This window comes from Magnolia sinica, chromosome 2 (genome assembly GCF_029962835.1).
Source record: "Magnolia sinica isolate HGM2019 chromosome 2, MsV1, whole genome shotgun sequence".
In the NCBI taxonomy this organism is placed as follows: Eukaryota; Viridiplantae; Streptophyta; class Magnoliopsida; order Magnoliales; family Magnoliaceae; genus Magnolia; species Magnolia sinica.
This window is the reverse complement of record NC_080574.1, coordinates 15,787,252-15,931,430: the sequence shown is the minus strand read 5'-3', so window position 1 is coordinate 15,931,430 and position 144,179 is coordinate 15,787,252. Positions and strand designations below refer to the sequence as shown.

The window sequence follows — 144,179 nt, the reverse complement described above, 5'->3', positions numbered from 1 at the left end:
ACTTCCCCACGAAGTCCCTTATCATTTTTAATGGCACATGGGGTGACTTATGTAGCATCAATCTGACCATTCATTCATTTACACAACTAGAAGCAAGTCATGGTGGGAAAGTCACTACAAATATCTACTAATAGAACTTACTTCGTATTGCTTATGATTCCAAATTAACACTTTGGTTTGATGATTCTAAACATGCAATCTTTTATGTCGTTTGTAAAAAAACAGAAGATTGTAACAAATTGGCCCAATTTCAAAGGGTTAGGATTATCTCATCGTGGTGATTTTTGCAGCATAGCTTGCTCTCAAATTCGTGTTGCTACTAAATGAATTATCCAGATCAATGATTAAGCATCCTACATGTTAGCAAAATCCATTCAAAGGATAGGGAACGTCAGTAACAGTCCATGAAGATGGGATTGCTAGCAAAATATTCCAATTGTAAAAGTTATTTTAAAATTTAAATTTCAAATTTTCATCTAATCATATTTGTTTCTAAGAGGAGTAAGGAGTAGACCAATCACCATAAATTCAAGATGAATGAAAACGATCTCAGCTTCATTTTATCATATGCAAGGTTTGCTACCTACTTGGTTGCAAACTCATACTCTATCCACAATAGAATGAAATACATATATAGTAAGAAAACTGCATAATGTTAACTTGAAGTTTTATTCCTCAAGTCTATTAGGTGAAAATACTTTTCAAAAAATGTCATTTTCCCTAAATGGGGTCAACGTTTTGGTGGAAATCATTTTTCAAGAACACGCTTTGTAGAAAAAGTCTTAGATTTTATTGTGGCCATTCTTGTATTATTTTTATTCTCTCCAAGTACATTCTTAGAAGCTACTTTCAAAGAGGACGTTGAGTCCAATACATCTTCCGTACATTGCAATATGATACATCAGAACTTCAAGCTTTGAATCTGGGTTATCTTTCAATGATCAAAATGGTTTACACGGCAAGTTTCGGTCATTATGTAGGGAAGATAATAAATAAAATTAAAGCTCCCTCTTTTTTTTAACCAAAAGGTGGGAACAGACCACCTATAATTTAATTGGATTAGAGAAAAGCTTTGTACATTACCATATAGACCAAAAGAATTACAAAAGAACGAAAAAAAAAAAAACAGTTCAAAATTCTCCAATCCTTGGCTTCCAAACAACCCTGAGGAGAGGCTAGGCCCTACAAATAAAAGCTTTTTTTAATTGGATTATTTCAACGGCCACCGATTCTTTTCCTTTGAAAATGAACAATTACCATAACTTTTATATATATGTATGATCAATAGGTTGAAATATTCAATTGTTTGGCATCCTCATCTAAAGGAGAGCCCGGTCAAATAAACGTTTTGTGTCATTTATTTCAGCTAAACTTTTCAAAGAAAATATAAGTCTCTCCTATTTTCCAAGCTCAACAAAGAGGCTTAAAATTTCATCATGGAGACACTCTCAAGTAAACCCTGCTCTCAATCTCAACATTCCCTGTAAAAAGATTCATGTATGTGTGGGAAAAATGAAATGGGGAGAAAGAAGATGGCCAACGGACCATATCGAGCATACACGTCTAAGATGATCATGAGTAGACCCACATGATTTTCAAGGCAGGGGATGTTGACAAGTGGCCCAACCTAATGAATGGCCTGGATTTCACGCGTGTACACCACATTGTCCTATGTGCTGCGAAAAATCACCTGAGCACTTCTCATAAGTTTGATGCTTCCACATACCCATGAGATTTGTCCATAATGCGTTTTTATTTATATTAACAAACGAGCATATAAAAGATATCCTATGTTTTGATGTTTCGACAGATTATCAAGAGCAATTCTCCACACAAGCCTTCATGCTCATGGACAAATCAACGGCTCCTGAGCTGATCGTGATCTCATTCAGAGGCACAGAGAGCTTCAATGCAGTCGATTGGAGCACTGATGTCGACTTCTCCTTTTATGAGCTCCGTGGCATGGGCAAGGTCCATGCAGGTTTCATGAAAGCTCTAGGGCTACAAAAAAACCAAGGGTGGCCAAAGGAGATTGAACAAGGTGAAAAAAAGCCTGCATATGCCTATTATGCCATTCGAGAGAAACTAAGAGATGTACTGCGGAAGAATGATAATGCAAAGTTCATCCTGACGGGCCACAGCTTAGGTGGGGCTCTGGCGGTCCTCTTTCCAGCGATCTTGGCGGTGCATAAAGAGGTATGGATGTTGGAAAGGTTGGCTGGAGTGTACACGTTTGGGCAGCCAAGGGTAGGGGATGAGAAGCTTGGGAAGTTTGTTATGGAGCAGTTGAATAAGCATGGTGGGAGTTACTATAGGTTCGTTTATAGCAACGATATTGTGCCTAGGTTGCCTTATGATGATACAACGCTCTGGTTCAAGCACTTTGGGACGTGCCTCTACTACAATAGCTTCTACGTAGGGAAGGTGCTCTCTCTCTCTCTCTCTCTCTCTCTCTCTCTCTCTCTCTCTCTCTCTCTCTCTCTCTCTCTCTCTCTCTCCATTCTATACTGAGAGCTTTGCAAGTCCACACTACACGTCCCCATACAAGCACGCGTGCAAATATGAAACACGTGTCATATATGAGCTTTCCATAAGGTTAAAAATAATGCTTATATCTTCTACCTAAAATCACACAATTACACTCTTCAGGTGGACCAAAACGTGCAAAGTATATTTGTGGTTTTCTCGTCATTCATTTGTTTTGATAATAAGTCGTGGCCCACCAGAGATATGAAACTGCATTATTTTTGTGCCAGCTGAAAATATAAACAGTGTACGCAGCTCACATGATATGGAAAGCTCATATCTCAATCGTATTACATTATGACACATGCGACTGTGTGGATGCAATACGGCACGTGTGTGAAATCAGCAAACCTCCAATACTTATCACGCTCTGTTAGAGTATACATGAGATGATTTGGTCACATGGTCAAATAGCAATAAGTTTTACATGCATCTATTTGTATCCTTCACTATCTTGCCTCTAGCAAAATCTCTTCCTACCTGATTTCAAGAAGGGGGAAGCCATGGTCCAGTGATCCAAACTGCTGATATGATGGCCCCACCATGGATGCCCCATGGACCAAACTCTCTCCATGAAGGGAAGATCCATTAGTCTTTGTCCGTTTTTAGTTGAATGGGATATGCTTCTTCCTCGACGGTCTATTTGGTGGGCCACCAGTTACGGCTGACAACGCCTGGAATGGATCTGTCCTGAGCAGTTCAAAATTCAGGCCTGAGACCTTTCCAGTCCCGATCGACAAGTGCCACCCTACAAATAATCATAGGGCTAGGATCTTCCCAACTGGGAGATTTCCCATGCAGAGGCAATTGACAATGGGACCATCATATCAACGGCCTAGATCACAGAACAATGGGCCGCATTTGTAGTAACCAAAAAAAACATGGTCCAAATACGCTAATTCTCCTTAGTTCATTGTATTGTATATGCATTAATTTCATTGTTCTTTATAATAATAAAGTAATCTGAATCATTTGTTTGTCATAAACATAAATATTTTGTTTGTTTAATCTGATTACACCACATCATCACACTGCATTTATTGCAGTACTGACAACGACATTGATGATATTGACCAATTACGGTGCAAGAAAACAGAACTTTTCTATTTATGACAAGCACTATATTCATAATAAAGATATTCAAGTTTATTCACATTTATTCGGTGTCCGTTGATCATGAAGCAGATCGTGGCAGAAGAACCAAACAAGAACTATTTCTCGCTCTGGACGGTTTTGCCCAAGTTACTGACTGCAGAGTGGGAGGTAGTACGAAGCTTCGCCATCGGATACATCAAGGGACGAGATTATAGAGAAGGATGGGTTTTGAGAATGCTCAGGGTCATTGGACTTGTTTTCCCGGGCTTCCCTGCTCACACTCCTCAAGATTATGTAAATGCCACTAGATTAGGAACATCACTAATAACCCATGACCAAATAATTGAAAGCTCAAAGCTTGATTAACGTAAGATTAGCTTCTGCTTATTTATATTTATTCAAATGAGGTCCTTTTTTTGCATTGTCAACAATCCTATGCTTGCAAGGTTTTCAAGTGTACAATCAGAACATATGAAGGCATCTAATAAACATGGGTTTAATTCACACTTTATGTTCTAAGAAAGATTTACCTATAGGAAATAGAAAAAAAAAAAAATGGAGTGCTTGTCTAAAGAAATGCGTTGAGAAATGATTGCACCTAATAATCAAATGCACCTAAAAAGTTAATTAGATCATGGGAAATGCTCCAGTGCTCTCAAAGCTCTGTTGTTGCGGCTTGTTCGGCATTGAGCTGCAACCGCTTGTTGATTGACTTTATATAATCATAATGTATGGGTTACTTAACATATTAACTCCCCGCCTGACCAAAATCCACCAAGCACCTGCTGAGCAGCCTAATGTTTGTTATAAAGAGATGTATATAAGTATTCATGAAACCGTATAGCTAAGCACCTAACGTGCTTATCATATATAGTAATCTATCGAGATTTTTCAAGAATCAATTTTCTTTTTATAAGAGCTATGAATCACTTATTTTGACTTTTTGACCCCATAGTGTATTGTGGTTCGCAAAAGATATGAAAGAGTCGGATTAATGGCTTGGATTATCTAAGAGCATATTGCAATATAAGAGCAGTCTAAATGTCGCAATGCAACTAAGATCATGTCACAATGCATCTAAGAGCACTATTAATAGTAAAACGGACCATGAGATCTGCGCATTATCTTTCATGTGGGCCAATTATAATATTACTCTAATACTATATCAAACAATCACTTTATCTGAAACCTTGAGTCATTAGAGGGTGGCGTATTAATGTATATAAAGGGTCCTTAACACTCAGACATTATTAGGATTGCCACTAGACCTGGCTGGCACAGCCATAGCCCAAATCCAGCTCACTTTAAGCTTTTATTGGGCAAAGCTCCTAAGCCAATGGTCTGACCATGGGTCTGAGCTTTATCCCAATAACTCATTGGGCCCTACACTAGGGTTTGCATCTGCCTAAAGGCCAATTGGGCCTTCAATATCCCTACTTATTTAGCATTTAGCTGAGACTTTGGCTGCGGCCTAATTGTGTTTCCTAGGCTCATGGCCTGGGGTGTGCCAGACTTGATACGAGTCCTTAGTTTGTGGGATGAATCTGGACATGTCCCAGCTCGACCCAGCCCAGTGTAGCCCATTTGCAACCCAAGTACTCCACCTTAAAATGATCCAAATGTTCAACTAAATGTCCAACAGGTGGCCTTCCACTGCCGAGCTTAACATTAATGAGCTGAGTGTTGGTGGGCTTTCCTTCCTTGAGCCCCATTACGCTTGAGCCCTGTTATTTATTTCATGGACAGGACTAGACCCAGTCGTGCTTTCATTTGATCCAACATGTTTGTACTACCAAGTACTACACCTTGGCTGGGATTTCTGGGATTGTCTGGTGGATGACATTTTGGGAGATGGACCATCCCAATATAGGCCCAACGAAGAACAACGTGGATTACTATTCAAGGTACATGCAGGGCTCACAATATGGATCATCTAGAAGGCCTCATCATAGTTGAAGTATGTTCGAATATTGTCCCTCCTATGTGTCGATCCTATGTTCGAACATGTATCAAATGATGGGCAAAGTGGGTATTACAGGTGATGATGCGGTGGAGCTTGAAGAATCAAAACACGGAAGAGCTCTCTCTCTCTCTCTCTCTCTAGTACACATTGCAGGGTGCTGTGTGGATTAGGGTTGTCCACACGCAAGGCCCGGCATGGGTGGTTTATGCCTCAAAAATCATACCTCGTTGGACATTTCTATCCATCTGAACTATTAAGCTGTGAAAAGAAAAAAAAAAAAAAAACAATTAGCGGTCAAGGATGCCCTGAGTTAAACAAAATAAATAAATAAATAAATAATGTAATAGACAGGATTGTCTCATGAGTTTTATTTTTACAACTCCAGCTATCTCTATTGGTGTCAGCATGCAGATGGAGCTGTGTGCTGGGGAGAGATGGCCCTACCATATTCTGGCTCCTCAGTGCTAGCCACATGTGGGCGATGACATGTCTCACACACACATCACAGTGGATCCTAAGCATGGACTCCTTGCAACGGTTTTATAGGAAATTGGCATCCCTCTAAGCATGCAGTCCCAATTCCACCCCAAGTCACCAGCCATAGGACTGTCAATGGGCCAGGCTCAGGGTTGCCAAAATCAAGTTTTTGAATAGGCATTGAACAAACTAATTCGAAGTCTAGGACAAAGAGAACCCCAAGACCGGCCCATTGATAGACCTGACTAGCCATGTGGACATCCAACATTAAATACTAGTATGGAACTGCATAATGCACGGTATGTGTGGTCCACTGGAGTTTTGGATTGTTCAGTCTTCCTAGTGAGGCTCACTTTATGAACATGTTGGATGAAATGAAAATTGAAAACCATAGTGGCTAGCTCCACATGCCAACTATCATCAATGTCCTCTTCCATCGGTCCCTGTGGTGTGTCCTACCCGAGTTGATGAAACCTTAGATTTTTAGCCCCATGGCCTATTCCTGTTGCACATATAAAAGTATTTGAGTGGTTTCCCTGCATCTACCATATCTAGCATGCATGCTTCCATCAAAGTTTAAGAAATTTCAAATATATATATATATATATAACAGTTAAAGATTAATAAAAATAAATAGAAGAGAGCGCTCCTATGGCCCACCATTTGAATTGGGAGATTTTTGGGTGGTTGCCTGCTATTTTTCTTATATATAAAATAACTCATGTGATGATAAGATCACTCTTTTTTATTTCTTTTTTTTTTGGTGTCCAATATTTATAATAGAGTGACCCTGTTAGCCGGGTTGGACACCATTCATACATAATGAGGGCTCAACTGTAAGCAAAAAGGGACGGAAAAAAGAACCCCAAGATAAGGGTATTGTTGTCATTTGCATAGATTAATGTCCCTAACAAAGGAAAGATACTTACAATTGTCATACAACTAGAGCTTTACACGAACAGAGTTAGCTCAGTAACTCACTTGACTCGGCTCGAAAAAGCTCGACTCGACTCGGATCAAAACTCTGTTCGAACCAAGTCGAGCCTTTTTTGGGGAGCTCGGAATATTTCAAGTCGAGTCCAAACTGGACCTAGCTCGACTCGGCTTGACTCAGTATTGAACTTGACTCGGCTCGGACTCAACTCGGATCAAGTTTTAAGTGAATATATAAGGATTAAAAAATAAAAAAAATAAAAAATAAAAACCTCATTCACCCGACCCTACTCGCCCAACCCACCAACCCTAACCCATTTCTCCCTCCCTTTCGCCTAAATTACCTGATCCTAACCCATTTCTCCCTCCCTTTCGTCCAAATCGGCCGTCCGTTCGCCAAATACGCTCGCCGTTCTCCACTACCCGGCAACATTCTTTCTTTCAGCATCTATCTGAATGATCTCATCTTCCAAAGTGAGTCCCTTCCTCCACTCTCTCCATTTTTTCCGGCGAGTAATGTCCGTCCGAATACCGGTACACATCCGAAAACTCGGCTCGAACTTGGCTCGGACTGGACCGATCTACTGGCCGAGCCAAGTACAAGTTGTTGTTCCAAGCTGAGACTGGATCTGTTCAAGTCTCGGCTCGACTCATGTACACCTCTACATACAACACAGCAGAGGTGTTTACAAATTATCCCTTCTTCTTTTTTGTTTTTCGAATTTGTATGCGGGCCTCATAGCCCAAGTCCAGACCAAAGAGAGCTGGACCTGGGCCCATTCAGTGCTATCTGGGCCTAATGATATTGCATCTTGTATTGTGCCTGTGAAGGTTCCAGCGAGCAGGTTAGCATCCGGCATCCGTTTCACCGCGAGCAAGCAAAGGTTACGAGGAGCATTGGAAATCCCGCTTTCATTAGAAAGAGATCCTTTCATTGTCGTCTCTGAGAAGAGCAGCGATGTCTGTCGGTTTTCTCATCGGCGGACTCGGCGGTTTACTGCTTGCCCATGCTGCTTATGCTACTGTGCAGTGTAAGTTATCTTCTCTTCTTCATACCTCCATCTCCAAATTAGGTTTTCATTTATAATATCCAGAAATTAGAGCTCTCTCTCTCTCTCTCTCTCTCTCTCTCTCTCTCTCTCTCTCTCTCTCTCCCCTCTTTTTCTTTTCTGACTTCAGTTTCTGCAGATAGAGGAATGTTGAAGATCGTGGAAGAAGAGTTCTCAGGCCCTCCTATCAATGTAAAATCATACAATTGTGTTTTCTCCGTTTCTTTTTTCCATTTCGATTGTCGTTTGGTTTGTGGTATTTGTGCAAATCTAAGGGGATTTGGTTTTTGGGCAGGTCGTTTTGGAGTTGATTCTAGGGTTAGCTTTCTGCATGTGGGCTGCGCTTACCGTGCCTGGGAAATTCCTTTCAATACTGCCGGATTCTGAAGAGAACAGGTTCAATTTTTTCTGATTCGAACACTCCTTAGGTTCTAGATTCTCTTTCTCTGACATCAGAATGAAGTTTCTGTAGTTTTGTTGAGGAGTTAGAGGTGCTGCCACCGTGAAGTGCATAGTTTGATGATCCAGACTGTTGATCTGGTAGCCCAATAATGGATGGGGGATGCCTCTAAGTATCCCCCAGATTGGAAGTTTTTCACTCTTAAATGGGTGGGCCACAAATAGATGTTCAGGAAAAAAATAAAATACAGCAAATGTTTGTGATGGTGAGGGATCGAGTAAGCTTGCCGGTGTGGTGCATAATGATAAGGGAGATATTGAGTTGACACCGTCCTGTCTGGTTGGTAGATGATAGTTGATCTGGGTGGAATTGGAAGCTATCTAGATTGGGCTTAAGCTTATTTGTGAGTCCTTCAACTGGTCTTTAATCATGGGAGGTGATTCATCCAGTGCTTTTTGCATGCAAGCTCAAATTCAACATTAAGCTTTGGGCATCTATATTTGAATGTCTGTTAGGCATGTGACTCATCATCATCTAAGCCTTATGGCACTTATGCCAATTATTTGGAGCCAGTCTTTTAGGCATGTGATTTGGGAAGCAAATTCCTTAGCGGACTCACTTACTAACAAGGACTTCGATAGTGGTTTTGGAGAGCGACTTGCCAAAGACCCGTCTTGACTCATCTTTTTCAGTCAGTTTTGGTCCTGAATTTGTCTGCTGGCTCATTTTGTTACGGACTGAAACCAATACAATTCGGACGATTCCGAGTCATATTGGACAATACTTAAAACCATGCTCTCTAAGGAAGTTGTCTGTAGACCGGCTCTTGTTGGCTTAATGGATAGCTATTTCCTTTTTCCCTTTTTCAATATGATTTTACTGGCACCTTTCAAAAAAAAAAAAAAGAGTATTCTGATGGAGATAATGAAAAAAAAAGGCTCAAAGGTTGGATTGTTAGGATCGTCGAAGACTTTTGGAATGTCTTGGATCCACAGTGGGGCTCACTAGTTCAAGTTTCTGGATAAATGAACCATGGGCTCTGCACGTTTGGAGTTGGCTCACCAGGACATTATAAACACCCTGCTAAATCAGCATCTTATAATTCCTAGTTTTTTAATGGTCTACTAGTATAATAACTTAGTTTCTACTGTTCAAAAGAAGAAGAAAAAAAAATCCTTTTGCTTGCTTTTTGTTCTTATTCTTAACTTAATAGTGTATGTGTCTCTCTTTTTTTCCAATTTCATATCTTTCATGCTATAAATGGCATCAATTTTAAAAACATTTATGCATTTTCAGTAATCATTAGAGCTGAATTGATTTCTCCTGTTGCTGTTCTTATAGACATTTCTTATCTGGATCTGCTAGCGAATGCGTTTGTATTTTCTCTATATTTACTGCCTTCGATGTTAATGGATGATTTGTTTGATGTCCTTCTTCACAAAGGGCTCATATAATCTGATTGAAGGGTCTCATGTTTTTACTGGTTCCCATAAATTCCCCAACCTCAATTCTTCAATGTGGCTCTGGTGTCATTGTACTTTTTTAATGAATAATCCTTGCATGTATATTCTTGTTGGTACTGTTGGCAAAGTTCCTGAGGTAGCTCATATACTTAAAAGCCCCATTTGTAGGATGATCCAAGGCAATTGCACTGCGTTATTGTGGGCTGCATCTCACACTCTTCCCGCTTTGTCATTTGGCATTCTGGTAAAGGAGGGAAAGCTAAGAGCTAATGTCTAGGATCGGTCCTTTCTCTGGCTGCTTTTCAAGCTCTTTTCCAATGTTTCTTGGCATCCTTGTGCGGATCATAGCCAACAACTCGGATTTGCTGTTAAAGAATTTGAATGTGGGTTTTTGCTCTTGGAATGAAACTTGCTTGGTTAAGAAAAATCAGTTTACTAAAACTCAGTACCCAACTTGACTCATCCAGCTGGGTCAGGTGAACTCAAAAGACTTGGTCAAGTCTTGTTGCCACTCAACCTGTTGTCTAATAATGAAACTTTAAGAATTAGAAATTTAGAACTGGTAAGAAATAGAGAAAATGCATGTAGATGCCACACGCATAGAAAGACTAGGAAACTCCAGCTTTTGGTGTGGGCCTGCAAGCCAATTTCTCGAATAGGTAAAAACTCAGAAACAGAAAAAATGGGATTAGGCTATAATTCCTCTCTTAAACCTGAATGTTTCCATGTGCAGCTTCGCCATCCACTTTTGGATATTAGTGAAACAAACATGCTAGAAACCTGAGTGGAATATTGATTTCAGTTCTCTAACGTTGTTATTGTAGGAGTAAATTTGCAATAAGATGGATCTAAAGTTTGATTCTCTGATAATAAAATACTTGCACCAACATGCTGACTGAATCATACCTACTCCTTCAAGCTTACAATCAAACAACTGACAAGTTTCTAAGGAGCCACTGTTCACTGCCACATGCATTCAGTCAAAGGTTCCAATCAATTTCCACCGCGATTGGAGCTGATGATGAACTGGAGACCGATCCAACACATAGACTGCTGCTAAGAAGCAGGGCTTTTTTGTATTGAAAGTAAAGTGGAAAAAGAATTTAGAGGCTTAATTTATGTGTTAATCAGAAAATGACAAACATGATATTGATTATTAAACATATTTCCCAAGAAACCTATTTTTAGAAAGCAACAGTTTGATTTAGTCATGGTGGAAACTGGAATCAATTAAGTCACCAAGTTAACTTGATGACTCTTGGCAAGACCATGCTGATTCAGAGTCGAGTTTCAGGTCAACTTGACAAGTTTTAGAACTACGAGAAAATTAATCTGAAAGATAGCAATCATTGGCTAATCTTCTCGTCTAGCCAGTTTCACTTTTTGATACCTGTTGTTTGTCTCTTTTCATAGGTTGGGAAGTGAAAATGAACTTCCTGTAGAGGACTCATTAGGAGAAAAGTTTACTCCTAGTCATGCTATTGGGGAGATGGTGTTTAGGGGTTAGGACTATCCTTCTGGACATTAATAATCATCACCTGGTGTTTGAATTGGGAGTTTGACAGATCAGGAGGTTGGTTCCCTTAGGTACAGACCACGGTATTTTGAAGCAGGAATCATTAGGAAGTGGGGAGTTGACTTGAATCAATAGGAATCATATTCATGTTATTGGGGAGATGGTGGTTAGGACTATATTCCTTGTGGACATTAATAATTGTCACCTGGTGTTTGGATTGGAAGTTTGGAAGATCAGGTGGTTGGGTCCCTAAGGTAAAAACGTGGGATTTGAAGTGTAAATGGTCTTGAAAATTCTTGCTTTATTTGTTGTCTGTGCTCCAGGTGTTTTGTTTTTTTAGGTAACGGGTGTTGATAAAGTTATTATCATTGATCATTTTCAACAGTGTGGCCAAACCCAAACAGGTTTGTGATGTTCAGGGACAAGAATAAATCAATCATTTATTCTTTCATTGCTGAATCGCTTGGTTGATTTGGAGTTAATTATTGCTGACTAGGTCATGCTGCCCTTGATGAGGGCCCTTCCAGAGGCTTGGTGGTTGGTCCACTTCCAAAAGGGTCACACTTAAGCTATTTTTCTATTTGATTGCCATTCTTTGTCCAGAGCAACAGAATTATTAGGAGTAAGAAGGTAGGAGATAATCATGGCTTGCATTATTTCCTCCTCTTTGGTTACAAAGGAGTTCCAAGGCATAAATGGTGATATGCTATTTACAAAGTTGGTGAGGAATTGTTTCTAGTAGGGATAAAAGAATGGGGTGGTAGGGACCTGGAAGCTCCTGTCTGGGATCTCTCAAGCATAATTTTGAAGGTAGCCCCACATGCAACCCAGGCCCAACAGATGGGGATTGTATTGTTCGGGATTGTATGGGAGAAATTTAGTTGACATCTTTGGGGCCTTTTAGCCTTTATGGGCCCAAAAAGAGTGGAGTTTTATGTCCTTCAAGACTTTGAAAGGGTGGCATTTAAGATTTTCCCATGAGTATCTGACACATTTATTGTGGAGGGAGATTCTTGTAGTCATTTGGTGGATTGCTTGTGATAAGAAATATCGTTTGAGAGGTGTTTGGCCCCAGTTGAGGAAGTTAGGGATGTGATTCATTCATTGGAGGTCTATTCAACATGTTCTTCATGAAGTGAATGCAGAGCCGATTTGCTAGCTAGAAAAGTGTTCAGTATTCTTCGTTGTCGACAGCATCAGTTCTTCATCGAACGAGCCCTTGGTGCCTTTTGTTCTTTTTATTATGGACTCATTTCTCTGTTATTAGAGCCCCTAATTCATTTATTTATTTTTTAAAAAGGAGTCCAGAATGTGGAATATCTGCAGCCTGTGATGATTTGCATTGGGGGGGTTTTTAGATCATACAGACTTCAAGGTTGGAAGCTTAAATGATGTTATATTTGCTCATGTTTTTCAAATGGTGAGATGGCCACTGAGTTTCCCAGCTGATTCATATCAATCATTTTTCTTTCAGCTTGAGTATCTCTATGTTTTGGTGACCATTTTCTTTTGTATCCTCGGGGCTGTGTTAGCCACCTTAGTGAGATGGTCGTAGTTGAGTTCCTCGAGATACAATAGCTCCCTAGCTTTTTTATATTTTGTATCAGCAGTCGAGGATAACATATTTGGCAACAGACCTTCATGACAAATTACAACTCCTCCTTTTTTGAAAGATCACGTAAATTATATTGAAATAGAGGCAAAAACAGGGAAGAGCTTAGCAGGCATGCTGAGAGAGCAAACAAGACTAAGCTCCAAGAAAAAGAAGGTCATAATCCTTCAGAAAATCTACATGAACAGCCCATTCTAGAAGGTCATAATTCTACAATTCCTTCTTCTTCTTCTTTTTGCACTTCCTTTGGATGCATGTGAAAGATCTACAGCTGGCCTGACATGGAATGTTGATGGGATATGGCATGACTCAGGTTTTCGTTCACAACTGGACATAAGATTTTATTTTTTTTTCCTTGCCTGAGCAAGCAACAAAAACTTCTGTTGAATGGGAATTGAGAATCAGAGATGGATGAGGGGGCAGAAAGAAGCCCACGAGAGAACAAACATGAGGCAGAAACCGAAGGAAGACAACAATGAGTTAAGCGAAATGTTTAACAATGGAGAAGCTATGCGAAGATTTTCACCACTGTGAAGGACCAATCCCTGCCAATGTCCAAAATAGACTGCCTGATAAATTTGGGGTATATCAATGGCCATTCAATTAATGATTCTTTGATCTCCTGGACAGGTGAACATACAGATGACTTAACTCCCTTGAAAATTCTTGTTTCTCTCTTTCCAAATTCCCCAACAGATAGCAATAGGCACCAATCTCCACAAAATTCCTCCCTTTCCTTGAGCTGGATAGCTGCACCATCGGATGAACTCCTCTTTTTAAGTGAAGGTTCTTGACCCATGTGGTTCGGCATTCGGCAAGGAAGAAATTCCAGATGCTAGTGGCTCCATCTCTGACAGAAGCAGACCCAACTCAAAAAATTTTAGAGATGAAACATAAAGTGTTCCAGACTTGCAACTTCCCTGAAGACTTGGAAGAAAGTAAGAGGATACTCATCTGGCCCCGATGCTTTCTCTATGTCGAGGGCTGCTGATGCAGGACAATTAACCACTTGCTCTAAAAGCTCGAACTATTAGAGTATGGCGAATTAATCCCTTTATCTCATAGCCCAGGCCTCACATCTCATGGGTTTTAGGACCTTGGCCGAACCCCCTTCATGGACTCCAAATCACATGGGCCGCCCACCCCGAGTGTGTCCCCGCATCCCACGGGCTACCCCACTCGAGCCCGATGTGAAATACGCATTAATCACCCCTGGTGATGAGTCTCGAACACGAGACCTCCTCCGTGGCCGTACCCACCCCGTGTGTGCCCCTGCATCCCACAAGCGATCCCACTTGTGCCCAGTGTGAAAATGCTCCTGCATTAATTACCCTCGGTGAGGAGTCTCGAACCCGAGACCTCCCGCTCTAATACCAATTTGATGCAGGACAATTAACCACTTGCTCTAAAAGCTTGAACTATTAGAGTATGGCGAATTAATCCCTTTATCTCATAGCTCAGGCCTCACATCTCATGGGTTTTAGGACCTCGGCCGAACTCCCTTCGTGGACTCCAAATCATATGGGCCGCCCACCCCGAGTGTGTCCCGCATCCCACGAGCTACCCCACTTGAGCCCGATGTGAAATGTGCATTAATCACCCCTGATGAGGAGTCTCGAACACGAGACCTCCTCCGTGGGCCGCACCCACCCCGAGTGTGCCCCTGCATCCCACAAGCGATCCCACTCGTGCCCAGTGTGAAAATGGTCCTGCATTAATTTGATGCAGGACATGGAAAATTAAATATGATATGCAAGATTTCAGGCTTAGATCCTACCAATTCAGAAACAATCACACAAATTCCACATCCCACATAAAAATCCAAACATTCAATGAAAAAGGGGAATCTATGCGAGTCCAAGCCGACACAGGCTAGGACTGGACCAATAAAAATTATAAACCAAAAGATGTCAAAGGGAAATAAAATCAACTACTCATGCATAAAAATCAGTCCCTAATCCAAGGGATTCCCTAATTTCAATTCAGGGAACCCTAAGGTGATAAAAATGGGCAAATCAATGAGGGATCATGTAATCTAGGGTTAGGATTCATGAAAAACGGCTATGAGAGGATAAAAGAGGATAAAAACCTGAGCCAAAAGATGATCTCGCGTGTGGACAGCAACAATGGCCCAGACGGACGTGTGTGTGATCCCGGCCGCACGTGTGTGGGGCCCACTATTCAGAAAAAATCCACCTTGGCCCTGGTCGGCCAGGGATGGACTCCAAAACCCCCAAATCTTAGTTCGATCCGATGTACGGTTTGTGCGTGGTGTTCCGCCGAAGTTTCAGCTTGCCTGTGGGCCGAAATCTAGAAACCTGCTGTAATGAAGAAATTTAATGCAACAAAAGGACAAATTCGAAGTACGGATGGTGGGGGAAGATGGAAAAAAAAAAAGATGATGGAAGATGGGGGTGAATTGGGATCGATGTGGCTTCGCACCACGGTAGTTAGCCCTTCGAAAAGGGAGGGCTTCGCACCCACTTTTGAATTCTTCCACAACTCACGAAGAGAGTAGAAAAATAAAGCAGGAATTTTTTTATTAACTTCAATGAATGAAAAGAACTACAAGGGGTGCCTATTTATAGGGAGAACCCTATACCCAAAAACTCGCACCATGTGCGACACCTATTACTTGGCGATGAAGTAAACTAAAATAAAAACCAAATAAGAAAATCTAAAGCGTTCACGATATTCTAAATAATAACAATAAGCAAAACCTAAAATATAAAACCAATCCGACGCGTGGGCCACGATCATGAGATCCCATGGTGGGCTTTTCTTGACTATCGGGCTACTTTTCTGAACCAAAACTTGACTTCTAGTTAGGAGGCCCTCCCTGGATGTCGTCATCGAGCCAGATCGATGGTGGGGTCCTCATTATACGTACGTACATGCGTACGGGAGGCTGCATGAGTGCGCGTGTGCGCTTGATGTCCCCATCAATTCTCCCCGGCTACAAAGATTTTGCCACTGGCGAAATAAAACTCCTGAACCGCTCCAGGATGTCAGGATCAAGTCTCTGAAGCTCCTCCTCAGTGAGCCACGTGCTGTCTGAAGCTGGGCGTGACTTCCATTTAACCACATACTTCTGAGACCCGCCGTCCGACGTTGAAACTATCTGATGGTCCAGGATATCCTCTATTTTCTTTTTGCGTGTGTGAAGGTTAAGCATGGGAGATAGAGGCTGGAAAAATGAGTCAGGAAGGATAGGTATGGGAGGTAGAGGCTGGAAAGATGGATCGAGACGGGTAGGTATGGGAAGTAGAGGCTGGGAACATGGGTCGGGACGGGTAGGAATGAGACGTAGAGGCTGGAAAAATGGGTTGGGAAGGGCAGATATGGGAGGTAGAGACTGGAAAAATGGGTCGGGACGGGTAGGTATGGGACGTAGAGGCTGGAAAAATGGGTCGACAAGGGTAGGAATGGGAGGTAGAGGCTGGGAAGAAATGTTAGAAAAAGTAGATATGGGAGGTAGAGGCTGGGAAAATGGGCTGGGAATGGGCCATAGTTCAAGGGATAAATATGGGGAATCGGGGTGGGTGGACGAAGGGCCGGATAAAGTATCAGTCGTCCCCAGAAAAGTAATTAAATCCTCCACATCGGATGTGAAACTAATTCCCATGGAAGGTGGAAGATCTACCTCATACACATTGAGACCGTTTCGTTTTATAATTTTGATGGGTCCAGCGCTACACGCGTGTAACTTACGAACGGCCCTCGAAGGATACCGCTCGGGCCTGATGCAGACCATCATAGAGTCCTCAATATTGAATCCTTTGAAACATTTATATTGGTCTGTAGAAAATGTGCAATGTTCATTATTAGTCATGATATTTTGCCTGATTTCTTGATGCCATGAATGAATGTGATGCACAAAAGACTCTGTAGACTCTGACGGCCTATGGAACAGTGACATAGGGACAAGATCAATAAGTTTCCTAGGTTTATAATCAGTAACGACTTCACCAGGACTTAGACTTGTGGACCTATCAACAAAATTATTCAACGTAAACTCGGTTGTAGGTATTACGGTGTCCTATGTTCTGGTATGCTCTATATCCCTCCTAGAGGACTCATCCGGTAGTTCATCAAGACAAACATCACGAAACTCATCCACTACCGGAATGACCTCAGTGGGTAACTCTACACTAACATCTGGTGCACTCTCTCCAGTCACAAGGCTGCACATGTTGTACCCCTCAAAATAGTGGTCTTGATGTCCCTCATGGGGTGGGTACACGGGTGCACGCCCATAACTGATTCCTTGGCCAACTCCATTCATTGGTCTATCCTTCAGGCCACCTGCTTGAGATTGGACATCTACCCCAATGGTGGGGTTTGTCCTGGCGATAGTCTTTAGTCGGGCAATGCGTTCATCAAGCTGCTCAAAGCATTGGTCCATTTCCAAGCGCTTAATCATAAAATCCAACTTACAACTTGTTTAATGACTCTTGCAATTGTTCCATGTTTAGTGTAAGGTGTCAACCAAAATTCAGCAATATAGTTGTCAAAATATAAGAGATTTTTTTATTTTTTTAAAAAAAAGAATCGACCTAGTTTCTAAAAAACGAAAAAGAAAAGTTTCTAAAGAAACAAATTAGGAAAGCTTCTAAAAAAAAAACAAATTAGAAAAGTTTCTAAAAAAAAAAAAACAACCTAGTTTCTAAAGAAAAAAATAAAAAGGAAAGTTGCTAAAAATAGAAAGTAAGTTAGTTTCTAAAAAAAAAAAAAGGAAAGTAAATTAGTTTCTAAAAAAGAAAAAGGAAAGGAAATTAGTTTCTAAAAACAGATTAAGAAAGTTTCTAAAAATTTAGTTTATAAAAAAACAGAAAAGGAAAGTTTCTAAACCTAGAAATAGAAAACTAAGTTAATTTCTAAAATAATTCAAATAAGGGGATAACAGAAAATTTCAGCAGCTTATTTCAGGGTTTATGGACCTCTAAACAGCCATATATGATGAGAATTGATGCGTAATGGACATAAACAACCAAACCCTAAACATGTAATGAATTCCCCTACAAGAACCCTAGGCTTTGATACCAAATTTGATGCAGGACATGGAAAATTAAATATGATATGCAAGATTTCAGGCTTAGATCCTACCAATTCAGAAACAATCACACAAATTCCACGTCCCACATGAAAATCCAAACATTTAATTAAAAAGGGGAATTTATGCAGGTCCAAGCCGACACAGGCTAGGACTAGACCAATAAAAATTATAAACCAAATGATGTCAAAGGGAAATAAAATCAACTACTCATGCATAAAAATCAGTCTCTAATCCAAGGGATTCCTTAATTTCAATTCAAGGAACCCTAAGGTGATAAAAAGGGGCAAATCAATGAGGGATCATGTAATCTAAGGTTAGGATTCATGAAAAACGGCTATGAGAGGATAAAAACCTGAGCCAAAAGATAATCTCGCGTGTGGACAGCAACAATGGCCCAGACGGACGTGCGTGTGATCCCGGCCGCACGTGTGTGGGGCCCACTATTCAGAAAAATGTCACCTTAGCCCTGGTCGGCCAGGGATGGACTCCAAAACTCTCAAATCTCAGCTCGATCCGATGTACAGTTTGTGCATGGTACTCCGCCGAAGTTTCAGCTTGCCTGCGGCCGAAATCTGAAAACCTGTTGTAATGAAGAAATCTGATGCAATAAAAGGACAAATTCGAAGTACGGATGGTGGGGGAAGATGAAAGAAAAAAAAATGATGGAAGATGGGGGTGAATTAGGATCGATGTGGCTTCGCACCACGGTAATTAGCCCTTTGAAAAGGGAGGGCTTCGCACCCACTTTTGAATTCTTCCACAACTCACGAAGAGAGCAGAAAAATAAAGCAGGAATTTTTTTATTAACTTCAATGAATGAAAAGAACTACAAGGGGTGCCTATTTATAGGAAGAACCCTATACCCAAAAACTCGCACCATGTGCGACACCTATTACTTGGCGATAAAGTAAATTAAAATAAAAACCAAATAAAAAAATCTAAAGCGTTCACGATGTTCTAAATAATAACAATAAGCAAAACTTAAAATATAAAACCAATTCGACGAGTGGGCCACGATCATAAGATCCCATGGTGGGCTTTTCTTGACTATCGGGTCACTTTTCTGAACCAAAACTTGACTTCTAGTTTGGAGGCCCTCCCTGGACGTCGTCATCGAGCCAGATCGATGGTGGGGTCCTTCTTCTACATACGTACGTGCGTAGGGGAGGCGGCGTGAGTGGGCGTGTGCGCGTGATGTCCCCATCAGCTGCCACCGCTGCCTTAACTTCCTCTTCAACCAGCAAATATTTCCTAGTTTCCTGGTTAGGGCTGCCACGGCTAACCAGGAAATATTTGTAAATCCCACTAACCAAAAGAATTGCATAAATCATCACTAAAACACAAACAAGGACGAGGATAAAAGACATTCTCTTGAAAGTTCACAACAAATTACAACCTTGTTTCAGGTTTACTCTTTCTAGGTTTTATCACATCATTATAAAGACTCTTGTCAACATGCACATCGACAACATGAAAGGTTTTTTTTTAGATTAACATGGAAGGAATGTTGGTGAGAGAACCATCCAAACATCCAAGAAAGATTGATGTGTACAACATGAGGTGCACAGCTCAATTGGGTTCCTTTCCTTATCGGTGGATAATCTTGGTTTGCACCTTGATGCAAATGCCATGACTAATGCATCGTTATTGTGCTTATTTATAACTTGATAACCATAGTTGAAATGCGCATCTGCCTTTTCTTGTTTGATTGTTATTGTTTAGAACCATTTGCATTTTTTCTCACTTCAGATTTTTTTTTAAAATGCCCCTTTTACTAAGAAAAACAATTAAACAAGACCCAAAAAGATGTTAAGACCCCTCTTTCTGAAATTGATATATGTTTTCGATTTATTGGGAAAACAAAACGATATTCTGTGGTTTGGAAATTTTCCTGTGAAATATTTCGGTAGAAATTCGGGATCTCTAACGTCAGCATTTGTGTCTGAAAATGCAGGATTGTTTCTTTACCCACCAATCTGGACTTCATGATCTTCAACCACCGTGGCAAAGCTTTCCCATCCAAGTTGACATGAACCTGAAACCATAAGCTTAGCAGTTTGAATTGTTTCTCTAGATAGGTTGATTTCATAGGATTTTTATCTTCGGTTTGGGATTTACAGAATCTTGGAAATATTTGGCTCCCATAAGGAATCCTTGAAGATTACTGACACTTTCGTCCATTTGGCATTTATTTAATGATTTGTTTGTGTTGAATTAAAGAGGAAAACCAAGACTATCTAGCACGCACAGGAAAAAGCAACCTGTGGATGCATTGATTGGTCCACCTAAGTGAACCTGGATTGGGACACAGGTTCAAACTTAATTCATACTTGATTGCTTAGATGGACCAATCAGCCCAAACATGATTAGCTTTTATCCATGTCTGCATTGGGTTTTGCTAGCCCCACACAAACCCTCCTCCACATGCACCTTGCACACAGCACATTCCATGCTGGCAAGTCCATGGAACATCTGACCTGTACTTAAGGTGGCCTCTACCATAAAGATGGCTGTGAGTAAAAGTCAGGCCAGCGTGCTTATCAGGCAGGCTGTCGGCATACTTTGCAAGTGGATTATTGGCAATTTTATTTGAACAGTCCATTATTCTCATGTTGGGTTAGTTCACCTGATGAGTGAACCTGCCTGGTTTTCAGCCCACCTTATAAATTGCTCACATGTTCCACAAAATGCATGTTTGGCATGTTTTCTGTGTGCAGAGTTGCATGATGGGTTAGCAAGCCTCGTGATCATCTTGTTTAGCAATCTGAATAGAGAGGACTGATCCCTTCAATTATCTTCACCTACAACCCATTTTTTGCAAGTATTTTGCCCCTGATAGGATTTGTATTTTCAAGGGCACAAGCAAAAACAAGACTTGGAAGCATCTTTTTTAAGGGCTGTGGCATTCAACCAGTTTAGGTGATCAGTTATCTCAAGAAAAATATAGCACTAGCATCGGTGCTTTGCATTTTTTCAATTGAATCACGTGGCAAGAGGGTCCTGTTTATCTTTTTCTTTCTTTCTTTCTTTCTTTCTTTTTTTAAAATTTTTTTTTTTTTAATTTTAAGCAGGGTCCTGTTCGGCAGTTATATAATTTCCTATCTATCACTGTAGGTTTCCCAATTTTGCTGCCTCAGCTTTTACTCAGCTAATTCAATTTAGAGTGATCGCCTACAACTGGTTCTGGGTTCACTTATGGCCTATGCATACAAGTATTTTGCCTTGAAAGTTTATGATATTTTCTAGGCCAAACGTGGAAACAAAAACAACTTATTTTCTTGGGCAGAGGGTGGAGATGAAGATTGTGAAAGCATGAGAAATGGGGAACTGATGTCCAATAGGCAACAACAGTACCATCACATACCATCGTTCTCTTCAACATGCCACTTATTTTTGGTAAAACCAGTACCATGAAAACAACAACCCCACAATGACGATCACCTTTCTTGAAACCAGGCTGATTTGCTCACTAGGTGGGCCACACATGCATGTTGAGTCAGAGCATCAGCTGTCCATTGGTACCTATGTGTCCTGCTTGATTAGAAGACGTACCTGATTCTTGTGCCAGGTGATCTTCATGGTTGCCTGGAGGTGATCAGTTCTCCGAAAAATGAGTTTTCCCCTGCTTTAGGAGGATGAGTTCTCTCTAATTTATTGCACTTTTCTTGGCTGTCTTATTTCCTCTTGCATTTTAATTGTCATGTTTGATCCTCCTTGCCGTGGTGTGCCTTGCTGGCTGTACCAGCACCAGTGCTTTTTTTTTATATCAGCGAAACTGTCAGCCATAGCTCTCTTGCAGATATAAAAGGGCCTACATTTATGCAAACTTCATGAAAATAAGGCCTTCTTACAGAGCCAAAATTGGCAATGTTTTCTGAGATAATTTGTCGAAGTTCCCTGTGGCTTGGTTGGCATGTTTTCCCCGGATGCTGGTGCTTCAGTCCATTGCCAGTAGCAGTTGACCCAGAAACCCGACTATGTGCGTTAAAGTTCTTCAGTAAAGTGGGACTGAGGGTTGTCAATTTGTGGTAGATGTCCCTTCGGGTCGCACATGTAGGCCCTTTTTTTCCTGAAAATTAGCCTGGTCAACTGATTCGGTAGATCATATATGCATGTCGAACATGGATTGCTGACAATATCTTTGTAAGTGGCCATATGCTCATCCATGTGTGGCCCATTAAGTGTACAAGCCTAATCCACAAGCTAAGGCATGGTCATGGTGCAACTCACACGACAAATGGAACGCATACCTATGTGCCATGTTAGTGAGGCTCAAGGCTCTCAGACTTGGGCTCAAGTCACGCAAGAATACCTCGTTTCAACACTTGACGTCTTGGTATCGATCCCTAGTGGGGGTGGCTAACATGGAGTGTGTGTACTGACATGGGTGTATGCTAACAACCTACCCGGGAAAAAAAAAAAAGCCACGCCAGAATTTTCCTTGCCAATTCAATTGTGGCGAGTCTATAAAATAGGGTATTTCTCTCCCTGAAAACAAAAACTGTTTTTTTTTTTTTTTTTACTTTGTTTTTCAAATTCGCCAATCGTTCATTGAAAAGTATGGTTGTTGAGAAATTTTATTTTGTGAAAGTTCTGTAAAAGTTAGCTATTTTAAATAGTTATAAAGATATCGAATCAATCATAGCTGCGAAGCTCCAAGATCACATGACTGTGTGCAACAGTATCAATAGCTTGGATCACCGAACCATGGGGCCCACTGTAGGCAGTAAAAGGGCTCTTTCAATCCACGGCTTTCAGTTTGTACAAATGGGGTCCATGGTTATGGTTCAGTTATCCAAATCATGGATGTTCCGAGTCCATAGACCTCCTAGTGGTAAAGTTAATACTTCAATCCCCATAAAGTTGGGAAAGGAAATACAACAATGGTTTATATTCAACCGAAAAGAAGTCATATATTCAGTACATATAATCTTCTAACCAGTTTTTTATTATTATTATTATTGGATAGGCCATCCAAGCAGAGAGCATCATCTCAATGGTATAGATTAAAAAAACCATAGGCCTTACTCCTGTAAGATGCAGATCAAAATACACTGTACAAACCATCAGAAGATCATTTATAATACCTTACTCCTGTTCTTGACACATGTTTGGTAATTCAAACTATTTGTCTATTGAATCTCACCTTGCATGAACTATAATTACAAATGGTTTCATGCTTAACTATCTTGGAGGCCAATGTTGGGACCTTTTCTTTTTAGTTGAATGTAGATTATTGTCGTATTTCTATTCCTAATCATCTATACACAGGTCACACATCTAAAGATTTGATTGTCCTTCCTAAAATATGTGTGCTACATATGGTCCATCCACGGTGGTATGTAGTAGACTATCAACCTGGACCATGGAACCATATGGGGCTTCAATGCGTGTTCTCATAAATGAAAACCTGCTGCCCAGGAAGCAGACCATTATTATTAGTGGAAATTTTAATAGAAAAAAAATCTGCTTCAACAGCTCGGTATTCTCAAAATGTTTTTCATACTGTATGGGCCAGCAGTTGTTTTTATGAAACGACACTTCATCTGTATAGTTTGACAAATGAAGAGTCCGTGGAACCTGTTTTATGCAGCTTATAGAACACTCAAGGTTTGTGAGGTCTACCTCTATGATACTGTGTATATGAAATTAATTCTCTTCGTCAGGTGATAGCTACTATTTTTCGGACCATACATATGGAAGATGCAATTGCTTCCAAAACTGCCAAGTTCACACTACTGGCCTCTTAGTTTTGTTTCCGGTTGATTTTTGTATCTTGCCTTCATCATTTTGAATTACACTGGATTAATAAGTTTAATACAAGATACACCATGGTGGCCCCCCTACACAAACCTATGATTGACATCCCATTCAAATTGTTCCATGTGGTGTGACCCATGTGAGATGTGGATGGAGCTGGACATCGAGTCGAGTTGGACTGAGTTAGGGCTGACTTGACTCGATCTGGTTTTCAAATAGGCCTGACCCGAACTTGGTCCGACTCAATATCCAGTCCAGCATGCCTGACTCGATCTGAGTCCAGTCTGACCTGGACTAATTCGAACTGAGTCTAAGCTAGTCAGAAATACCGAGTCGGAATGAGAGATGAGGGAGGGAGAGACCGAGAGACTGGAGAGGAGAGAGGAGGAGGGCGATGGTAGTAGGTGGTTGTCGGGCTTGGAAGATGAGGAAAATGAGGAAGGGAGAGAAAAATTTTAGGATCGGGTCAGGGTATGGTTAAAGAGTCGAGTTTTGGATCGAGTCGGGTTGAATTATTAGGTAACTCGAACTCAACTCGGTTTGAGTTCGGATGGGCGAAGCCTACTTAGTTCGGGTCAAGTCGGATTTGAACGAGTCAGACGAGTCAAGTTAGTTAGATCAAGTCATCCGGTGCCCACCTCTAGATGTGGATCTATATGATTTTCGGGCTCATTGCCTAACAGTTGGGATAAAAGCTCCAAAAATTAAAAATAAAATAAAATAAGATAAAACTTTTGGATTGAATATTGACATATTGATTATACAGCCAGTGACTGTCCATTTTTATTGCAAAGGAACCAAAATATAGTGTCAAAATAATGAAATTGGGAGCCTTTATTTGCTCTCTTTCCACTGTACAAGGTGAGGTTTATAACATGAACGGTGGTTTGGACCATTGGAAATTGATCTGGATTCAAAAGGCCAGACAACTTTCCGTACAACTAGGCTGTCAACGGGCCAGGCCAAGCTTAGCTTTGGCCTGGAGTTTGAACTGTCTGGGCGGAGCCTGATGGGTCATGTATCTTCGTAATTTTGATTTTGCCCGCCTGAGCCTGCCCATGAACGGAAGCGGATTCGCTGGTGAACCACACATGACACATCAGCTATATAGCTAGAGTATTCACGTCAGCAAGTTTTGTGGGTCCCATAATGAGTTATGTGTTATATCCAAACCGTCCATCCATTTTTCAAGCTCTTGGTAAGGCTTGAGATGGAAAATAAGATAGGTATAGCGGTCAAGTGGACCACATTGCAAAAAGCAGTAGGGGATTGAACGTTTGCCATCCAAAACTTTTGTGAACACGTTTGCCATCCAAACCCCTTTTGGGTTCACAGAAGTTTTGGTTCAATATGAAATTTGTTTTTCCTCTTCATCCATGTCTTTGTGACCTTACTCACATATTGGATGGAGAATAAACATTATGGTGGGCCGTAAGAAATTTTTAACAATGAAAATCATTACCTCTGCTGCTATTTGTGGTGTGGTACATTTGATCTTTGTATATAATTCAGTTTTTGGATAACATTCTAAAATGATCTCAAAAAATGGATGAACGGAGTGGATATAATAAATACATCATTGTGGGCCCATGTAACTTTGATCTACTCTAAACCGTTAGTACAGCTCGAGTTCGAGAAGCGTCAGCGCTCATCTTCGCACGACACGTACCTACACCCACTTCGGACGCGGATTAGATACCGACAGGTTGTGTGGCGAGTCGGCTACTGAAGTGACGTCACCAAGTTCTGTGGCCCCACTATGGTGTATGTGTTGTATCTATACCGTCCATCCATTTTGAGATATCATTTGAGGACATGAAAAAAAGAATGAGACAGGTAAAAAACTGTAGTGGACCCCACCACAGAAAACAGTGAGGAGAGTGATTCCCACCGTTGAAAATATCCTAATGCCCACCATAATGTTTGTTTGAAATCCAACCTGTTCAAAAGTTAAAAAAGACATGAAATAAGGAAAAATATAAATATAAGCTTGATCTAAAACTTTCATAGCCTTTAAAAGTTTTTAATGGTGGGTGTCACTGTCCCACTGTTTTATGTGGTGGGGTCCACTAGAGCTTTGGATTTAACTCATTCTTTGCATATTGCTCTAAAATGATCTCTCCAAATGAATGGAAGGTGTGGATACAAAACATACATCATGCTGGGGCCCACGGAACGTGGTGACGTCACTTCAGTAGCGAGTCAGCGCTCGTCTTTGCACGACTCGTACGCACACCAGCCAATACGCTTCCATCGTGTGGATGAGTCCGGATCCTCTAATATCAGGTCAACAGAGAATTCCTGATACCCTAATTTCCATTGGTCCACGTCACCACTCATAAAAAAATAAAAAAAATAAAAAACAGCTTCGGACGCCAAACCATTAAGGTAACAGGAATTCTCTATTGACCTGATAACAGAGGATCCCGACTCATAAAGACAGCGTCGTTTCTCCTGCAGTACTCGGTGTCGATAGTGTGTAGTTTCGAGTTGTACAGTGTTTGTACAAGTGGGCCCCATGCCTACTTAATCCTAACCGTTGATACAATGGGCCTCCCTCTGGATTCTTTATTCCACTAAATGCCCAGATTCGATGAGACTTGAACGGAATGTTTTCCCTTTTTAATGTTGAATGTGAACAGTTGCTGTATTTGCTCGACCGTCTAATTGTTTGGTCATTTATTAAAATGTTAGAAAGTTTATAAATAAGAAATTTTAGGTGAATCGGCAACTACACTTTGGCGGATTAGATCAATGGTCTGGATCACTGAAACATGATGTCCACCTATTCAACATGAAGCCCCAAAGGTACCGTACAAACATCGTGTACGTGCACTCATGCATTGTTTAATTCCGGTAGGCACGTGATCCATGCCTGCCACGGAAGCGGATTGGCTGGTGTACCTCACACGACCTATATATTTGCTATATTGACGTCAGTAAATTTCATGGGTCTAATCACGAGGTATGTGTTATATCCAAACCGTCCATTCATTTTGCAAGCTCGTCTTAAGGCTTGAGACAAAAAATAAGACACATCTATTTATAGACCACACTTCAAAAAACAAAGTATGTGATTGAACATCTACCACTGAAACTCTTTTTAAGGTTACAGAAGTTTTGAATCAATATAAAATTTGTTTTTACTCTTCATTCAGAGAAAGTTCTCTGTTACCTTACGAATAGATTGGATGGAAAATAAATGTTATGGTGGGCCCTATAAATTATTTAATGGTAAAAATTATTATCTTCACTGCTATTTATGGTGCGGTACATGTCATCTTTGAATATAATTCTTTTGTTGGATAAATATTTAAAATGATTTCTAAAAATAAATGAACAGTATAGATATAATAAATACATCATTGTAGGGCCAATGTAACTTTGATATCCTTTGAACTGTTCGTACAACTCGGAGCTCGAGGACTGTCGGTGCTTGTCTTCGCACGATATATACCTGCAGCAGCTATATAGCTAGTGTGTGATACACCGGCTAATTCGCTTCCGCCTGCCACACCGTTTTTTGACGCGGATTTCCTGCGAAAGTCGCAGGAAGTTCCTGCACAAGAATGCTGTGTGGGGCTCACCATCATGTTTTTGGGAAATGTATTCCGTTTATCCGTTTGGTGAGCTCATTTTAAGAAAATTGATCAAAAATGAAGTGGATCCAAAACTGTGGGCCACACGAGAGGGAAAGAAATACTTACCGTTGAAAGCTTCTTGGGCTCCACCTTAATGTTTATATGCCATCCAAACCGTTTATAAGGTTATTAATACAAGGATGAAGTGAAAATACAAAAAAAAAATTAGCCTGAAACAAAGCTTTTATGGTCATAAGAACGATTCAACGGTTCTAACTGAATCCGTACTGTTTCCTGTCGTGTGGCCCACTTGAGACTTGGATCCACCTCGTTTTTTTAGCTTGTACTAAAATTATCTTGCATAACGGATGAACGGTGTATATTTCCCCAAAACAATGGTGGTGGCCCCACCCAGCACCCTTGCGCAGGAACTTCCGCAAGGAAATCCGCGTCCCCGTTTTTACTGGTAGTTAGCCTTAACTCCTAGTTCAGCCTAGATCGCCTCATTTTCAGTGGACCACCTATCGAAAACTAAACTGATCCAATGATTCTAACCGTTGGACTGTAGCCCGTGTAAATGTGAACGGTAAAGGTTGTCTGTGTTCAAACCGTTTTCGCCTCTACGAAGGTGGGCCGTCAACTATGGGGCTCATCATCAAAAGTGATGGTTATGATCCATTGTAAGATGGGGATGTGTATGATACAGAACGAGGCGAACCACCATTTCAAGTGCTTCGCAGGGACACCAAAGCGGTCCTCAGGAAGAAGGCCCTAAACTGCGAGAGAGACGAGGGATCCGAAGGAGGTTGTGGGCGGACAGCAGGCGAAGGAGAGCGGCGTGGGATAGAGAGAGATATACGAGCGGGAGAGGTCGAGCGCGCGTGAGCGAGAGAGGGCGAGAGCGAGAGCGGGCTGCAAGGGTTGTGAATACGAGAAAGGTTAGTGAGAGCGCGCTCCAATGCCCTATTTCTTCTTTCCCTTCCTCACTCCGACCTTAGGTCGAGCACCTAAGAGGCCAAAGCAAAAAAGAAAAAGAAACGAAAACACAGATTCGTGCGTTTCGCGGACAATCTTTCTATGAAATTGACGGGTTTTTTCCTGCTTGTTAGGTTTTTGTTGTGTGTGTGAGAAAGAGGTGTGTGCTCATGTGCAGGGACTCCATTTTTGAGAGAGGGCGAGAGGGAGAGGAGAGAGGAGAGCGAGGGAGAGGGAGAGGGGGAGTGTCTGTTTTTGTAAGAGAAAGTGAGAGTATTGCTTTCTGTATTACTCTAATTCTCTTTACGGATTATCACGGTCTTGTTAATAATGGCAACAAAGCTCGTGGTTAGTATCCTAACGATTTCTTGTTTCTGTCGTTTTTCCTTTTGAGCAAAATGGCATCTCTTTTCTTGTCTACCGCGTTGCATTTTGTGTCTGATGCAGGTTCTTGGAATCCCGTGGGATGTGGATACCGATGGGTTGAAGCAGTATATGAGCAAGTTTGGGGAGTTGGAAGATGTTATTGTCATGAAGGTTAGTGTCTACCCACTGATCTTTTTGTTCCTCTTGACCTTTGGCAAAGATTCAATGTTGGATTGTACAATGCTCATGTCTTCCAATTTGATGAAAGTGCATGCTTGGGTTCTAAAGTAGGATGATTTCTGACCTGGGTCTGCATTGCATCTCTTCTAAGTTTGCCATTTTCATCAATTTATATAATTAAGTGTGAGGGTCAGTTTGGATGCCAAACTTCCCAAAAGCATGATTTGGGAGAATCGGGATTTGGTGAGCCCCATGCCTGCCAGATCAGGCTTCCTGTCTTGTTCTTGTTCTTGTTCTTTTTTGAAATGCGGAGAGAAATCCACAAAAGCTTGAAATTTGAACTTTGTTCCCTTTTTAGAATTTTTGTGCTCAAAACGATGAGAAAAGTCTGAGCTGGTGCGCGTGCTGCTCACCGCATCTTAATTATCTGAAAATCAGACTCTTGGAAAGTAATCTGTCCAAACTGGCCCTAAGGCTTTATGTTACTTACAGTTCTTTTGTTTGTTTGACTTCAAGATGTTTTTGCTTAGATGTTTCCATATGTTAGTTGCAATTAGGACAGCAAAGTGGGGACTTCAGATTATTCTCTTGTAGATATAACTCTCTTGGAAAATACATTATGGTGTCGTCATAGTATTTTTTATTAGTTGTGGATTCGGCAATGATTTTATGATCGAATCCCTGGGCTTATTATCTTGAATAATCTGGGCTTTGGAAAACAAATGAAATGATCATGAAGGCAGCGGCCTGCCATAATTGCTTTGCAGCTGTTCCTGACGAGGGCTTGCATATGTTTTTGAAATGCTGATTGCTGAGTCATGGTTTGCTCCAGTGATTTAAATATTAGGATTGCTACACGTATCACACCCTTGGGATATGGAAACATATAGGTATTGCATGGAAAATGTCGCATGTAACGGGGAATGTACCCTGTTCAAGGGAAACATTGGGATATGATGGAATTTTTCAATAGAACCTCTGGATATGTTGAAAGAGACAGATTACACACTTTGAACTCAAATGATCACCAAAAAAATTATGCACTACAAGTTTCCTTTGCACAGGGTTCTAAACTGTGTTATCTGACAGAAATGATGCAATTATATTCAAAATGAGTTCATATAATTCGTAAAATATACAATATGAGTATGAAAACAGATTCCCCAAACAAATTTGGGAGAAAATGGACTTTTGTGAGTTTTTCGTTTTTTAATTTCCAGTGGGGGAATGTACAGCAATGTATTGCTGATACACATTGCATGTATCGATGATATGCAGGAATTTTATGAATGGTTTTTGACAAAATACCAGAATGTATCTATATATCGCAATATATCGGTGATACATTTCAATATTTTGTGCTATACAAGGAAATTTAATAACTCCCCTTGTATATTGTAATGGTCAGATGTTAAATCACTAGCATGCTCTTCTTGGGGAGCTAACCAGCATTTTCGGAATGTAGGTGACCATCGTTATTCTTATCAATTACCCTTAAAATTAAAAAGAGAGTTCTTCGATCAACTCAAACAATTAGCAAGGACAAGCTAGTGCTATTCCTCTATCCTTTCTGAGTTAACTGCAGTCTGTTAAATCATAAAATCCTAGGGAACTGTTCTCTCCCTCTCTCAACTATGGAGCATCGACAGTGACATACTCAATTTAAAAGGTTTGCATGTCCCCAATGACTTTCTCTTTGCAAGCTGCTACGTTGTAGGAATTTGGGAAAATTAAGGATTGATAGAAGGGATCAGTGTTCAGCAAGAGACAGTGTTGCCAAAGGCGTTCCGGGTGTATTCCTAGGCATTTTGGGTGACCTACGCACCGCTTGGGCCCTTGGCAAGATGCTATCCCCAGGCATGCACCTAGCGCCTGATTCCTAGGTGACAGCTGCATAATATTATGATGTAACCCTTTGAGTACTTTAAAAAAAAAAGTATTTTGGCTTGTTGACATCCATTAAGGCCAAGGGTGAAAAGACGGCTTATTAGCTCCTTTTGAGCATATTTTACCCATTTCTTTTAGGCTTGATTTATGGAAAAAAAAAAAAATCTCCTCCCAAATTTCTTAGATAGACTCGTGAGACTTTTTCTTGATTTCTTTCTTCTATTAGTGTTTCAAGTACTACATTGGACTTCTTAAAAGCACTGAGTTTTCATTTATCCAATATAAGAGATAGAAGATAAATTGGAAATTTTAGGGGAATCGGAAGATTTAGATTAGAGGATTTGGGTATAGTGGGATTTTTAGGGTCTGGAAAATTTAGGGATTTTAGCAAAACTATGATTTTGGGTCGGGGAATTGGGAAAATTAGGAAAATTAGGGTTAGGATTTGGGGAAATTGAAACATTATTATGGTTCAATTAGTGGAATTTATGAAAATTTTGGGATATGGGGTTTTGAGCTAAGAGGAATACAAAATGTTATGAAATAAAGGTCTTTTAGGTTTGGGAAATTGGGTAAATTTGAACTTCTAGGTTCTGTGGATTCATTGGAATCTTTGGGTAGATGTAGTTTTTTGAAGTGGTGTCTAACTATCCTGATTTATAATACCTAGTAACATTGCAATTAGTTTTTTTGTTATGTTAAATTAGTTGTAGAGAAAACTGTTAAATAAGTCAATCTGAATCTATACATAACATTAATAATTTTTTTTTAAAAAATTGTGCTTGGAATCTCCAAGCATGCTCCAAGTGCGCCTAGGCGTTTCAGGTGATCCGCCTAGCACCTTTTAATTACACTGGAGAGACGTAGGAATAAGTATCAGATTTCTAGAATGGAAAACCTGGAAGCATAGCTGCTTCCGTTAGGAGTTGTGTGAAGTTTGCAGTGAGGTGAAATATAATGTTTTTGGTTTTTTGGTCCTAACGGATTGATGTTAGGCAACATGCAAATTGTATAAAGAATGTCTTCATGGAGCCAGTGAAGAAGTTGTAGATTCAGTTCATAATGAACATGCACATATATTGTCCAAGGACATGTAATGAATATTTTAGTGTGTTTAGAGAGGTCCTAGAAACTCCTTGTTTGGTTAAAAAATGTGCTACATCAGGTCTTGTTATTTTCCTCATGTATGATCTTGAAGAAACTCTGAAATTTTATTAGTCCATGTCAGTATAAGATGCATTCCCTGTCCTTTGGGTCATCTAGAAATATAAGGGCAGAAGCAATTAGTGGTCCTTCAGTCTTCTTTCCAAATTTTGGTATGAACTTGTAAGAGCACTAGGATAGTAGGAATGCAAAATGCAAAACCTCGAGTGTGGGTTCTTTTGCACATCTGTCATGACTTTTTACCTCTAGATTTTTTATTTTTTATTTTCCTTTTGAGAAATAACTGGTTCATGGAAAAAATCCAAAGAACTCATTAAGGTAAAGGAACTGAAGGTCCGATACAAATGGAGGATCAATTGACTGCTCCTTTCACAAAGGAGTCTGCCACATTATTGTCCCCTCTCAACAAGGATAAACTAAATGTTTCACCTCGCCGAAATGTGGCTAATTTCATCAAGTAGAATGCTGGCTTCCATGGGTTACCTTGAACATTACTAACCAATTTGATAACATTGATGGAGTCCTCTTTTGCAATAATTGGCCCAATGGAATTAGAGATGAAGAGACGAAGACCTCTCTTATCACCAGAGCTTCTGCACTGCAGGCATCACCACTCCTGTTCTACTCTATAGACTGTTAGTGTTTGGTCACGTTGTTCTAGCTTTAATGAATTTTGGGAATTAATGATCTATTTTTTTTGTCAATTGCTGAATGATATCTTACCCTCGACCAAGTTTATACATACCCGTTGCAGCCTTGCAGGCCAAACATTCTATGTGAAACTAAGCAGCTTGTTGACTTCTTAAAGTCATCTCTGAATAGTCTCTTTAATATCTTTAACCTCTATGTTTTTGAATTGTACTGATCAAGTCTTGTCATTTTCACATTAAAAAAGAAGAAAAAAGTCTTGTTGTTTTCAAGTGCTCTTGCATCTTTCTGTGAGCTGGTCAACATATCTACTTTTTATTGTTTAATCAACTAATCTGCTAAAAGAATTATTCTTTTAATTGAATGTAAACAACTTTAGGAGCGATCGACTGGGCGATCTCGTGGTTTTGGCTACGTAACATTTTCATCAGCTGAGGATGCAAAGGTAACATTTCTTTAAGATAATCTTGTTCAACATTTCATATATTTGTGTCATTCTACATCAATATTAGTAGAATATACTGGTAGAATCTTTTGAGATGAAGTTTACATGAAGAATATGGAAAACTATTGGACTTGAACTAAAGTCATTTTGATGTTGCTTATTCTTCTTCTTCTTACTTTGGTCGGTTATAAAAAATGACAGTCCTGTCAGATTGTGCGGTCTTCTTCTTCTACCTGTTGGAAGGCTAAGTCCGTTTTCATGTGTGTACACTAGTTCTTTGACCTAGTTGGGTTTTCTTTCTCCATTGTAAATTATTACGTGTGAGAGGACCGCACTAACAAGCAAAAAACAATGTCAAATAAATTTTGTAATTATCTGTTTTGTTGGAACTAGAGATTACTATCTTGTGGAGTCATTTATGTGTCCATTTGATATAGGATACAGTAGACCTAGTTTATTTCCTTTCTGCAGTCAACAAAATTTTATTAATATACTAGACAAAGATACAAATACGTTGAGGTAATGGATAAGAAAAGCCGACCACTAGAGATGGCCTATTTCTTTCTTTGTATTGAACAACAAGCAGCTTTCTTTGGGAAATAAAACATGCATTGCTCTTAATTTACGCCTGTTCATTATCATACTGCATGGCCGTCAAAGCTTGACCGTGCCTGATCTAAATCCTTGTGTGTTTAATGACCAAACATTTGTGTAACAAATATGCACATGTTGGTTCGTTTAGCTTGATCTTCTTTTGTTTATTCTTTCAACAACTTGCATAGATCTTATAGTGATGCTTGCATCATGGAAACACCACTAAATGGCTTGTATTGCTTCTCCCTTTAGTGCTCAGAAACCTATTTCCCACTGTTGTGTGGTATGCAGAGATATTTGTTCTTCCTACCTGACATCCCAACCCATTTTTCACCTTGTGTCCTTCCATAAAATATACAAGCACAACATGTACAACTTCTGAAACAATGATATATCAATTCAGATATGTCAATTGGACAGCTCTTCTTTGATTCTAACCCATGGTTTTATGTATGTTTTATGGCAACGAGGACAGACAAATCAAAGAGATCATCATTTTGTTGCATGTCATTTGTACGGATATATTAGCATTTGGTTTTATTTTCTTTCTTTATTATTAATTTTCTTTCTTCCTTACTTTTCTTTTCCCCCGATGGAGTGCTTGGCTCACAATATCATTTTGCCATTAAGTGTGTATTCTTATTTGACGTGTATAGAAATATCTTCCTATGATGCCAATTACCTATATTCTTTCAAATGTACTAGGTGCCTGTATTGTATAGACACTATTTGGACAGAGGCATGGGATTTGTGGCATACATGAGCCCTACCAAATAATTCAAAATAATATAAAGCATTTGGTGCCTTGCATCCGGGGCAAAGTCTCTGGCCTCTTGATAGGGTTGATGGTTTGGTGCCTTGCATTCGTAGATCATGCTCCATGTCTCAAATCTCCTGGGGGATATCGTTGCCCCAGACCTGCATAGATTTTTCTACAGAGTGAGATTCATAAGAGATTGGCATCTTGCAAGAGGCAGAGAGACTCTAGCTATTAGAGGGTTTACTTCCATCCAGTATGGATTGTCGGAGGAGGTGGAAAAATGAATTAGTATGTTCAATGAGAAAGAGGGTAAACGCAAGAAGATTTGGATGAAGAGGGCCAAGTATGGACCTGAAAACTGTAAAGATGTGCTGGATATAGAGTCACTAAGGGGAAAGGAGAGGATTCTAAAGAAGCAAAGAGGGGCAATAATGGAGGGCTGGAGATCTTCATCACCCAAGACACAGGTGAGGACGATAGACTGGTGTGACCGCAGCCAGGAGGAACATAGAAGTAGAGTGTTGAAGAAAGAGGATATCGAAGCTAGGGTGGAGGAAATAGTGGGTTCAAAACAAGTGGTGGTGGAAGAATGAGTAGTGAGGAGAGAGGGAAAGGTTGACGAAATGTTTGGTGATGACAGTCGTATCCTCTTTGATGGAAGGAGAAGACGTGAAACAATGGCCAACGCATCAGTGGTCCATGCCTCGTACAATTTCTCCATCCATCATCTGTTAGAAAAGGTGTTCCTATTAGAGTTTGAGTCTATTGAGGAGGCCATATGATGCAAGGAGGAGAGGTGTTTTTCAATTGCCCAAGTAGGCAAATTAGAAGATGGGAGTATCATGTGAAAGGAACTGAAGGGCTTCCAGGTGCAGCTTTTCGGCATCACATTGGATGCATGGGTTGAGGGAGTCTTCAAGGTGGTGGTCTCATGTTTGGGGGAGGTGACGGAGATAGATGGTGGATCGCGGAAGAAAGAAGATAACAGTTCGCCAGGGTGAGAATCCAACCATAATTTAGATATGGAGAGAACTGAATCCGTGAAGGTTCAAGTCGGAGAGAGGACTTGACTGGTTAGATGCGAATGAGCGTCAACAGATAGGCTGGCCCTTTGAAAATCAAGGCAATTCGTATGGTGGCATGCTTGGTGAAGAGGCAGGGAATGACCATGCCTAACAGAGGTGCCATGTCCTGTAAAAATGATGAGAAGGTAAATAATCTTCATGACACGTCCAGAATTGGTGAAATTGTGGAATTGTGTTTTGCAGATATTCAATATTTCCTGGGTCATGGTGGGTTCGATCGCTGATCTCATAGGTGGTTGGTCCAAGACAGCGTGGAGAGTTGCGGTTAAGAATCTTTGGAAAATTGCTTGGCTAGAAAGAAATAAGAGAATCTTCAAAAACATCAAAGCTCTAGGCAAACGTCATGGTGAGTAAAAAATTTCATGTTATCAAAGGAGTGGAGTAAAATCAACACCCTGTGATTCGTTGTTGAAAGATCGATTCCCCAACATATTCCGTCTGGAACCTGTCAAAAACCGATTCATATCTGATTACTATTCCCTATCAGCGAACAATACGGTCTGGGATATGAGATGCACTAGGAACCTTAACGACAATGAGTTCTCTGAATTCGTGGACCTCATGGACTGTATTTCTAAAGCTGCGCCTCAGCCCTCAGCCCCCCTGATAAACTTATCTGGAACATTCATCAGCCAGGTTCTTTCATGGTAAAATCCCTCTACGCCTCCCTATCCCCCTCCCCATCCTCCCCAGTTCGTGCTTCCCCCTTCATTTGGAAAACCCCGGCTCCTCCTAAAGTTATCTGCTTCTGTTGGTTAGTGGACTGTAATCGTATCTTAACAATAGACAACATCAGAAAGAGAGGTATGCAGATTGTGAACATCTGTTTGTGTTGCATGCAAAACGCGGAAACGGTGGATCATCTTCTGGTGCATTGCCCTTTCATCTCCCAAATATGGATCGACTTCTGTCAAAGATTCAGCATTTCCTGGTGCCTCCGTCAATCAGCTCATCTCCTTCTGGCTTATTGGCACGGCTTCAGGCTCGGCAAGCAAAGATCTTCCATTTGGAAAATGACTATTTTGGCCATTTGGTGGTCAGTGTGGCTTGAAAGGAACGAGAGATGCTTTAATAATATCTCCTCCCCTCCTTCAGCTGTTGGGTCTAGAGCCAAGAGGCTTATAGTGGAATGGGCAACTAATGTCAAGGGGTTAAAAAATGTTGATTTTTGTTTTTTAGGGATTTAGAGCTTGTCTGCTATCTCAGCAGCTTTGCTCTTTTTCGCCTTCTCCTCTTGTTCTCCTTTTTCCTTTTTTTTTTTTTTTTTCTTTTTCTTTTAATAAATGAATTTTCTCGTTACCTTTAAAAAAATAAAATAAAATCAACACCCTGTGGAGCAAGATTTTGCAAGCGATTCTTGACGGATTGGATTGAAGTGCTCCGTGGGAATCCAAAAGCAATATCTACCAGAGTTGTCTGGAATCTGCTCCCCCAGGTCAGTTTTAAGTTAATTTTGATATGTGCTTGTTTGGGAATATGGGATATGCAGGAATAGGGGGCTGCATTCCGGATCACAATGGTAAAATCCTAATGGAATTTTCTGGATCCTTGGGTTTCCAAGACTCTTCCTATGCAGAACCTGCAACTGTTCTTCAAGCAGCAAAGTTGAGGGTCCTTACTCATGCCTCGTTGGTAGACTCACAAGAGTTTCAACACGAGATGATGGGTTCGACTACTCATTGTGGTGAAATCCCACTGTGGTGTGAGTGCGTCGGTGTGTAAAAAAAGCAGTGAAGTTGATAGTGGAGTATAATTTCACTCTTGTAGTGATTGAGGCTGACTATGCTAAGCCTGGGCCTCTTCTGGAAAATATAAGTGGACGATTGTAGACCTAATAGAGGAACTGCTAGACTTGAGAAGGGGTTGCTGTCTGCAATTTTCTTAGATGAATAGAGATGCAAATGATGGGTTTTTTTTTTTTTTTTTTGACGAGTAGATGCAAATGATATTGTGGACTAGTTGGCTAAAGCAGGAGCATATCAACAAGTGCTTTTGAGGTATCTTGTATTTGTTCATGTTTTGTGCTTAAGCCATTGTGGCTAGTGTCCTTGCATTTGTCCCTATTTTTGTGGTTTGTGTTTTCTTTGCTGCTCCTTTACCGTGCAGGCCGGTATTGTGTTGTATTTTGTTCTCCTTTGAATAAAGATAAGAATATAAGATTATCCTTTCAAAAAAAAAAAAGGATGAAGAAGAGGGCTGAGGGATAAGTCCTTAATTTGGTGCTCCACGTCATGGCTTAAAAATCTTTCTATTGTTAGAAACAACTCTTCCTTTGACTGAGTACCCCGATCTAAAGATATGGAGATGGTCTAGATCAGGGTAATATACAGCAAAATCCTTTTTCCACAAACTGGGTGGCAGTTCCAACAGCAACTTTTCGACTTTTATTTGGAGCACCCCAGCCCCAAACTGCATCTCGGCCTTTGCTTGGACCACGACTAGAGATAAGATTCTCACGGTTGATTAGCTTTTGAAAAGCAGGATCCCTATTCTGAAAAGATGTGTGCTCTGCATGCAAACAGGAGGTGGAATTGGCAAACCACCTTCTGTTGAGCTGTCCTTCTGCACACGTGCCTCAGGGCTTTAGGAGTCGCTTGGTGCATTAGAGGATATGTGATGGAAACTCTTCAGAGCTGGGGTAGCTTCCCCTTTTAAGGCAAGGGGAAAAGTCTTGTGGAAGATGCTGCCTCTAGCAATATGCTGGGGAATTTAGCTAGAGCAGAATCAAAAGATATTCAAAGACAGAGCTTGCAGTTCAGGAGGTGGCTGGCAGTCCTTTTGACTTTTTGTGCTTATGGGTTCTTAGCCATAAATTTTTTAAGGGGCTATGCTTAGAAGACATTCTTAGACATTGGAGCATAATACTGAGGAGCAGGGATATGGATACTAGTCTAGCTCCTGTGCCTTCTTATTGCTGTTTTCCTTTAAAGCTGACTTCTTGAGTCTAGAAGAGAAGGCTGGTATTGGAGGAATCTTTTTAGCAATGACGGAAGAACTTTCTTTTCTCTCTGAGGCCCGATCAAAGTGTCGTTCCTTACTTTGCATTGGCTTGGGCCTTCAGGGAAGTGGTCAGAGTTGTATTTAGTCATTTTCAGCAGCTTTCTGTTGAGGCTGTAGGCATAAGAGCCGAATTCATGCAATGTGTCTCAGGGAGCCCTGTTGCCCTAGAAACTTGGTTTCTGTTTTTAGTGAAATCAGGTCCTTGGTGACTGGACATTTTGTTTACTCAGTCTGCTAGGGAAGCTGATTGTGATATGTACCAGCTGGCTATGGCAGGGGCGGAGTCCTTTCTTATGCTATTGGGTTTCTATTCCCCTTCTTTAATTTGAATATTTAGTTAAAAGAAGTAAAGAAAAGATGATCACTACAATTTGCCTTTGGAAATCCATATCCGAGAGGTGTACAATCACCCTGCTCTCGTGAGATGGACGGTGGGATCCATTTAATCCAAGGACATTATTTTGAATTTTAAATTTACAGTGGATGTGGCAGATATTTGCAATCCGGAATCTCACATAGCAGTCACACATAAAGGTGTGGGGTAATGCAGTTGAGGGTGCTACATGTAATCAGTGTTCGAAGTATCGGTATCGCTACAAGTTTCGCTAGCCAGGGATACAAAAACAATATCGATATTGCGGATAATATCGCTGATAACCGGAAATGCAGAGAAACATGGAGGAAATGGTGGAATTTTCAGCGAAACTTTAGGAGATGTTAAAATGTACATATTTGCATATTTAGAAAAAAAAAATTGCAAAAAGAATATGCATACATAACAAGTTTCCATTTAATGGGGCCTTAAAAGCATGTGTTGTTGTAAGAAATAAGTCCAACCAATCCATCCGGTCTATTTAACTATCCAACCTTCCATCCAAACATCATCGATATTGCAAAATATCAACAACACATGATATCTCACCAAGAAATCATCAATAATTAAAAAGGAAACGAAAGATTGTGGTCTCAATATCGCGCATGTTGCGATATTAATAATATCGAGATATTATCAATGATGAATTGAACATTACATACAACCATGTGCCCAGGAAAAAAAATTTACTATTGAAATATCGTCAATACACTTATGATACGAGCATTACCTAGAATTTATATAGTCAAAAATATTGGTGATTCATTGGTGATATTGATGCACTGGCAATACAAGCAACACCTAGAATTTACATAGTTGAAAATATTGGCGATTACATTAGCGATATTGATACATTGGTGATACTTAGCGATAGATTGCTAATACTTAGAATTTCTGATACTACCAGCATTATCGATATCTCTGCCAATGTTATCAGTATCGCTGAGCTGGAGATAAAGATAATATCGGAGATAATTCGAACACTACATGTAATGCACAAGCACATTTCCTTTGGTGCTAGGTAGAACTTAATAAGACTTCACAAAAACAAAAGGATACTGGAAGATGTACACGTGCATCAGATGTGACGAGGCTTTCAGAGGGCATTACAAGAATCTCCTGCTCTACAATTATTACTGTCTAAATATTTACCTCTTAGAAGCTGGGGACTCCAACAACATCCAATTGCTAGTGAAAGCCGAGATGTGACTTAATGAGTGTATTGTCTCATCCCCTTGGCTGGAGGAAGGCAACAACAAATGGATTTCTACTCACAAATCGTTGGAGTATGGGGACATGGGCAAAAGAACTGGATCCCCTCAGCTAGACTCAAGGACATAGGGGTGCTGTTGTCCATCCTCATCTATAGTGGGTGTTGATCCGGATATGGAGCTTGATGCACCTATGGATATTTGCATCAGATGTGACGAGGCTTTCAGAGGGCATTACAAGAATCTCCTGCTCTACCATTATTACTGTCTAAATATTTACCTCTTAGAAGCTGGGGACTCCAACAACATCCAATTGCTAGTGAAAGCCGAGATGTGACTTAACGAGTGTATTGTCTCATCCCCTTGGCTGGAGGAAGGCAACAACAAATGGATTTCTACTCACAAATCGTTGGAGTATGGGGACATGGGCAAAAGAACTGGATCCCCTCAGCTAGACTCAAGGACATAGGGGTGCTGTTGTCCATCCTCATCTATAGTGGGTGTTGATCTGGTTATGGAGCTTGATGCACCTATGGATGTCTTGCATTGTTTGCTGCTGATGGATGCTCAGACGAAGGCACATCCATTATCATTAGGTGGACCCTAGCGAGAAGGTGGTGTGCATTCACTGCCGAAGCAATCCAAGTCAGTTGGAAGTGATCGTCAAGAAAGGGGCTGGTAGACGGGATACATGAAATCAATTGGTAGGGTGGCCTTTTGAGGATAGAGATGGAAGACAAATGGTTCAGAGATTAGGCATTTCCTCATAGTCAAGCGAGAAAATGAAGAGTATGAATGAGGGAGGTTCACCAATTATGAGAAGGGTGCCGCCGCGTACAAAAAAAAGGTACAAAGGGGAAGGGGGAATTACGGGGAAAGGTAACAGGGAGGTGGACAGTTCGCCAACAAAAATCCTATCATGGAAAATCGGGGGTTCGGGTTGTCATTAAAAAAAGGCTTTAGATGAAACATGCTTGCAGGAAGCAAAAGCTTCATACTTTTACGCTTCAGGAGACGAAAATGCAGGGTTTAGTGATTCGTTAGATCTGTCCCAATTGGGAAGCTTTGGATGCGACAACAGCGTTGGGTGTTCTTGCTGTCATCTGGGATTCGAATATGCTAGCTGATGGGTTTACATTTACTGTGAGTTTGTTTCTGGCATTTGGTGGGGTTTTTGCAGCTTTCCAACATCAAGTGAGTGATGCCAAGCGACATTCAAAGTTTATTTTCAGCATGGGTTGGTGATTGTAAAGGAGAGAGAAGGGGATCACCTTGGAGGCTTCGCTTCATGCTATTTTATGGGCTCTGGAAAGAGATGGATTACCAAACATTCCACAATTCTTATAGTTATTGGCAGGAAGTTTCGAGAGGGCCCAGAATTGGGCCATCTCAACCAATTTCTTTGGGGCCTGATTCTATGTTGTTCGCTGGATTTCTTATCATCCCTTCTTTCTTTTTTTTAATTTTTTTTAATTTTTTTTTGTTTTAATAGCTTTTATGAGCTTGTTGGCTCTCTTCCAATAAAATTGAAGTTGCCATTGAAAAAAAAATATATCTTTACTAAATGTATAGCTACCCTGTAACCTGAGATTTGGAGGCCAAGCAAGTTTCAACTGAGACCTGCTTTATGCCTACCTGAGCAACCTATATCTTTCCTTACCTCCATTTTGATAATCACAGTTCCTGGTTATCTTCCTGTTATAAGAAGTTTTTTTTTCTTTTTTTTTTTTTGAGAGAGAGAGAGAGAACCAAATTTTATTAAGACATGCCGAAGTGAGAAAGAATACAAGCCCAAAACACCACAAAGCACTTAAAGAGGAAGGGCAGCGGAGGGTTTCTGGGTATGAATTACAAAAAATCCCCTTTAATATTTGATGCAATTGGCTGTTTGAGATCTGTTGGTCGTTTGTATAGAAGTTGAACATCTTTAGATGGGCTGGAAATTGACAAGTGCTGATGGTACATTATGTCTTTCTGATCCGAGCCGTGAAATATCTGTTTCATCATCATCCAAGCCTTATCCCAATTAATTGGGGTTGGCTACATGAATCAAGGGCCAGACCTTCAGTTAGACCATAGGTCATCAAGTCTTCTCTTACTACCTCTATCCACGTCCTTCTGGGCCTTTCCCTTTCCCTTTGCCTTTCCCTTTTAGAGCCTTCAACATGTACCAACTCACTCCTAACCGGCATGGTTCTTAGTCTCTGTTGCACATGGCCAAACTATCTATCCCATCTTTCTACATATTGGTTTTACTGCTAAGTTCCCTCAAGTGCATTCATTTCTAATTTTGTCCTTCCTCGTCTTGCCACTCATCCATCTCAATATCCTCTTTGTGGCCAAACTCATCCTGTGAACAGGCCATTCTTTAACTCCCCAATATTGTCCCATAAAGCATGGTTGGTCTTATAGTTATCTCATAAAATTTCCCGTTCAGTTTGAGTGGTACAATACAATCACATAAAACTCTAGAGGCACATCTCCATTTTTTCCACCCAGCTTGACTTATATAGGCAACATCCTTTTCAATCTCTTCACTCATGAATTATTGACCCAAGGTATCGAAAGTGGTCATTTTGGGAAACTTGTCAGCAATCTTAAGTAATATCTCATTTTCACTCTTATTATTAAAATTGCACTCCATACTCTGTTTTAGTCCGACTACATTTTAAATTCTTTAAATTCTAGAGCATCCCTGCATAAATCTAGCATTTTATTTACACCTCCATCTTGTTTGGCATGCAAAAATCAATTTGAGAACTTCTAATTTCAGTATAATCTAAAAGGTTCTCAAAGGTATCTTGTAATAGGATGCAAAATACTATCTGATTACATTTGAGTATTATTATTGTGGTAAGTAAAAAGTTTGGTTTGGAAATGCTAGTGAAATGCCTTTCAAAAATTTAAAAAAAAAAAAAAAAAACTAGTGAAATTCACATGCAAGAGTAACTGCTTTTATAGTTTTAAAATTCTCAAACAAGTCATGTACAAATATTTTCTACTTGTTGATTGTAATCAACTTGATGATTGTAATAAACCTATGTAATAAATTATTAGAAACTATGTGATAGTCTATTACATTATGCCTGTGGGAGTTTTATGCTATCATTGCTGGTCCCAGCCCAGATAAAGGAGGAGGGTTGCATCAGATTGGCAGCTGGTGTCAAACTTATGCCAAAACTTCCAATAATTATGTGTTTTGTGACATTGTTCCTGATTTCTGATGGAACATTGGGAAGAAATTAAGCCCTATTTGCAAAGTTAGGAATACAAACCACTTCTAAAGATCGATTCCTCCAAGAAATACTCCAAATTTCCAAGTTGAGATGATTGCAGCAGTAAGTAGATAAAATTAAGTATAAGAAATGTGGAATCACACCACAAAGAAAACCTCTACAGGTCACACCAAAAGGATCTAGTCATCTAGAGGCACCTCAAAACTTGGTTCTGGAAGAAGTATCCATCTTGGGCCAAAATAATAATCATTCAGTTGAATTATCATAACATTGTTCAGAAAAAAATGGTCACAACATTGGCACAAGTCTCACACATGTTGCTACCTATGTATCTATGATTCTGTCCCTATGTATGTATGTGCAAGTGTGTATGCGTGGGTGATTGTGTGTGTGGACTCATGGGAGCATGTATCAGAAAATAAAAATAAAAATCACACCGTTGTTCATTGTTATTTTGCAGTTCATATGTATGTGTGCATGCATGCATGTGTCATCCCAATTAAAATGAAAGAAGGCAAGGCTAAAATTCCTATTGGCCCAAACAACCCTTTTCTATTTTTCTATATCAACTTGGGACTAAAATAGACACCAAATATGGAAGCTAATTGAAAGTCCAAATATCATGGAACTCCTTTATATACTAGCAGGATTGGGTGTATATACAGCCGCAACCTGTAAGATTTATACAGCCACACGGTTAGTTTATGAACTGCAAAATACCAAAACAATTGGTTTATAAATCCTTTAAAGACTTCCTCTTGGACCTGTTGTCCCCACTGCCCAATCTGATCACTTATACAGTCATCCAATTGGATTTATGTGCCCCACAGTCCCATCAGATTATCTTTGGCCTAACACTCTCAGATGGTAGTTGGGCCCCCCCTGGGGGACTATGATTGATGACCCCAAAGTTCCTGCATCAGTTCTTAGTCTTGAAAACATGAATTTGGTTATGCAGAATGCACTTGAAGCTGAGCATGTTCTAGGCAACAGAATGCTGGAAGTGAAAGTGGCAACGCCAAAGGTATTTTCAAGTCAAATTTCATTATCTTATTAGATCTTGTGTTGTTCGTTCTCGACCATTTGGGTAAATTCTAAGGAAGCTTTTCTCTGCATGTGTGATGCTGTTATAACAAGATAATTTGGTTGAGTTGGTCATTTGGATGCATAGAACTGGAGCTCCTTGAAAAAACTCTAGATCCATGGCACTTAATTCCCTGGAAGAAGAGTTCCGAGAACTATAGTTATGCTGTTTGCTTGACAATTCTCAAGTTCTGTGGAACTTGGGTTGTGGTGCTTGGATGTCAATTGTCTTGAATTCATCTAAATAATGAAGGGATGAATTGCAACACATGTAACCCAATATAGCATGTGTGCGAGATCTGGATCATGTGCCAGATGATGCTAAATGTGATTGTGAACATGCCTTGTCTTGAAATCTAGGTTGGTCTACTTACAACTACTACTACTACTATACTACTACTATACTAATACTACTACTACTACTACTACTACTACTACTACTATTATTATTATTATTTAAGGAGAAGTTGATCCACTTATTAGGTTGATATGAAACCACGCTTCATGTGGGACCCACCTTTGATTACCCATCCCCCTCAAAAATCACTTTAATTGAAATGATCCTAACCGTCTGAAAGTGCTTCCAAAAATAGATGGTACATATTGATTATACAATAAAGGGTCAATGGACTGCGCATCATGTTTGACTGACCTTGAATTGCCCGTTGGTCTGAAAATTTTCTTTGATCAGATGTTCCAATCACCATATCAGGCTTGGGAAATGTACGGTTCATATTTGATCATACTAGAAAAGGGTTGATCATCGGTCTGGAGTGTTCATCATGTGGGCACACCTTCAGTGTTGTTGCGTATGTGTGCATGCGCGAGAAGGAGAGAGTTTCACTGAGTGATCTGTGGAGTTGGAGACAATCAATATAAAATTAGGAGTCCTAGGAACTTGAATTGCTTCTGTTGCAGTTCCATGCGTCCAAGTGACTTGAATTAGCAAAGTTTGACCAGCTGAACCTTTTTTTTTGTAGGAAGAGATGAGGGCACCCTCAAAGAAAATTACCCGGATCTTTGTTGCAAGAATTCCACATTCTGTCACAGAAGAAACATTCCGAAGGTAAATTGTGAATTGAGAATGGAACACCTGCTTGGTTGGATGTTTTACGCTCGTTTAGCACGATATTTCACCATGTTACACTACTAACTTGCCTCTTTGGGTTGTTCGCAGTTACTTTGAGACGTACGGTGAGATTACAGATCTGTACATGCCAAAGGTGAGACTATATATGCCTGTCAAATTTTACATGGTTGCCAGAATGTATGATGCAATGTGAAGAGTTTGGATGCGAAGGTGAAATAAATTAGGTATATCACATGTACCACATTTCGGGCTACATGAACCTTAGGCAAAGGAGCCAACAAAGTGGCAGAAACTCCTGAAAAGAAAAATAAAGGGCTGTTGAATGTGATTCCAACACTTTCTAGGACATCACACCACCTTTAGAAAGGGATAGGACTAGGGCATCACACTTAGGGATATGAATATCAATATTGTATCGGCCATTACGGCTGTATTGTGTCCGTATCGGCATGGTATAGTACATGGTAAGGGTCTGTATCAGCTCGTTTCAAATAAAGCAGTTCTGTATTGGCCTGTATCAGCTGATATGGGCCGTATTGGCACCAGTATTTACCATGCGTATCAGATGTAAGTGCGTTGGACATGTCTATTTTCACTTTTTTCTCGTCTTTTCCATCCCTTTTGAATGTTTTCTTGCTTAGGGTTTCTTCTAAACCAATTTTTTACAACTGTTTCAAAGATCAAAACACAAGATTTTTGGGTTCAAATAAAATAAAAATAAAAAAATCAAACGTTTGGTGGCAGATTTGGGGAAAATCTAAAAAATGGGTGAAAAATCTAATGTATTTTTGTTTAATCTTTCTGTAATGGTGTTGAATCAACATGATAACCTCAAATCGATCAAATCATGCTTTAGTTGTGTTCAATTTTGGATATTTGCATAATTCTTTTTATTTTTGTGTCTTTTCAAAAATATCAGTAATTTTCTTACTTTTGTATTTGTTAAAAAACAGTTTCGCATTGTTGCATGAATACATTATATTATAGATTTACTGCCCGGGTTTGGGCAAACGGCTAGCGTCGTGGGTTTGCTTCCCATAGATGCAAGATTGATTCCCTTCCCCGTGTTTTATCCAATGCACATGGTTTGCATGTGATTGCATGCATCTACAGGGATTAGTCTCGCCTTAAAAAGGAGTGGGGACACCCTATCGTCATATATATATATATATATATATTAGATTTGCAGATGCATTGTTTAAATCAATAGTTTATGACAATTTTTATTTTATTTTGTATTTTTGGGACATTATGAATTATTTTAATTTTTTTTCAGAAAATTAATTAAGGGGAATGATAAATCGAGGTAGATCCATGTTTTTTGGACATAGACCTACCATCTATGTTCTGGATTTCAATTGTGTGCATATTTTTAGGTCATTTTTTGCCTTTTTGGACAATTTTCTAAAATTTAAAACATAAAAAATAAAAAATCCAATATTAGTCTAGGCACACCTATTTTTTTCTGAACATAGGTATACCATCTATGTGCTGGATTTTAATCATTTGTGTATATTTGGGCCATTTTCAGCCATTTATTTGACTTCAAAATTTTCCCAAAATTAGTTTAGGGGAATGATAGATTAGGTAGATGTATGTATTACTACAGGAGGAGGAGAGCTCTCATTTATTTAAGCTTGTGATTGATTAGTATTATTCTGTGCTTTAAATTGTTCTAGTTAATCCGTTGATGATCACATTGCATCATTCTAGGCTAGGTCATCCGTCCTGCATCATGTATTTTGAACATAGATCGACCGATTATGTGCTGGATTTTAATTATGCGTCTTTTTGGGTCATCCCAACAGACAACATTCTTACTAAAGAATGGTCTGATACACCACTGAATACATGTCCAAAAACACAAAAAAGTTAGATCCTTGAATATCTCCTTTTTTCCTTACTAATATCTGTAATTTTTTTGGTTAAAAAAATGTCCAATACAATCTAATACAGACTGATATGGAGCTAATACAAATTCATGATGTCATATTGATATCGTATAAGTTTTCAGTGGGGCCCGGCCAATGTCCCACTGATACTGATATCCATAACCATGATCACACCAATAGCTTATGAAGCATCACAATCACAATATACCCTGCCAATGGGCCTTTGCCTATTTGGATTGGTGGAAACCAAAACATGGATATGGAAATCCACCGTGGAAAACTGAGAACAGGGTAACGTGTAGAAAAGAACCCATATTAACTTATTTGTTTAAGCACACATGATTTTCAAGGAAATGTTAAAAGGTTAGCGATCAATTAGTGAGGATTGTCTCTTGTAATCATAAAAATCTAAATTTAACAGGTTGTAAAGTGGAAACTGATTTCACTACTTTTCAAGGAAAACCGTGGAAATGGAAATCAATTTCTAAACCTAGTTGTGTATTCAGAAACAGGGAAAAGCATCACATCTGTGGAAATCAATTTCATTTCCACGATGTTTCATTATTTTCCACCAGTCCAAACACCCCTTACAAAAATAAACAAATAAATAAGGAGTTTTGATCACCAAAATAAGTGAAAAGAAGCATGCCTGGATTCATAGGCAGGGTCTTGTATGTATTGGCCCTCATACAGCTATTTCCTATTTTAACCATAACTCTAATTGTCTTGGCTTGCAAAAGAGTTTCTTAATTAAAAAGAAAAGAAAAGGAAACTTGATTAGAAACAGAAAACTAACCATATGGTTTTTTTTGAAAAGTTAAAAAAGAAAAGAAAAGAAAAGAACTAACCATATAGTTATGCTGTTCTGTGCACTATACTAACTAGCAGTGCTAACATGTGAATATTGCATGAATGAAATATGCATGCATGTGAGGTCCATAATCTTACCACACACCCCTTACAAAAATAAACAAATAAATTAGTAAGGAGTTTTGATCACCAAAACAAGTGAAAAGAAGCATGTCTAGATTCATAGGTAGGGTCTTGTGTGTATTGACCCTCATACAGCTATTTCCTATTTTAACCATTACTCTAATTGTCTTGGCTTGCAAAAGAGTTTCTTAATTAAAAAGAAAAGAAAAGGAAACTTGATTAGAAACAGGAAACTAACCATATAGCTTTTTTGAAAAGTAAAAAAAAAAGAAAAAAGAAAAGAAAAGAAGAACTAACCATATAGTTATGCTATTCTGTGCACTATACTAACTAGCAGTGCTAACATGTGAATATTGCATGAATGAACTATGCATACATGTGAGGTCCATACTTACCACAGCACCTGGTGGCCTGCTAAGTTGACAATCGCTTGTGTGATCAACCAATCTAATCATAGTTTTTTGATTGACTGCGGGGTCAACCAACCTAATCATAGGTATCTGATCGCATACTAGTATAAATCATAGGTGGTGGATTATTTGCAATTGGTGGTTGGATGCATCGATTCCCTCGGACTGGAAAGAACTCACCCTTGAGTTTGGATTAGTGCTAACGCATTGCCCACAAATCGGTGTGAACCAAGGTATTCAATAACGATAACAGTGGGCGTGACAGCCAGCCTTTTGGCCGTTACAATTCAGGCCGCCTTGTAATGGTTTAAAAAAAATTAAAAAGGAAGAAAATGCATCAGCCCGTAACGGACGTTGCAAGTTCTTTTTTTATTTTATTTTTTTGAAGGATCCGTTGCAAGGCCATTATGGGCCATTTTTTTAAGAATGGCGGTTACAACCCTTTATCATGTAACAGCTCCCACCGTTAGTGTTACGTTATGGCCATCACGTTACTGTTTTTAAATGCCATGGTGTAAACAATGCTTATGTGGTGGGTCCACAATCTTTCCAACCACTCATGGAGCCCATCGAACCAAGGTATTCAATAATGGTAACGGTGGCCGTTATGGCCCTGTAAAGGCCAAAAAAATTTTGAAGGAAGAAAATGTATCGCCCTATATTGACCTGTTACTGGCTCACAAGCCTTCTTCTTCTTCTTCTTCTTCTTCTTTCCAAAATGGGCGTTACAACCCTGTATCGCATAACAGTTTACGTAACCGTTGTTGAATACGATGCACCAACCTGATCCGATTACCTGTGGGGCCTGCCAATCTAAGACATAAGTGGCAGAAACAGGAAACTAACTTGCTAGGTAAGCTAATCTGTGCACTATACTGACTACTAGTGCAACGTGTGAATAATGCATGGATGAACTATGCACACATGTGAACAATGCTGGCATGTGGGGTCCATTATCCATACCACCTGGTGGCCCACTAAGTTGACCCAATCACTTGTGGGATTAACCAACCTAATCATAGGTATTTGATCAACTGTGGCGTCAACCAACCTAATCATATGTATGTGATTGCCTATGGGGCCCACCAGTCAGATTATTTGCAATCAGTGGTTGGATGCATAAATTCCCTTGGACTGGGAAGAACTCGCCCTCAAGTTTGGATTACTGCTAACCCATCACCCGCTAATCAGTGTGAACCAAGGTATTCAATAATGGTAACAAAGAGTTAAAGACCATAACAACCAGCCTTATGGCCGTTACAATACGGGCTATAACGGCCATTATGGCCTTGTAATGGTAAAAAAAAAATAATCAGAAAGAAAATGTATTAGCCTTGTATCTGTAACGGCCGTTGCAAGGCCATTATGGGCCTTTTTTTTTTCTTTTTTTTTTTTCCACAATGGCCGTTATGGCCCTGTATCTTATAACAGCTCCAACCGTTGCGTCACCATTTTTTAATGCCATGATGTAAACAGTTCTCACGTGGTGGGTCCACAATCTTTCCGACCACTCATGGAGCCCACCAAACCAAGATTCAATAACGGTAAAGGTGGCCATTATGGCCTTGTAACGATAAAAAAATAAAAATAAAAATAAAAAATTGAAGGAAGAAAATGTATCGGCCTAGAATATGTTTGGACCAAGGTTTTGAAAGTCGATTCAGTAGGTGTATCAGCCCAACCCAAAATTGATACAATACTGGCCAATACAAGTCCCATATTGGCATATTTTTTGGTAAACGAATGTGTACAAATATTCGCTAGAAGAAGAATGGAAAACAAAAGAATATATCATTTTTGTATTTTTGACATAAATTCAAGTGGTGTCTCAGCTATTCTTTGGTCAAGAAGATGCTTGTTGTCATGACCTATTGAAACCATGGTTAAATCAATTGGCGACTCGGATTGGCTTGTTTCATATTGAGTCAAGTTATGACTTGCCTAAGTTAGGGGTGAATTGGGTGTTGAACCAGATGGGATCTTAGTTGACTCGAACGAGTCACGTGGGACTTGTCCGAGTCTTAAAGCCCATGATTGAAAGAAGACTTTTCGAGTCTTTGACCTCTAATTGGTGTTAAAGTTTATGGAAATTAGAAATTCTTTGTTTGGTTGCCAATTTTTACTGTAAGGGTTTCTATTACATGGCTTAACTGAACATTACAAGAATCACCATAAATTATCCAATTTTTTATGAATGATTAAAATTTAAAAAAAAAAAAAAAAAAAAAAAAAAAAAAACCTATAAGGGAAGGGCCAACAAAACAACCTCAACTAGATGGTGAGCTATCAGTAACCAATAAAAGCATATCAGTCCTGGATGCTCTTGATTTGACCAAGGAATCTGATGTAAATTTACATCTCTATAAACTTGAGCAAAAGAAACTTCCTGACCAAAGCACAGATCACTGGCTTCCTGATGCATCATGCATAACATGAAATTAAATATAAAATGCAAGATTTCAAGCTTTAGATCATACCAATTTTAAACAATCACAAAATTCCACATCCCACATACGATCAAACATTCAACAGGGGGAATTTACGGGGGTCCAAGCCTACACAAGTTTAAGGTTGGATCAAATAAAATTATAGACCAAACAATGCCCAAAGGATCGTATGATTCATCCATTCTTGCAAAGGATTGTTCCCCTATTCAAGAGATTCACCATATTTCAATTCGGGGGAAAATATAGGGTTCCCAAAATTTGGGAATACTTGGAATTTGGGATTATCTAGGGTTAAGGCCTGGGATTTAAGGCGAGAGAGGAGAGAAACTGAGGAAATATGGAACCTGAGATGATCCACACCTGTGGACAGCCACCAGGCCTGGGCGCACGTGTGTGGATCCTTGTCCGCACGTGTGTGGGGCCCACAAAATTAGAAAACGTCACATAGGGTAGGATCGGCCAGGGGAGGCCCACTTCCACACCAAATCTCGTGTCGATCCGCTGCCCGATTTGGGCGTGGTGCTCCGCCGAAGTTTCAACCCCTTTGGTGGGTTAGAATCTGAAAATTTGCTGTGAAGGAGAACTTAGGTACAAAAAAAAAAAAAAAAGTAAAGCTGAAGATGGGAGGGTTGTGGAAAATGATGGATGTGGGCTGTAGGGGTGAAGATGATTTGAGATGGTTGTGGCTTCGCACTAGGAGTGCATATCGAACTGGTGGAACCATGTAACCGGACCGGAACCGTTAGATCGGTCTGGTTCTAGGGCGCTAACGGTCCGATTCCGGTTCCAAAATTTTCAGAACCGTTGATTACAGATCGGTTCCGATTTAGGGCCTTGTAAAACCGAACTGAACCGTGATCCGAACCGTTGATCCCAACCATGACACGAACCGTGGATCCGAACCATCAATCTGAGCTTTAGTTTAAAATAATTTTTTTTTTCTTTTAAAAAAAAAAAAACATCATAACTCCTTTAGCGCCCTACCCCTGCCCTCTCGCCGACTGCGGACTGCCGCCCTCTCTCTCTCTCTCTCTCTCTCTCTCTCGCCGTCCCAGTCACCGGCAGCCTAGGCCCACAGGCCGTGCGGCGCCCTCCCTCTGACGGTTTGACCTCTCTCTCTCTCTCCTCAAATGGAGTTCTGGGGTAAGCAATCTCTCCTTTCATTTCGGATCATTTGATTTCTAGGTTTTTTTTTTTGTCCCTCTGTTCCTTATTCATATGTTAGTGTTTTCCTTCATCTTCCGATTTTCAATTGCTAGGGTTTCTTTGACTGCATTTCTTTCAGATGCTATTTGTTGGAGTTTGATAGGAATAGATGTTCATGCAACTGCTCTGTTTTTTAAGAATCTCGTTTTTGGCATGCAATGATGCTGTTGTTTAGGATTCTGGGGTAAGCAATCTCTCTTCTCTTTCTTCTCAGATGGAGTTCTCAGAGTAACCCAAAACCGTGGAACCGATCCGGAACCGAACCGTTTTTCATGGTCCAGTTCCGGTTCCAAAAATTGTAGAACTGTTAGGAACGGTTCGGTTCCGATTTCACCTTAGAACTGGACCAAACTGACCCGTGTGCACCTCTACTTCGCACCACAATAGTTAGTCCTTTAAGGAAGGGAAGGTTTCGCACCCAATTAGATTCTTCAACTCAGACAGAGAGAAAAAGAAAAAAACGCAGATTTTTTATTCATAAAACTTCCATGAAAAATACCTACTTGGGGTTGCCTATTTATAAGAAAACCCTAAACCCCAGAAGCTGCGCCATGTGCACACACTAATACTTAGAGATGAAGTAACTAAAATAATAACTAGTCTACGAAATCAAAACCGTTCATGATATTTCTAATAATGATAATAGCCAAAACTCAAAATCCTTGATCATCTAAGGCAGTGGACCACGATCATGAGATTCAATGGTAGAATCCATATAATGATCAGGTCCACTCCAATGCTCCACAGCATAGCCCCCTAACTAAGAGATCCTTCATAGATGCCGTCGTCGATCTAGATTGATAGTAGGACCCTCTTCCTCCTTGAGTACGTGCGTAGGGTGGGGGGTGTGTGCGTGCGCATGATGTCCCCATCGCTTCCTGAATTAAATCACCCACCACCGCCAAGGACACAATGAACAATAACAATATTGAGTCCAACATGATGAGCAACACTATTATAATTAATTATATACTCTTTGTCCCAACCTCTGGACCCCCTCCCTCCCTAATGTCACTAGGACACAAGGTATTCCAAAATGGTTACGTAATGGTGATTGTGGTAACCATTAAGCTTTACAGGGTTGTAACGGTTGTTATGGAAAATGGCCTTGTAACCAGTGTTCAAAATATTTGTATCACGTTTCGTATCGCATTCTTGGGATAAGGATACATGTTGGTTATCGTATGGGATACATCGGTCGTATCATGTAATGTATCGCTGTTGTTGCAAACATGGGGAAGCATTGGGAAATTGGTTGAATTTTTCAATGAAACTTAGGTGATTGCTAAAAAAGACATCAATACACACTTATAAATCAAAACATTGCAAAAAACAAATACATATAATAGGTTTTCTTTGTATGGAGTCCCAATCTATGCATTGTCTAACTGAATTGATGCGTATATTGAAGTCAATTCATATAATTTATAAATGTAAGAAGTACATTCAAAAGCAAAAGAAGAATCACTAGATTAAGTTACATATATCTTTCACTTGATGTTTGGACACAGATTGCAAACGATTTGTGAGAAATTGGAAAATTTTGATTTTTTCAATTTTCCACAAATTGGAAAATAAGATTTAACTTATGCTGCTTCATCACACGACCGAGGAGTTCTTAGAAGGGTAGCTAGCATTTAACCTTATGCACATCTGCTCCAAATTCCTTCTTGTTTACAGAAGTGTGCAAGCACTCACAAGTATATAATTTTTGAACGGTTACTCACAGGTATACATGTTCTAAGGAACTCTTATGTGCTTTTCTTACACTTAAATGCCCATGTAATCTGGATCACCATCTAACATTGTTCATATGATTCATTGTTGAATTCAATATTGTGATATTTAATTTATGTAGGGAGCTCTGTTCAAATGTTTATCACACATCTTTTGATGCCAGTCTTAAACCTAGACTAACCATTTTAATGTAATGCAAGTGATTGCCTGATAATAATTATCTTGCAGGATCAAGGCTCAAAAGGACATCGTGGAATTGGCTTTATCACTTTTGAAAGTGCAGGTCAGGGTATATTAAATTTACTTAACGACAATTGTAATCTTGTACAAAGTTTGTATGATTAAACCATTAGAAGCAGTGCTGAAGAATGCCCCTGATCTATTACTAAATCTAAAACACCAAAGTTACGTTCAATGAAATTATTTTGTAAAATAACTTAAACAAGTATAGCTATTATTTCAGTAAATAGCTGAGGGCTATCATTGGCATGCTTGATTTATCAGCCTTGTATCTCTTGTGTCTTTGCCCTCATGATTTTCGAGGTTGCTGCTGAAGGACTAAATGGAATATGTGCCCTTGTTCTTGATTTGATAGAAGTATGCCATTTACGCATAGTAGTCCTTGATATGAATTTCTTATGGTCTGGATGAGTCCATAGTCCTTTAATCAAGATTTTTATTTATCTTATAGTCTATCATGGTGAAGTATTGTTCCTTCTTTGGTTTTTTTTTTTTTTTTTTTTTTTTTTTTTTGTTTTTAAAACCAAAATTTAATGCATGTCTTAGTGCAAATCTAAGATGGTTTATCTGTGTCTCATTATCAGACATGCCCCGTTTAGTTTTAATCTGGCAATATTAGCAATGTACCTTGAGTCCTTGATGCCAGTAGTCCACATAGACCAGCCTTCCTTTCAAAGAGATTTGTTCTTATTGCTTTTCTTTTATTCTTTCACTTCTTGAATAATGAAGGCAATTTTCTTTTTCATGCGCAGATTCTGTGGACACCTTGATGACCGATACTCATGAATTGGGAGGTTCTACACTAGTTGTTGACCGAGCCACCCCAAAGGCATAGCACCACTGCCTTTTCACTGCGTTGCTAGTCTATTTTTCTCTGCTGTGGGAGATTGTTGTTCCGATGAACTGTAACCAAATCCATGGGTTTGGATCTGGGATGCATTGTAGCTTTTGTTTCTAATGTTTGTAGGCAAATTTATATGCTTTAGACTTTGGTGGAAAAAATCAGTTAAGTTGGGTGTTATGTTGCCAGGATGATGATTTTAGACATCTAAGCAGAGCAAATCAAGGTGGTGGTGGCGGTGGCAGTGGCGGTGGCAGTGGTGGTGGATATGGTGCGTACAATGCTTATATTACAGCAGCAACTAGGTATGCGGCAATAGGTGCTCCGACACTGTATGACCATCCAAGCTCGGGTTATGGAAGTAAGTTTTCGTCGTTTGCTTGTATAGTTGCATATAATTTTCAGTACTACTAAATAACCATCTACTACAATATCCAGTTTGGGCAATATCTAAATGTCTTTAAATGCTACTTTTCATGGTGTAGGAGGGGTCTCTGAGCCATCTCGTGGAATGGGCAAAAAAATATTTGTAGGCAGGCTTCCACAAGAGGCCACTGCTGAAGATTTACGCCAGTACTTCGGTAGATTTGGCCGTATCTTAGATGTGTATGTTCCTAAGGTAAATAGTGGTCTTTTTTCTGGATGCATCAAGTGATTGCACTCATGGTAGCCAATTGAGACATAGCTTGCTTCATTAAACCAGGATCCAAAGAGAACTGGCCACAGGGGGTTTGGCTTTGTAACTTTTGCTGAGGATGGTGTGGCAGACCGCGTTTCACGCAGATCCCATGAGATTTGCGGACAGCAGGTATTGGAATGGAAACTTAATACATATAAAATTACCTTCATGGCTTTATCTGAGGATTGACATGAGATATTCTCCTTGGAGAATGTCGCTATTGGCAGCTTCATCAACATCATGACATGACTCATCTGGTGGACCATTTAGATTTTTTGCTATATATATATATATATATATATATATATAATGTTTTTCTGTTATTAGTTTGATGGAGAAATTATCTGTGGTAGATGGTAGGGCTGTCAGTGGGCTGGGTTCGGACCAGGCCGAGGTCAGTCCAAGCCCGTCTCACATTGGACATAAGCCCATGCCCGATCCGTAAGTTAATAACCCGCCCAGCCCATGCCTAAACCTATTTACTGCTTTTGGAGTTGGAATAGTCATCCAGGAGAATATTAATTGCTATTAAAAGTCATCCAGGAGAATATTAATTGCTATTAAAAGTCATTTGGGAGAATATTAATAGTTGTTAACAAGTTGTCTAATTTACTTTAGTCATTAAGTATTTAAAAAGACATTGAAAAAACAAGAAATGAGGTGAAACTTTTAAATACACCCTTAGAAACCATAAATGGGCGAGGCTGGGTTGTACCAAGGGCGGGACTGACAAACTTTTGTACACAGCCCAAGCCCAGCCCTCATTAATCAATGGGCTTCACTTTTAGGCCTGGCCCTTGGGCCACATATGCCTGGCTAAGTCCTGCCCGAAGTGGGCCAATCCTGGGAACCTAATTGGCCAGCCCGGCCCATTGACAACCCCAGGAAATAGCGTCTGTTTTCCTCATGTCTAGCCCTGCTGTGACTGTGTGTAGGCTTATTCAGGGGATTTCAAATGACATCAAATCCAGGAGCTAGAACCCTCCCCAGTGAAGTCTTTTGCAGCTGTCCTTCAGCTTGTCATTTATTATCGAGTTTTTTTTTTTTTTAACAGGTTGCCATAGACTCAGCTACACCGCTTGATGATGCTGGTGCAAGCACAAGTTACATGATGGATCCTGCTGAATCATTTGGTGGATATGGTCCCATGCGTACATATGGCAGGCTCTATGGGAGCCTTGATTTTGATGATGTGAGTATATGATTTCATCTTAAAACAGTTCTTTTAACCATGTGATGTGATCTCGAATATTTCTTGAGGGGGTGAGTTTTCTTCTTCTACAGTGGGGAGGGTATGCCAGCAGTGGAAGTGGCGGCAGGTCTTCAAGAATGGATTGGAGGTATAGGCCATACTGAAGAGTTTGATTCTTCAAGAATGGATTGGAGGTATAGGCCATACTGAAGAGTTTGACTGCATCTGCTTTGCTCTCTCTCTCTCTCTCTCTCAGAAACTTAACAAAACTAACTGAATGGTGGATGGTTTATTGAAATTATATTCCTAGTAGAACCCTAGCTTTGTTTGGAAGACTTATTGAGTTCAATTAGTATTTTGGTTGGCATTTAATCTGCGCTAGGGATATTGTTTAACGGTTCACTACAAACCAAAAAATGCTGCTTACAAGAGAAGGAAACAAATTGCCTCCATTCACTCTTCTATAGAAGCAGCCGTGTTACGAATTGAAATGATTGAGACCGTATTGTTTCGAATCTGCATATACACTTTTGAGTTTTTATTTCCTCTTCTTTTTTAACATGTACCCCTCCCTCTCTTTTTGCCTTCTACTTGTAAAATACCCCCACTTTTTCACAGCCAGAGAAAAGTAGCCCCTCTTTTCCTATTGGTGCTAGAACATTGCTGGAAATTCCTTCCCTTCCCTAGAACTTAACGAGGGCTTGCCGGAGCCCACAATGCACAAAATCATCCAATTGCCATCCAAGCTATGTGGTTTTAGGGGGAGGTTCATCCGCAATTAGAGGTGTACACGAACCGAGCTAGCTTGGTTAGTTCGCTCGACTTGACTCGAAAAAGCTTGATTCGACTCGGTTCGAAGCTGAGTTCAAGCTGATTTTTTTAGCTCGAAAATGAGTCCAAACCGAGTTCAAGCTGGCCCCTGCTCGGCTCGACTCGGATCAAACCAGTTTGGTGACTCAGTTAATTTGATATCGACGTTGCTCACCAAGTGTTTGATGAAATGGCTCAAAGAAGTGTGGCTGGTGGCAAGGAAGGTATGTATATAAAACTAACTTCCTTTCTTTCTTGATTTTTATGTTGCGTAGAAGGTGTGTGATAAAATACTTGTAAAACTGTTGCTGCTATCGCAAATACAGTGAGATTTTGGAGATGCAGTCCAGGTGTTTGTGAAATTGCTGCAATGGCGAACTCAGCTCGAACTGGCCCAAGTTGCTGATCGAACCGAGCTGAGTTTGAGCTGAGATCAGCTAGTGACCGAGCCGAGTTGAGCTGAGGCCAGCTCGACTGGGTTCGACTCTATGTACACCCCTATCCACAATAGGTTCCAAAGGTATGAGATGTTGGGATATCGCACATACTGTGGGCACATGTACAAAGATGTGGCACCGCCTGTAACTAGCACCAGATTCTCGCCTGCCATCTGTAACTTTACATGTGGCACGCGTGTATGAAATTGGGGTGGTTGAGATGGCAGAGCCTGCAGAATAAAATGAGACATGCTGTCCTTGCTTGCCACACGCTTGTCATATGGAAGCACGTGTTCAGAGAATCCCTAGGGTAGATGCAATCTCGTAAGAAATCGGGTGATATGATGATCTCAGATGGGACATTCTCCAATGAATTTGGATCATTGATCAATTTCTCTTAATCGGGTGATCTTTTTATCTGGGGCCCACTAATCCCTCTGATAAGAGCTAGCCTGATGACCAGCTTGGATGAAACATTTCCTATTAGGCATCATCCCAGATGTCATAGGTGGCTCTCAAATGTACAGTTAAAAAGAAGTGATGATCCCATTCACGTGCTAATTCTCAACCAGACGGTTAGGATTGTCTTATCAAGGCGAGGTCTGAGAGTAATCCGCGGCACAGGATTGACAGAAACGTGCATATGCGGTGTGGTCGAACCTCTATTATCGATTTGGATATTAAAGGCTTGCTAATCTCCAATTGTCGGAGGTAGATGATATGCCCTAGCAGGTAACACTGGAATACAGTACAGCATGAGTGATATAAACTGGGATTGTCGATCTAATTTCCTATCATCTTGATGGAGAATGGGTCAAAAACCGTTCTTCTTTCTCATTTCCCTGATATGATATGAAGGGATGAGATAATTGTATCAACACTAAGGGTCGTATTACCAGTGTACAAAGAGTCATTAAAAGACTCATATAAAGTAGGAAAAGAATTCAATAAGATACATGCCTGATCTTTTTTATCGACCGTTATCTCTACATCTCGCAATTTGCAGATCATCTTATTAAAATTACTAATGTAGGCTTTAACATTTCCTTCCTTTGCTATCTTGAAGTTGAACAACTATAGCTTCAAGTGTAGGAGATTTTCAAGAGACTTCTTAGCATAGATGTTCTCTAATTCCGCCCACAAACTTGCTGCGGTTTCTCCCTCAAGACATTATAGAGAACCACATCCGTTAAATACAATTGGATTTAAAATTTCTCTTTCTTCAGCATTTTCTTCTACTAGATCAATGTCCTCTAAAGTGACTTTAGTAAACAGATATAGCAAGTACATAGTCAAGGGCTGAGATTAGAGATAGCTAATTTAAAATTTGTAGGGCTTATAGAAGGCCAGGCATGTCAAAAAGGTAGTGATTCAATCAGGACCCCCTCATGTTAGGGGAAGTGGATTGTGCCCGACCAGAGCTCTTGTGGGGCCACCATGATGTATCTGTTTATCCACACCGTCCATCCATTTTCTTATATCATTTTAAGGTATGAACCCAAAAATGAAGCAGATCCAACACTCAAGTGGACCACACCAAATAGTGAGCCTGGGTTACATTAAATGCAAGAGTCATATCTGGTGTGGTCCATTTGAGCGTTGGATCTGCTTCATTTTTGGGCTAATACTTTAAAATGATCTGATAAAATAAATGGACGGCGTGGATAAACAGATGCATCACGGTGGACTCCACAGGAGCTCTGGTCGGAAGGCTCATTGTCCGACTGGGTTCAGACGCAATCCTCTTCACATGTTAGGGGAAGAAACTACGTAGATCGGATGCGGATTGTGTCCGTCCGGGCCGCCCGTCTCTAGCAAGGAACAGGAAGATCCGTCTGGGGGCTCACTGTGATGTATCTGTTTATCTACACCGTCCATCCCTTCTTTCATATCATTTTACGGGTAGCGAATTGCGTACTGAGTAAACTGTGGGGTCCACCGTGATTTATGTATTTTATCAAATCCTTCCATCCATTTTACAAGAGAATCTTAGGGCAGTGGCATAAAAATGAAGTATATACAAATCTATAATGGACCACACCAAAAAAAAAAAAGTGGAATTGAATGTTTACCATTAAAAAATATCGAGGGCACAGAAGTTTTAGATGAAGCTTATGTTTGTTTTCTCCCTTCATCCATGTTCGCGTGATCTTATCAACAGGTTTTCTGACAAATAAACATCACTATGGGGCCTAGAAAGGTTTTAACGGTGATTTCCACTATTTCCTGTGGTATGGTCTGCTTGAGCTTTGGATAAGCTTCAATTTTGGGCTCAACCCCTAAAATGAGTTGGAAAAATGTATGGACAGTGTGGATAAATCACATACATTCACAGTGGGCCCAACAAAGTCTAGATGCCAATCCAATTTCCCTTTTATGGTATGAGCCAAAAAAAATGAGGCAGATCCAACGCACCGGGGGTTGTAAATCGCTTCTAGATCAGTAGTAGGATGGCTAGTGTCAAAGGAGTGGAGATCCTCTGTTTGCCGGGAACAGTAATTTCCTGTTATTTGCAAAGTGATTGAGCCACATCAGTTCAGTGAATCATCACTGATGATGTAAGACCACATTTTAATGCAACAGTGCTCACGTCATCAGTGATGACATTGCCCAGTCACAGTGCAGGAAAACAGGAAATCCATGTTCCTAGCAAGCAGAGAATCCAATCCGGATTCGCCATTATGAGGTATGGTACACTGATAACATGGATAAAAACAAATGTTATTCTGTTGAGTTGATCAGGTGGGTCAAAACCTGTAAAACCGAAAATTCAACATACATGCATGTGTAGCTGAGTTGATGAGTGTGCTACCCTAATTTTTAGTACAGGACAGGTTCCAAAGCACAGATCTCTAACACATGTTCTGCCCACTCCACTCACATGACAGCTTCTCATTGAACGATATTCCATGTTCCAAAGCCCTGCCTTTTTACACTTGCAGTTTCATGCTCACAAGGGCAAAGGCATTGCATGTTCTGTCACAAAAATTATTGCACATGTATGGGTAAAGGGAGAAATCTTCCATTGAGAAGATTGATATTTCCCACCATCTAATAATTGTATCCGTATGAACATGCCTCCGCCATCTGATAATGAATCACCTGGAATCATAACAACCATTCAAAATGGACTGTCAAATATTCACATTTTGAAATGCTTGCAAGATTCCCTCCAACAGTCTTTAGATGGTGGAGATGTGTGAACCTACTCTTCCATGTATGCACCCTACTTGCTACTTCTAACCCATTCATTCATACTTGGAATAATTCAACCCATTAATTTGACCAGCTCAAAACTTCTACCCCTGAAATTTCATTTTGGTTCTGGAATATGTAGCCTTCACAAGGATCTAAAGGTTCATTAAGTTCTGCTTCTGCCTAATCACTTGTGATTAAGCCGAATAAAACCACTTTAGTGATGCGAGTCTGTCATGGAGGCCATGGGGCCCACCAAAATTAGGATTAAGCTTAACCTGGACCTTGTGAGATCCCCTACCCAAACAGAAGAGGCTAAATGATTTCTGGAATACAAAAGCATTTTCCTTGAAGGATTCCCATGGGCCAAAACTAATTACAGAGAGTGAAATCAATTGCAGGGCAAGAAAGGGATTGAAAATCAACGGTCATAATTTTGTGAAATTGGAGCTTCATGAGTGCACGATATTCTGCCCCACCCAGTCTCCATTTTAGCCATGGTGACAATAATGTTTGCTTGCAAGGTATATTGACACTGACTAAGAACTACATGCTTGGGCTCAGGCGAGTTGTGCATATGCGATGACAAAGGCAACCAAACACAGATCTGTGCGGCTGACGGCAAAACTAGAATGAGTGTCAAATATAACCCCACCTCTTTTACTAACAAGGAGAAAAATAAAGCCTCTAAGAAAACCATGCTACAGAAATGAGAGTAAAACAAACAGTGGTTCCTATCACCCTTCATTGTATTTTATGAAAATCTCCGGGTTGTGAACTTGGTAAGGTTATTAATTTGAAATGGTTGTCTTTCATTTCTGTCATTTTGGACAGCTTTTACTACAGTTGCATCAGTCAAACAAAAAAGGGAATCTATTCCACAAGTTTTTGACCTTGGAAGCCAGCAAGCAAAGGATTGCACCAGGAAGCCAAACACCATGAACAGAAGGAATGATGACATGCAGTGTTTTTTTATTCAGAATCTTAAATAACTTACATTCTGAAGACACCATACTTGGTCTCATCTGGGACATGTTTTATGGAAGCAGACAGACAGAAGCTTATTACCTTCCTTGTGTCTGCAGGGTCTATGATGCCGTCATCCCATAGCCTTGCAGTAGAGTAATAAGGGCTTCCTTCTCTCTCATATGCCTCCACAACCCTACCCTTGAATTTCTCTTCTTCCTCCTGACTCCACTGCAGCAACAACATCCAAACATTTGAAAGCTTGAGTTCTGCTAGTGCTCAGCACACTCATCTGTTCTTCACTGAACATGACCCAAAAAGAACCTCATAAAAATAACAAGACCAAAATTTGAGAGCCATATTTAATTCAATTACCTCAACTCCTTGCCTTTTTTGGGTGCTCCTTTCTATTTGCGCTAGGACACCAGCAGCCTTCAAAAGTAACAAAAACCAAACAGAGAGCCTGTTTAAGTAACTTCTACAGAGACAAAGTTTTGTCAAGTAATGATGTCTATAGGATATGTTTCTAGAGTTTTAGGGGTTATGAAAATGGTTGTTTCTTGCATAATATAATTTTTAGCATCATGAGATAACAGTCATTTTTTCTTCCAACAAAGAATTACTGTCTGGTAACTATTCTTGCAGAAGTGTTGTGAATCATGATGGCTTGGACCCACTCTGCTGCCTACCACAGCAAACTTGTAGGGCATTTTAAATTCTTTGAGGCATTTTTTTATTTTTTATTTTTTATTTTTTAAATTTAAAAAAAAATATTTTTTTACAAGAAAATATCGTTGGAATTTTCGTTTCTATATAAATTATCTTCAAATTGTCATTCGACACAGACTATTCAAATACATGTACAGAAGCTACCTGAATTCCGCCCATCACAGATATTCTCGCGGTGGGCCATAGGAACAGGAAATTGGGACTATATGCACGTCCGCACATTCCGTAATTCCCAGCACCAAAGCTTCCACCAACAATAATTGTTACTTTAGGAACCTGTGCAATGGAACCACATTACCAATGTTATAGTTAGACTGTATAGTTAGACTGTATTCACACGACTGTTGCTACGACCTTTAAATCAATTCACATGCATACATATATCTAATGGGCAATGCTGATGTGAGGATGTGATAGCTGTAACTTTAATGAAGACTTCAGATTTGTATTAATAAAAAAACAAAACATTGGAAGGAAAAAAGAAACCCAAGATACCCCCTCTTTTTTCTTTTCTTTTCTTTTTCTTCTTCTTCTTCTTCTTCATTTTTTTTTTTTTTTTTGGGGGGGGGGAATTTGTAAATGTTGTGCCATTCGATCCCTAGACCTTCTGTAAGGTGGGATCAGCTGATCACTGGTTTTAACAGCTTATGATTGGCGAAACACCCTTGTATATTTCATAAAAACCAAATTAGTGTTTAGTTACAAAATAAGGAATTGAAGATAAACATTTTTTAAATTCAAACCCAGACCACTGTTCTCCATACCAACATGCAAACTCTGGACAAAACCTGCTCATGTTTTTCTCCCCTCTGATTGATAGTCCGACTAGGTTTTGTTACATCTCTTCATCATCTGACTTTTACGAGCAACTGACAAGCCACTAATTGTCTGATGCTTGCATAAGGGTGCTTTTGGGTGCCTTGAAATATTGGCCCGGTGCTGTTCATATGTATGAAATTATTATTATTTAAAAAAAAAAAAAAACATATAAAATAGAAAGCCCAGTAGGAAAAAGTGGAATTGTTGTTTGGGGTTGATTTGATGAGAGAAGATAGTCCACTTGATGTGGAACCCATTTTTTCTGTGTTTCTCCAGCCACATTGCCTTCTCAACTGTGGGCAACCTCAAACGATTTCTGCTTGGTTTTGAGGGTTTCTTCCAAGGGCAGGCTGATGTAGTAGCAGAATATTAACTTTAGCGTAGAGTTGTACACCCAAGTGGACAGGAAACCAAGAAGTGATTATCAGAATCAGGTCCCTTGGGTGACATAGAAAAAGGAACAACAGTCTCTCTTTAAGGTTCATCTATGTAACTAAGATTGCTACAATTGTTTATGTACCAAAGTTTCTCCTCCACCCTTAAAGCAAAGAGTTCAAAGAGAATTCATTTCAAAGTAGATAAAGACTTCAAAAATAAATTTATGAAAACAAGGCAATGAGAAAGTGTAACCTTTGCACATGAAACTGCCATCACCATTTTCGCTCCAGCTTTGGCAATACCACTTGCCTCCGATCTTGAGCCAACCTACAAGTCAAATGAACTTGTGGGGGTCACATTAATAGTTTCATTTTCTTGGCTGAATTTTCAACAGGAAGATTTGAAATGTTGTACTACTCCTCAATAAAAGGTAAATCACAAAAACCCATTCAAATAGTCCAGAATAAAAATATGCACATTCCACGGAGAAAATTTATTACCTAAAAATATATCATTTATTTATTCGTGGATAGATCATTAAGTTTTTCCATGGGAGATGAGAAAGAGTCATCTGATTATTAATCAAAACATTCACCACATCACCCTTGTCACCACCACCACCACCACTAACATCACCATAGCCATGTCCCAGTTATCTGGGGTCAGCTTTATGGGTGGAAAATGCTGAACTATGAACCAATAAAAAACAACTAAACAACAGATCACGAGATAACTAATAAAAAACCATTAGCCTTTTTTTATCTTCAAGAATAAAGAACTTTAGATGAATTTTAACGCTTCAGTTAAAGCAACAGGGAAAAAAAGGGTGCAGACCAGGGGACTTCGTTGTATATGATGTCATACTGCCCACCATCTTTCTTTCAGCTTTGCCGTTTTCATTAATAAATTGTCATCCTTATAATAAAAATAAAAATAAAAATAAAAACTGGCCTCTAACAATATGTGAGCATGACTAATGCCTAACCTGGTTATTCATAGCTTAGTTCCTCATTCTAAACTTTTGTTTCCTCAGTATGGAATTTGGAAAGGGACCACAAAATTGCCAGCTTGAATTTTTTATGGGTAAATTGCCAACTTGATTTCTCCCTGCTAGAAGGCTTCTCTTCACTAAAAGCAAAATGTGAAGCCCCCCATTTGAAATACTTCTTTAAAAGCAGGATGGTCAGTTATATCCAGTGTTGGAAAAAGGGTCATATCACTGCCATTCCAATAGCTGGCCTGTTCAACTTCCAGTCTAATCTTGGAAGAAGCTAAACATTTTTCATGCATTAACGTAAAGCTCCAACAGTGTTGTCAATTCCCCTCTGCCAGTTGATGGCAGAGCTATAGTAAACCTATTTAGCGTGTATGTGTGCATGTCGGCATTTGCTAGTGTCAAAACCTTTTCAACAAAATTGAGAGGCAAAGGGTTGAAAATGAGCCACTACATTCAAAGATATTGCAGGGCACTAGTGTGTGCATGAAATTTTTCTCAAAAGAAACAGCTTGGTAGTACTTCTGAATATTCCTATTTCATTCCAGTCAGGCCAATTCTATCATAATATGTGAAAGAAATAGTGTAAAAGAATTAACAACTGCAACACAGCTTACAAGAAGGGAAGGGATGCCTATGCCCAAAACATATTCTTGTTGCTATTGGTTATACTAAGATAATGGTGCTCTATTCATCCCTCCAAATAATAGAAAGATCAAATAAGATATTTTCTACTAATACCGAAAAAACACAATATACAAGAGTCTTCTCAATGTGATCACGAGAGTTTGTTCCAAATGACTGCCTCACCGGTTGCAGAATCCTCAAGACGATAACTATCTATAGGGATCAACTATAGTTTGGAAAGAGAACTTGGTGCAATCATACGACAAGCAATATAGATTTATCCTTAATGTTGGAAATGGATTTGCATAGCTGGTGGTCATGCATCAAACTTTCTAGACATGCGTGTCTGTGAAACAAGAAAGATGGGTATTCTGATAAACAAAAGCAATCAGAAAGTTCAAAACCATACCATAAACCCGGTGATGTTTTGAAGAAATATCAGTGGGATGTTACGCTGAGCACATAACTCAATGAAGTGGGCCCCTTTTAAAGCAGATTCAGTAAACAATATTCCATTGTTTCCAATTATTCCTACAGGTTGTCCAAAGATCTTTGCAAAACCTGTTACTAGAGTCTGCAAAAGCGTAATCAGAATTAGCATGCCTTGAAAAGGTCATAGAAAGGCATTAAGTACAGCTTAAAATTCAAGAGATCAAATGCTCTCACAGTGCCATACAACTTCTTGAATTCATCAAATTCGCTTCCATCAACAACGCGAGCAATTACTGATCGGATATCAAAGGACTGCTTATGATCTGTTGGTGCTATTGAACGAAGTTCCTTTACATCATACAAAGGTTCTTTATAGTCAGGGGATAAATTGGACAAGCCACCCATCATCTTCTGTTTCCCAGCCATGTGCAAGTTTTTAACAATATTCCTCCCAATTTCAAGTCCATGTAGTTCATCTACAACAGGAGAAAAAGATAAATAATACCTTAAAAAAACTATGAGAAGAAGTCAGTTGCAAGAGAGAGAGAGAGAGAGAGAGAGAGAGAGAGAGAGAGAGAGAACCTTGAGCAAAATGATCTGAAACCCCTGATGTCCTACAATGCATGGTTGCACCACCCAAATCCTCTGCCGAGACTTCCTCCCCTGTAGCAGCCTACCAAAATTGCTCCATAAATACCCTAGATTTTGAAAAGATACATTTCATATTGCTTTCTGTGATGCACATACTCTGGAATTGCTCATATAGAAAGCATGAGCTATCACTGTAATAACATGTACCAATTTTGATATCAGAGGTCAGAACTAACCTTCACCAGAGGAGGTCCTGCTAGAAATATTGTACCATTGCCTTTGACCATGACACTTTCATCAGCCATCGCTGGTATATAAGCACCTCCTGCTGTGCAAGAACCTAAAACAAGAGCAATCTGGGGAATACCCTCGGCAGACATTTGTGCTTGGTTGTAGAATATTCTACCAAAATTATCTCTGTCAGGAAAGACCTCGGCCTGCCTCGGAAGGTTAGCACCTCCACTGTCTACAAGATATATGCATGGTAACTTGCATTGTGCTGCAACCTCTTGTGCCCTAAGGTGTTTCTTCACAGTGATGGGGTAATATGTTCCTCCCTTCACAGTAGGGTCATTGGCCACAAACATACATAGCCGTCCATGCACTGGTCCTATTCCAGTGATAATTCCCCCTGATGGTAAGAATTCATCATATAACTCGTGACCTGCAAGCTTCATTGATACAATTTAAGGTTAGGAAGAGCAACAAAAAACAGCTTGCACAAGATAGGTGAAAGCAAAAGAGGAATTAGAAGAAGAGGAAGAGGAAGAAGAAAGAAGAAGATAAAATACTATTAACAGAAGCACACATTGCGTGCCAATCAAACCCAATGGGGAATTTTGTAGGATGGCTATAAGGCAAGCCTTGCTTTAAGGGACCCTGGGCATTTAGGGAACAACATGCTCACAGGATGAACTTAGCTGACATGAGGATGTTGAGATGGATCAGTGGCAAGATGAGGAAGGACAGAATAAAAAATGAATGCATTCAAGGGAACTTAGGAGTAGCACCCATTGGTAATAAGACGACGGAAACTAGATTTGGATGGTTTGACCATGTGCAACCGAAACCAAGAACTACACAAATATTGTTGATGTTGTTCAATACTTCATGCCTACACTATTAGACTAACAAAAATAGTTACATGGATTTTGATAGTGATATTGCTCAAAAAAATTGGGGCAGCAACATAAGCAAGAAGAAAGACTATCTTCTTTTTTTTTTTCACATCATTTAAAAGATAAATAATAAATCTACAATTCAAAAAATAGCAATCTCTCTGACTTGGTAAAAATAATCAGTTCAATTTATCATCATCCATCAAAAACATTAAACAACAATCTTTAGCAGTCAACTAAATTTAAAAAATAAGCAGAAAAAAAAAAAAAAAAAAAAAAACAGATATGGTTAGTAAACATGAAAAGAAGGAGCAACTGAAGCTGAAAAGCGCAGAATGAGAAATTACAACCAAAGATAGCTTCAGGATTTAGCTGTGAAATTGTGGTTACATTACTTTCAAGTCCAAACTGAAGTAGTATACATATGATTACAACCTGAACCCTCAAATGAATACTAAGAAAAATACAATTTGCTTATTTCCACTTTATTAGACTGATGATTGAAATCCAATCCAATACTGCATCCAAACGCATTCCACCCCTTTTCCGTACATAGAAGATACTCAGCCAAAAATAAATAGAAAACTGATCCGTAAAAACCAGGAAAGAAAACCAGCAATATAACATCCATTCCAAATGCGAATCTTCAACAGTTACTCGAATATATATATATATATATATATATATATATATATATATATATATATAATATATATATATAGTGAAGAAAATGACAAATCCGACCTGAGAGAGCTCGAAGAAGGACGAACCAGGATCGATCAGGCGATCGATCCGTTCTCTCGGAAGCAGTTTATTCCGGCTCCTGTTTCTCCTCACGGCTTCAGCACCGCCACCGCTAAGAACCTGAAATAACTGCAGGAATGTTGAAATTCGAATACGAAGGTATTGTATGTATTTATGTATGGAAAGGGGTAGAGATAGGGAGCAATTCCTTGTCTATGTGGGATTGAAGTTGGGTGATGATTTCTTGCATGGTGCCGGAGTTGCGGACGAAGGCATCGGAGTTCCTGTCAATGCCGTCTGAGAGGACTCCGAGGGAATATTCTCGTTTTTGGAAGATTGAAGGAGGAATTTTCCATGGAATCGAGGAAACTGCTGCTGCTGAAGCTGCTCTCTTTGATAAAATCCTCAGCATTTTCTGCCTTTTTTCCCCTTTTCTTTACTTTTTTTTTTTTTTTTTTTTTTTTTTTTTTTATGAATATAGGTTGGATTTGGAAGGGGTTCGACCGTTCAAGACATGTAAGATGTGATTATTGTGTGTTTTGTATCGGCTTTTCTCTCTCTCCTCCTCGTCTCCGGGTTTTTCTAGTTTCGTGGAGATAAGGATCTGAATGGGATCAGCATCGAAGAGCGTAGCAGCTTAGCTGCTTGAATAAATGACCAAGTTAATTTTACTCTCCCCCCACGTGTAGCATGCCTGTGCGAGATCGGGGGCGTTCGTCATGCGGGCCGCAGTATGTGTGTAATGGGATACAATAGCCGTATCGTGTGCCGCCTCGTCACAAAAATCATTCGCTGAAAATCATTGGAACTGATAATATCGTGGGCCGCGGACAAGACACACGTGAAGAGGATACCTGATTGGAATATCATATCCATTTGAGTTTCGGATCATTTCCTCTAATCTGGCCATTTTCGAGACTGTGGACTACTGTTTCTTAATTGCTGTCTACCTCTAATGATATAACTGCAACAGCTGTCTTCCTAAAAATTGAATACCTCGAAGGGGCGATCTTCATCAGATCAGCGTCTGGTACAACCATCAAATTTCACCAACAATCCAAATACGTGTGGCCAGATCAATGACTGGATGGGCCTGATTTTAGCTTGTACAGGTGCAGGCGAGTGGTCCCATAGTCCAATGATCCAAACAGTTGATATGGCTGAACCCAGAGTAGATCGCTCATGAGCCGAAAATCCAGTGTATTGGAAAAATCCTAGCAAGGAGGACTAACAGATAAACAGTTCAAGGAGTAATATGCAGCTGCGGTCTAAATTCAACCAGGTAAACGACCAAATAAGATTCCCTGCGGTGCATTGCGTCGTTACTCTCTCGAAAGATGAAGCCGCTGTGCCATTTATAAAAAGTTCCTTGTTTAGATGGCTAAAGATCATTCACTGGTACTCCCATGCTTTAGATGTGCCATTTCCAAAATTATATATATATATACCAGAAGTTTATACACATCCAGCATATGGTAACTGCAAGGGGCCATTTGGATACCACCGGATAAGTTACTTTTTCTACTTACAATAGTAGATAAGTAACTTATTTGAGATAAGTAAGCTTAGTTTAAGATCAATTATCAGTAACTTTGTTTTACTTAAAGCTACTTAGGAGCTGTTTGGATTGTAAGTTGATTAAGATAAGCTATTTACGTCACAAGTAGCTTACATTAGTTTATACTTAATAAGAAGATGAGTATGTTTGGTAAAATGACCTTCTCCTCTCTTGTGCCTCTCTTAATGCCTCCTTTTAGCAACTCATAAAAATTAGAAAAGTTAAAATAAATTAATTAAAGTGATTAAGTACTTTTTCATAAAAAAGTTACTTAGAATTAATCATAAACCAAACTTATTTATCTAAAATAGGTCACTTATCTACTCTTGTAAGTATAAAAGTAACTTATTTGATGGTTTCCAAATGTATCATTAATTACTTCAACTAAATAAGTATAAACTAAGATAAGCTACTTTAACTTGTGATCCAAACGCCATCACAGAGCCCTTTGAATGCAAGTTCTGTAAGTGGAAAGTGACTCATAGTTAATTTGCACACAGTATTTGGACAGAATTCATCTGTTAAGTCAAAACTGCCTAGAAACACCATGGGGTATAGGAGTGAGAAGTCACATCCCTGCAACTTACCACTGAAGGTCACTTGTTACTTAAAAACTTAAAAGCATCCAAACGACCCCTAAGTTGAGTGTGCTTTTCAAGCAATGAATTGAATGGCTAAAATTGTTGAGTATGCCAAATTTTGGGTTGTGGTCCATTATGGGGTAAAGCTGCTAATGTTCTCAATGACAAAAATGTTACCCGGGTTATATTTAAAATCTATATATATATATATATATATATATCATGCTTTCTCATGCTTGATAATCACCCTTTTAAAGTTCCTTGATATACATTGATGGCAGCAGTAACTCAGTGCACTAAGTATATTGACTGAGTAAACTCAGTGGGACCCATCATGATTTCTGTATTTTATCCGATTTGTCCATTCATTATATCAGATAATTTGATAGCTTGAGACAAAAAAAGAAGTATGTCTACAGCTCACATGGATCACACCACCGGAAAACATTGTGAATTGAATGTTTATCATTGATTTTTTTCGGGGGGGCCACAAAAGTTTTGGATCAAGCTGATATTTGTGTTTTCACTTCATCCATATCTATGATCTTATGAATAGGTTAGATGACAAATAAACATCAGTGTGGGCCATGGGAAGATTTCAACCATGGAAATTATTATCCTAATTATTTCATGTGGTGTAGTCCAATTGAGCTTTGTATGTGCTTCAATTTTGGGACCATTAAAATAAGCTGGAAAAGCAGATGGACAACATGGATTAACTAGAATAAAATGATCTCGGGTGGACCACACCACAGGAAAACAATAGTAATTGGATATCCACCATTAAAATCCTCCTGAGGCCCATTGTACTGTTTATTTGACATCTAATCTATTGATTAAGTCATACAGACCTAGATGAAGGGAAAAAATAAAGATTAGCTTAATCCAAAATTGTTATAGTTACCAAAAAGTTTTTAATGGTCGACGTTCATTCAACGCTGTTTCAATAACGTGGTCCACTTGAGATTGGGATATACCTCATTTTTGGTCTCATACCATAAAATGATCTAGAAAAAATATATGGACAACATGAATGAAAAACATACATCATGGTGGAGCACACAGAGCATTGGCTGGTGATAGCGAGACTGCTTACTGAAGTGACATCACCAAGTTCTGTGGGCTCCACAATAATGTATTTGTTGTATCCACACTGTCCATACATTTGGAGATATCATTTTAGGGTACTAGACAAAGAATGAATCAGATCCAGAGCAGTGGTAGACCCCACCACAGAAAATAGGGGCAGTTACACCACCATTAAAAACTTCTAAGAACCACAAAAGTTTTCCATCAAACTGATATTTGCTTTCTCCCTTATTTCATGTCTTTGTTAACTTATGAAAGGGTTGGATCTCATATAAACATCATGGTGGACATTAGGAAGGTTTCAACAGTGGACGTCACTCTCCCAACTGTTTTCTGCAGTGGGGTTCACTACTACTATGGATCTGCCTCATTATTTGTCTCGTACCCTAAACTTATCTCTTAAAATGGATGGACGGTGTGGATACAACACATACATTATGGTGGGGACCACAAAACTTCGTGACATCACTTCATAGTGAGTGTGGCTACTCAACCTCTCATTAGCTAATCCGCCACCGATTACTATTTACACCTTTTTTTAATATTTTGGTTAGCTTGTTAGTACACAACACTGTCAGTTCATACTTCACTGTTAGCCATCCCCACTGGCGAATTGATACCAAAACTTCAGCGTTGAAATGAGGTATCCTTCACTCAATCTACCACTTGAGCTATGAATCAGGGTATGATACCATTTACACCTAAAGATGGGCTCCACAGTCCACACAATGTGCCGCATTGGTGTATCCCTCAATCCACTGAGGTGGGTCATTCCCTGTGAGGCGCATCTTGATGTATGTGTCTTGCATGCATGCTATTAATCGCTTTGAAGATCATTTTAGGGCATAAGACTAAAAATGCAGAAGATCCATATCTCAAATGGGAACTACCAAGGGAAACAATGGTGATTGCTATTAAAAACTTTTTTGGGATGATAAAAGTTTTGGATCAAGCTGATATTTGTGTGGTTCCTTTATACAGGACTTTGTGACCTTATAACAGGTTGGATAGAAAATAGACATTCCGGTGGGCCCAGGAAGCTTTTAATAGTGAGAATTCAATCATAACTTTTTCCTGTGGTGTGGTCCACCTGAGATTTACATCTGCTACACTTTTTTGAGCTCACTCACTAAAATGATCTAGAGAAACGGATAGACGGCGTGGATGCAAGATAAATACATCAATATGGGCCCCACAATCAGGGATCGGGAATCCACAGAAGGCGCGCCCGGCAAAATCAGAGGTACTGGAAATAATCAAAACCAGAGGGGAGGTTTTTGCAATAATTGGGACCGGATGGGAGGTGTTTGCAATTATTCCGCAAGTAATCTCTGTTGCAAGTTGTAAGTGGCAGTCCCCGCCTCTGGTCGTTGGCTCGTTGCCTTCCCGCTCGCAGTCCGCTCTCAATGGCTGCCGCGCTTTTTCGTTCCTTATACTGCGCACCGCTCGCGGCGCACCCACGGATGACTTGCTCGGCTTCAAAGACGAGCGCCAAACCTACCGCAGTCACTCCCTCACCTGCTCGCTCTCCTCCTAAAAAGAAGGTTTGTCACTTCACTCCCTTCCATTTCTCCCCAAAACCCTAAAATCTCTCTATTCGAAACCCTAATACTAAAGTCTCTGCTTGCACAGGTCCTGGTTCCTGTCGGATTCGGCACAGAGGAAATGGAAGCTGTGATCTTAGTCGACGTCCTGCGGCGAGCTGGTGCAGACGTGCTGGTTGCATCAGTCGAACCACAGCTCGAAATTAAGGCCTCTGCAGGAACCAAACTCGTTGCAGATGCCTGCATCTCGTCCTGCTCCGACGAGATTTTCGATCTTGTCGCTCTTCCGGTAAGCAATTAAAGCCCACAGTTCATGTTAGTTGTTGTAGGGCCAGTTATGCTACCGTTAGCCAGAGGGTGGAGGGTGGAGTGCGGGTTATCTATTACATCACTGCTCTGTAATTGTTAACTGATGATACGGTTTAAGTTAAGATAGAAACGTGAATACAGGCCTCCCCGCCTCGCTAACATTTTGGATAGTTGGGCTCCACCTTGAATTGCCCATTGTCTCGGAGTCTTCACTGGTTGGACAATCCTAGCCGTCCAATCAAGAGCCTGGAAATGGCTGGTCAAGAGAAATCTGTTGACAGTGATCTGCATTCAACACCCAATGAACATTCATCAGGTCATTAGGAACATCGAATCAGAATAGTTGGCTTGTGGTCAATCCAAGTTTGGGCCCGCCCTGTCCAATTCAAGGCAGCTCACACCTAATGCTCCGACTCACTATGATCACATTCCTATTTGGGTCTGTTTTCTTGCAAGCATGAACCTAGAGAGCATCTGGCCATCCACATTTTCCGTGATGTGTGAGACACCTCGTTCCCATTCCAAGAATGCATCCAAACAGGCCCTTGTTATTTGGTCTTATGGAATTGTGTGCCTTAACAGTCTTTCATCTGAAACATCATTTTTAGGGAGGAATGCCAGGTTCTGCTCGGCTGAGAGACTGCAAAATCCTAAGAAGGATTACGAGCAAACAAGCCGAGGAGAAAAGATTATATGGTGCTATCTGTGCTGCTCCGGCCGTTGTTCTTCAACCGTGGGGTCTTATGAGGAGGAAACAGGTAATCCATGTACATTTTGCGTTCATGACGAGTCTTCAAATCGCTGTATTTCCACATACCAATCTGTATTTTTATTTTTTCTCATTTGGATATAGTTTACTATTGCAAGATGACTGGTCACCCTGCTTTCATGGACAAGCTTCCTTCATTCTGGGCAGTTAAGTCGAATATCCAAGTCTCTGGAGAGCTTACTACAAGCCGTGGCCCAGGAACTGCATTTGAGTTTGCTCTGTCATTTGTAGAGCAGCTCTTTGGGAATTTGCTGGCTGAAGAAATTGGAGGAACGCTGGTGAGTGCTGATAGTGTTGTCTTTGCTTTCTTGCCTTTTCTGGTTGCTGTGGGTTCTTCTCTTTCATTGATGTGTGTGTTTGCATGCATTCTTGCTTTTGATGTTTAGAGGGTGACTATATAATACCTTTTTTTCTTTTCTTTAATTCTCTTTTCTTCTTTTTTTTTTTTTGGAAAAATGAGAATTTTATTGCAACAGCCAAAGGCAAAGAAAACAAAAGAGGAAATCCCCAATAATTACAAATCCCACTCACTGATGAATGTGAAAAAATTTCTTATAGGAGAACCCAAAGTTTCCTGTCCCTAAAACATCTGTTGTTTCGTTCCATCAAGATGCTCCATAAAATGGCCAGCAGGGCCAGATGCCACTGACGCCTCTCTAAAGAGGAAGGCCCCTCTGCATGCCATCCCAAGAATAGCTCCTCCATGGTGCTTGTAAACACCCAAGGCACCTTAAAAGAGGCCAGGACAGTGTTCCAAACACCTAAAGAGTAGGGACATAAGGAACAGTTGCTCAACTGATCGTCCTTCTAGCACAAGAGGCAAATGCTGGGGAGAATCATTCCTTTCTTTTGAAGATTATCCACTGTGAGAATCCTGTTTCTGCCAGCGAGCCACGCAAATGTATCCTGTAACCGTTTGCGAGCTGCTGGAAGCCGGCCAGATTCACGGATGACCTTGAGAAAAGATTGAACTGAACATCCCCTAGATGTATCCTGCAACCAGACAGGTTTATTCGGAATAGCCATATTGGGATAGATTCCATCCAAAGCAGCTAGCAAGTTTCTAAACTCTTCAATTTCCAACTTGGTTGATGATCCTCTGTAAGGAGGAAGCCAAACACCGACATTACCTTGGATAGAAAAGCAATTGGCCACTGTGATGCACTGATTCAAATAGAGGCCCGCAATGCGAGGGAATTGTGATCTAAGAGAAGAGTCACCTAGCTATATGTCATCCCCAAAGCTTACATTAGATCCACTTCCAGCAGACATTCCAATCTCCAGAAGAACCTTGCCTGCCATACAAGCAATAGATTCTAGCAAGTAGACGCTCTGTAAAGGGAGGATTCAGGTACATTTCCCGAGTTTGCCAGTTTGTATTTGCTGGCGGTAACCTTGTGCCATAGGTTGTTCTCCTCCACCCCAATTCTCCAAATCCATTTGCAAGGAGTGCAGAGTTGATTTATTCTAGGTTGCTAATACCATCCCCCCATCTTGGGCAAGTTTGCAAACCTCATCCCACTTGAGGAGGTGAAATTTCTTTTGAAGAGCTCCCCATTGTCATAAGAACTCCCTATGGAGCTTGTCAATCCTCAAAGGGACTGATTTTGGGCACCAGAACAATGACATGAAATAAACGGGGAGGTTTGATAGGGCTGCTTTGAGAAGGGTGATTCTCCCACCCAGAGAGAGAAACCTACCCTTCCAATGGGCCAATTCCCTCTCCATCCTTTTTATCATTGCATCCCACAGATGCTTGGCAGGTTTACCAATGCACATAGGCATACCCACATACGAAGATGGAAAAGAGCCAGTCGACACCCCAACATCCCTGCTAGAGATGCCACTTCCCCAACTTCCAAATTTATCCCTGACAGCTCACTTTTAGACAATTTGACTTTAAGGCCAAAAACAGCTTCGAAGCACCAAATGATCTTGGATGAGTAGTCCAGATAACCTGAATCTGCTTTGCAAAAAATAAGGGTGTCATCTGCAAACTGCAGATGGTATATAGGATCGTATTTTGTCATTTTGCTCCAAATTTCAGATGTTTTCTGAATTCTGAAATGTAGTTCTCCAACTCATATTGTATCCAGTGCCCACATCAACATCCCTGAAATATGTATATTCAAGAATGCATATTCAGAAGCTTTGATGGTCTGATCCAAATAATCTAATGATTCTTACATTTACTTCTATAATGCATTGTTATCATTTGTTGGAAAAAGCAATACTTGGTTATTGCGAGCATACAAAACATCCTGAGTTAAGAGGTACAGAGTCATTTTCATCAATTTAATCTCTCTCTCTCTCTCTCTCTCTCTCTCTCTCTCTCTCTCTCTCTCTCTCTCTCACATTGTGAAACATAATGGATAAATGAGGAGATACTTTATAGATTATTATCATACACTAAAACTGAAATTCTTGAGCTCGCACTAATAGATAGGGTTAATTATTTTTCCGTTGCACAACCAGTGCAGGAGCTGAATGGCTCCCAACCTGGGATTTTTGGATATCGACTATTCTCTAATCCACGACAAAAGTCTTAACACCATTTTTTGCTTGTAACACGAGAGGTTGAGGTCGAATCTAACCTTTTTAATGTTTCAGTACTTCTTTTTACTTCTTTTTTTTTTTTTCCTGAGTTTTTGACATACAACCGCCTATGTTTTGGGCCATTTCCAAAAAAGAGCGTGCTTTTAAACTCTTTCTAAAAACCCACCTAACCTTTCCACTGTTAGTCATTTAACCTTCCACCGTCTGATACAATTATGCATTAATATACTGTATTTTCAAAAAGACGGGATTTCCCTCATGCCATTTAAACCTATTTTCATTTTCTTTCATCTCTCCCTCCCGACCGCAAAACCCTTTTCATCTCTCTCACCTCTTCTACGTTCCTTTGTGTGTGTGCATGCATCGGTGTTAGTGAAAGCTCTCTCTTTGGGCTCCCCTGGTTACTTGACTTTTTGGGGCCCTCCATATAACAGAGGGACGATACTCTTTCCTCGATCTAAAATCAAAATCCTATGCATGGACATGTAATTTGGACTGCTCATCTCTCAGGCCTCCATCATGTAGATTCCATTTCGTGAAAGTTACTGTGGCTGGGTGATCTTAACTGTTGGATGTGATGTTGCAAATGGATGGTTAAAAGTGGAGTAAACTATAGGTCCCTAGCATCAAATCTGGAGGTACACAAGATAGGTACATGTGGGTCCCATGGTTTAGAGATCCAGGTCGTTGGTTTGATGGGCCCCATGTAGGTGGGGATGCCTTAAAATGTATAAATGGATGATCTGCAGGTATGCGGATTGCCTACCGACGATGCCAGTAGCGAGCTCTAGTGGTCGGTGCTTTGTGGGCCCCACCATGCTGCATGTGTTTTATCCACGCTGTCCATCCATTTTGCTAGATCATTTTAGGGCACGAGCCCAAAATGAGGCAAATCCAAATCTCAGGTGGACCACACCATAGGAAACAATGGTGATTGAATGCCCACCATTAAAAACTTCCTAGGCCTATCGTAATGCCCACCATAATGTTTATTTTCCATCCAACAGTTGATAAGGTCCCATAGACCTAGATGAAGGGAAAAACAAATATAATCTTGATTAAAAAAACTTCTGGACCACAAGAAACTTTTAACGCCACTGTTTCTTTTGGTGTGGTCCCCCTGAGGCTGAGATTTGGATCTGCTTCACTTTTGGGCTCATGGCAGAAAATGATTTGGCAAAACGGATGGACAACGTGGATATACAATACATACATCAAGGTGAGCCCCATGGTCTGGGCCGCACCTAATCCACTTGGCAGGCAATGTTGTCAAATCGCATATGCGATCATGTGCGATGGCATATGCGATCGCATACATATATATATATTTAAAATAGATTTGAGAGAGATAAATATATAGGGAAAATTTTTTTAAAAATGTAAAAAAATTAAGAAACTAAGGGGAATTTTTCTAAGTTAACAGATAACTAATTTTATACATTTAAAATAGATTTGAGAGAGATAAAATCAATTCTATATCAAGTCATCGACATTCAACAATATAATTAACAAGAAGTAACAACAAAATCAACAAGCTATTTATTTATTATTGTAGAAAGTCAACAAGCTATCTTCCTTGAAACTTGAAAGTGCTAGAATCTTGATCTTCCAACTTCCAAGAGAGAGGGAATGTAGGAGAGAGAGATTAAGATCACTCAGAAGTAGGAAATACGAGAGAGAGAGAGAGAGAGAGAGAGAGAGAGAGAGCTTGTAATAAGAAATGTAAGAGAAGAAGAGAGTAAGAAAGTTTTTGAGTGAGAATATTGCAATGGAGGAGATTTGGAAGCCTTTTATAGGCAAAATGTTGTTTTTTTCAATAAAAATAAAAATAAAAAAATTAATGCGCCATGGCCAATATGTGATCGCATATTTTCGCATATGCCACATACGATTGCATGTGTGCCATGATCACATATGCAATTTGCATATGGATATGCGCTTGTGCGATCACATATGCACATATGCGGTTGCACATGACAACACGGCTCGCAGGCATTGAATTGTGGTGAAAAAACACTTTTAAGTTTTTTTTTAAAATTTATTTAAATCAAAATGGAAAGAAGAGAAGTGGGCTTTTGTCTCCCACTCGTTAGATGAGCTGGTGGAGATAGTGTAGTGTGTGTGAGTGATCCAGGGTTCAAACCCTGGAAGTGTTACCTTTCAAAAAAAAAAAAAAGGAAGAAGAAGAGAAGTGGGCTTTTGGGTGAGCCGTAGCTTGATGTGATGCAGGACAATTAACTGCTTGCTCTAAAAGCTCGAACTGTTAGAGTATGGCGAATTAACCCTTTTATCTCATAGCCTAGGCCGCACATCTCATGAGTTAGGACCTCGGCCGAACCCCCCTCGTGGGCCCCAAATCACATGGGTACCGCCTCACATGGGCCGCCCACCCCGAGTGTGTCCCCTCATCCCACAGGCTACCCCACTCGAGCCCGGTGTAAAATTCGCATTAATCACCTCCGGTGAGGAGTCTCGAACACGAGACCTCCCCCATGGGCCCCGCCCACCCCGAGTGCGCCCCTGCATCCCACAGGCGACCCCACTCGAGCCTGGTGTGAAAATGCTCTTGCATTAATCACCCCCAGTGAGGAGTCTCGAACACGAGACCTCCCGCTCTGATATCAATTTGATGCAGGACAAGTAACCATTTGCTCTAAAAGCTCGAATTGTTAAATGACGAATTAATCCCTTTATCTCATAGCCTAAGCCCCATATCTCATGGGTTAGGACCTCGGCCGAACCCCCCTCTTGGGCCCCAAATCACATGGGTATCACCTTACACGAATATGATACTGTTTGACGGCATGTTTTAATTGTATTTGTAATGCAGGACGCATTTACAAGCATGGATTGAAATAGAAGGCTAAAAATATGGATTTAACATTCAGGAATCACCATGACAAGGGCCAGATCCCAGGGGACCAAGATCAACGCCAGAGATCCAAGAAAACCGAGAAATTGAAGTTCAAGTGGCCTGGAAATAAGCTAGAATGCAAGATCACAGGGTTCTCACCATCTGACCGGCTCAAAACTCTATACAGGGCCTGAGGACTCTAAATGAACCGTACATGTCGAAATTCATCCGTCGGATCATCGCGGGAGCAACCCAACGGATAGATCAGCACCTTAAATCCTTAAGTGGGGCCCACCTGATATCTGGATATTCTCCATTTTTGGTCTCAACTGTTTAAATGAGCTGGCCAAACGGATAGACGGAGCGGATTTCTCACAAACATCTCTGTGGGACCCATACATGCAGTGCATGTGCAAGGAACGCAAGTGCACCGGGCGTGCACCAAACATCCTCAAAGTCGGTCAGCGCACGCTGACCGACGTCTCCTTCTCCAAATCAAAAACGGACAGCGTTCTCACGCCGTCCGCCGGTTCCGTGCAGTGGGGCCCAGTTTTCATCCAAAGCATCAATCTGGACCGTCCATTGAGTCCAGAGGGAGGGCTTGACCCTCACCTAGGTGGATTTTTCCGGAAAAATAACGTGGATCAAATTTCAACAGTCTAAACGCAGGATGGACGGTGGGAACAAAGATCGCATGGGCCACAACGAAATCAACCCGTTCTCGCCCTTACCCAACGGTTTTTCAAAAGGATTCTAATGGACGGATCGGATTTCTCATTATACCTTGGTCATGGGCCCACCGTCTTTCACAGCAACGACGCGGAAGCTCTGTTACGCAACAGAGCTTGCGATTCTTCCTTGTGGGCCACCATCACGAGCGGTCTCTCCGATTCAGACTGTCCATTGGAATTCCACGGATCCACTGGCCAAAACCTAGGCGGCAGTTTTGCTCCAGGCAAACACCGTACGTACATGAAGACTCAAGCGCAAGATGGACGGTAGAAGCACAACTCCAGGTGGACCACACCAAATCTGAGACGAACCGCACCATTTCCGACCTTTTTCACGAGCTGAATCCAATGATCGGAATGGATTTCCTTTTCGGCGATGATCCTGAACCCCACCATTCATCAGCGCAATTAGAGGTTACGTAAACTCTGTTTTGCGTACAGATCTGATGCTCCAGGTGGGCCATCACGGTTGAATGTTGAGGAAATCTAAACCGTCCATATTCTCAGCCATCCATAACTTAACAAAGAGGAGTATATTTCGCACGGTGAGGATCATGGGTGCATGAGCAATCAAAACGGGAAAACTTGTTGTTTTCTTTGGTTGCGTAAGACGTCTTCAATTGCGAAGCAGAGTCGGTTTTGGAAACCGACTTGCTTGTTAAACACTCCACCGACCCAGCCACGGTCAGATATGCTATAAGAGAGAAAAGAAAGAGGGAGAAAGGGATCTCGGTTTGGAGCTTCAGGTGGAACGTGAGAGAGAGAAAGATAGTAGTTTTTTTTTTCTTTTCTTTTTCTTTTTGTTTTGTTTTTTTGGTTTAAGGGATCCAGCCCATTCATGTTGGGCTGAACCTCTTAGCTAGGGCTAAGAGGTGAAGCTTGTAGCCTGATGGGAGAGATGTTGCTTGTGCCTTTTGATTAGATTGAAGAGATTTTTGATTTAATTTTATGAGAATATTTTTAGTTTTTAATGGCATGTTGTGACTGAAATTACAATGGGCTTGCAATGGCTTTGAGTATTCCTCTTCTCTTATTTTGATTATAATGTCAGGAAGCCCTGATGTTTGCCATCGTCTCCTGGGCATGGTTGGATGTCGGTACCCTTCCTAACCTTCATAATCATCTGATTGGTTGGTAATTAGTTTAATTCATTTGTTCACTTCCGTCTCCTAGGCATGGTTTGATGATGGAATCCATTCTCGATTCAAATACCTTTCATCCCTTTAAAGTTATATCGGAGGAAATTCAATTTAATTTCTATGATTTTTGAAGCAGGCATAAAGATCTCCCGATCCCTACAAGTGGATCCTCCGAAACCCTAGTTCCTTCCTCTGAATTCCTTAAAGTTTTAGATAATTATTCCACAATTATTCCTTAAATTCTATTTGGTTTAGATCACATCTTAGTCTAGTTCTAGTTCTACTTGGTTTCAGATAACGTACAGGTATCAGTCCCTGTGGATTCGACCTCGGTCTTACCGAGTTTATTACTACATCACAACCCTATACTTGGGGAGTGAACAAGTTTTTGGCGCCGTTGCCGGGGACTGACGGTTACGTTTTTCTGAAATTAATTAGTTTTAGAATTAGGATAAGATTAGGATTTTACTAACTTTAGGTTAAATGTTTTTATTTTATTTTATTTTTAGAAACTATTATTTTATTTTTAGAAACTAACCGGTTTTCCTGTTTTGTAGGATCCTGAAATAACTTCTAAACTGGTAATCCCTTTCTAATTCCTCTACTTTTTCTATTTTTAGAATTAGGATTTGAGTTTTGAAAATTTTCTATTTTCTAGTATTTTTTCTATTTTTAGGAACTAGTTTATTTTTAAACTTTCATCTTTTATTTTTAGAAACTAGGATAATTATTTCCCTTTTTAGAAATTCTTTCTAATTTTAGAAACTAACTCATCTTTCATTTATTTTTAGGCTTCGATTTTCTATTTTAGAAACTTTCTAATTCTAGGTCTTCTTTTTAGAAACTAACTTAGCTTCTAGGTTTAGGGAACTTTCCTTTTTAGAAACTAACTTTCTATTGTTTTCTTTTACAGGATCTTAACATAGGAATTTCTCATTTGGTACCTTCTTTCTAACTTCTCCTCCTCTTACTTTCCATACTTCTGTAGGACTTTTTCTTCTATTTTTCTTAGAATTAGACTCGGAGTTAGGGTTCTACCATGGTAGCGTGGGTACGTGCATATGTCGAGATGGATAAGAGATATTGGAGAATGCCTGAGGGTTGTGGAATTCAATGTATACCTCAAGATTTTTCTCCATCGAGAACAGATATTGAGAACTGACTAGAACGTTATGTTCCATCGGTTAATAGGTCTGTATACGATCATAATTATGGGAATGAGGATTATTATCAACCATCATGTTCTCCCATGTATGATCAGTATGACTATAACCAGTGGAACCATCAAAACTGGGAAGATGAACCAACAACATGTTGTAATGATTATTCTCTTGGATACCCTACCTTTGAGAACCAACCAGAAACGATCCAAGAGAATTCATTTCAGCATAACATGGAGTGTATTAGAAAAGCAATGGAAGCACTCAATTCGCGCCTCGATAGGATAGAGGAAGCTCGCTCATCCCAACTACAATCCAATCTAGAAATACAATGCGAGGAAAATGATCCTCACTCGCTTTTGAAGAAATCTGAAATTTGGAATGAGGAGTTGGATTTCATTAATGAGCATACGGTTCAATTCCCCGATGAGTCGATCTCAATGACTGTTTAAAAGAATGGTGGAGATACATGGGTGTCTTTCGAATATAATGATAATGATATACTTCACTCACAGGATACACTAGATTTCAATGATGAGGGAGATATTGGTTTATGTGAACCTCAACCCAATCTGGGAATAGAATGCAAGGAAAGTAAACTCACCCCAAGTGTGTACTGCACGGAATTAGACAATGATGCGTATTGGGATGATGATCATGAATATACAGCCCAAAGTCCCCTAGAATCAATCTCAAGCTCGGTCCAGGTCAATGATCAAGACGTACATGAAGTGGTCGGTTATAATGAGCCACTCCCCTCACCTGACATGTCTGATTTTAAGGTGGAGGATGAGCCCCTTACAATCGACCCTTCTAACTCTTGTGAAACATGTTTGAACCACTCCTCTGAATTAAATAATGATGTGATTCGGGAGAAGGACGAGTTGCTCGCTACGACCTTGGAAATTGAAACCACTAAGTTGAGGCCACCATCTGAGCTGTACACGTTTGACAATTCAACACCTCGATTGAGTAGTTTCAATGAATAAGGTGATCACATCGATGCTTCCCCTATTGATTTTTAATCTATCTGTGTAGGGCTGGAGCAAGAGAGCACACCTCCGTTTACCTTTAAAGACAATGGATTCCTTGGGCAGATCATCACAAGTTTTAATGTGGAAAATGAGTCACCCTCAGCTAAATGTCCCAACTCTTTTGATGATTGTTTGGCATACTTTGCAGATTCAAATGATCCCATGATAAGAGACATAGTGGATGCCTTGCAAGACAACATCTCGGTAGTCATCACTGACCGAGAGAACCCTTACTTTGAAGCCCCTTCTTCCACATACCCTGAATGTTTACCATTAAAGGAGGAGGAGCTGAAAATTGAACCGAAATCTGACACTTCGGAATGTGTTAAGACTACATCACTTCTTGTGAAGTTTTCTAAACTTTATCTACTTGTAGTCTCTGATTCACCATGAGATACTAACGTTGAAACTTCTTCTGTCACAGGTGAATCGTATATACTCTGGATACCTCAAGCAATTCAACAGAAAATTTCTTATGAGGTACATAAATTTCTTTGAAAATTCATTCTCCAAGGCATCCAAGCCTATTGCAAAAAGGGCTTTTGGATGATCCTATTGAGAAACTTACTGAGAAACTTATCACGATACTGGCCGGAAGAAGAACCTTGCGACATGATCGAGTAGTTTTTCCCTGCTTTCAGAGGACTAGGGTAGTTGCTTTATTTGTCTGGCTGAAGACGGTAAACTTAGCGCTCCTGGGAGGCAACCCAGCTCTTCATTTCATTTCGTTTTTATCATTAGTTAGTTCAATGTTTGTGGGTAACATTACTGCAAACCCTCACGAGACTACAACTCGTCCACTAGGGGCAACCTAGGGGTTTAAAGGCTTGTTGCATACGCTAAATGCAATCGAGAGCACCTACGAAAGTGGTGTAGGTAGGATTTCATTTTTGTTATTTTTATTTTACTTCTGTTGGTTTCTCTCTTGTGTTGACCCGCTCTTACATAGATATCTTTGGAAAGCCTCTTGATTCTTTTCGTCCAGGTACTATCTTTCCATCACTCCTCCTATATTTCCGTTGTCTCATGTGCATTACATGTTTAGTTCTTTTACATTGAGGACAATGTAGATTTTAGGTTGGGGGTGGGAGATTAGGGTTCCTAATCAGTGTTTTCTTGGTCTTGAGCAAAAATTGTGAAATTTTTTTAATTTGTCTGAATTTTCTTGTGAATTCGAAGGGATTTTGACGGCCATCTAGGGCACTTGGAATTACAAGATGAGTGATGTTGATAATTTATGACTCTTAGATTCAGTTATTTATTATATTACATTTCACAGTTAAGTTTGAAGTGTTAATCTCTGATTAGAAGTTGTAAACATTGATTGAGTTATGATCTCACATGTCACATCTCGCTTTCACATTAAGGTTTCAGTTTGATATTGAAGGATTTACTTGGTACTCACTAAGCTTGAAGGGAACCAACTTGAGAAATTGAAAGGATTGGGCGAATGATCTACACCATAGGTTTGCTCCCTATAGGTGTAGATTTAATTCCCTATGAATGATATGTGAAAAATTTAGGAGTACAGTCTTCATCATAGGTTTGCTCCCTGTAGGTGAGGATTTGATTCCCCTTCTTGGCGTTACTTTTAATGAAAAAATCAAAAGCTGAAGGAATGAAAAGATGATCTGTGAGGCAAGTTTTGGTTGTCATGAATCTTCTTATTGGTTACCAGTGATATCCTGAAATAGAGAAGTGAATTTTACTGATGATAAGCTGAGATTACACTGTACGCTCATAAATCTCAATGATTAGAATTTTTCTAACTAATGGATAATACTTTGAACTTGACTATGAAGTTTACCGTGCGCTTGAGTCTAGGAGGAAGTAATATCCAACATTCATGAATCTGGGAATTCGAGTATCTGAATTGTTTTCATAAATCTCTTGAGTTTGTAGAAATTATCCTGTGATTCTCAACTTATTTTTCGCATACCTTGCTCGGGACTAGCAAGATGCTGGTTGGGGGTTGTGTTGAGGGTCAAATATTGCATATCAGACCCCAGTAATTATCCGATTTTACGAATATGATACTGTTTGACGGCATGTTTTAATTGTATTTGTAACACAGGACGCATTTACAAGCATGGATTGAAATAGAAGGCTAAAAATATGGATTTAACATTCAGGAATCACCATGACAAGGGCCAGACTCCAGGGGACCAAGATCAACGCCAGAGATCCAAGAAAACCGAGAAATTGAAGTTCAAGTGGCCTGGAAATAAGCTAGAATGCAAGATCACAGGGTTCTCACCATCTGACCGGCTCAAAACTCTATACAGGGCCTGAGGACTCTAAATGAACCGTACATGTCGAAATTCATCCGTCGGATCATCGCGGGAGCATCCCAACGGATAGATCAGCACCTTAAATCCTTAAGTGGGGCCCACCTGATATCTGGATATTCTCCATTTTTGGTCTCAACTATTTAAATGAGCTGGCCAAACGGATAGACGGAGCGGATTTCTCACAAACATCTCTGTGGGACCCATACATGCAGTGCATGTGCAAGGAACGCAAGTGCACCGGGCGTGCACCAAACATCCTCAAAGTCGGTCAGCGCACGCTGACCGACGTCTCCTTCTCCAAATCAAAAACGGACAGCGTTCTCACGCCGTCCGCCGGTTCCGTGCAGTGGGGCCCAGTTTTCATCCAAAGCATCAATCTGGACCGTCCATTGAGTCCAGAGGGAGGGCTTGACCCTCACCTAGGTGGATTTTTCCGGAAAAATAACGTGGATCAGATTTCAACAGTTTAAACGCAGGATGGACGGTGGGAACAAAGATCGCATGGGCCACAACGAAATCAACCCGTTCTCGCCCTTACCCAACGGTTTTTCGAAAGGATTCTAATGGACGGATCGGATTTCTCATTATACCTTGGTCATGGGCCCACCGTCTTTCACAGCAACGACGCGGAAGTTCTGTTACGCAACAGAGCTTACGATTCTTCCTTGTGGGCCACCATCACGAGCAGTCTCTCCGATCCAGACTGTCCATTGGAATTCCACGGATCCACTGGCCAAAACCTAGGCGGCAGTTTTGCTCCAGGCAAACACCGTACGTACATGAAGACTCAAGCGCAAGATGGACGGTAGAAGCACAACTCCAGGTGGACCACACCAAATCTGAGACGAACCGCACCATTTTCGACCTTTTTCACGAGCTGAATCCAATGATCGGAATGGATTTCTTTTTCGGCGATGATCCTGAACCCCACCATTCAGCAGCGCAATTAGAGGTTACGCGACGCTCCAGGTGGGCCATCACGGTTGAATGTTGAGGAAATCTAAACCGTCCATATTCTCAGCCATCCATAACTTAACAAAGAGGAGTATATTTCGCACGGTGAGGATCATGGGTGCATGAGCAATCAAAACGGGAAAACTTGTTGTTTTCTTTGGTTGCGTAAGACGTCTTCAACTGCGAAGCAGAGTCGGTTTTGGAAACCGACTTGCTTGTTAAACACTCCACCGACCCAGCCACGGTCAGATATGCTATAAGAGAGAAAAGAAAGAGGGAGAAAGGGATCTCGGTTTGGAGCTTCAGGTGGAACGTGAGAGAGAGAAAGATAGTAGTTTTTTTTTCTTTTCTTTTTCTTTTTGTTTTGTTTTTTTGGTTTAAGGGATCCAGCCCATTCATGTTGGGCTGAACCTCTCAGCTAGGGCTAAGAGGTGAAGCTTGTAGCCTGATGGGAGAGATGTTGCTTATGCCTTTTGATTAGATTGAAGAGATTTTTGATTTAATTTTATGAGAATATTTTTAGTTTTTAATGGCATGTTGTGACTGAAATTACAATGGGCTTGCAATGGCTTTGAGTATTCCTCTTCTCTTATTTTGATTATAATGTCAGGAAGCCCGTTGTTCGCCATCATCTCCTGGGCATAGTTGGATGTCGGTACCCTTCCTAACCTTCATAATCATCCGATTGGTTGGTAATTAGTTTAATTCTATTATTTGCTCTGTCTCTAGGCATGGTTTGATGATGGAATCCATTCGATTCAAATACCTTTCATCCCTTTAAAGTTATATCGGAGGAAATTCAATTTAATTTCCATGATTTTGAAGAGGCATAAAGATCTCCCCGATCCTACAAGTGGATCCTCCGAATCCCTAGTTTCCTTCCTCGAATTCCTTAAAGTTTTAGATAATTATTCCACAATTATTTCTTAAATTCTATTTGGTTTAGATCACATCTTAGTCTAGTTCTAGTTCTACTTGGTTTCAGATAACGTACAAGTTTCAGTCCCTGTGGATTCGACCTCGGTCTTACGAGTTTATTACTACATCACAACCCTATACTTGGGGAGTGAACAATTGTGAACTTAGGAGGCCCTGTTGTTTGACCCACCTTACACGGGCCACCCACCCCGAGTGTGTCCCCGCATCCCACAGGCTACCCCACTCGAGCCCGGTGTGAAATGCGCATTAATCACCCCCGATGAGGAGTCTCGAACACGAGACCTCCCCCGTGGGCCCCTGCATCCCACAGGCGACCCCACTTGAGCCCAGTGTGAAAATGCCCTTGCATTATGATGTCCATGTGAAATCAACCTTGACCACTGGGTGCGTTTGTCCCAAATTAACCATATGGAACAAAAATCATTGTGGTCCTTAATTCAATGGGCCACACAAATGGGAAACAATTGGGATTCCGAAGCCCACCCTTGATTTTTACGTGGCCCACCGTGATGCTTATACAAAATCTAATCCAACCATGAAATAGTCTACTAAAAATTATTTATGAGGACAAAAAATTAAGTGTAATTGTGATTCATGTGGGCCTCACAAATGGGAACTGTTTTGAGGGTGAGCATTACCCTACACTCTTTTCAATCGTGTGATCCACTAAAATCATGGATTGACAAGAAATTTGGTCTGTGGGCCTAACATGAGGTGACGAAGTGGTGGTTTGGGTTACATACACATCAGAATGGGCCACCTCAAATTTTGATGGCGTACGAAAGGACACTGATTGCAATCCTGACACAGTTGCAATCTATTGTTAAGGGATGCTATCATCATAAAGACGGCTCTTTGTGGGCCCCACCATGATATATGTGTTTTATTCATGCCATCCATCCATTTTGGATAATTATTTTAGGCATGAGCCCAAAAATGAGGCAGGTCCAAATCTCAGGTGGACCACACCATATGAAACATTGGTGATTGAATGGCCACCATATAAAAAATCCTAGTGTTCACTATAATGATTATTTTAGGTCACGTAGTTTTGGATCAAGTTGATATTTGTGTTTTCCCTTCATCTAGGTCTGTGTGACCTAATCAACAAATTGGATGACAAATAAACATTACGGTGGGCCTCGTGTAATTTTTAATGGTAGTCGTTCAATTACCTTTGTTTTCCTATCGTGGGGTCCACCTAAGATTTGGATCTTCCTCATTTTTTGGCTCACGCCTTGAAATAATGATCCACGAAGCATGGACGACGTAGATCAAACACACATCATTGCGGGGCCCACGGCATAGTCCACTGTATGTGTGGAATCCGCATCTGTCGTTGATAGGATATAGTAGTTGAATTTAATTTAGAAAAGGGGTAAATCGAGATAACGCCTGAATTCGTTAGCAATCTATTAGTCAAAGTCAAGTAAGGTGGGTTTTCGACTATATTTCCAAATGTTAAGTGGGTTTTTGGAAAGAGTTTAAAAGCGGGCTCTTTTTTGGAAATGGACATAGGTGGGCCGTATGTTAAAAACCCTTTTTTCTTCTTCTTCTTCTTCATCTTATTTGAAGCAAATGCACTGGTCTATGAATTTACTCGAATGGTAGGGCTTCTTTTTAAGCAATTATATGGTTTTTTTTTTTTTTTTTTTTTTTAAAGTTTAATTTATATTTGCCTCATTTAACTCGTTGATTGTAGTCAACCTATGTAATGTACTATCAGACAGTGCTGGTTCAAATCAACCTATGTAATAGTCTATTATTTACATGGCACCTGTAGGAGTTTTGTGCTCGCTCTCATTGTTGGCCCTGATAAAGGAAAGGGCTGTGTTAGGTCAGCAGCCGGTGTCAAACTTTTGCCATATTTTTCATCAAGAATCCGGACTACATGACATTCCAAACAACTTAATGACCTATGGTCTAACTGAACTTATGGCCCTTGATAGAGTGGAATAGCAGAAAAGGATTCATGTAGCCAACCCCAATTAATTGGTATAAGTCGTAGATGATGATCCAATTCATTTGCTTATGGCCTTAGATAGGAATGGCTGGCAAAACAGGATTTGTAGAGCTTGCTCTAGATAGATGGCAGAAGGCTATGATGATTTTTCGGAAGTTTCATTCGCTTTTGTATTGATGGTGCACTGCTGGGCATTCTCAGCTTACTGCATGTTGGTTTTGGTATCCATGAGGCAAAGTATATTTATCTCAAAGCTTAAGTTTGCACTTCGATTCTTGCTGGATTGTATATTGAAAGGTATCGTGCATGTTTTCTCCTCTTCTTGTTTTAATTCTTTTGGTGATTTCCATTGATTTATTTGAGCTTTTAGCTTTTCACATTTCATATGCTTTCAGAATCCGGGATCAATAATTAAATATTCATTTTCACCAAATGAAATTAACACAAATCATTATCTTGCTTTTGTTGTTGCTGCATGGTTAATCATCTTTGGGCATATACTATCTGAGATTCATTTGCTCTTTTTTTTTTACTTTGTAGCTGATGCATGCTGATGGCAGCCATCCTAGAAAGGAAGAATTCAATAAGGTGGATTGGTCTTTTGACCATGCCCCTCAGGTAAGCACCTCATAATGAACTTGAATGATTGTTGCATTTATTACGGAGATACTCCATTGTCAGCTTCTGCCAAACCAAAAAGATTGTGTGAAATGGCTTAACGCATTAGAAATATCGAATAGATGGTGTTTTAGGGGTCATTCATGTACTTGAATGTGTGGAAGAGGGTTTGCAAGAGCAAGTTCATATCCATCTATATTCATATCCAGGACAAGGGATGCAGTGGATGTTGAATTTCACATTTGGATGCCCACATTTAGAGTTCCATTGATCTTGAGATTTTATGTTTGGATGAGAGCTCCTAGTTGTGTCCATGATTGAGAATCCAAAAGTGACTAGAGGAGCATATTGAAGTGGTCACCTGTGGCACACATGCAAAATCTTAGCTGTGGACTAAGTGGTCCTAAAATGTGAACATCTGCTGTAGTATAAAATTCAATGAGAATGGAGGGGACCTCTCAAGTGGATTCCTTTGTCCATGGAAAACTTCATTCCAATTGCTGGGTTGGAAGCCAAAATCTTGAATTTTTGTCGAAACCTTTTTCCAATGGAAGCCCTTGTCAACTAGGGTTGCAAATGGGCTGGGTTGACCCGATGGGTCATTGGACCCGACCTGAAAACTGGTGGGTTTGGGTCCAAAATTTAGACCCATGGGCAGGTGTTGGTTCAAAAATTGTGACGTTAATTACCATATGGGTTGGGTCTGTGTCCTCTCAAAATCCACTTGACCCAACTTAACCCAAACCCAGTTTTTAAATGGGTACAATTTGGGTCATATTAAAATGGACATGACCCATACCCAGATCCAACCCATACCCATACCCACAAAAAAGTTATTAATTACATATGCGGGCTTTTTTTTTTCCTTTTGGGCTAGACTATAGCAATAGTTCACCACCTTTGTCTAAAATGCTATTACCCATTTACTACTTTGTGACATTCCAGACCATGCAAGATGGATAATATACCAAAATTCACATTAATTGAACTACCCTAATCATTTTATTTTACTTGTTAAATTTGGACCACCAGTCATTTTATTTTTGCTATCAAAATTAATAGCTACCACTAATTGGATGGTATGGAACGCCATTTGTGTTAATACTCAATTGTATTTCTACACCCAACATAGACTTGATCCAAACCCGACCCATGTGATAAACGGGTTGGGACTGGGTCTAGGAGGACCTAGATCTGACTTGCTAAATTAATGGGTCGGCTATTTTTGGCTTCGACCTGACCCAAACCTGACCTAAATTTATAATGACTTGGGTATAGGTCCAAAATTCTGACCCTATTCTTAAATGGGTCGGGTTTAGGGCTCCCCTCGACCTGACCCGACGTGGTTCATTTGCACCCCTATTGTCGACCATACTTCAGGCAGCCAGACTTCGGAATCTTTTGTTATCCATGGACACCTTTGCCTTGTGCAAAGGTTTTCACACATCCAAACAACCCCTGTGAGGTATTTAAACCATAAGTTAGGCAATTTAGGATTTCATATAAAACTGAGGCTTATTCTGTCATTTCTTAGCTGTTCTGTTTTTTTTTTTTTCTTTGTTTTTATGTTCTCATTCGATAAATCAAGTGCAGCAGTTATCATCCATCCTCCACATAACTTTTTGGCAGATAAAGTTTGAATTATGCTTAATTTTCTTGTTAGTGATTGTGAGAAATTGAAATTGGAAATTGTCTTATATGGTTTGAACGATTATATTGCACAACAGGTTCTTGTTCCAATTGCAAATGGGTCTGAAGAGATGGAGATAGTAATGATGGTAGATATTTTGAGGCGGGCTAAGGTGGATGTTGTGGTTGCTTCAGTTGAAAAATCTATGCAAATTGTGGCTTCACGAGAAACAAAAATTATTGCTGATAAGTCCATGGATGCTGCTGCGGAGTCAACATATGACTTAATCATTCTTCCAGTGAGATAAACACTACTATAACATACATTGATTTTATTAATTTTCCTTTTAGGATTATGAGTAGTATCATGATTAAATTTCTTTAGAGCAAGTTCCCCTCAGAAAGAGATTGCTCTTACAATTCAACTGCGTAAATACATGCACATTATATCCACATGCATGCGCATACTCATATATACTTGCATGTGTGCTTGAATTCATGCATGCTGCATTAAGTTAACACAATGTACTAAGCTAGTCACTATTCATCCCCATGCTTTGTCATATAATGCATCTGATGTGTTCCTTCATCACATGCTTCAGTCCTAGGATGGATCTGCATTGTATTCTTCCTTCTTCTTAACTATTCAGTTGAAAAAAAAGGGAGTTTTTTATTATCTAAATTTATAGAGAAAACGAAACAGTATTAGGGCCTTCTTAATAAGTCCGAATCAACAAGTGGATCAGGTGGACCATTGAAAAATAAATAAATCAACAGGTCAGGTGGGAGAAAGTGTGAGGCAAGATTGCCTCACAGTTGTTAGCGACCAAGGAGACAAGCTCAAAAGACATTGGTTGGAGGTTATTGAGGATGCTAGAGAAACACTTGAGATCCATTTGGATTCGGTTCGTCTGCCTTCTGGGATGTGGAAGCTTGACTTTGATGATAGCTCTATGGTTAGCCTCAGTCTGGCCGGGATCATTTGGGGTGAATAGGGAGAGATTTGGCTTATGTGGGCCAAATTGGGAATGCAGATTTTAATGAGGTAGAGATGTAGGTAAGCATGAAGGAGCTCAAACCGGCCTGAGCACCTCCCACAATAACGAGGCTGATTTCATGTGTTGCTTTTTATTCTCTTCAAACTCGGTATCCAAGCTTGAACTACGCTCACCTGGGTTTGAGCCTGTAGGTCAGCAGTAGACAGGGTTCTTTTCAACATTGAGGTCTTAGGTTTGGGCCCAGATTACCTTATTTAAAAAGAAGAAAAGAAAACCTCACCTGATATTGAGTGCTTTCAAGTCTTGTGTTAGGTTTGTTGTGGCCTCTCATGAAATGTGCTTCTTGTCTTTAATTTTAAAATTAGTGGTAGGAAGTGATGTGCCCTTGGGGGAGGACTCATTATTGTTGTTGTTGTTGTTTGCTGGTGTTATCTGACTATTCGTGATGGACATCATATTTGCAGGGAGGAGTTACTGGAGCTGAGCGGCTGCACAAGTCTAAGGTTCTGAAGAAGCTGCTCAAAGAACAAAAATCAGCAGGAAGAATATACGGAGCCATCTGCTCATCTCCAGCTGTCCTACAGAAGCAAGGTTTACTCAAGGTAATCTACGTTAGGTTGATAGGATTTTTATTCTAAACTCTGAGACTGCATCAAACAGCTCTTTCTTTGTCAAACAGGATAAAAGAGCCACGGCCCATCCCTCTGTCATCGACAAACTCACAGGCCAAGTTGCTGATGGTGCTGGAGTTGTCATCGACGGTAAAGTGATTACAAGCAGAGGCCTTGGAACTGCAATGGATTTTGCCTTGGCTATTGTGAGCAAGCTGTTTGGTCATGCAAGAGCAAGAAGTGTAGCAGAAGGCATTGTTTTCGACTACCCAAGAAGCTAGAAGGGCCTGTGCTTGTTGATAGCTGATAATAATCAAAATGCTATAAGAAGGCCATGAGAGGAGAAAAAAAATATTTTCTTTTGCAGCCCAATGAGCCAGTATAATCTGGGATCTGATCAATTATTAGTCTTCAGCATCATCAAGGTAATGAGGAACATTACATGCAGGTTTGCAAAGTGATTTCTAGCTAGCATCAGTATTCAGTACTGTATTCTGGATACGTATCCAATATGGTGTGCAGAAACTATTATGACAACACTAATATCCATTGGTCTGTCACCCTTCAAAAAAAATAAAAAATTCCTTTGGTATGTCATGCTGCTATATATATATATATATATATATATATATATATATATATATATGTATTTGACTAGCCAATATAAATCCTTTAATAACTGGTACACATTGCCCATTGTTTGAACAACAGTATGAAGTTCTTCCGGCCTGTCTACAGACTCTTATGGGTGTTGACAGGTTAGGCCTGAGTTGGTTGGGTGCCAAATTTTGAACTGGTTGGCCGGGCATGGCATTTCAAGCCAAGTCTATTCTAAAGTTTAATTTTGCTCTGTGCAGGCCCGACCCATTATCGGCCCTAATCCGATGACAGTGTATTTATTGTACTTGATGAGCTTGTCTTGCTTCTATTACCTTGCTTGATTTCTTACATGCCTACAGAAGTAGTGCAGCTCATCAATTATTTGCATCTGCCTTTTGTACGTTGCAGGATTTTGGATGGGCAGTTCCATCCATTTCAGGAGGCCACTGCTGGACAAGGACTAGCTACGTCGTGTTCTCTTTGCTTTGCTGCTATAGATGCTTATGCTGTGAGTGCTTTATCTCAAATTTTCCATGGCTGTAGTGAAACAACAAACAACCGTCTAAACTTGTATATTCCTTAGCGAAAGTAACATTTTCAAACATGAAAAAAAGAGAGGTGAGGTTCTCTGACTAGGACTGGCAATGGATGAGCCTTGGGTTGGTTTAGGCCCAGATTTTGCACTGGTCAGGCTGGGCCCATTGGGCTGGCCAATTCTGATTTTGCTTGGCCCAGGCTCACCCCAGCCCCATTACCAGCCCTATCTATGACCCTGACTGTTCCTCGGCTTAATGCATTCTTTAATGTGACTCATGCCATTAATCTATTTAATAGAGAGAATCTGCGAGCATGCAGATAGCTAATATAAATAAATAAGCTTATCAATGGGGGTTCTAGAAAGTGAATAAAAAAGAGAAGAAAAAAATCGACTATTGTCATGAATTTAGTTAAGAAGAAATTCAGTGAAATAGATTTGCTGCTGAAGTTCAAACCGCAAATCCTTTGGATCACATTGGAGCATATTTCTCAGCCAACTGCTAAAGTGGCTTTCTAAGTTCATATCAAAAAGTATTTTTATTCGAGATTGTATGCGGCTCTCTTGCTTAGTTTCCATTTCTCATGAGTTGACCGGAATCTGTATCTCAAGAGCTACGTAGTTGAGAGCAGTGAATTCACTTCCTCCTTTCTCAAGTGTCTTCCTCCTTTCTCAAGTGTCTTCCATGGTTCGATTTTGGCAGTTTTTGGAAACGTTGCTGGCCCCTAACCCCAGTGATTGTGCATTGCCAATTTTTTGCCTCTTGCCTCTTGTGATGCATTTCGTTGTTGATACGGCTCCATGCGCCATGACCAGTTCCTGAATATTGTCCTGGTATTCCTTGAGGATGTATTCATTCTATTCATTGAGGACGTTGTCTAATGCCAATTGCCAGTTATATCTGTAACTGGTGTCCTTATAAGGGGCCTGGATCCAAAGCTCCATGTTATCAAAGCATTTGTTGGGGACACTGACTGCATTACAAACGTAGGCCAAAATGAAATGCAGAGCGTTGGTTCATGATGACCAGGGGTATGATGACATAGGCCCTGGGCCTCACATTGCTAGGCCAAGGGAAATCTAAAAGGTTCCAAATCTTTGTGAATATCATAACAAATGCAAACCCCTTCAAAAACTCCGAGACTGAAATTGAACCTTAGACAACAAGGTTGAGGTGAAAATTCTCAGGATTACAGAATCCTGAGTACCGTTCACGTTTGATCAAATTCTTAAATGATTCAGGATTTTGTTGAATTAATTCATTAATTTCATAGAAACAAGAAGAGTGAGATTTTTTAAATTATTCATGAATCCTGGACCCTGACTGTTTTCTTTTCTTTTCCCCTACCATTTTATTGGTAATGTTTATCCGGAAATGCAAGTAATTATCTTGCGAACTTCCCTAACTTCCAACCTTGTAGCCATGTGCATAACAGCCTTAATAGGAATAAAGGCTGTCAGTTGTTATACTTATCCTCAAAAATCATTAATTTTTCTTTTATTATTTCAAATGATTGGTGAAGCGTGATTATCTTATATTGCTTTCTCAAGCAAATGCAGAAATTTGCATCTGGGAAATGCTATTATGCTTGGCATCTCAAAGAAGTTTATGCAGAGTTCCTCACCGTAGAGGTGGCAAACACGTACGGTCATAGGGACCCTTGATAAGGGGAGTGACTGGATGGGTTATGGGCCAAAAGGTGGTGATTAAACCCTCTTAACCATCCAGTTCTGAATTTTGCACTAAGAATGCGTGCCAGGTCTGTTTTGTGTCTGCAGTCCGGTTTTCAAGCTACCCTGATATCCGTGATACATGGTCCATGGGCCACATCTGCTGGGTCATGGAACCTGCTTGTACAAACTGAAAACTATTTGGGCTGTGCAAACTCTTGCAGCAGGTGTACTTGTATGTCAAACAAAACTGGAAACCTAGATATTGACTAAGGGTTGGGGCCATTGTGCAGTAATGTCATAGAGGAATTACAGGATCCTGGCTCCATATTTTTGTGCAGTAGACCCCAGTTTTTTGGGCCCATGGTTCAGTAATCCAAATTACTGGTGGACTTGGATCACCCACGGTATGGAACCTATATTGATTTATGTGTTTTATATTCAAGCCAGCCATCCATTTTGCCAGTTCATTTTAGTGCATGAACCCAAAAATAAGGTAGATTTGAAGCTCAAGTGGACCACGCCACAGGAAACTGGTGGTGATTGAACGCCCACTGATAAAAACTTTTTCTTGGGGCCACAAAAGTTTGGATCAAGCGGATATTTGTGTTTTCCCTTCACCCAGAATTGTGACTTTATCAACCGGTTGGATGGCAAATAAACGATACAGTGGGGCCTAGGAAGGTTTCAACGGTGGGCGTCTTTATCCCCACCGTTTCCTGTGGTGTGGCCCACTTGAGTTTTGGATCTACTTCATTTTTTACTTCATGCCCTAAAATAAGCTAGCAAAATGGATGGACGTGGATATAGAATACGTACATCATGGTGGGCATGATGGGCCCTATAGTGCCCAACACATTACAACACTGCCTAATCCACGTCCACTACTGGTATGTTGCATGCGACAATCGAGGGATAATGCCTCATATCTATCAGACGGGAAGATCCTGATCCCACAGTCGTGGGCCCTTTTTTAATTTCACCCCTATTAGCAGATCTTGGGCCCCTTTTCAGTTGAATGTGGACTGACGCATAGTTTCTTTGCCATTTATTTATAAGCCACTAATGGAAGAGTTAGGAATGTCTTGCCAATAAGATTTTTCTGGCATGTTCCATCAAACAGCAAACATAGTCCAAAAAATTCACAATGATCAGAATGCCCCGCTTTTATAGGCAGATACTGCACACGTAAAAATGGAAGAGCCAAATACTGTAAAGATAGGCTCCTCCTATAAATCTTGAGAGTTGAGAGTGTGAAACATGGAGTATTCAGCTCCCATGACAGATGGAATATGTAAATGACGGGTGGACTGTTACGTAGATAGGCTGCAGCCGAACTAACAAATATGTTCAGCTGGCCATTACAGGTCTTTATATTTACTAATTTATTTTGCACATTGAATGTAGAGAAATGATCCAGTGACTCTCTGAGCAGTAGGTCTCTCTGTGCTCGTAGATACATCAGGCCCCACTTGGGCAGTATAATCTGGGATGTCCATTAGGGCGACCACACGTCATGGTTTACCATGTGAAGGTCACACGGAACGATTCTAATCATCACATCAACTGTAAAATGGCCGGACAAGGTCATTTACAGAAAAAGACGTCCGCCCACCATGGATAGCAATCACAAAAGTCCCCCCATCCATGGCTTGGATAACAAGTGACCATTAAAAAGAAGGCCGTGGATAAACAGATCCTATTAGACAGTCCAGTTGAATCCATTGAACTATCCAAACATCCCAACCCAACTAGGAGCACCATAACTTAATAGTGATCTGAGAGTACTGGATCATTTCTGTTGACTGTAAGCAATAAGCATGATCTTTTTTGGCCGGTATATGAACAGGTCCCCAATCAAAATTTATGATTTTCCCATTTATAAAACATGTGGCCATCAATGATAGGGTCCACTCAGTGAAAAGGTTACTAAGATCAGTGCCATAGAAAAGGGGTAAGAAATAGAAATACAAAAAAACAGGTCTTTTTTTCTACTTAGGAAAGAAAGCCGTTTTGCCAGGAGCAGAACTCTATATGCGCAAAATTGTCAAAAAATATAAAAAAAATAAAAAATAAAAAGGAAAAAGGAAAAAGAAAGAAAGAACAAAAGAAAAGAAAAAAAGAGGTTAAAGAAAAGAAGAAAACAGAAGGAGATTAAAGAAAAAGAAAGAGGTTAAAGACAGAAAACAAAAAAACAAAACAAAAGGCGGTTAAAGAAAAAGAAAGAGGTTAAGCGACAGAAAAGGAAAAAAAGAAAAACAAAAAGAGGTTTGCCACCTAACTCCTGAAATTGATGATTTCGCACCCATCTGCAAATATGCATCTTTATCACCCATCTGCAAAATGCAAGAATATATCTGCTGCTAGAAATGCTGTAAATTCAAGCAGTACAATATTCATAGTACTACACCCAACATTAACAACTTAAAACATTCAGAAAATTAAAAAGAACACCTAAAACAATCATACAAGAAAACTATACCAATGGAAACGAGTAGATCACCGATCATGTTATTCTTCTACATCCCCTTCTGATGGGCGCAATGGCTGGATAGAGAGGACTCAGCCACGCCCAAATATCGTGTTGAGGGTCAATTATTTGCAAACTCCATGTCAAGATACAATCCTTGGGAGAGCTATACATTATTAAGAAGTCCCGGACATGTCCCCAAGGAATAGTGCAATGAGATGATTAGACTTTTGGAGCTTGCCGCACCATAGGCCGAGCCCAAATCCAAAAGATATGACTGATGACGCTTGAGAAAATACTCTGGCAGAGTTACGGCCTCTGTTAACAAAAGAAGCAGTCACATTCTGATAAAGAGATTGATGATGCATATTCTTTTCTTGCTACAAAAAGATACTGCATTTCGTTCTAGTTGCTGAAGATAGCACGGTAATTGGATTGAGCCTTGTGTTGGAGTGAGTTGAATTATGAAGTGTGATTTTGCTAGGGCTGTCAATAGGTTAGGTACTGATGCACATGTATACGGACCTAAGGGAATCAGCCCCAGGTCCGATTAGGTTCAAATAAGAAACCGTTGACAGCCCTACAATTTCCCTCTTATGTATGAGAACAGAAAAGCAATATTTTATACGGGAAATAACCAGAAAGACAAAAATAGTAAGCAAGCTGTGTAGTAAACAAACATGAAACCTTGGTGTACAAACTATAAGCAATCTCCACAGAGATAGGTGCACTGCACATCTAAGAGGTGGCCCTGGCGTAAGAACCAAGGATACAGTGAAAGTTTTCTTCTTTTTTTCTTTTAGTTTGCCGATGAAAATTATCTTTTGCAGTTCATTTCCATTAATAGAAACCAGTCAAGAAATGATGTCCGTCAATAAGAATGGTTACGATAGTTCGCAGGTTGAGATTTGCCATGGATCATCTAAGAAATGGGCTGCCAATTAAATGGTTTCCATCGATGGCCATGTGCACCAATCACATGGTAGAGAGGACTCAACACAAACCTAATTCAAAAGAATGACCAAAAGCAGAGAATAGTCGCCCACATTAGAAAAGAACAACAGAAAACACTTCCAAACATCCCCTTTTGAATGACAAAAACTAGTCGGACTTGTAGAAAAATAAAAAGAAAGAAAACAGATAAAAACACTGCTTTGGCACCTAAGTAACTCAAAGGTAAAAGCCAAGAACAGGTATTTTCTTTACTTGTTCCAAGTTCCAACTCTATTGGGTTGGTTCACTCACGCCCTATGGACAGAGTCAACTGTGGGGAGGTAACAAGCTACTCATAAATTTTGAGATCAAGGAGAGGAAACACCATTTTTAAAGTAGGGAAATTATCCAGTAACTCAAATTGGAAATGGCTATGGGTAAATATTCTCACCATCTCCACTACAGGACACCAGTAGCAAATGTTTAGCTTTTTTTTCTTTCTTTCTTCTTCTTTGAAAGCAAAGAGCTACTAAACGTTCCAAAAAAGAAAAGAGCTATTTCAATACAGCAAACTCCAGCTAAATTAACTTGAAGAGGAAATGCCCAAATATGCATCAATCAGCATCTGTCTGCAAATCTTTAGCTATTGATTAATATTTTCCCCAATCATTTGAGCCCACTATGTCCTAAGATTGAAGGGAACATGAAACAAAACTACCGTGTTTTGCAATGGATCATTTCCCATAGCACTATTTGTATCAGAGAAATAACCTCTTAATAGTACCCAGCAAAGTGCAGCTGGTTATACTCATCGCAGGCATGATGGGGGCTCAGGTCTCCTTGATATAGTGATGAGGTGGGGCAAAGGGAACAGAGTAACTAATTTGAATTGCTTTATACCACATTCTGCCTGGTCTTAAACACTATGACCAACCATTTTTGAGATACAGTGATAATTAACTCAACCAAGCAACTGGAGAGCATTATATAGGAAACTGTTGGAAAATTGTACTCACGGGCTGTTTGAAGCTGAGCAAGATGGATTGTGTTGGCATGGTTTAGAAGGCATGGCAGGTGAAGCATCCACTCAATGAACTCATCTGTCCGGCCTTGCGGAAGGATGAAGCCTTCTCGGTGGTCCTGGCAACCTGATGGGCTTGGCTAGCAGATACAGAGCTCCGCATTCCTTGGGCCTTACTCTGAGCGGCTCTCAGTTTGTTCATGATCTTATCCATTGATGAAGTTCGTATTTTCTCCAATTTCATCTGTATCAAATCTCAAAATCACGACAAATTCCATTCTGCTTGCACATACCATATATAGTGCACCATTTAATAGAATACTTGGAAACTTATTGGGAAAAATAATTAAATATTAGCAGAGGAAAATAAACTACACTATCTACACTGCGATGTATCAGAATCTGCTGATATGCTGCCTCAGCCAGGCTTTTTAAATACATGGGCATCAGGAATTGAGGAAGGAGCACCTCTAATTTCCGTATCTCTGCCTCAGCTTTTGCCTTTTGCAAGTTCTCCCATGCTGTGATCTTGGCCTCCTCTCTTTTAAACCTGCACGGTTTAAACATGTGAAGGAGGCAGAAAGATTCTTAGATTTCTCTAGTAAACTTCATTCCTTTTGCTGGTGCACCAGGGTACAAGAGGAGAAAGGTTTGATAACTTGTTGATCTTTCTATTAACTAATCAGGGAAATAACTGCGCACCAGCACTGGTAGTGCATGCGTGTGTGCGCCGCATGGTGTAAACAAAGAAGGGATTGATAGCTTGTTTCTTTCTATTATCAAATCAGGAAATAATTGTGCACTCGCACTTGTAGTGCATGCCTGTGTGTGCAGCATGGTGTAAACAAAGAAGGGTTTGATAGCTTGTTTCTTTCTATTACCTAATCAGGCAAATAACTATGCACTAGCACTTGTAGTGCATGCCCGTGTGTGCAGCATGGTGTAAACAAAGATGGGTTTCATAGCTTGTTGATGTTTCTATTGCATGTAACTATAAGGGTTTGATAACTTGTTGGTGTGTCTGTGTGTGCATGTGTTTAATTGTGTTCATGCACTTCCTCCCCCAACCACCACCAAAAAAAATAAAAAATCTCAAAGAAAATAACTGTGCAGTAGTGGGGGTAGAATCAATAATTTTCTCAATACCTATTCAATCAACACCACCCGAATCTTTTCAGTTGTTGACAACCCTGTACGACCAGAACCTTTGTTGAGGGAGTTATTGATTCTACAAATTGAGAGTTGAGATGAACAGAGGCATCTAGAATGTGGTTTCATCAGCTGAATTCAAACATTCATGTGGTTTTTACCAACTTCCTCAGAGTTAGGAACTTCAGTATCATGACATGCTCATAAGTTTGTGATGCTTGAACCCAAAAAAACAAAAAAGAAAAAAAGAAAAAGAAAAGAAAAGAAAAATAAAAAGCGGAAAGCCTGTGAAGCTTACTTTGATATACGTTTCTCTGTTTCTGCAACTTCCCAAGCTGAAGCTCGAGCTTCCACAGCTTTCTTCTTCCACTCTCCAATGTTTACCGAGCCCTTACTGATCCCCCGGATTCCATCTTTCTTGGACCACCTGGTCACAGTGACGCGATCATCTACCTGCACATCCCTGATCTCTTGTTTAGGGGAATGGTGGTTCTGCAGCTCCTCAATGGGAAGGACCAATGCAGGAGAATGAGAAAAGGAAGGCCTCTCTTGGGGAGAGGAGCGGCTGCTACTCTCAGGACTCATCTGGGTTGCCATATCTCTTCTTGAAACAACAGGTGAAATCATGGTTCCAGCATCCTTGGTGCCGTCAACTTTCTCATCTGCAATTGGATCCAATCGCACTAGCTAAGATCAGAAGGAAGATGATAAAAAATTAAGCTTATGTTTTACTAACTAAAACAAGTTTCTCCTGTTATCTAAAATTGCTAAGTTGCCAAGGACGGGCACAGGAGATTTGAAAAGGGCTTTCTATATGCTCCCTTGACTTTGCTTTCTTGAATGGTCTGCATCACTCCAACAGTGCAAAATGACTACCATTTAACAAGCAAAAGGGCATATTGACCCGAATATGTGAGCCCAACATGCAACACCACAGAAAAAAGATAATTGAACCAATATCTATGATCATCAATTGCTTATAAAACATTATGCAGCATTTGACTATGTATCATGCAAAATATAATACAATGTTACCCATAGCACTTTATACAATACAGTGCTTTAATGTTATTGAACATATTGTGTACAATGCACTGACCATCATATAGTTTTCCATCTGTGCCGATGCCGTAAAGATGTTTAGGTAACATAGATTTACATCATTCTACCGACAACCTGCAAAAGAAGTGGAGACAGTCTCCTCTGCATGAAAGACGCAGAATCAGTGGAGCATATCTTCATCCATTGCTCTTTCGCTAAGGGGGTGTGGGATTGCATTCTTTCAGTCTTCAAGGTTCCGTGGGTTATACCGAAATCAATTGAGGGGCTTTTCTTCATGGCACAAAGGGGGGCACCGGTCCAAAGGCAGGTTGAAATGGCGGCTTGCCCTGTTTGCAGGTCTCTAGTCTCTTTGGAGGTAGAGGAATAACTGATGCTTCAGAAACCGTAGCAGTTCCATAGTCAATATTGTTAGAAAGGTTCTCTTGTTGCTCAGGGAGTAGGATCCTTGAGCCTTCCGGCTGCTAGTTGGTCCATCTTTTGTTATGTTTGTTTTTGTTTGTTGTTTTTGGCATTTTGGCTTCCTTAATAAAATTATTATTTCTAAAACAAAAATCATTCTTTCTTAAATTACAAATGCTTAAATATTCGATGCTTGCATATCATTACACACTTGCATTTCAAAATCCACATCAGAAACCATCTATCCATCTGGCGTCGATCCAAATCACCAAGAAACAGGACACACTCAAGAAAATAAGAAAAGAAACAAGCTAAAATCAGCAGTTCAATGGCATATCTTTGAAAATGAGTTAACAACTTTGTAACTCTCAACCAGATCCAAACAAGCTAGAAACAATCCCATATGCAATTAGATTTGATAGGTTCCTGTTTTCAACAGAAGCACAATGATCTGGTGGGGCCGGACAGGTCACAGCCCTAAAATCATCAATCGCACATGCCACGCATAGATCTGACCATCAATATGGTGGGGCTAGACAGGTCAAAGCCCTAAAATCACGCTGAGCAAATGATACTGACCGTTGAATTGGTGACTTGCACACACTTTGGTTTGACCTCCATTTTGCACACCACAGATCAGATGGTTAAGATCTGCGGGCTGATGAGTAAAATGCACAACCAGCACAAGCAGGAGGTTATAATCAGATATTTAACTGGAAGTGAACAGTAAGCTACCCTAATCCCACCAACTCAAGTTAGCCAAACCCATAACCAGACAGTCATAAAACAAGAAAAACGAAGAACAAGAACAATGTATCATATACCTTGGGAGCTAGGCAGTGAAGACTCGATCAATAACTCTGACCACCCATGTATGCTAACAGATCGTGCTATGCAAGGCTCCATGTGTGCAGTATAAGATCCTGCACCCCCACTCCCACAACATCCCCGACCTGACAATGCATCTGCACCCAAAACTCCTGCTGAGAATGGAGAACTCCCCACGAAGTTCCCAACCCTACCGCCATCGAACATGGGCACCATCATTGATGGTGATGCATAGCACGCCATCCCCGGCGTACCCAACGGCCCACTCTTTGACTTTGGCCGCCTATGTGGCGGCGGCATCACAGCATGCCGGCTTGCGCCATCCCCTGGACTGAAGATCCACTTCTCCGCATCTTCCCATTTGGACGGCAAGCTCCTTCCATTGTTGAAAGGCAATGGAATGGCATTGGCATACCGACGGCTGCAATTCGTCGGCAGTGGCACCCGTTCTGAGCTCCAACCTTTCTGAAACCCAGGCCCGCTGCCCGTGCCGCGGTAATTTGGAGTCCCAGGGCTGGGAAATGTCCCCGTTCGTCGAGAAGAAGGAGCAGGAGCTTTCTTCATGGCTGCTGCTGCTGCAAATCGAGGGGAAGAACTGACGGCATCGGCTCCTCTGCCGTTCAGATCAAGAGAAGCGGGCCTTCGCCGCTCGTGTTTCTTGGGAAGAGCTTCAGATCTGAACCGCCGATTTTGACATTCTGCAAAACGAACGGTCGGAAAAACAGAGAGAGAGAGAGAGAGAGAGAGAGAGAGAGAGAGATAGGGTTAGGGTTGGTACCTTTCAGAGCTTGAGAGAAAGAGTTCTTTGACGGATTTTCTGCTTCCTTTTCGTCGTCTTCTCCTTCTACTTCTGTTGCTTTGTCTCTATCTTTGATAGGCTTGCTGTTCTTAGGTACGGAGGACAGATCTGGACCACACGAAGATTCACGGTGGAGATCGCGCCCTGACAGATGCTGGATCAAAAATCAAACGCTTCTAAGATCCCGGATCTAAATCCCTCTCGAATGCAATCTCTTCAGAGACGAAATGCAAGTGAGATGGATGCCGTTGTTACCTTGGAGAGTTCGCAGAGGAGAGAATCGGGATCGTGGATGTCGGATCCGAAGGAACAACGATCGACGACACTCCCAGAAGCGGACGAGAAGAGACTACTGAAGTTGGATGACTCGCGGGTAGATGAGATTATTACAGAGTCGGGACTGTCGTCTCGAGCTCTGATGGACGGTCTCTGGAGCTTCTGGTCTGGAAACCCTAACCCTTGCATTCTCGACCTCTTCGCATGAGAGAGAGAGAGAGAGAGAGATGAGGTTGCTTTTGAGCTGAAACAAAAAAAAAACAGCTGCAATGGCGGGTGAAGAGTTTGTTTTTGGTATGCCTGAAATACCCCTGCAAATGGTTCCTGTTAAGACTCCACATTGAGTTGATGTCAACCTATTCGAGGAGCTTACTCACCGAACACATGCATTCCCACCAATCTGGACCGTCGAAATCTTTAACCTCATTTTGAGTGGAGCTTGTTGTCAATGATTTTGAGGACGTTAATCATCTGGAATTCCAACCATAAATGGTCACATTTTGAGTAGCAAAGCCCATCTTTTCTTTTACACCGTTCATTTTATGAAAACCAACGGGGTAGTTAACAAGCTTAAGATTAACCGAGCAGTATGATTTTTTTAATCTCATGGTCCACCCATATCAACTTAGCTGAAGATTCAACAGTACAGATTGGCTTGGATCCGTGCCACGTGCAGGATAGCCGAGTTGCCACAATTGAGTTGTGCAAATCCAGTAGAGTCGTACCGCATCAATTTTTCTAAATTAGTTGGAGATTTCGGTTAGTTAATTAGGCGTTCAGTTGCGTGTACTGCTGACAGGAAGTCCTAGAAATAGTCAAAAGCATCGTGTAAATGACTTCAACACCCTCAATTAATCTTTGGATTTTTGGATGTCACATAAATTGGACGAGGATATTTTAGTCAGGTGCTTCTATCAGGACGCAAATGTCATCCGTGCAACAAAAAGCTCTCTGGGCCCCTCCATCCATCAAGAGAGCCAGCTCAAGCAGATCCACGCCACTCAACAGGAAAAGTGAGGATAGAGACGTTCACCATTGAAACATTCTCGGGTCTGGCCCCACCTAAATTTTTGAGCAGTCTAATATTTGTGTTTTCCCTTCTTCCTGGTGGGACCCACCTTATCAACCGTTTGAATGGTATATAAACATCACCGTGGCTACTTAGAAATGTTTCAATAACGGGCATCTCCAACCCCACTGTTGCTTGTGGTGTGGACCACTTAGTTTTGGATATGTCAGATTTTTTGGGCTCATCTCCCTGATACGAGTTGGCACAATTGGCGGACCGGGAACAAATAGTAACCTTTGTTTCAGGGACCGAAAGGATGAACGGCTGCTATCGTCTGTAAGGGAAGAGTGATATGTAATTTCTCCCGCCAAATTATTCGTCTCTCTCGCGTCAGGCCGTGTGGACAACGGCACCCGCGCAGTGGTCAGGATAGAAAGACGGGACCATTCGGTCGGCAGATAGGACCCGCGTACCAAAATGTTCAGTGGTTCGGCAGACTACCGACCTTTCAGAGACTAGGCATAGACGGGAGAAATGCCAATTGCACTGGCCTCCATACGTGGAAAGGACTGTACGTGTGTAAGATCAGCTCAAATCATCAGGCGTCAGATGATCCTATGCATGTATCAGACAAATATGGTAATCACGTGTAGGCCACACATGTACAGGGAATTTGGGCCATTGGTCAATTTCTCTTCGCCATTCATTCCTGTTGTGCACGTGTGACCAACCCTGAAGGTCATATAGCGTGGTTTTTTAGATAGGTCGTCTGCATTGTTGGTATCACCTGAGAAGCGGCTCTGATCCCGCACACATGTGCATCCTTTCCACGTGTGAAGCGAGTGCACTTTCAAAGTGCAGTCGAGAGACTGCAAGTGGAATTTCTTGGTAATATGCCACGGGATAGATTCCTGCGATAGTCGTCAACCATTTTTGAAATGAAGGGGACCATTCACCGTACATACGGCACGATTGTACAGCAATACCCACCGCCCAAATCTTGGATTTATTGCCTACGGAGCATGAGCCGAAAATCGTAGTAACTGAGTTGATAATCAGCAACCATATGATATTTTGTACGCACAGCATTCTCCTTTTAACCAACTGTTTGATAGCCGATGATTGGACGGTTAGGATGCACAATCAGGGTACCCAACAATTTGGATGGTCTATATAGCGGATGGTTTTACCCGCGCTGTCCATCAGTTTTGCCCATTTGAGGTAAAAAAATATGAGGTAGATTCAACCTCAAGTAGACCATACCATAGGAAGCTGCATTGATAATGACAATTCCCCTTAAACCTTCCTAGGTCCCACGGTGATGCTTAATTGCCGTACAACTTATGCATAAGGTAGCACAGACAAGGATGAAGTCAAAATACAAATATAAGCTTATCTAGAACTCCCGTAGCATCTTGAGAGTTTTCAGCTGCAGGTGTTTAATCTCCAATTCAGCCATGGAGCTGTCTCACTCTGTGCTTTTAGACCCTACAAATGCGATGGCAAAATGAATGGATGATGTGGACAAAACCCATATATCACAGTGGGCCCTTAGAGGCCTTGAGCCTTCCTGGGGAAGGGTGGGGTACACCCAATCCGCATCCCTCATAGCCATCTGTTGATGTAAAAATTCGTTTTATCCTTTTTAGACTTTCGAGTGTTGGAATATTTAGTTGAATTAAATCGACTATTAAAAATTGAGAACCAAAAAAGAAAAATAAATTTTTGAGAAAGAAGAACTTATTGAATTGAGTCGAGGCGTGACTGAGTCACTCGGCTTGAAATCGAATTTGCTCCCCTTGGACAGCGTCCCAAGTGCAACAGGTTTCCAAAGCAATCGACCTCCAGGATACAACAACTATGACCCGGTCCCAGCGGTGCACTCACTGTACACGGGCTCGAACCACTTGCAGTTTAATCCGAAGGTGCTGAGTTGACTCAGCGATGAACTCAGTAGAAAAATGCTTAAAACCGAATATCAGAGAGCGTTTTATAAGAGAAGAATTTTTCGTATATATGAAATTGGAATCGGTTGTCTTTATATAGACTCCGAAGTGGTGCATAAGCACCCTTTATAAAAGGTTAGGTCCGTTGGGTTTAAACCCAACAGGTGCGACCAACCGGAATGGACGCATCTCTCTGGTTTAAAACGAAAAGGCGCAAGTGCGAGTACACTCCCGCACATACAGTCCTGCGAGTACCCATACACACACCCACGCGAGTACACACACACCGCACCCGCACCCGCGCCCACGCCCAGCCCAGCCCAGCCCGTCGCGTCGCGCACGCGCACACGGACTCGGACTCGGCTCGGCACGGCACGGCTCGGCTCGGCTCGGCGCGCGCGCGCGTGTGTGGTTAATGGCATAGATTAGAGCTATTGGCATAGCCCCCCCACAGGACCAAATTCACATGCCCCCTGAAAGGGGCTCAAGCCCTAGGCAAAAAGACTATCTTATATACAAGATAGTTTACCTTTTCAAATCCGATATGGGACAAAATCCACAACACAAAAGTACTACAACTTTTCAAAATTGGAGAGAAATTACCGAAAATTTGAAAATTCAAATTTTAATGCTATTTTAAAACAAAATACAACAATCCCCCATATGTTTTAAAATAAAACCCTTTCGGATTAAAGCGTAATAGTTGTGCAATGGTGCCGGTGTCACCATATACTTGAACCGACATTAGAGTAAGCAAGATAGGTCTACAGGAATCAGGTGACACCATAGTCTTGAACCTGAATCCTTTTAATGTAGATCGCAAGTACATGTCACTCACACAACTCTTCCTCTGCAAGTGATTCTGCGGTTCGGTGCGTTTCGGCCATACACCATTACCTGGATTTCATGAGTGCTCTAGAGAATTCGCCTAGATTCTCATACGAAGCGGCCTCCACCTCCACACCCATATAGGTGAATTCCATCAAGTGTATGCAGCAACTGTATACACCACCAAATATATGGCTATGGATTCATTAAGAGTTCTAACAACTCATCCTTCTACGTTGCTGCTCGCACTGCACACCATAGAAGGGGCTCATACAACTCAGTGCAATCGTCTACCTTGTGTCTTATTGTTTACCCATTGAACCTATCTCATGGGATCTCCACTTGTATAGGTTGGGTTGCCGACACTGGCAGCTCATATATTAGGCTCAGCCCCATTCCCTTCGATGTATCATTGACTAACCTTTTAGATAGTCCTTTAGTCAGAGGATCTGCTAAATTCTTTTCTGACCTTACAAAGTCAATAGATATGACTCCATCACGCAACATATGTTTCACTATGTTGTGTCTGAGTCTAATATGCCTTCTTTTTCCATTATATATTTTACTCTTTGCTTTCGCTATAGTTGCTTGACAGTCACAATGAATAGATACGGCCGATACAGGCTTTGGCCACAATGGTATATCAGCTAAGAAATTTCTAAACCACTCGGCTTCTGATCCAGCCTTTTCTAAGGCAATAAATTCGGATTCCATAGTAGACCGAGCGATACATGTCTGCTTGATAGACTTCCAAGAGACTGCTCCTCCACCTAAAGTGAAGACATATCCACTCGTGGATTTTGTCTCATCTGAATCACTAATCCAGTTAGCATCACTCTATCCTTCTAATACAGCAGGAAAACCATTATAATATAAACCATAAGCTATACTACCTTTTAGGTATCTCAAAATCCTAGACAAAGCATTCCAATGCTCTTTTACAGGGTTATATGTATATCTACTTAGCCTTCCTACTGCAAAAGCAATGTCTGGTCTAGTGCAGTTTGTTAGATACATAAGGCTACCAATTATTCTGGAATACTCCAATTGAGACACACTATTTTCTGTATTCTTCATGTGAGTCACACTATAATCATAAGGAGCATTGACAGGTAAACAGTCAAAATGGTTAAACTTTCTCAATATCTTCTCAATGTAATGAGATTGAGATAATATAATAACACCATTTTTTCTGGTTACTTCAATACCCAAGATTACACTAGCCTCTCCTAAGTCTTTCATGTCAAACTTAGATGACAAGAATTTCTTAGTTGAATTAACTAATTTAATATTAGTTCAAAAAATAAGCATGTCATCAACATAAAGGCATATAATAACATAATCATTTCCAGAAATTTTACTATATACACATCTATCTACATCATTTATATGATAACCATTTGATTTCAAAATACTATCGAATTTTTCATGTCATTGCTTAGGAGCCTGTTTTAGATCATATAGTGATTTAATTAGTCTACATACTTTATTTTCTTTACTTAATATCTTATAACCCTTAGGTTGCTCTCTCTTTATATATATTTCTTCTTCAGAATCTCCATTTAGGAAAGTCGTCTTAACGTTCATCTGGTGTACCACCAGTTTATATATGGAAGTTATTGCTATTAAGAACCTGATAGTTGTAATTCTACTTAGAAGGGAATAGATGTCAAAATAATCTATTCATTCTTTTTGTTTAAAGCCTTTCGCTACCAACCTAGCCTTAAACTTATCAATAGTCTCATCTGGTTTTAGTTTCTTTCTAAACACCCATTTACAACCTATTGGTTTATTTCCAGGTGGCAGGTCTATAATTTTTCAAGTGTTATTAGATATAATAGATTCTAACTCATCATTTATTGCTTCCTTCCAAAAGGTTGCATCTGGAGAGTTAATTGCTTCTATATAGGTTGTAGGATCATCTTCTACTAAGAAAGTGAAAAAACCATCTCCTAGGTTAGTTTCTCTTCTAACCATAGTATTTTTTCTTGGTTGTATCTCTTCTACTACTTTCTCGTATGCATTTTTACTAGTAGATGCAATATCTGATTTATTGACTTCCTCTATTCCTATAGATTTAGATTTCATAGGGAATATGTTCTCAAAGAACTCTGCATCCCTAGCTTCTATAATTGTATTAGGATCTAGAATATTATCCTTAGTTTTTAAAACTAAAAACTTATAGGCCGCACTATTTTGTGCGTAACCTATAAATATACAGTCGGTTGTTTTAAGACCTAACTTTCTTTTCTTAGTTTCAGGTAATCCTACTTTAGCAAGACACCCCCACACTTTAATATATTTATAACTAGGAATATGATTCTTCCATAATTCATATGGTGTTTGTTCAGAAGATTTAGAAGGAATCCTATTTAGAATATAACAAGCAGATAGAATTGGTTCTCCCCACATATTTGAGGGTAAGCCTAAACTATTTAACATAGCATTCATCATCTCTTTTAGAGTTCTATTCTTACGTTCTGCTATTCCATTCTGTTCTGGTGTATAAGGAGCTGTAGTTTCGTGAACTATTCCATTCTTTTCACATAATTCTCTAAATTGAGAAGATTCATATTCACCTCATCTATCTGTTCTAAGTCTTTTAATTTTTATATTTAATTGATTTTCAACTTCAATTTTGTATTTAGAAAAAGCATCTAAAGCTTCATCTTTGTTTCTTAACAGATAGACTCTAGTGAACCTAGAGTAATCATCTACAAAAGTTATGTAATATCTTTTTCCACCTCTAGATATATGATTTCTAAAATCACCTAAGTCACTGTGTATTAACTCTAATAGAACAGATGATCTTTCTATTTGTTTAAAGGATTTTCTAATGAATTTTGATTCGACACATGTTTCACATTTGTCAAATTCTTCATTAGATATATTAGGTAATAAACCTAATCTTTTCATTTTCTTCAAAGATGCTATATTCACATGACCTAATCTACTATGCCATAGATAAAAAGGTTCAACGATATAAACAGAACTGAATGTCTTCTTATTATTATCATTGGATACATTTATAATGAATAAACCATCGCTACAGTACCCCTTACCAACAAAAGTTTCATTCTTAGTCATTACAAGCTTATCTGAATCAAATACTAACTTAACACCAACCTTATTGAGGAGTGAACCAGAGACCAAGTTTCTTCTAATGTCGGGCACATGTAGGACATCATTCAACATTAGAGTCTTTCCAGAAGTGAGTTTCAGAAGTACTTTCCCTTTCCCTACAACTGGAGACGTTCTAGCATTACCCATGAACACATGTTCATTATCTCCTAATATTTGGTAGGAGGTAAACATGCTACGATCCTTGCATACGTGCCTAGTTGCACCAGTGTCTAGTACCCACTCCAAGTTGTTTACAAGGAAGACTTCTGACACCACAGCTACTATCATGTCAGACTCATTACCTGTTTCTGTAAGATTAGCTTGCGGCTTATCTTTGTTTTTTTTAAGCCTGCAGGTTTTGACATGATGGCCAGGCTTTCCACAGTTGTAGCAGTTTTCCTTTTTCTTGAATTGATTGTTTGCATTCTTCTTTTTGAGCCTGCATTCATTTGCATAATGTCCAGATTTGCCACAGTTATGACAGTTGCCCTTTTTCTTATTATTTGCCCGACTTGATTCCACAAGATTCGCCTTTGAATATATCTCATTTTTATTTTCTTTTTGGTCCCTGATTCTATTGGCCTCCTCTATTCGTATGTGTATAATAATGGTTTCCAAAGAAACACCGTTCTTTTTATGTTTCATTCTATTCTTATATTCTTTCCAGGAGAGCGGTAACTTTTCTATTAGTGCTCCTGACAGAAACACTTCATCCAACTTAATTCCTTCTGTCGATAGTTCATGAACTAGACTTTGAAAATCATGAATCTGATTTGTGACAAGTATATCGTCTGTCATTTCATAATGAAGGAAATTAGCAATTGTATGTTTCTTAGTACCTGCATTTTCTAATATGTATTTCTTTTCCAAAGCAATCCATATGTCTTTAGCAGACACGTAAGAAGCATACACATCATATAGTTCGTTGGATAAAGAGTTTAGAATATAATTTTTACAATTATTTTCATCTGTTACTTCTGTTTGATTTGCTGGATTTATAGTAAATGATTCAGATAAAATGTATGAAACTTTCAGGGTGGTCAGAGCGAACATCAGTTTCTGTTTCCACCGTTTAAATGATTGTCCAGCGAACGGTTCGATTTTGGCTAACTCAGTAGAAGCATTTACTGTTACTGTAGCCATAGTCTATGTAATTCAACAATTTCGATTTCAAGATTGTTGGAATATTTAGTTGAATTAAATAGACTATTAAAAATCGAGAACCAAAAAAGGAAAATAAATTTTTGAGAAAGAAGAACTTATTGAATTGAGTCGAGGCGTGACTGAGTCACTCGGCTTGAAATCGAATTTGCTCCCCTTGGACAGCGTCCCAAGTGCAACAGGTTTCCAGAGCAATCGACCTCCAGGATACAACGACTATGACCCGGTCTCAGCGGTGCACTCACTGTACACGGGCTCGAACCACTTGCAGTTTAATCCGAAAGTGCTGAGTTGACTCAGTGATGAACTCAGTAGAAAAATGCTTAAAACCGAAATCAGAGAGCGTTTTATAAGAGAAGAATTTTTCGTATATATGAAACTGGAATCGGTTGTCTTTATATAGACTCCGAAGTGGTGCATAAGCACCCTTTATAAAAGGTTAGGTCCGTTGGGTTTAAACCCAACAGGTGCGACCAACCGGAAGGGACGCATCTCTCTGGTTTAAAATGAAAAGGCGCAGGTGCGAGTACACTCCCGCACATACAGTCCTGCGAGTACCCATACACACACCCACGTGAGTATACACACACCGCACCCGCACCTGCACCCGCGCCCACGCCCACGCCCACGCCCATGCCCAGCCCGTCCCGTCCCGTCCCGTCGCGCACACGGACTCGGACTCGGACTCCGCTCGGCGCGCGCGCGTGCGTGTGTGGTTAATGGCATAGATTAGAGCTATTGACATAGCCCCCCCCACAGGACCAAATTCACATGCCCCCTGAAAGGGGCTCAAGCCTTAGGCAAAAAGACTATCTTATATACAAGATAGTTTACCTTTTCAAATCCGATGTGGGACAAAACCCACAACACAAAAGTACTACAACTTCAAAATTGGAGAGAAATTACCAAAAATTTGAAAATTCAAATTTTAATGCTATTTTAAAACAAAATACAACATCGAGTACCTGCATGGGAAGAAGACAAAAGAGATCCTGACTAAAGCAGGGGACTTTCTGATGCTAAAGTCAGGTTGAGAATCTGGATCTAGCAATATCGATGGGTTTTGGGTGAAAGATTCTACATGCCTTTCATCGTAAATAGGTCATCTATTTATAAGGTAAGAGTTGATTATATGGGTAGAGACGTTCCTTGAATTATACGCATACATTCAGGTTATTGATAAGATTAAGTGGTTCAAACCCTGAAAAAGTTGAGGAAGATGGCCGAAGCTGAAGTTCATAACTAACTTGACTTGTCGAGACCGACTTGCTAAGGTAGTCTTGGCCAACCTAACTTGAGGATAATATGCCAACCTAACTTAGGAATAATATATTGACCTGACCTGGGTACTCGAAGGAGCTTTAAGCCTTCCCTTATTATTAGTCATTGAGGTGTATGCCAACCTGCTTTCATATATAAGTAGGTGACTGACCTTTATTTCATTGAGGAGCTCGTTAGTCATGACCGGCGCTGGAGACCTTGTACCTCACTGAAATGTCTAAGCTAACCTCTTCTTTTTATTCAGTCTATTTTTACACACCATCTATTCAAATGAAATGTATATGTGAGGAAGATCAACCTGACTTAGGGCTTACGGTGATATTTATTTACTATCCAACCTACTCATAAGGTCAAATGGATCTAGCAAAGGAAAAACACACATGCTTGATCCAGAACTTCCTCAGCTCTGCGAAGTTTTCAATTGTGAGCATTCAGTGCCCACTGTTTCTGTTGGTGTAGTCAACTCGAGATATGAATCTACCTTAATTTAGGTCATGCGCCGAAATGATCCAGCAAAGTAGATAGAGGGCGTGGACAAAACACATGCATAAGTGTGGGCCCAAGAACCAGGTATCCAGGTAAGTCCCTCGAGGCAATCGGTAAACCATCACGTGAGTCTTGTCCTTATTTCCGCACCACTTTGCCTTCTCAACTTTAGAACTACTGTTTCTACCGTTTTAATATCCATAAACCCCGCTTCTTTTCTAATTTTGGTTTTCAAACAGTACAAAATACATTGTATTGCCCCAAAAGTAAAGAGAAAAGTGTGTATCCATCAAACGAGGTAGGTCTCAATATCAATTTCCATGATTGAACCGTAGAAGTTGCTAACATGTGCCTCGAGTTAATAGGCAACTGTATTTCACCACCTGGAGAGAGGTGGGCCCCACGAGGTTTGACTGCTCCTCCAGCTATTTTCGAGCAGGACATCGTGAGCTCACTTCCCGAGGAATAGTTTTATTTCTCCGCCTGCCTGAGAAGTTATGAGCTTCGCGATATATCGCACGCAATATCTCATCCAACCCGTTGTAAAACTCTCCGCTCTGTGTCGGCTTCCAAACAAACGAGGTAAATTCGCGCCGAGAGGAACGACAAAATCATTGATACTCTCGCTATTTGAATGCGATGGATGAATTCGCTGGCGCACCTAAAGAGTAACGAAATTTATTTATTTTTGGGTAAATTACTTTAAAATTGCGTGCTGGGCCCACCTGCAATTCAAGTTAAACTATCCAAAATATGAGTGTATCGTATCGTATCGTATCGTATGCCAAATTTTTTTTAAGATTACTCATCCTTTGGCTTTCCATAGATAGACATTTAGGGGGGCATTTGGACGGTAAGTTACTTATGTCTTAAGTATCTTATTTTAGTTTTTACCTATTCAAGAAATGGCCCAACCTTTGACGTGGATTTATCATTACGTTGGGCCCACCTTGATCCTCTCTTCAATGCGAATTATCCATCATATAATCCTACCTTTAATGCATACCATCTACCTTATAAGGCTCACCTTGGATGTGGGCTATATATCATGTGGGCCCATCTTGAATATGGGTTGCCCATTATGCAGCTTACCTTTAATGTGGACCATCCATCGTGGAGGGCCTAAGTTTGAAGTGGGCTGTTTATTAAACGGAGCTTGCCTTGGATGTGGGTCATTTATCGACAGGGGTGGGCCTTTGATGTGAACTATCCTCATGTCGGCCACTTTGATATTGGTCATCTATCATATAGGGCCCATCGTTTATTTGGATCATATGGGCCCTACCTTTGATGTGAACCACCCATCATGTGAGACGTCCTTTAATATGGACCATCCATTACTTGGAAAGAGAAAGAGAGAAAAGTTGTGGGTCAAAAGCATAAAAAAAAGCTTATCAGAATGAGAAACTTTCATCACATTAGTTACTTTTGTACGTGCCAGCTAATAATATAAATTCGTCAACTTAACTAAGTTTAAAAAATATATATTTATTGGGTGGTATCCAAACAGGCCTGAATAAATCATTTATCAACCTTCCATGAACATTTTACACACGGAACGGTTTAACCTTACTGTAGCTTACGGCACGATAAAGCTTTATTGGCCCAATAATGATTTTTGTATTGAATATGAATTGTGCATCTAGAGACTCTCATTCACGTGATAGGAGTTCCTAAATAATAGGCTCATCAGGAACATAAAATGGTCGGTGGGCCAGACCATCTAAACCATTGCAAAAGTATGCTTAAATATCTAAAATAATTTTGTAGGGTCATCTGAGTTTTGGAATAGTCTTAAATTTGGTGGGACCCCTTATCAAGGAGGGACACACACAATGGATGAGAGTCAGATGTCTGAACCACATCTCAACAGGCCCTAGCTATAAACAATTTTTTTTTAAAAAAAGTTTTAATAGTTGGTTGTCTTCTCTCAATTATTTTATGTTCTGGCCCATGTAAGCCATGGATGGCACTGGATTTTGAGCTCCATGCCGAAAATAGGGGGAGCCATCATCTAGCATGCATCATGATGAAGTCTACAAAGTTCAACCTTATGATAACTTATACTGTTGACTTCTTTTTTTTTTAAAAAAAAATATTTTTATTTTTTACACATGGACACACACCCCACACACTCACGCCAGTGGAATTTCATCTGGCCCATGTAAGCCATGGATGGCACTGGATTTTGAGCTCCATGCCGAAAATAGGGGGACCCATCATCTAGCATGCATCATGTGAAGTCTACAAAGTTCAACCTTATGATAACTTATACTGTTGACTTCTTTTTTTATTTTTTTTAAATATTTTTATTTTTTACACATGGACACACACCCCACACACTCACGCCAGTGGAATTTCATCGCGTATGGGTACTTCAACCCTTGACCAGGTGTTGAAACTCCGGAGAGTCTACCACTCGAGCACAGTCGACCTTATAAGTAAAAAATGTTCCTATAAAGTTGGCATTGTTGGAGCGTCGTGCTCTGTCGGCTGCATCATGATTTGTGTCGGAGAATTGAATTATGTATCTGGTGAGTTCCCTCTAAGGTGTGACTTCTCGTAAGGCAGCTGCATTTGAAGCTCAGCTAAAATGTTAGAACATTGAAAAATCATGACTAAACATTTAAAATTATTCGTTAGGGTCATAAAAGTTTAGCAATATCCTGAAATTTGAAAGGACCCCATTCCAGTGAAGACGCACATACAATGAATCGAGCAGAGTCTAAACCATGTCCCACAAACAATCAATAAGGTTCTAAGAGTGGGCGTCCTCTCTCATATGTTTAATGTTGTGTGGTCTATTTAAGTCATGGATTGCACTAGATTTAGGCTCTAGGTCGAAAATGGGGGACCCATTCGAATGGATGGGATGGATGTCTAACAGAAATCACAGCAGTGGCCATAGATATCCACGTTACTGTACTTTGGCAGGAATACTAGAGGCCTGCTCCCTTTGTCTCCACACCTGTGCTCATTTACATCCATTGAAACTATTCACATTGTGTGGTCCACTGCAAATGGTTCTGAGTTCAAAAGTGGGTGGCTTGGATGATTGTAACTTGCCGTTGATGTACATTTGTTTGCTAAACTAGGACCATTGGCTTTTTAAGTTTTTACTATCCATCTGATGGCCATCGTCGGTCACTCAGAAGGATTTGGTTAATTCTACAATGCCCTGTTGAATATATGCATGGATGGCTTGGATGAAGTTAGGGGTCATTTGGCACCGTGGATTGGAGGGGGTTTCCAATTCCCTAGTTGTTTGGTAGCATAAAGTAGTTGGGGTTTCAAATCAAGGGGCTTTTAATCCGAGGTTTGTAATTCAAAGTAAGAACTTGGATTACATTTAAAATCATTTTAATAGTTGTGGGTAAAACAAGTGTGTCACTATATGCTATTATTCTATTGGGCACATGGCCCACTAATGATGATCAACACCATCCAAGCATTGTCCATGTAAATCAACACTGTTTAAACATTGTCAAGCACCATTCAAACATTGTCCATGTAAATCAACGATAAAAAATCGTTAGTTAGTCACTCAAACATGATCTTGTGCTTGTGGCCCATCTGAGACTTGGAATTTCATTATTTTCGAGCAAAGCATATATTTCAGCGGGCTTATTACAACCATTGTATCAAAAATTACATATCTCACTAATTAAAAATATTAATAATTAAATTTAAATTCCTGTAAATATAATACAGATAATACTTTTGGATCAAAGATGATTGATTCACGCTCAAGGGTGCCAAACACACAGGGAGGATTACAAATCCAGGGGTTTCTAATCCTGGTTCCGAATCCAGGGTTACAATCCACGCTCCCAAATGGACAAGATCTTCGTAGTCCCTGGCTTATGATATAAGCCGTGGCAGGGAGCTGACATGACGCCTCGAGAACCATGGAAAGTACCGTGCTTCCATGTGATTGCTGCATGTGTGTTACTGGTATCGAAATCGTACTCGGATTCGGTAGTTGCCCATCAGTACGGTGGTCGGTTCTGTGGGCCCCACAATGATGTATGCGTTTTATCTGTATAGTTCATCCATTTTCAGCTCATTTTAAAGAATTAACACAAAAATAGGCAAATCTAAGGTGTACCACACCATAGGAAACAGTAGTGATTGAATTCCCACCGATAAAAACTTCTTTGGGGTCTCAAAACATTTTGGATCAAGATAATATTTGTGTTTTCCCTTCAACTAAGTCAGTATTACCTAATCAATGGGTTGGATGGCACATAAACATTGCAGTGGGAAGTTTCTAATGGTGGGTGTTCAATCACTATAAGGAAAAGTCCACCTCAGATTTAGATCTGCCTTAAAAACTCATTCCCTGAATTAACTGGAAAAATGGACGGATGACAGGGAAAAAACAAATACATCATGGTGGCTCCCACAGCACCAACACTACCGACGCGGAATCCGAGTCCATCGAAATCGTATGTGGCATCCCATAGAACTCTAAAGCTCACCAGGACCCATCATGTTGTCTATGTGAAATCCACTCCGTTCATCAGGTGATAACCTCCATTTTCACTGTACCTACAACAGATCAGCCTGATAACAACTCAGACAGGCCACACAATGTGGACACTGTAAAATAGAGGGTAAAACCTCTAATATAGAGCATTGTGGCTCTCTCTTAGTTTTTGATTAGGCTTACTTTTGTAGTGACTCACACCTGATGAGCCGGTTTGACAAAAGATACACACCATGGTAGGCCCACATAAACCTATGGTCTGTGTCTTATCCCCATTGTTCGCTGGTGTTTGGCCCACCTGAATCATGGATTTGGATGATTTTCGGTACCTGGGCCAAACTTACCAGGTCTACTAGAGGAATCACATCAAAAGTAGTGCTCTTAACACTGAATCGATTACAAACTCGCTGAACCAAAGTGAGTTAACTCAATACGACTCGAACTGAGTTCCTCGCTAGTTGACTTTTTAATAGAAAATACAAATCAAACACAACCACTTGTTCAAACGCGTCTCATCACCAACTTGCCATTCACTGTCTTTGTCAAAGATTGACTTCTTCTTTTTTTTCGATAATGGAAGCGAACCATTCCAAACATAAATAATATTTAATTTAATTATTTAAATAGCCAGTCAAATCGCTTTTAATCTTCCGGATAACGTGGCCCAACTGAAAATCGAGTCGAGGCTTATGAGGTATCGTTTAGATTATTCTAACCGTTCGATCACTGGGACATTGATGGACAAAAAATAACAGCTCATATTCAGTGAAAGAAGTGTAATAGAGATGGAAGAGTTTTTTCACTGCACACATGCCAGCGTGGCGTACGTGTCTGAGAACGGCCATTCAATCAAGCAATGTGCAGACTCTTAACCCCTATAGTAGAAACTAGCTACGGTGGGGGACACATGGATTGAATAACGACGGTTGGTAATCTTCCAACCATCAATCTCATGCTAGTGCCACCCAGCTTCAGATCTCTAATATGTATGTCATTTGGCACGTGTGTGTCAAAGCTGCAGGCCATCTTGCGCGAGCGAATGCGGGTGCGGTCCGATCAGCAAAAGTACGGCGCACGGATTGTGTACATTTGAGGCCATGGTTCGGGCCCAAACCTTTAATCCGATGCACCCTACGTTACGTTTTGGATGGATATTGACCATACGATTGTAATGTTGTTATAAGACTGATGTCTTCAATGTTCTGCCCTACTCGACCGGTCGAGGGATTGGCTCAACCAGTCGAGGGTCCACTCTACTGATCGAGGCCATCTCGACTTGAAGTCTAGCGAGTATAGGTTTTGGGTGTTCGAGTTGCGTGACCAGTCGAGGGTCAGGCTCGATCGGTCGAGGCCTCGGCTTGACTAGTCGAGGTTACGCGGATCCTGCGCAGACTGCATAAATTTGAAGCGATTTCTGAACTTTTCTGGATTTGGTGTGTAAGTGGAGTTTCTTAAACTATAAATAAAGGTTCCTAGGACTATTATAAGGTATTCTAAAGCTTTCTAAAGGAGTTCTAAGGGTTCCTAAAAAGGTTGTAGGGTTTCTAAAGGGTGTAACAAGGGTAAGATTCGAAGTTGTTCGAATCGGGTAAGTCCTCTCTCTTTGTAATTTCTATTTTATAGTGGAATTCTGTCGCTTTGTGCCGTAGTTTTTTTCCGTAAGGATTTTCCACATTAAATCTTTATGTTCTCTTGTGATTGCTTGGTATCATTGGATTGCTATCTTAGATCTAGATCTGCGTGATTCCGTAGCACAAATTCCCAACAAGTGGTATCAAAGCAATCGTTGGGGCACAAATCTCAATATATAGGATTAGTAATAATGGGAAGTACTAGGTATAAGATTGAGAAATACTCAGAGAAAAATAATTTTGAGTTATGGAAGATCAAGATGATGAGTTCCTTAATCAAGCAAGGCGAAGATGGTGCTCTTGAGAAGCGAAAGTTTACTGTGACTGATGATGATTGGAATACTCTTGATAAGAAGGCTTTATTATCGATCTATTTATGTCTCACAGATGATGTTCTTTATAACATCATGAGGGAGAAACTGCGGCTAAGTTATGAGCGAAGTTAGAGGATGTCTATGCGAAAAAATCCTCTGAAAATCGCCTACACTTGAAGTGGCAATGGTATAACTTCAAGATGACAGAGGGTGGAGATCTAGAGGCTCACATCAGCAACTTTAATAAATTGGTTTGCAAATTGCTGGATATGGAGGAAGTGATGAAAGACGAAGAACATGCATGTATGTTGTTGAATTCTCTTCCAGCGTTTTATGAGTCATGCAAGGACACAATGTGTTCAGCAAATAAAACCCGGAGTGTCGATACTATTATCTCGGCCCTTCAAGGGAAGACTATGAGAAAGTTTAACATCGACATAAGGATATCTTCTGAGGCACTGCTTACAAAGGGTAAGAATTCTGAACAAGATACAAATTTTTCAGGTTCTAGGTCCAAATCCAAGGGCAAGGGCAAGGAGAAGGTAAAGTGCTGGAACCGTGGAAAGGAAGGACATGTGAAGAAGGATTGTGAAAATCCTAAATCTAAGAGAGAAGATTCTGAGGCTTCATACAGGGAAGCCAATGATGCCACGTCAGATGGATCGAGTGGATGTAATGGTAATGTTTTGTTTATGTCTACTATCAAGCGGCCATACGATGATCGTAAGGATGAGTGGATGCTAGACACAGGAGTGTCTTTTCACATGACCCCTCATCGGAGTTGATTCACCAGCTATAAGGAGTGCGATAGTGGACAAGTATTTATGGACAATGACATTGCCTGTAATATTGAGGCTATTGGTACGGTGCGTATTAAGATGTTTAATGGGGTAGAGCGTACCCTGACTGATGTCAGGCACGTTCCTGATTTGAAGTAGAATCTGATTTCTCTTGGTGTACTTAAGGCAAAAGGATGCAAGTACACAGGCATTGATGGTGCTCTTAAGGTATCTAAGGGGGCACAGGTAATCATGAAAGCGTAACGACTCGATCATGTTTACAAGTTGATCGGGAGCACTTCTAAAGGTGGAGCTGCAATGACTGTAGTGGATTTCACTTCTGCACGTGTGTGGCATGTTGGGCATGGCCACACGAGCGGGTAGGGCAGGAAGGCTGAGACGTGCAGACAGGGATACAGCAGGGGGAGTAGCCACCTGTGAGAAGAATCACACAGCATGATCGCAGAATATTAGCGAGGTATATGGATAATTCTAATATCACAGAGGATTCATCTTTTATTTAGATGACTTTAAGTGAGCTTGATGCTGAGAAGTGAAAGGTGACGTAAGGCCAGTGTCCTAGCCCGTACTGTTCCATCGACTCCCGCGATCCTTCCCGTTGAATTCTGACAACCTGCGATGTATAATCGACGTTTGCGCATGACCCTAAGTCGTAACCCGTAGATTTGAGTTGGTTTGATCTAAGACTTGTACCATTGCGACTGTACTATTGCCGCGGTTCCAACGCTGCGACTTGCGCACAGATCCGATACCTAAGCCGGAAGATGTGGGCCGCCATTTATTTCGAAGAAACGCCGCACATTTACAATCCCAAGGCAATCTCTACAATATGTCCCATCAATCAATCAACTAACCAATCAATCAATCAAAGTACACACCTATACTTTCTTTCTCCCCAAGTCAAGTAACCACCAAGTCAACTCTCTCTCACCCTCTCTCTTACATACCTATACATGTCAAGTACCACATCAACTCACATCCATCACTCCACCCATCACCTCCCTTACAACCCTCTCTCTCTCCCTCATTTCTCAGCACACTTCCCAAGCAACAAATCCTAAGCAAAAAAGAGGTGGACGTCTATGCATTTCTAAGGAGAGAAAGTGGTTTTGTGTAGCCCACTTCCCACCCCAAAAACCTTCATCGTAGCCATTCATTCCTCATCTTCCACCATCAAAGTAAGACACAAGGAGATCGGCTTTCCAACAGACCAAGAAGATCGAACGGTGGGTGTTCTATTAGGCCTAGATTTCATTTTTTTGATGAAGGGCCTAGTGAGGCCTACCGATTGTTGGTATGGATCTCACTTTGGGCCCTAGGTGTGGCCGATGGCCCACCTTGATCCACATGATCATTCCATGATGGGGCCATTCCCCATGGACCCCATCATGATGTTTATTTTCTTTGCATGGCTAGAGGTCATCTGGACCTTTCATTTTGGTCACCGTTGATCTTTGATTTGATGGGCCCACGTGTAATGGGACTCACTTGATGTATGATTGATTGCATAGGAGGGCCCATAGTGTTAGGGTCCCCTCCATCACATGTATGTCTCCCTCTCTCTTTCAATTTTTTTTCTTGTTGTATGTGATGATGTGGCCGTGTGGCCCACTCGAATGGACCCCACCATAAGGCATGTATTTTATCCAAGTCATTCATAAGTGGGGCCCACTTTATAAGTGTTGTCTCCACCCCATCCCTCATTTGGTGGCCCACGTGGGCAGCCCACTTGAAATGCACAACCGACCACGCTGGACGTTGAATGGAAAACACAAATATTAGCCTTGGTTCAAGGCTATTTGGGTGAGCCACTTGTATAGGCCCCACATTGACGTATGGATTCAATCCAAGCCGTCTATCCTTTTCCCCAACTCATTTTAGGCGTTGAGCCAAAAAAATGAAGCTGATCCGACTAACTGGTGGGTCATACCTTAGCAAACAATGATTTTCACCATTTTAATTCACTTAAAATTTTCTACACATCGAAACATGCCTAATATTAGGCTTGATGGATTTGTTATGGATTGTAGAAACCAGTGGGCGGGGTTGATTCTTTCGATGCAGGCCCCACGCATGAAAAACCTCAAAAAAACTCAATTTTTTAAAAAATAAAAATAGGCAGCACCTGGTGCCGCTGACGTTAGCAACAGGCGCTGCTGCGTTGTGGACGGACGGGCAGGGACCACGGGTCCCAGCCGTGGGCCCCACCATGATTTGTGACAGCATCCACACCGTGCATTTGTTGGGTCCCCCTTTGGGACTGTGCTGCCCCCCCCCCCCCCCAAAAAAAAAAAAAAAAAAAAAAAACTCAGCTACATACGAAGCTCAGGTGGCCCACGTCATAGGAAATAATGTGATGGAATGCCTGCCATTGAAACTGTCCTTGGATCAGAGAAGTCTTGGATTAATGTGAAATTTGTTTTTCCTTCTCATCCAGGTCCGTGTGACCTTATCAATGGTTGGATGACAAATCAACGTAATGGTGGGCCCCTTGTGGGGACCCACAATGATGTATGTGCTGTGGACGGTGGAACCCACCATGCATGTGTTTTATAAATGTCATCCAGGCACTTGCTGCATGGCCAGTAAGCCCCACCATGTGGGTTACATCCACACCGTCCATCCATCCGTAATTACCCCACCCTGATGCATGATTTGTATTCCACGCCGTCCGTCAATCTGGACGTGATCGTGGACCCCATCATGATGCAATATCAAGGCCGTCTAGGGCCTGGACGTTGCTGTCCTCTTAAAAGGGGATATGCATCATTATTATAATGATATAATATATGTTATATACGTGGTGGTTTATTGCTATGTGTGTGTGTGTGTGTGTGTGTGTGTATCCATATATTTATATATAGTGTACATTGTGGTGGGTCCATGTTGATGTATTTTATTTGCACCGTCCCTTTGGACGATGCTTGTGTGAAACCCAACATGATGTACGTGTTTTCAGCCACGCCGTCCATCTGAATTCTGGACGGGTGGGGGCCCACCTAGATGTATGTATTTTGTATTCACATCGTCCATTCACGTGGCCCCCACGTGATGTACGTGTTTTATCTAAGTTGTTCATAAATGGGCCCATTTAGATTGAGCAGGGCCCAACCCATTGAGATGTATTTGTGGCCCATTAGTTGAGGGCCACCTTGATATATATGAGGCCCATGTGATGCGACCCATTTGATGCATTTGAGGTCCATATATGAGGCCCACCTTTGATATGTTTATGGCCCGTTGTTGAGGCCCACCTTGATGTGTATGAGGCCCATTGTTGAGGCCCACCTTAATATATATGAGGCCCATTGTGATGTATGCAAGGCCCATGGGTTATAGCCCATTGCAATGTATGTAAGGCTCAATTAGTGCAGCCTATTCGATATATATATGTGGCCCATGTGATTAGGCCTACTATAAGTTTGGCCCTACGAGGGCCACTCCTTGGGAGCAATGTTAGTTGAATGTCCACATTGATCGGCAATAATGGTTAAATGTCCTCATTGTGACCTTCCCTTCGACTCTTTGTTAGGCTGATTACCGATTCTGCTTGTCGAGGCCGATTGTCGAGGCCGATTATCAGTGCCGGTTATCAATACCGATTATTGATACCGATTATGAGTACGTGACAGCATAGCATCATGATACATGCTCATACACATCATCTATATGTTTGTTATGATGTATGGTTGACCATTGCATATGTCATTGGGCAGATTGTTATGAGACTCCCTAATAGGCGGAGGTTATCTCACATGAGCGCACGGTATGCACAGGATTGATGTATGACTGGATTGTATGACTCATGCATCTTGCATTGTGAGTAATGATCGCTGTACGCCCTAACGACATCTGGGTTGTAGCCTCTACAGGCACATCGTGGATGGTTAAATGAGACATCGAAAATACTTAGTTCTAGCACTGTGGGCACTTAGGATGTCATTGAGTGAAAATCTCAGAATCTCCGAGGCCAGGAGGTGTCCCAACGTCTAGACCGAGTGCAAAATGAGCGCCCGAGTGCCGAATACCAGTAGGCCGCATCTCCCACTGTGTTCGTGGTAGGTTGGGAGGGGGTGTGGCCTTATCCGTCCGAGTGAGGGAGGCTATAAGCTAGGTTGAGTATGATCAGCTCATAAATGGGTCCACTATCGACGGGCCGAGTAGGTATTGAAAGACTGCTTGCTAGACGGATAATGGGGTCTCTTCCACTCACTGGGCTATGCAGTTCGGGAGGAAGCAGTCGGTGTCAAGTGTAATAGACCTCGATGATTTTTTCAGAGAGCAACCGTACTGATATGTGGACTTATTGAGTAGGAATTGCATATCCATTCATTCATTCATTCACTATCCACTGGGGCTAGTAGTGCGCAACTATTTGTTACGTGTATCTTCGCATGGTTAGGATTTCGGTTGGGCGCGCGACTAACCTGAGGTCAGGAGTTTACCACATTGAGTTGGATTATCCAAATTTAGGTATAGCATTGGTTTGGATAGAAGTCTCTTGTGGTGGACCCTGTAGCCTGCCATACTACGTACTATCATCCCGACTTCACATTCTAGCATGGTCATTTCATTCGCACTGCATATTACATTGCATCCGCAGTACTTAGCATTTTGGGTTACTATGTTTTTTCACTTATATGGCCTAGATGAGATTGATGGTATTCGTGGCTCGTCAAGATTTGCATATTGCATTGTATCCTCAGCATCTGTTATTGTCTTATTATGTTTTGCATCGCATAATTTTGGTACGGTTGATAACACTCATGGACTTGTCAGTATTTTCGCTTATTCCGATGATGTATGATTTATTGACTTTATGGTATACTTGACACTAATCTTGTGTATACACTTTCACCACCCTCTAAGCTTTTGTAAGCTTATGCACGATAGATGCGTGCAGGTGGCGTTAGGTTGCAGCAGCGTTGAACTTGGAGCGTGCAACTGTCCTCTGGAGCTTTGATTTCGATATATGTATTTCCCTTTCAGCATTGTATCCAAATGATTATATTAATGGATATGTGATGATGATGTTGCCTTTATGATTTGGGTATACTTGTGGTTATGCTTCTTATGAGACAAATGTACGTTAGAAAATCCTCCTTGTAGGATCCAAGGATCGGAACCTGGCGTATGTACGCTGAGATTTGAGAATTGGGCACTACGGAGGCTGTCAGCACCGGGTTTGGCGATCGGGATTCCTGTGAATCCGATTTCCGGGTTTGGGGCGTGACAGTGACTATAGGCGATGTGATGGATTCATTGTACCAGACCGACATATGGGAGCGGGTGGAGCTTCTAATGGGCCGAAAAGTGGTTGGATGCAGGTGGATTTTTAGGAGGATACAACATAGATACATAGCGAGGTTAATAGCAAAGGGTTATGCTCAGAGAGAGGGGATCGACTTTTCATAGATATTCGCGCCAACGGTATAGCAAGTGTCTATTAGATCCGTGATTGGCGTTGTTTGGCCAATGTGATATTGAGCTGGAAGGATGGATGTGGAGTCTGCACTTATACAAAGGAAAGTGAAGAGTAGATCTACATGAAGCAGCCAGAGTGGTTCGAAGTTAAAGAGGTCGAGAAAAGACTTTGCAGGAGGTCGTGCTTCGACCTGCCGCCTAGGCAGTAGTTTGATTCCTTCATGGTGAGTCAGGAATTGATGACATGAAGATCGCCAATTATGACATGTCTGAAATCAATGTACTGAAGACTCGTTTAAGTGGGACATTCAGGATGAAGGATTGGTGGGCTGCAAAGATGGTTCTTGGCGTTAAGACTAAAAGAGGAGTAGGCTTTAGTAATCACAGGAGGAATACCTTTTGTGTAGGTATTGATCAAGGATGTGATGGGTCAGGTAAAGCTGGAGAGCATTCCCTACGTGTCTCTCCTCAAGTTTTCCTTAGGACATATCCCAAAACAGATGAGGAAAAGCGGGATATCTCATGAGCCTTATTCGAATGCAGTTGGCAGTGTATGCCATGGTCTGGATTAGACCGGTTATTTCACAGGCTATTGGTGTTGTGAGCAAGTACCCCGGCAAACAATATTGGGTAGCGGTGATATGGTAAGAAGACTATGTCTTTTCTTTTGAGAAGACGAGCAAAAGTGGTTGGGCATGTGGATTTAGATCCGGCAGACATGATCAACAAGAATGTTCCTGTAGAGAAGTTCTCTGGGCTTGGCGATAGCATAAAAGAAGGATGAAGTGTGCATGAGAAGCTATTATGTGATGCAAAGATAAGAGAAGAGGTCAGAGATCTACATGTTTAAAGATTGAAGACATGATTGTTGTTGTCAGAAGATTGATATCTTCAATGTTCTGCACTGCTGGACCGGTTGAGGGACTGGCTCGACCAGTCGAGGGTCCACTCGACCGGTCGAGGCCATCTCAACTTGAAGTCCAGCGAGCACAGGTTTTGGGTGTCCGAGCTACTCGACCAGTCGAGGCTTCAACTCGACTAGTCAAGGATACGCAGATCCTGCGTGGACTGCATAAATTTGAGGCGGTTTTCGGACTTTTCCGGACTAGGTGCGTAAGTGGAGTTTCCTAAATTATATATAGGGGTCCCTAGGGCTATTCTAAGGTATTCTAAGGCTTTCTAAAGGAGTTCGAATGGTTTCTAAAGAGTATAGCAAGGGTGAGATTCGAGGTTGTTCGAATCAAGTAAGTCCTCTCTCTTTGTAATTTCTATTTCATAGTGGAATTCTTCGCTTTGTGCCGTAGTTTTTTCCCGCAAGGGTTTTTCACGTTAAATCTTTGTGTTCTCTTGTGCTTGCTTGGTGTCATTGGATTGCTATCCTAGATCTAGATCTGTGTGATTTCGTAGCACAAATCCCCAACATGTAGTACTTCCATCTCCACTGTCTATTTATTAGCCCTTGATCAAAGAGTAAGAATCTTCCAACATGAAAGGTCTTCTTCCGCACATGCCCCATGGAAGGCGGACGCGGTTTAGCAAGTGATGCTACCACCAGCCAGGTGGCTAGTGGTCGGTGTTATGTGGACCCTACCATGATGTATGTGTTTTATCCACGCCGTCCATCTAATTTGAAAGATAATTTTAGGCTTGATTCAAAAAACGAGGTAGATCTAAATCTCAGGTGGACCACACCTTTAGAAAACAGTAGTGATTGAATGTCCACCATTAAAAACCTCCTAGGGCCCACTGTAATAGTTATTTGACATCTAACCCGTTGATTAGGTCATAAAGACTTGGATGAAGGAAAAAAATATATATCACCTTGATGCAAAACCTTTGTGGCCCCCAAGAAGTTTTTAATGGTGTCCGTTCAATCAACACATTATGGGCCACTCGGGATTTGGATCAAACTCATTTTTTGGAACCATATCATAAAATTATCTGGAAGAATGGTGGACGGAATGGATGAAACACATACATCATGGTAGGGCCCACAGAGCACAGACCACTAGCCATTGGCTAGTGGCAGGGTCAATAGCCAATCTGTTTCCATGCAAGGCGGACCGGGCCTATGAATTTGGTCACGGTACCATGTGCCACTTTGCGAAGCACACGTGGCATGTCTATGATGATCTGAACCGTTCACTCAACATAAGCCCCATAGAATGAGCATCTTCAACCGGTGATATATATGAGACCGATACACACTTGAAACTGATGATCCCGTGGTGGGGTAACAGGGATTTTCTTTTGATGTGTAACGGGCGCATGAACAGGACCGTTACTTTGGCAGAACGTGACGGTTGATACGCAGGCATGCAGAAATTACACATCTGGCAAGTATACAATCAATTTAAACCGTTCAAATTGCGTGGCAGGTCATCAGCCAAAAGTTATATTGACAGATGACGTATCTGATACTCTGGCAGAGTCTGATTCTCTATTATATATAGGCATTTGAAAATGGTCCGTGTCATGTAAGTAACTCAAACTGACCGAATGATGGTACCCACGCTTAAGATTTTATTTTATTTTTTAAAAATAATTAATATACATGCACTCACACCATACTTGAATTTCACCACAGTGGGTACCCAACACCACGTGGGCGCTACGGGGCCACCTGATGTATTTGTTTTATTCACACCGTCCATTCATTTTTGCCAACTCATTTTATGCATCCTTCCCAGTCCTCTCTTGCTACATTAAGGTATCGTGATGTTCTAACGCCCACATTGAATATGGACGGAACCGTCCCATAAAGTTCTAAACCCAACTCACTTATACCAATTTATGGGCGAATAACCCAACCTTTGGAGCACACTGCCACCTTAGGTTCTGAATAGCCAACATAAGGTGTGAGGTGGGAAGCCTTTCCAACGATGTAAATTCTTGGGGGAAGATCAACTTTTATCCCTAGAGTAACTTTTCTCGATTGAGAGATGACGCATTCACTTGCATTATCATATCACCAAGGTTGACTTTCGTGACTTCGTCTATACTCAATGAATAGATCTTATAATCAAGGGGATGCATTGGCGATGGTGCTAGACAGTAGCGGATATAAGTTAAGGGCTCTGGACTTACTGCAATGTAGTTGGATAAAAGTAAAGTGCCTAATCTAAAAAGCTAAATTAAATATAAGCAGCATTACATTGTAGAGAGACTAATTGTATGTGGTGAAGACCCGAAACTCCTTTGCAAATACTACTTTTATAAGCTTAGAGATGCAGTAATTGGGTTATCGTTTTCATGTGAATATTTAAACGTGTAACGGTCTTTCCTAACAAGATTTGGATTCCTTGTTGTGTGTTCTCATTATGATTTGATTTACTTCTAGTTATGAATAGACTTCCCGTTAATCACTTGTTGTCTCCGAGAAAATATTTATTGTCCCTGAAAATTTCTCTTATTGGTACTGGTTTAAGGGACGACATTGCCTTGCACATATTGGATCGTGAAGAATTTGTCATCAGCTGAACTTGGCAAGCGTCCGACCTACAACAGGGGTCACATGTGTCATGTTGTGCGTGTGTTGGTCACATATCTTCAAGTGGTGTTTCCTTCTTTTTGTCGCAGATGTATGTGTGACTCTCAATAAAATCACTTTTGATAGGTTATGTGTCGCTTAAAGATTAGAATTACTAATTTCTTATAATAGTAGTACAATTCTAATTTCTTATAATACTAGTACAATTGTCTCCCATCATACTTGGTGTCGACACGTAGTGGTTCCTCACTAAGCAATACCAACTCTACCAGGCCAAGTGTATACAATGAGTCCTACTGTCTCGACATTTTACGCAGAGCTGCACATTGTCATGTGCAATTCCTTAATTGCCTGCCTATGGTCCATCACAATTTACCAGAGTATCAATGTCTTCCCTCTAGTTGAACGTGGACCGTTGAACAGGTTTCATCTAGACTGAGCATCCCCAATCCGCAAATGAGCAAACCATATCTGATTAATTTTAAAATACGAACCATTTAAATTAACATCCGTCTATGTGTCTCTGTACGTGTGTATAGATATTATGTATGTAGCTTAAAGTGTGAATTTGTGACAGATCGACAGTACGCTAGGCATGTCCGAATCATATTAACAATGTGGAGGGAGCATAGCCCATGAATCTTGTTGATGGAGAGATCCCCACCAACCAGCCGGTGGCCATCAGATGGGCAGTTCAAAAGAAAATCTTCAACAATCCAAATTTAAAATGCAAAGTTGCATATTCTGGGCCATGCTCCATTCACGACTGGGCTCCACAACTCGGAATCGATTTTAACGTACAAATATGTATCTTTTCATTGCTCCTTGCATCTGTTGATGCTCCCTTGCGCAGAAGCAAATCTGGATTTCGGCTCCTCCCACTTTCCTTGCCATTCCCTCATTCCCCTGCAAGGAAATGAAAAGGAAAAAGCTGGCTTATAAAGTGTGCGGCTACACACATATGAAGGGTTTTGACGGTAGGCAGCTCGTGCTCACTTTTTCTGATGTTATAACTAATTTGAGCTTTGGGTTTACCTTTGTTTTATCCTAACATGAGATGCAGCAACTGATGGATAGAATGGACTTCACAATAGCATAATGGTGGGCCCACGCACGAAGAGCTGTGAAGGCGAAGGGAGAATAGGGTGCTGTGATGCTCTCGCGAAAGACAAGTGGAAATGACAGAAATTACTCCAGTTGAAGGGCAAGATGTTAGATGGAGTCAAGAGATTAGGTGGATGCGACATGAGAATCTAACCGGATGGGATGGCGACGGTTCGATTTGAATCTGTGAGGAGTTATACTGTGGAAGAGCATGTGGATCATGCTCTTGCACGTAGTCACTCTGCATGTGATGCCCTTGCATCAATGTGGGCCCATTGCTGACGGTGAACGGCCCAAAGGCACTCCACTACGATCAGGCGAGTTTAACCAGCCGACCTTTTAGTGTTGAATTCTCTCTTTCCATATTCCAGGTTATAAGGCTAAGATCGTCCAATGTGGTTTGTGGGTCATGTCCCATCTGCTAACCAGTACGGACAGTCCAATCCACCATCCTCTTCTATTGCCTACATAAGACTCCATCGTAAAACTTAGATGGCCTGCATTCACTGCACATGTGCGGTGGATGTGTGTCACGAGTCAGATCCACCGTACTCTGCCTGCGTATCAAATTTCCATCTGCCGTTTCATACACATGAGAAAAGCTTAAGGATTACTGATTACTGCTATGAAAAGTTGAAAAAGCCATGGAAGTGCACCCGCCAAAATGGCACCGTATGTGATTCGGGCCATCCCATCAGGCCTGTGACACCCTGAATGTCCTGGCCTGCAAAACAAGCCAGGTCGACTCATCAAGTGGGCCACACATGCACATCGAAATGGACGGCAAGAAAAAGACGGATGGGTGGACTGGCCTATTTTTGTGCCAGGTCAAGTTCAAGGCATGCCATGCCACGCTTGCATGGCACGTGCAACAAACTGCCTCTTCAGTATCTTCTTGCAGGGATTGCTTTTGCATTTCCCTTCCCTACGCAAAGAATATCCAGCTGTTTACCTTCCAAAAAATTCATTTCTTTTGTTTGTTTGTTTGTTTTTTTTTTTTTTTTAAAATAAAAAAGATACGATCCAATTTTGAGAAACAGGTTTTAGGCTTGCAAATCAATAGCACTGAGGTGGCATGAGGATACTGAGGGTGTGTTTGGCAGCAGCTTCTCTTTCAAAACAGAAGCCCATTCTACACCTTAGAATAGCTTCTATTTTGTAAGAGAAGCTGCCAGAAGTATTTTTTATTTAGGTTGAATTTGAAGAAGGAACTTGAAACAGCTCTGGCGTAGAAGTTAGTTTGAACAGATCACCAGGTCAATGTAAGGATCATATTTCAAATAAATCAGTTGCAGAAGAAAACAAGAACGGAAGAGAGCCACCGTGTATGCATATGCATACACATTTTTGTAGGATGGCAGCAGTTTGATCTAAGTTCTAACCACATGCATATATGGCTGGGGGAAAATACACCTAGAATGTTAAGAGATATCCATGTTGTCGACAGGTTGACAATGAACATCCCGAAAACGGTCGTGCTGCACTACAATTTGGTTTCCTATCCTCGATGTAAAAAAAAAATTAAAAAAAAGGAGATTAACGGAGAAACATATGTAGAGAACAAAGAATGGGAAACTCAATCTACAGGATTTAACACTACTCTGGATCCTTAATGTACAACACACGATCGTTTCCCTTGTATATATACAGCTAACCGTCGCAGTAATATATATATATATATATATATATATATATATATATATATATATATATATATATATATATATATATAATCAATTTACCCTCTCACGTCGTGATCTGTACTCTACCAAGGCCCCGTCAGGGTCCTTCTCAAGCATCGCTTCTTGGGCCCGCATTGCTGATTGATCATCTCAAGAACCTGCCATGTCAAAAAATTTAGCCATTTTAGCCAATGGATTCAATGTCTGGATCAATAGACATACTATTTGATATATATATATATATATATATATATATATATATATATATAGAGAGAGAGAGAGAGAGAGAGAGAGAGAGAGAGAGAGAGAGAGTCATGCTCACTTGCGCACCTTGGCACACGTGTCATGGGTGTCTAATCTGAACGGTCCATGTGATGCGGAATCCCATGAAACCCCAAGGGACGAATTTTCACCATGATCTAAAATTCTGGTAGGCCATAGCAAAGAGAAATGCAAATCAAGGGAGGAAATTGTTTTCATTTTTCATGGCCCACAAAAGTTTTGGATCAAAGTAAAAATTGGGCCCAAGGGGCTTCATGAGGTACTGCTTTACGTGGAATGTTCATATTTTGGAGTCACATTACCTATGATGAGTTTTCAAAAAAGTTTGCACGAGTTCCATGCGAACTGGTGCACAGCTGAGCATTCAGAGATATATATATATATATATAGAGAGAGCGACAGAGAGAGAGAGAGAGAGCCAGAGCGACAGAGAGACAGAGAGAGAGACACGCCCGCTCACCGCCGCTATATATATATATATATATATATATATATATATATATATATATATATATATATATATGTTATTAGGGGTGAAAAGAAGATTACTGAAAGATCATGCTGACAACTTGAGTAAGACTACCTTTAAAAAAGATAAAAAGATGAAAAAGACATGAATAAAACAAAACTCATCATCACCATCTAAACCTTATCCCAATTAGGGTTGGTTACTGAATAATACAAATAGGAATACAGTAAGGGAGCGTTTGGATCGTAAGTTACTTTAGATAGGCTACTTATACCATAAGTAGCTTATCATGATTTCTACTTAATCAACAGATAAATATGTTTGGTAAACAACAAACTTATCATCCAAAAAGTAGAAAAAACATATTTGGTTTCCAACATCATAAGTAATTATCCGAAAGTTTGTTTCGTCCCTCTCACATCCACCGTCCATCATGTGAGGCCAACCTTTGATGTGGATCACTCATTGTGTGGGCCCCACCTATGATGTGGGCCATTCATCACGTAGGGCCCACCTTGGTTGTGGGCCATTCATCATTAGGGGCTGACCTTTAATGTACACAGTTCATTAAGTATGCCCACCTTTGATGTTAGTCATCCATCATGTGGGGCCCACCATCAATGTTATTGTCCATGTGAAGCCCATCTTTAATATCCACTTTGCATCATGTCGAGCCTGTGCAATGTGGGTCGTCCATCATGCGGGACCCGCCATGGATATGAGCCACTCATCATTAGGCTGACCTTTGATGTGGACTGTGCATCATGTGGGGCCCATCATTATTAACTGACCATCATGTGGAGCCCACCTTTGATGTGGGTTGCTCATCATGTGGGCCCCACCTTCAATGTGGGTTACCCATCATGTAGGGCTTGCCTTAGATGTGGGTCATTTATCATTAGGGGTGGACCTTTGATGTGGATCGTCCATCATGTGGAGCCCACTAAATCATTTATCTATTCATTGAATGATTTTCCAATCTCATGAACTCAAAAGGGGTTCATGGCCACAGAGCATACTCCCTCAAATAATTTCCGAAGTAACTTGTCACCAATGACAACGAAGGAAATAAGTTACTTTTGGAAGTTGAAAAGCAATAAAAAAAAACTGATAAAAATAAGTTACTTTTTCTACAAAATTACTTATTTAAGTTTAATAACCAAACTAACTTATTTAAGAAAAGTAACTTATTAACTTACGTAAGTTAAAAAAGCTACTCATATGGTAGTATCCAAAAAGGCCCAAAATGCCACAAATGCCTTTTTATCTCATAAATTGTTAAATGTGGAAAAAGGAGGGTGGCATGACAGCTCCGATTGGTTAGAGCAATGGGAACACCCATGAAATGATGGGAAAACCTGTATTGCATGGGTCCCTACATGAAGAGGGACCTTGCTCATTACTACAGCCAATGGATCCACTATCTATCTACCTTCATATGCCAGCACACAAGCTACCAAATTAGACAGCCATTCCTCACTGAAGAATTGGGTTTTTACTGCTCCGTTTTATGGGTTTCAAACCCCAAGTCAGTGAAAGCTGAAATAAAGTAAAATGGCCTCTAAATTCTGAAGTTTCCATAGAAAGCTACATGATGCGCCCCCTACGATGGCCAGACAGAAAATTCACAAGGACTCTCACAGCCTTGATTAAGCAAACAGATGCACGGAAGGACTTGGAGTATTGAAAGCATTGCTGATGGCTGCCAATGAAGTTTTCTTCCTTTTAGAAGTTTAAGGTAGTTTAAGGTCGACACATTTGGTAACATTAAACATTTCTTTTGTTTTCCCGATGCACTTAGTTTCTCACTCAATTAAACATTTCCATTGCTTTCCCCATGCACTTAATTTCTCACTCAACTGGTACAATAACATGGTACAGATTCCAAAGAATAACAGTTTCTAACATCAGTTAGTCTTCTATTTTTTCATGTACTTCTCCCATCGAAATCTGCATGCATTTCGGCCTTCGTTTTAACCTTGCTAGTTGTTATGTACATTGATGTTGAATGCAATGGAAGTCTACCACAAAATTTTCTCTATAAATCTTTCAAGGTTTTATAGCAGATTCCTAACCTGACCAGGGTTTCAAACTTCTATTCAAAGTTCTATTGTTGAAGGGAAGTTGCTCCAAAACTCGTTGTTTCTACCTCTCATCCCAAGTTTATATTAAGACCCACATATGGGCCAAACAATCTACAATACATGGTAATATGCCAATGACAAGAATGCAAACACAAGGTATGTAACTGGTTGAGACAACCAGTAAGCAATGAATGTTAGAGTGGAAGTTATCGTATGGATTAAAAAAAAAAATGAAATAGAAAGATGAGAAATACTTTGATACTCTTGCAGAGTGTGATGGATACATACAGGCAGTTGTTATATATTTTACCGAGAAATTGCAAATGTGGCGTATCAGTAATTCAAAATAAACTGTCCAAATTATTGGTATAAGTTTAGATGTATCGTGAACCAAAATTTACTCTTGTTTGGAAATCTATGTTTTAGATTTCTGGGCACTTATTGGACAGTTAAAAATGACAAATAGCGGAGGAGGAATGATCTCCACACGGTCTCTATTGACTTAGAGAAATCATATGATAGGGTCCCTAGAGAGTTAATCTGGTGGGTGTTGGGAAAGAAAACAGTCTCAAGAGAATATATTGACATTGTGATGTATGAGGTAGCAGTAACAAATGTGAGGACCACTAGTGGAGAGGTGTGAGATCCCAATTACCATAGGCTAACACCAGGGGTCGGCATTGAGCGTGTATCTTTTTGCATTAGTTATGGATGAGTTGACAAGGCATTTGCAGGAACAGATCCAATGGTGTATGTTGTTTGTAGATAGCATAGTTTTGATTGATAAGATGAGGGCATAAACACAAAGTAATATTCATGGAGGGATGCCTCATAATCTAAAGGATTTAAAATTAGTTGGACTAAAACAGAGAATATGGAGAGCAATTTTAGTAATAATAGGAGTGAAAATGAGGAATTAGTTAAGATTGTTGACCAAGAAGCTTCCCAAAATGATCACTTTCAATACCTTGGATCAATAATTCATGAGAGTGGAAAGATTGAAAAGGATGTTGCCCATAGAATTCAAGCTGGGTGGAGGAAATGGAGATGTGCCTTTGGAGTTTTATGTGATAGTCCTGGACCATTCAAACTGAAGGGAAATTCTATAGGATAGCAATAAGACCAGCCATACTTTATGAGATTGAATGTCATGCTTTAGAGGGCCGTCTTGATTTCCAATGCTAAGTTTTAAATTAATGTCAAGAATGTGGACAGTATTGTTGACGGAGCATTAAGACAATAATGTGCACATGATGTCATAATAGCAAAGACTTCAAGAAGAAGGATGAGCAATTGGTGAGTTCCAAAAGAGGACCACGCTAATCAGAAATTGACTTTCTTGTTGCTCAGAAGATGACATCGACATGCAAGAACTGTAAAGCCAAACCAGCTAAACCTGATCATGCAACATAGGTTACTGATATCTGATGTGTGCATCAAGAACTGGAAGAGGGGAGGGAGGATGGAAGCAATCCAAGCATATAGGTGATGGAACCCAAAAGGGCAAAGATTGGTGTTATTTAGAGAAAAGGTCCTGTCATAAGGATTGGCGAACAGAACCTAGAAATAAGGAAAATGTTTTTTTTTAAAAAAAAAAAAAAGAAAAAGAAAAAGAAAAGAAAGGCAAAGAAAGCAGTAAAGCTGGCAGATGTAAGGCATATAACAAACTGTATTATAGGTCAAGCATATATTACCTTCAAAAGTTGTCAAGGGACAGAATAAAGAAAGGCCACACCTCTAGGAGGTTGTGAAGAGATGTATGTTAAAGTTTGGGTATGTTAAGTGAAGGTATCACTAGTAAGAAGAAAATAGGAAAGGCTACAGAAGGAGTAAAGAGTGAAGACCAGAGGGTTCCTAGAGAAAGACGGTGAAATTGCGGAGAGAAGTTTTTTTTTTTTTTTTCTTTTTGAAAGATGAGAGAAGTAGCTGTTACCTTCAAAAGTTGTTTAGGGACAGAAGAAATAAGGGCCTCAGACTATGGGAGGTTGGGAGGACATGCATATGATGGTAGAATTCACATAAGTTAAGGTAGGCCTACCAGGGATGAAAATAGGAAAGACAGTGGGGATTGATGATATAACAATAGAGGTGGAGAAGCTTCTAGGCGAAACCATGTTGGTTGACTAGTCTTTTCAACAAAATTTTACAAAGACAGAAAATACCTGATGAGTAGAAGAGAAGCATCCCGGGTCCAAGAGCAGGCCCCATGTGTCATCTGATTGGAGTGGCCCGTGTTGAAATTGGACTCGTCTTGATGGCTGATATTGGTAAACAGTTAGACGTGGGCCAATAAATCCAATTGGGTCATATTTCCAGCAAGATATCTTCAAGTGTATATAACCCATTCTCAGCATGAAAATTTCCATTTTCGGCAGAATTCAACAGATGCTATTTTTAGTAGTGTATACAGTTGGCCACAGCTCTATACAATCAGCAGAGCTACTTTTGAAACTTTTGAAAATAAATAGATGGTTGACACATTTAGAAGGTTTATGGCAACTGTGTAATCATATAGACCCATACAGCTTTTTATACAGCCGAGGAAAGGAGGATGTGTACTGTTTAGTAATGGTGGTCTCCAATGTTTAATTTCTTTAATTAGTTATCTTCTTTACAGGAACAGGGGAAAAGTAGTGGTTGTAATAGAGGCACTAAGTTAGAGAAAGATCTGGAACTATCTTTAGAAAGGTTATGCAAGTCTTTGCAAGAACCACAATCCATGCCTATAAGATGAAAAGAAGATTATTTTGGGATTAAACTGCTGATTTTAGCACGCGTTCTCCATTTTTCAAGCATGTGTTGCTTATTATGCCTCCAGCATTAAATTATTTGGAGGATTCCAACTGTCCATCTTCAATCTTCGTTCATTGTATAGTCTACTGTGATGTTCTGGCTTCTAAGTGGTATCCATTGTTTAGATTCCTGTTGGTTTGTGATCTGTTTGCATCACATTCTAATACCTACTTACAAGAAGGAGGCACAACGTTGCACCAAGTATCTGGGTATCTAACTTATGAGTCACACTGTGAAGCCTTGGAAGAGGATGGTGGAACAACAGCTAAGATAAGAAACAAGGATATTGGAAAATCAATTTGGCTTCGTGCAGTGAAAATGTGAAATCGGCAATCGAAGATACTTTTACACTGATATAATTGATGAAAACAAGTAGAGAAAATATCAATGCGAACATTGCTTTTATGGATCTAGAGATACCTTATGATAGTGTACATAGGGAGGTTATTTAGTGGGTGATGAGGAGCCAGGGATGATATTTCAACATCATCAAAGACGGATTTGGGGGCATTTTTACAAGAGTGATAACAGCTTGTGGTGAGGCAAATGAATTACCTAGCAGTGGGTCTTCATCAAGGGTCAGCACTTACCATTTTGTACTGGCTGTAGATGAATTAAATGCTAGTCCAAGTTTAACAAATGGTCTTATGACCCTATAACAGCCAGCAGATGTTACAGTTATCTAACTGTAAGGACTGTTGTAAAATGGAAAAAATGAGAAAATGAAAACAGGAAATTGAAAATTGCCAAACCATGGGAAATAACATGCTTTTTAGTGCACAAAAGATGTTGCAATCCACAATGGAACACTTTTATGGTTTAAAAAACAGCCTCAATGCAAAAGAACCACTGTTCCATTATGCAATGGTTCCATTGAGAAAATAACAATTGTTTTGAAGTTTCTACTATCCATAGTATTTTCCTATTAGGGCCTGTTTGGATTCATGGAAAGCATAGAAAAGGAAATGATATTTCTTGGGAAACCTTATTTCCATGAAACTGTGGGAAAGGAAACATTGTTTTCCTTGTTTGTTTTTTAATAAGATTTTCCTACAAATTTAGGATCTATTTTCTAATTTAATGTTTGGCAAAATAAAAAATAATAAATAAAAAAAATTCTTGAGAAAAAAATTCTAGGTAGTCACTAGCATGTGCCGGATTAGCACATGGGGGATGTGCACATGTGGCATACACGATATATGAGGGTGCTTGAAGTTGAATTGTGGTACACATGAGACATGTGGTGATTGAAGCTGAACAATGGCACAAGATATGTATTGGCACATTTGACATGTGGGCACTTGAAGCTAGATGGCAACACTTTGCATATTGGCACCATTGGCACATGGGGCATATTTGGAACGATTTTAGATGGACAATGGCACGTGTAGCACATTGGCGCATGTGGAGCACAAAAGAAGATGAATGGTGGTACATGTGGCACATTAACACGTGGGCCGCAAGAGAAGGTGGATGGTTTTACATGTGGCACATTAACACGTGGGCCGCAAGAGAAGATGGATGGTTTTATATGTGGCACATTGGCACATGTCGCATAGTGGGGCATGTGGGGCATAACCAGAGATGAATAGTGGCTCATTTGACACATTGACACAAGTGGTGCATGTGAGACGATCAAAGATGGATGGTGGCACATTTGGCCTTAACCCTTTGTAAAACCATGCTCCTTCTACCGTGGGAAAATGCCTTTCTTAGGGATGGAGGTGGAAATAAGTTTGTTTATTTTCTAACAAAGAAAGTGAGAGATGGTGTTTCCTACAAATTCCCACAAAGAAAGGCTTGACAGACAATGGAAAGTTTGTTTCATGGGAAACAATGTTTCCATTCCTTTCCTTTCCATGAATCCAAACAGGCCCTTATAGTTAGTATGATGGGGACATCACGCGCACGCACGCCGCCCCCTACACATGTACGGAATGAGAGAGAGGGCCCCACCATCGATCTGGCTCGATGACGACATCCAAGGAGGGCCTCCTATTTAGAAGACGAAGTTTTGATTCAAAAGAGTGGACCCAATAGTGAAGAAAAGCCCATCATGGGATCTCATGATCCTGGCCCACTAGTCGGATTGATTTCATATTTTAGGTTTTGCTTATTGTTATTATTTAGAACATCATGAATACTTTAGATTTCTTTGTTTGGTTTTTATTTTAGTTTACTTCATCGCCAAGTAATAGGATGTGCACATAGCGCGAGTTTTGGGGTATAGGGTTTTCTTATAAATAGGCACCCCTTGTAGCTTTTTTTATTCATTGAAGTTTAATAAAAAATTTCGCTCTATTTTTTTCTGCTCTCTTCGTGAGTTATGAAAGAATTCAAAAGTGGGTGCGAAGCCCTCCCTTTTCAAAGGACTAACTACCGTGGTGCGAAGCCGCATCGACCCCGATTCACCCCCATCCTCCACATCTCTCTTTTTCATCTTCTATCACCATTCGTGCTTCAAATTCGTCCTTTGTTGCAGCAGTTTTCTTCTTTACAGCAGAATTCCAGATTTTGGCCCTACAGGATGGCCTTGCAGGATGGCTGAAACTTCGGCGGCGCACCACGCACAAGCCGTAGCTCAGATCGACTCGAAACTTCGGGGTTTTGGAGCACACCCCTGGCCGACCAAGGCCAAGGAGAGCTTTTCCGCAATCGACGCCCCCTGCGCACGTGCGAGAGCCCCAGGTCCGCTGTCCACACGCGAGAATCGTCTTTGGTTCAGGTTTTTATCCTCTTTTGCCTCCTCATACATGTTTTCTTCATAAACCCTAAACCTAGATTGCGTTTTCCCTAATTTATTTGCCGTTTTCATCACCTTAGGGTTCCTTGAATTGAAATTGGAAAATCCCTTGGATTAGAATTGATTTTTATGCATGTGTGGTTGATTTCTATTTCCCTTTGACATCGTTTGGTTTATAATTTTTATTGATCTAGTCCTAGCTTGTGTCGGCCTGGACCCGCATAGATTCCCCTTTTAATTGAATGATTTGGACTGTCATGTGGGATGTAGAATTTGTGTAACTGTTTCTAAATTGGTATGATCTAAGCCTGAATTCTTGCATCTCATACTTAAATTTCATGTCCTGCATCATAGTATCGGTGGTTTAGCAGTTTCTTGAATCCTCACAGTTCCGGAGTGCATGCATATTGCCTTTCGAGGTTGACTATGAACTCTATAAAGAACTTACTCTTCTCATTTCTAAAGATTTGTTTTGTGGACTGATCCATACGGAATCCAACAATCCATATGCATTAAAACTTTCATGGCATTGGAGCAGGTACAATTACCAAAGTCAGAGGCCAATCACTTGGTGTGAACAGATTCCCTTGAGAAGCAGAAGTAGTCAAAGCCACCAATGCACTCATTATCTTTGACCTGATATCCTTTGGTATCTACCTTCAATTAACAATTGCATGCCAATGCTTCAAAGAAAGTTGGTCTAGACAGTGGCTGTACGGTCAGTGACTTGGCCGAAACTCAGTTATTCGTAGCTGCATAATTGAGAGTTGGCTTCCACTGATGGAGCCTATTCAATTTTGAGACTTGAGAAAGTCAAGATCAAGCAGAAGTCAAACAGATCAGTTTGGTAAAAAGATTAGGAAGACCGAAGCAGAATAATTATATGATAACAATATTCCTTCGTATGTCATGAAGGCTTTGGCAAGACATTAAGCTTCCTAGTAATCTCATGCAAGTTGCCAGATTCATTGATTTTAGTTTAGAGAATAAAAGGAACCCTGAGGAAAAGCCCATATACCTGATTT

At 40.5% G+C, this 144,179-nt stretch overlaps 7 protein-coding genes across 25 annotated transcripts in view; 4 read left to right on the top strand and 3 right to left on the bottom strand.

Annotated features, from left to right (window-relative positions):
- LOC131224048 (triacylglycerol lipase OBL1-like) overlaps nt 1-4,130 on the top strand; it is a 10,421-nt gene extending 6,291 nt beyond the window's left edge. The window contains exons 5-6 of the mRNA XM_058219628.1: nt 1,811-2,424; nt 3,712-4,130. Of these exons, the coding sequence (XP_058075611.1) occupies nt 1,811-2,424; nt 3,712-3,987 (890 nt within the window). The 3' untranslated portion in view covers nt 3,988-4,130. The remainder of the gene's footprint in view (nt 1-1,810; nt 2,425-3,711) is intronic.
- Nucleotides 4,131-7,800: 3,670 nt separating this feature from the next.
- Nucleotides 7,801-20,268, top strand: LOC131236419 (membrane magnesium transporter). 2 transcript variants are annotated; one of them, XM_058233561.1, is made up of 4 exons: nt 7,801-8,025; nt 8,183-8,235; nt 8,339-8,439; nt 10,075-12,721. In XM_058233561.1, exons 1-4 carry the CDS (start codon nt 7,953-7,955, stop codon nt 10,181-10,183), a joined length of 336 nt encoding a protein of 111 aa, XP_058089544.1. In that variant the 5' UTR covers nt 7,801-7,952; the 3' UTR covers nt 10,184-12,721. The 2 variants fall into 2 exon arrangements, with proteins under 2 accessions (XP_058089544.1, XP_058089545.1); XM_058233562.1 differs by lacking the exon at nt 10,075-12,721 and adding an exon at nt 20,045-20,268 and having other exon boundaries at nt 7,816-8,025.
- Nucleotides 20,269-28,210: 7,942 nt separating this feature from the next.
- On the top strand, nt 28,211-57,646 carry LOC131236418 (uncharacterized). Of its 4 annotated transcripts, none has more exons than XM_058233556.1 (15): nt 28,211-28,369; nt 28,585-28,754; nt 28,854-28,943; nt 33,031-33,096; nt 44,314-44,379; nt 45,419-45,504; nt 45,616-45,661; nt 54,382-54,442; nt 55,146-55,222; nt 55,424-55,595; nt 55,720-55,853; nt 55,938-56,042; nt 56,968-57,105; nt 57,198-57,253; nt 57,300-57,646. In XM_058233556.1, the coding sequence occupies exons 2-15, from the start codon at nt 28,737-28,739 to the stop codon at nt 57,313-57,315; spliced, it is 1,131 nt and encodes a 376-aa protein (XP_058089539.1). In that variant the 5' UTR covers nt 28,211-28,369; nt 28,585-28,736; the 3' UTR covers nt 57,316-57,646. The 4 variants fall into 4 exon arrangements, with proteins under 4 accessions (XP_058089539.1, XP_058089543.1, XP_058089541.1 ...); XM_058233557.1 differs by having other exon boundaries at nt 28,215-28,369; nt 28,541-28,754; XM_058233558.1 differs by having other exon boundaries at nt 28,213-28,754; nt 54,382-54,436.
- Nucleotides 57,647-62,496: 4,850 nt separating this feature from the next.
- On the bottom strand, nt 62,497-69,755 carry LOC131236417 (methylcrotonoyl-CoA carboxylase beta chain, mitochondrial). Its single transcript, XM_058233555.1, has 10 exons — nt 69,156-69,755; nt 68,946-69,067; nt 67,320-67,754; nt 67,075-67,165; nt 66,727-66,968; nt 66,470-66,634; nt 64,692-64,766; nt 63,387-63,518; nt 62,889-62,945; nt 62,497-62,744 (listed from the first exon to the last, which is right to left on the bottom strand). Exons 1-10 carry the CDS (start codon nt 69,355-69,357, stop codon nt 62,541-62,543), a joined length of 1,725 nt encoding a protein of 574 aa, XP_058089538.1. The 5' UTR covers nt 69,358-69,755; the 3' UTR covers nt 62,497-62,540.
- Nucleotides 69,756-73,394: 3,639 nt separating this feature from the next.
- LOC131236416 (protein DJ-1 homolog C) lies at nt 73,395-95,676 on the top strand. Of its 3 annotated transcripts, XM_058233554.1 has the most exons (11): nt 73,395-73,717; nt 73,806-74,006; nt 74,635-74,784; nt 74,894-75,073; nt 90,957-91,034; nt 92,762-92,962; nt 94,126-94,263; nt 94,341-94,697; nt 94,984-95,030; nt 95,130-95,164; nt 95,281-95,676. In XM_058233554.1, exons 1-8 carry the CDS (start codon nt 73,580-73,582, stop codon nt 94,551-94,553), a joined length of 1,299 nt encoding a protein of 432 aa, XP_058089537.1. In that variant the 5' UTR covers nt 73,395-73,579; the 3' UTR covers nt 94,554-94,697; nt 94,984-95,030; nt 95,130-95,164; nt 95,281-95,676. The 3 variants fall into 3 exon arrangements, with proteins under 3 accessions (XP_058089537.1, XP_058089536.1, XP_058089535.1); XM_058233553.1 differs by lacking the exon at nt 95,130-95,164; XM_058233552.1 differs by lacking the exons at nt 94,984-95,030; nt 95,130-95,164.
- A 3,768-nt stretch (nt 95,677-99,444) lies between these two features.
- On the bottom strand, nt 99,445-106,268 carry LOC131236415 (uncharacterized). The gene is made up of 7 exons (XM_058233551.1): nt 105,995-106,268; nt 105,719-105,893; nt 104,937-105,638; nt 102,950-103,313; nt 101,971-102,052; nt 101,498-101,746; nt 99,445-99,866 (listed from the first exon to the last, which is right to left on the bottom strand). Exons 1-6 carry the CDS (start codon nt 106,202-106,204, stop codon nt 101,540-101,542), a joined length of 1,740 nt encoding a protein of 579 aa, XP_058089534.1. The 5' UTR covers nt 106,205-106,268; the 3' UTR covers nt 99,445-99,866; nt 101,498-101,539.
- Nucleotides 106,269-132,704: 26,436 nt separating this feature from the next.
- LOC131236413 (bZIP transcription factor 46) overlaps nt 132,705-144,179 on the bottom strand; it is a 14,439-nt gene continuing 2,964 nt past the window's right edge. For 2 of the 13 annotated variants that reach the window (XM_058233543.1, XM_058233537.1), the window contains exons 3-8: nt 144,173-144,179; nt 139,781-139,876; nt 134,844-134,941; nt 133,758-133,825; nt 133,033-133,677; nt 132,705-132,903 (exon numbers count right to left, since the gene is read on the bottom strand). The exon at nt 144,173-144,179 is cut by the window's right edge. In XM_058233543.1, the coding sequence (XP_058089526.1) occupies nt 134,867-134,941; nt 139,781-139,876; nt 144,173-144,179 (178 nt within the window). In that variant the 3' untranslated portion in view covers nt 132,705-132,903; nt 133,033-133,677; nt 133,758-133,825; nt 134,844-134,866. The remainder of the gene's footprint in view (nt 132,904-133,032; nt 133,678-133,757; nt 133,826-134,843; nt 134,942-139,780; nt 139,877-144,172) is intronic. The other 11 variants (XM_058233547.1, XM_058233544.1, XM_058233541.1 and 8 more) reach the window with 10 other exon arrangements.

Bases quoted from the DNA above. Each gene is read 5' to 3' on its own strand.
- LOC131236419 (XM_058233561.1), top strand. From the start codon at position 7,953: ATGTCTGTCGGTTTTCTCATCGGCGGACTCGGCGGTTTACTGCTTGCC. The intron at 8,026-8,182 runs GTAAGTTATCTT...CAGTTTCTGCAG, and splicing joins TGCTTATGCTACTGTGCAGT to ATAGAGGAATGTTGAAGATC. The intron at 8,440-10,074 runs GTTCAATTTTTT...CCCCATTTGTAG, and splicing joins CCGGATTCTGAAGAGAACAG to GATGATCCAAGGCAATTGCA.
- LOC131236416 (XM_058233552.1), top strand. From the start codon at position 73,580: ATGGCTGCCGCGCTTTTTCGTTCCTTATACTGCGCACCGCTCGCGGCG. The intron at 91,035-92,761 runs GTAAGCACCTCA...ATTGCACAACAG, and splicing joins CTTTTGACCATGCCCCTCAG to GTTCTTGTTCCAATTGCAAA. The intron at 94,264-94,340 runs GTAATCTACGTT...TTTGTCAAACAG, and splicing joins AGAAGCAAGGTTTACTCAAG to GATAAAAGAGCCACGGCCCA.
- LOC131236415 (XM_058233551.1), bottom strand. From the start codon at position 106,204: ATGCAAGGGTTAGGGTTTCCAGACCAGAAGCTCCAGAGACCGTCCATC. The intron at 105,639-105,718 runs GTACCAACCCTA...TTCGTTTTGCAG, and splicing joins TTTCTCTCAAGCTCTGAAAG to AATGTCAAAATCGGCGGTTC. The intron at 103,314-104,936 runs GTATATGATACA...ATCCAATTGCAG, and splicing joins TTCACTGCCTAGCTCCCAAG to ATGAGAAAGTTGACGGCACC.
- LOC131236418 (XM_058233556.1), top strand. The intron at 55,854-55,937 runs GTAAATAGTGGT...TCATTAAACCAG, and splicing joins TAGATGTGTATGTTCCTAAG to GATCCAAAGAGAACTGGCCA. The intron at 56,043-56,967 runs GTATTGGAATGG...TTTTTTTAACAG, and splicing joins ATGAGATTTGCGGACAGCAG to GTTGCCATAGACTCAGCTAC.
- LOC131236417 (XM_058233555.1), bottom strand. From the start codon at position 69,357: ATGCTGAGGATTTTATCAAAGAGAGCAGCTTCAGCAGCAGCAGTTTCC. The intron at 66,969-67,074 runs GTTCTCTCTCTC...CTCCTGTTGTAG, and splicing joins TTCAGATCATTTTGCTCAAG to ATGAACTACATGGACTTGAA. The intron at 62,946-63,386 runs GTAGCTTCTGTA...TTACTTTTGAAG, and splicing joins CTGTGATGGGCGGAATTCAG to GCTGCTGGTGTCCTAGCGCA.